At 41.3% G+C, this 142,507-nt stretch overlaps 4 protein-coding genes across 5 annotated transcripts in view; 2 read left to right on the forward strand and 2 right to left on the reverse strand.

Annotated features, from left to right (window-relative positions):
- Positions 1 to 28, reverse strand: part of CEP20 (centrosomal protein 20) — a 5,913-nt gene extending 5,885 nt beyond the window's left edge. Inside the window, exon 1 of the mRNA XM_071570755.1 lies at positions 1 to 28. This exon is cut by the window's left edge and continues 60 nt beyond it. Within this exon, the coding sequence (XP_071426856.1) occupies positions 1 to 13 (13 nt within the window). The 5' untranslated portion in view covers positions 14 to 28.
- Positions 29 to 2,518: 2,490 nt separating this feature from the next.
- ABCC1 (ATP binding cassette subfamily C member 1 (ABCC1 blood group)) lies at positions 2,519 to 50,641 on the forward strand. The gene is made up of 31 exons (XM_071570752.1): positions 2,519 to 2,626; positions 15,195 to 15,371; positions 15,806 to 15,931; positions 16,529 to 16,666; positions 17,692 to 17,817; positions 19,491 to 19,552; positions 20,505 to 20,636; positions 21,532 to 21,759; positions 22,416 to 22,593; positions 23,256 to 23,417; positions 24,061 to 24,153; positions 25,360 to 25,563; positions 27,995 to 28,141; positions 28,505 to 28,592; positions 29,977 to 30,046; positions 30,923 to 31,049; positions 32,200 to 32,376; positions 33,414 to 33,581; positions 33,941 to 34,118; positions 38,119 to 38,203; positions 39,019 to 39,157; positions 40,070 to 40,277; positions 40,554 to 40,864; positions 41,706 to 41,905; positions 42,414 to 42,540; positions 42,919 to 43,020; positions 44,031 to 44,177; positions 45,376 to 45,534; positions 46,655 to 46,821; positions 47,487 to 47,681; positions 49,114 to 50,641. The coding sequence occupies exons 1-31, from the start codon at positions 2,579 to 2,581 to the stop codon at positions 49,220 to 49,222; spliced, it is 4,578 nt and encodes a 1,525-aa protein (XP_071426853.1). The 5' UTR covers positions 2,519 to 2,578; the 3' UTR covers positions 49,223 to 50,641.
- Positions 50,642 to 51,456: 815 nt separating this feature from the next.
- ABCC6 (ATP binding cassette subfamily C member 6) lies at positions 51,457 to 76,728 on the reverse strand. Of its 2 annotated transcripts, XM_071570753.1 has the most exons (31): positions 76,372 to 76,728; positions 75,120 to 75,296; positions 74,658 to 74,783; positions 74,056 to 74,193; positions 73,115 to 73,240; positions 72,492 to 72,553; positions 71,615 to 71,746; positions 71,083 to 71,295; positions 70,051 to 70,228; positions 69,507 to 69,668; positions 67,885 to 67,977; positions 67,302 to 67,505; positions 66,533 to 66,679; positions 65,751 to 65,838; positions 65,391 to 65,460; positions 64,642 to 64,768; positions 64,013 to 64,189; positions 63,441 to 63,608; positions 62,299 to 62,482; positions 61,851 to 61,914; positions 61,218 to 61,338; positions 59,899 to 60,106; positions 58,652 to 58,962; positions 57,696 to 57,895; positions 56,938 to 57,064; positions 56,246 to 56,347; positions 55,384 to 55,530; positions 54,690 to 54,848; positions 54,292 to 54,458; positions 53,600 to 53,794; positions 51,457 to 53,054 (listed from the first exon to the last, which is right to left on the reverse strand). In XM_071570753.1, the coding sequence occupies exons 1-31, from the start codon at positions 76,423 to 76,425 to the stop codon at positions 52,946 to 52,948; spliced, it is 4,536 nt and encodes a 1,511-aa protein (XP_071426854.1). In that variant the 5' UTR covers positions 76,426 to 76,728; the 3' UTR covers positions 51,457 to 52,945. The 2 variants fall into 2 exon arrangements, with proteins under 2 accessions (XP_071426854.1, XP_071426855.1); XM_071570754.1 differs by lacking the exons at positions 58,652 to 58,962; positions 59,899 to 60,106.
- Positions 76,729 to 77,682: 954 nt separating this feature from the next.
- On the forward strand, positions 77,683 to 103,946 carry NOMO2 (NODAL modulator 2). Its single transcript, XM_071570815.1, has 31 exons — positions 77,683 to 77,874; positions 78,134 to 78,223; positions 79,467 to 79,512; positions 79,942 to 80,042; positions 80,160 to 80,266; positions 80,457 to 80,529; positions 81,044 to 81,196; positions 82,338 to 82,475; positions 83,013 to 83,102; positions 83,725 to 83,830; positions 84,251 to 84,401; positions 85,595 to 85,772; positions 86,534 to 86,675; positions 87,512 to 87,643; positions 88,379 to 88,515; positions 88,780 to 88,867; positions 89,325 to 89,388; positions 90,306 to 90,401; positions 92,483 to 92,692; positions 92,993 to 93,075; positions 94,034 to 94,193; positions 94,318 to 94,444; positions 95,073 to 95,186; positions 95,847 to 95,974; positions 96,561 to 96,702; positions 97,533 to 97,616; positions 99,081 to 99,191; positions 100,170 to 100,271; positions 100,476 to 100,595; positions 101,546 to 101,638; positions 102,524 to 103,946. Exons 1-31 carry the CDS (start codon positions 77,743 to 77,745, stop codon positions 102,653 to 102,655), a joined length of 3,630 nt encoding a protein of 1,209 aa, XP_071426916.1. The 5' UTR covers positions 77,683 to 77,742; the 3' UTR covers positions 102,656 to 103,946.
- The last annotated feature ends 38,561 nt before the right edge of the window (positions 103,947 to 142,507 follow it).

Consider the following 142,507-nt stretch of genomic DNA (forward strand, 5'->3'; position numbering starts at 1 on the left):
TCCATGTTGTCATGAGTCACTCTCTTATTACACCTGATTTCCAGTTGATAAGTTGTTGCAATTTTCCAGCCTATATTTCCTATCCTACTTCAATTCCTATGCTGCAAATCTTAAGTTCATAGTCCAAAACAGAATTTTGGGTGGGTTTTTTTCTGATTGCCAGGAAAACCCTTTTTAAACAAGATTGCAGTTTCTATTCCTTGTATCATTATGTTTTAAAAGATGCTGTTGTAATGATGGTTTGAGAAGTCAGTGACTTTCTGGTACTGTGAGACTTTGGTTCTCTGTCTCTGCAGGTTTCAGCTTGTATCAGCTCTGTCTTTCCTCCTCCACAATAAATATTTTGAGTCTGCTACATTTTTCTTCTGAACTCCTCTGCTGCCTCTCACATTAATTATTTGCTGTTATTTTGACAGTACTTTGGTTCACATCTTTGTTGTTGCTGCTTAGAGTTTCCAAGGGAAGGAGACTGAATCAATTGGAAAGTAACTCATTTGAGGTGCTGATCCAAGTATCTGTATTTGAAGAGCAACATTATTAACCTGGTGCACAACTACTGGTGACATTGGGACAGTTTGAAGCTGAAAAAGACTATTTTATTGAAGTAATTGGAAGGTTTGGACACTGAACATGTAACTTAAATTTTATTTGTCTTTTAGCTTACAATAATATCCTGAGAAAAACATGTATGGGTAAAAATGCATTTTTCTTGACCCTCATCAGTTCATGCTCATCTACTGTCTTCTTGTTTGGAACAATCCTTCATATGATCTCTATATCCTAAATAATTTTCTGCTGTATGATTTCAGCTATAAGTTTATATTCTGTTATTGCACACAGAACATGTGTAGAAGTGTAAGCTCTTAGAGGTTGCATTATCTCTTTAGCATTTTTCTGCTTTACTATTTTATGAATGGTGCTATTTAAAGAGAAAAAGTCTCCCAAATCAGCTTGTGTTAATTTTCAGAGTTATTAGCATTTATATGTGCTGCAGACCACCTGGAACAAAAAGAGAATTCCTGTCAGCTGTGGGGTTAGGATAACAGATGTTGGAGACTGTGATACAACTTTTTCAAGAGTCATAGTGAACATTGAGACATTAAAAAACAACCCACCAAGATATTTAATATGAATTTAAGATGAATGTAGGGAGTGCATAAAAATTAAAGGAATCATACTTCAGCATTAAGCTGTTCACTTGCAATACTATAAAGATTTTAACATGGCATGAACTAAGGTATGGGTTAAACCAACACAAACTCGTATAGCTTCTGAAACACTATTTGTTTGGTTTGATTTTTCTGTGATGATCAATGCAAATGAGTGCTCAGTGTGGGCTGAACTCAGCTGCTGCTGCTCCTCCACACCCTGGGAGTGAGAGCTGGGGAACAAGAGCAGAAATGCTGCAGTCAGATGGAGATGGACAATCTGGCCACCACCAGCACAGCTCTGAAACGACAGTGAAAGCCTGCAGGTGAGTAAAGAAGCAGTCTGTGATATGTTTTTAGTATTTGTAATCCCTGATTTTTAGTTATCTGTTAGACAAGTGAGACCTGTGTCTTTCTAAGAACTTTGTCCATTACCATACTTACTCTGGATGGAAAAAACATTTTAAATTGAGGTTCTTTATGCAACTTGTGTGATTAAAGCTGTGAGATGTTACTGTGAGGTAATATGTAACCACCCTACTCTTTAAAGGCTGCCTCGTATGATGCCATTGCTACATCTGTGCCACCATACTCCAGCTGGTCTGTTCTAGTACAGTAGTTAGCTGAGCACTGATGCTGTCTGTGGGTTTCACTGATGCATTTTAAGTAGGATATGAAGAGTGCACCTTGAGACACAACCCAGTGCAACCACAGGGCTGTGCAGTTGCTCGACTAGTACCTATTTTGGTGCAGACCTGGTTGTGGATGGAGTTGCTTTGGTTCAGTTGGTGCTGATCGACTTGAACTAGTTCAGGGCTTTGAAACCAGTATAACTGGTTGGCGTTGAAAAGTGAGCTGTTTGAAGCTGAACGTGGGCCGTCACTGTGGCCTGCCCCGAGGACGATCCTTGGCTCAGCCCTGCGGGGCCGGCAGGGCACTGCGCTGCCTCTCCTGGGGGCTACATGGGGTGCCTGTACGTGGGGGCCGGAGCGATGCCGCGGGGAGAGGGCTGCGGCCGAGCCTTGCGGGCAGGTGCGGTGCGGCCGCGGGGCCCGGGAGGCCGCTCGGGGGGCTGCCCCAGGCAGGCGGTGCGGCGAGGGCAGTGATTCCGCCCCGGGGGCGAGGAGGATGTCTAGATTGAACAAAAGCTCGCGTTGGGCTCTGGCCGAGCCTCCTGGGCCCGCTGCCCACGCGGCCGGGGGTGATGGGCGATGGGCACCGCCGTCCCCGGGGCGCAGCCACGCCGATCCCCGTGGGGCCGGGGCGGGGCCGCGCAGCGCGGGCGGCGGCGCCGGGCTCGGCATCCGTGACGCGGAGCCAATCAGCGGCCCCAGCTGGAGCTGCTGGCCCGGCCCCGCCGCCGCCCGGGCACGGAGAGCTGCGGACGGGGACGCGCTGCCGTGGGAGCCGCGGTCGCCTCGCCGCGCCCCATGGGGTTCGAGAGCTTCTGCAGCGCGGACGCCTCCGAGCCCTTCTGGGTGAGCGGCGGGACGTGCCGGCGCGGGCACGGAGGGATGGCGGGGAGCCGGGCGGGCCGGGCCGGGTGGCGGAGCGAGGGGGCTCCGAGGGAGCGGAGCCCGCGGTGCCGCCGTGCAGGGCATGAACCTCGGCGTGGAGCGGCCGCGGGGGGGCCGGGCCGGGGCCAGCGGCTCCGGATCCCCGCCTGGTCGTGATGTCCCCGCGCCCGGGGCGCAGAGCGGGCCCCGGGGCGCCGCATGTGCGGGGCTTCCGGCACGGAATGAATGCTTTGAATGGTGGGTGCCCGCCTGGGAGGCTGGAACGAGCTCCCGAGGGGCCGGGGCCGGGCCCCGCCGGCCGCGGTGCTCGGGGCTGTGCGGGCACAACAGTAACAGTGTCTGGCGGGGCCGTCACTCCGGAGCCGTGTGCGAGGCCACAGCCGCGTTCTGCAGGCTGGCAGCGATACCGTACAGTAGCATTTTCGCTGTTTCCTGAGGGAGGGAGCGCAGGTGCTGTACGTGAACAGAAACCCGCCGTGCACGGGTGAGCGATGTGGGATCGCCGCAGATGGGTCTGGCTCGGCTGAGCACGGGGCCCTGGGCACAGGAGCTGCTCTCACCTGGGAGAGCAAGACGGTGCTGAAAACCCATCCTGGGAAGAAACAGCTTGTATGGAGAAGGGGGTTTTGTGGAGGAAGGGAGGAGCGAGAGAGCTGGGAGTTAATTAAAGCGAAAAAGAAGTGGAGTGAGAGCTGCTGTAGGCAACATGGGGGTAAGAGTAAGATGTGGAAGGAACGACATCAGGAATTTGCCAAATGGTTGAGCTAATGAGCTGTCTTACTAGTTAAAAAGTAAAATATAATCAGATATCTCAAGAAATACTATTGTACTGTTTGTCTCAAGAACCATTAAGATATTACCCAGCAGATATTTTTAAAATCATTAAGACTCTAAGACATTTAGACTTTTCCAGCTGATCAAAAGTGATTCTGCTAACCCTCTTTTACAGTGCTTATATCTCTTTTCGGCTGATTTTCAGGTTTCTCAGAACTGGCTAAATTATGAGTTGTCATGATACATATTTTTTTTTCTCTCACAGTATGAGAGCTTTAGAGAATACATGTTTCAGAATTAGTTTATGGAAAAACTGACTTGAGAACAGTAGTGTTGTGAGGAGGAGCTGCCAGCTCATTCTCTGAGCTGTGGAATTGCAACATCAGGTGGAAGCAAGAACTTAGGATGTTGGAAGCAAATAGTTTGTACAGCAATTCTGATAGCAGATTCTTTTATTAGGAGAACACTGTTCTCATGTATACTACAGCCATTTCTGCCATTTGTGGTCTGTCCTAACTACTCCATACATTTTTTTCACTATTTGTTCCCGGTGGGTTCCCAATGTTTTGTGATTTGTCATCTGTTTCCAAATCACGTGGACTTTTGCCTTTCATTTCTTCCAGCTTGAAATCCTTTGGGTGTGGTTGTTTGATTTCTGAATTTTCCTAATCCTCAAAAGAACAATTGTGCAGTCCAGTTGGGGTTAGATGTGCCTGGAAAAACCTTTCTTGTCTTCAAAAGAAACACTGTTTCCACTTGGTTGTTGCCTCAGTCCCAGTGGTGGGGAGGGTGGTATTGCTAATTCGGGTGCTTATGGATAGTCTGGCTGCTTTGTTTTCTGGCATTTCCATTATTGCTGCTGTTTGAAGCTGAAGTAGTAAAGGATTTTCAGAAAATGCCTGTGTATATTCAGTGTTTCACTGGGCTTCCAGATACCACCTGTGTTTGTGCTACGCTGTGGTTGTGCTGTTGCCCTCCTGCCTTGTGGGCTGTGCTCCTGTGCTCAGAGCCAAGTGATACCTGGATACCTGGTGGTGTGTTACTGCATTCTTGTGGTCAACTATGTGGCTGCATCGGCTGTTTTGGTTGGTCCTGAGGTCTTGCTAGACAAGCAGAGGCATTTCTGGCACACTCAGCTTCAAGGAAAAGATGTATTTTCTGTCAAAGGTAATGCCAAGTTTGGGACAAGTCATTTTAACTTGTGGGGGAGACTGTGGTTGAAATGACCTAATGGACCCTTAAAAACTGTATGCTAATCTTCTTAGGCTTTGCTGGCCGGGATTTTTCTTGTTTCCACACCCAAGGAATGTTATTGTTGAAAGTTCTTGTCTGAGAATTAAACAGATTGGTTTTATTTAATACTTAGTTTGAAAGGTCAGCCCAAGAAAGTTTGCCATCTTCTCCTTCACTCTTGTCTTTTTTTTTCTTTTCTTTTCTCACTGTTTAACCTGACTCTGTGCCACTACTCAGTGTAATAACTTCACTGTAATCACATTTGTTTATAGAACTTCACTGCATCTTGCTCCCTTTGAACCATACTCCCTTTTTAGAAGGGTACTGTTCCACCCTTGCTTGCTCTGACATCACTGAGTATCGCAGAGTAACTATCCCATCCATACTATAGAGAAAGGTACAGCTGTGTAAAATAAAGTACTATTTACTGATAGCTGTTGATGGCAATAAAGCTTTAAAATACCCTAGTGGACTTGGGGTAACATTTTGCACTACTTGCTTTCCAGTTCAGTGACTTTAAGGGCCTTTAAGCTGTAAAACTCCTTTGTGACCTGAAATGCTGCCATAGCTTTGGCCAGAGTATCACTCATGTCAGGGTGCAGTCTACCTTGTTTAAATACCAGCACACAAAATACCAGAGGTGAGGTGGGGTGAGGAGCACTGTCTTTCCAGGTAAGCAGGATAAGTGTCAAGGCAGATGTAGAACTTACTGCACACTTTGGCCTGCTGACCTGGCTGTCTGGATATGTGTGCACGCAGTCGGTGCTCTCGGTGCCTTTACATTTGGAAATAGTCAGCTGGTTTTCCTTCCTTCTGAGTAAAATTTTGGTTTTGGTTTTTCAGAGCTTGTAAACTCCACAGAATGATGTTTAGAGAAGTTGTTTCACGTTTAAAAGTGCAAAAAGAAGAAGTTAACAGTTTTTATGTCACTCGGATATTTCAAGCCTAACACTCAATGGGGCTTTATGTAAAATAGGAAATACAGATCTGAAACCTTGATGTTCTTTCTTATAGTTGAGGGAATGTCAGATAAATGGCTTATATTTATATAAGCTCCTGTTGTGTCCTTCACAGGCCAAGACAAGACATTGTTTTTTAAAGTGAATTTAGATAGAAGTTAACCTCAGTTCTTTATTTCAGTGGGAATTTAGTTGACTTTTTCCCACATTTTTCTAGTTGGGCTTTGGTTGTTGAAGAAGGATTTAATAGAAGCAATTACATTGATTTTTAGAAGAAAAGCAAGTTTTCATCTTTTCTGGTTTGAAAACTGGGGTTCTGTAATGATTCAAGCTATATCTCTGCTTGTGTAAACCCTGACCTGTTTCTTTCTTGTTGGTGCAGAAAGGTTTTGTGGAGCCTGTGGTAAAGAAATGGTATTCACACATTATTCTAGGTTTAGCATTTCTTCTTGTGAAACCAAACTACAGAAGAAAAAAAGAATTAATGAGTAAGTGTGAGGCAGAGCCTCTGACAAAATCTAGGGATCAGCCTGGAGGGGTTGGGCTCTGCTCCCTTTGCTGTTTTCTAGAGATCTTTCTGAGGTTTTCAGGTACATTTGTGTGCCTAAATAAATGTATTTCCTTGAGTGTTTGCCCCAAGACATTACGTTTTGTATTTGGGTTGATGTAGTGAGGGAGATCTATAATGTAGCTTGATAGAATTTTATTAAGAAAAAAGCAGTATTGATATTCTTTAATTCATTATATTCTTAGCTGACATTTGTGAAGTGTTTGACATAAACAGCTGCTGTGCTTATATTGTTTATGAGGTCTCTGGGACACTGGTAGTTTTACTGAAATAGACTTCCAAAAGAAAACCAGACTTTTTATGTAAGGAGCAATTTCATGTTCTGAGGATCTGTGGCTTGTGCTTTCATGCATCAGATAAGCAGTAAATTGGCACGTATCTTGGAACCCTGCAGCTTTTTGCACTGTAAGATATGTCTTTAGTGCTTTTTTGGGTGTTTTTGTGGCACAGCTAGGGAGGGTGTTTGAGGTGCTGTGAGAGGGTACTGGGTGTGCTTGATGAAAGCTGTGAATTCACAGTTTAGGGGAGTGCATTTGTGACCAGTTAAAGAGTGTGCAGGCCAGGAAACTACTTGTATTTGCTGACAGAGAAATGTCTTACGTGGACAGTGTTTGGAAGAGAGGAGCCGTAGCAGAGTGTTAAACAGAAAACCCCTCACACAAGACAGTGCCTTTATTCCAATTAACAGCAGATTACATGATTTACATGGCTTTACTGTGGTGTTTTTTGGTGATGAAAGCCAGAGGCCTGTTTGTCTCATTTCTCCCATTTAAACCTGTATGACATTTTTTTATTGAGCATATGAATGCAAGTCCAAATTTGCATGGAAATTAAACTTAGATTAGAAATGAAATTGATATATCTTGATCCAGAATAGATCACTGTAAGGGAAATAGAGGGAAATTAAGCTTGATAATCTGTTCTTGATAGAGATTTTATGAACAGGTGACCTGTCATTCTACAGCTGTCAGTTCAAGGTTGCTCAGCAAAGTTAAATAAAGAAAGAAAAGCATCAAAATGCCTGAATAATTCTTGCTGTTTCCTGCAATTACAATGCAGTTTTTGCATTGAAACACTGTGCTATACTGGGACCAAGGGAAGGTCAGCCCGGGTAGTGCTGAAGTCATTCTGGGTCACATCTCTAAAAAGCCTACTGCTGGGTACTGACCTTTTGCTTACTTTTAATAGAGTCAGAATTCCATGCATTACTGTTTTCTTACTGTTTGCATCTGTGGTAGCTTCAGATACAGTTTATCCCAACTTTAGCTGTTGTCTTAATTCCTTGTTAAGATTGTTACCCAGGTGTGTTCAAGCTTCTCAGTGATTTGAACTCAAGACACACAGGCTGTTGCATTATTAAGCAAACCCTTGGTTTTGGTGTGAAAAGAAGATAAGAGCAGGAATCGTTTTTTCTTGTGCCCTTTTAGGTAACAGATTTCAGTGAAAAAAATTTACCGAAGGGTAGAAAACATCCTTTGGTTCTGCAACTGAATGGTAAATATTTTGTTGTCACGTGGCCAAATGCCTTGTGGTAGGTATGGCAGGGCACGGAAATGCTCTGTCTGTACAGAGAGGCTACATTTTAGTTTTGCAAATGCTGATATAATCTGTTGTATATTCCTTTGACACACACACACACACAGACAAAAGTCGTACTTCAGTGGCTTTTAGCTTCTTGGATTACAAAGACCAACTCTTGTAAATGCCACAGCTGCAGGTGCTCCTGTCTCTGGTAATTTGTTAGCACCACCTTCTTATTTTAGGCTGAAGGGAAACAACAGCAAAACGTGCTTTTTTCTTGGCATTATATGCACTGTTTCAACTAATGCAATGCTTTCTGTAATGTAGCATCTCAACTCCTTGTAAACATTAGGAAATACTGATGTTTGGGTTTGGGACAGGGGTGTACAGACACCTGATTTAAATTCAGGACCAGTTATTGAAAGGTAGAGTCTTTTTCTTGGCTGTGTTAACAAGTCAAATCTGCATTATGTAAGTCATTACTCTTGAGAACTTAAACCATTGCTAGAACCATTTCTAACCTTGCTAAAACCATTTCTAATAGAAAACATTATGAGAAATTAAGGGCATTTCTCTGCCACTGGAAACACTTAGTGATATTTTTCTGCCCTAAATCTTCTTTATATAAAGGATTTAAAGATTTTCAGACCCCTGTTTATTATGTGATGATTACTTTTTTAACTTTCCACCTCTTGCTCTAACAGTCTTGTCTTGTGACAGCATTAAGAGACTGTAAGAATAAAGCTTAGATTTCAGATCTACATTGAAACAAAGGAAGAAGGAGGGGCATGGTCTCTTCCCCCACCTGAGCTCTCAGTCTGTGGGTGGTATTTTGGGAGACTGGGCTGGAGGGTTTGCTTAGGAGTGACTTCAGGCTCTTTCTATGAGTTGCATGTCAAAATCTTAATTGAAGACCTGTATTTTTTTTAACTTTGCTAAACATTTACTTGTTCCTTGCTTCCCTGACTTCTCCTACTATTTGAACCAATGAGATTCCTACTTAATAGCAGGAGTTTTGCTCCATTCATGATTTTTTTTGAGAAGTGTTTGTGTTCTCACTGTTTGGTCATCACCCCCTTCCCAATACTAATATCAGCTTAAAAGGAGAAGATGCAAAGTTGCATGGTAGGCTTGGTTCTCCTGTAGTAATAAAGAAAACTCTGAACTCTGGTTTTTCTCTGGGTGAATGTGATCTCTCCGAGGACTGGAGATCTGAATTTAATTCTTACAACCCAGTGTGGCAATTATCAGTAATGTTTCTTATTTCACCTTTGTGGCAGTAAAAGAACAAAAAGGCAGAAACTTATTGGACTGTTACTGGCCTGAAGAAAGGTCTGAGAACTTCGTGGGGACATGGGCACATATCCCCACATGAGACCATGAAGGGAAGTACTGAAGTCTCTTCCCAGATTGGCAGTCAGGCTCACTCTGTGTTTATTTGTTCTGCTGCCTGTAGTAAGTGGTATAGTTCTGTGCAGGGGCATAATTCCAAAATTTCTTCTGACAGAAGTAGTTTCAAGAGTTTGTGGAGATCTGGGATTGAGATCAAGTATTTGATTGTGTGGCTTTTACATTTTAGTAGAATCCTGGTTTAGTGTGTTCAAAAAATAAAAAAAAAAGACTACTGCCTTTCTTTCATCAAGCATGGGAAATAGCTGTTAGAAAAGTGTTCTGTAAAATCTGTACAAGTGTTTTAAATTCTTCTGCCTCCTATTTGCAGAGTACACCCTTAGATGTTACAGTTAACCAAGAAACCATTAATTTCGTGTAGTTACTACAGACTTCAAAGGAATTGTCTTGAAAGTTCCATTTAGATGCAGCATGAGGTCACTGTGTGCATCACCACAAAGGTACCATTTTACTTGTACATTCTGCACTGACTTCAGGTGCTAGAAAAACAACTGCATTGTGTCATAGGAGATGCCTGTGCATTTTGAGTAACTGTCTGTTTATTAAGAAAAAAAGCCAAAAGAAACAAATGTCAGCTAAAGGGAAGAGTATGTTTGTCTGTGTGTATTACACTAATTAATGTGGAATTGATTCTAGAGCCATTGGATCCTTTAATGCAAGTAGTACTTTTTTCCAAAATAATTTCAGTATAATAGGCATAGTATTTTAAAGGACTTATGAACATATAAATAGGAAGTTTGTGGTGGCTGTTTGAATGTCATATACCTCATTTTGTGCCTTTTTTACCATGTTTAGTGATGTTGTTACTGTCTGCTGCTTGTTCCTGTGAATATTGCTGAGCAGACAGAAGGGGTGTTTTTGCTGGATTTTGTGGGGGTTCTGGAGTACTTTTCTTGCACAAATATCTGTTGCGTGTGGTGTAGCATGAACAGTAAGTGCAGCAGAGCAAATGTTATACTGGTCAAGACTGTGCATAATTATGCATGTTTAGGCTTTATTCTAAATATGGTCTCAGATAAGTGGTGAGCTTCAGCACGTTTCATGGTCTGACTCCAAAATGTGAATGACAGAACAAAGATGCTGTATCAGGTATCAGGGACTTGTAAAGCAAGGTCAGAGTTCCTTTAAAGCAGCCTTAAAGAGAGAGGTCCTTTTCTGCTGCCCACTGATGCAACGACTGGGGCTGTAGGCTCAGCCAGATCTGCCAAATCTCTGATCTGGGGAGAGGCAGGCAGGAAATTTGCTGTCCTAGATAGATGCCATGAGGCCATCAGCTTTGAGCCTACACTGAGGCAGAATGGCTGAGTCAGCTCCTGGGTTTGTAGGTGCTACGCTGGGGAATTTCTTAATATGGTATCTAGAGCTGCCAGATTGTGAGACTTCCTATTTCAGTGGGAAAGTGGTGATGCTGTTATAATGAAAAGTTGTCAGATGCAATTACAGTGTTAGTGCCTGAGAGTACTAATTACTTGCACTCAACTGAAATGTAAGCATTGCATTAAAGAAAAATATTTTTTACTATTAGGAAGATAAGATTGGGAAAACATATCCTGGTCTTACAAAGGTAGTGTGTAATACTGAAGTAGTGGGAACACACTGATGTGTCAAACTCCATTTGAAAGAGGAAGGGTTGACCATGATAACAAAGATTCCAGTGTGGTTTGATGTTTAAGTAATTTTTCAGTCACAGCTGGTCCATGCAGGTGGATTTAACAGTGTGGCTGGCAGCCTTCATCTCTAGCACACTTACACACAGCAGGCATGAAACACAACAATTCTGGTCTCTTCATTTCTGCCAGTGAGAACTTTAAAATGCGCCGTGGGTCAAGTAGGATTATTGATGTGAGAAGAAGTGGCTGCTCCCTTAACAGCCTTTCCTGGCTGCACGTCCAGTGTCAAATACTGTTATTGCTCAGGCTGGGCCTTGTGGGGGCACACAGCTTCCCTGTGCTCTGCTTTCCCTCAGCACACACAGAATAACTCACTTTTTGTGCTGCAACTTTGTCTTTCAGTCCTACTGCCAATGTTTTTATCTTGACCATTCCTGAAATTTTATACAGGAACTAACACAGTTCTTAATTTACCTAGAGTTTATGCACTGTTAAATAAATGGTGTTTACCTGTGATAGATCCACTTGATTCGGAATGCCAAGAATTTTTTGTGCCCTTCTTGTAGATAGAGGTTTTCACTTCAGACATGATGGGAAGGTTTTTTGTGCTGTGAGAGAAACCACGTTACAGAGCACAGAAACTGCAGACTGGTATTTCTCAGCCACAGTGCTGGTGATGAAAGTGAAAGCTGAGAAATAGGTCAGATAAATTTAAAAATATGCTTTTGCTATTCTGGGAAACTTTAAAATTGTCAAGGAATTTCTAAAAGGAAAAAAGACCCAAGCTGAAACTCTCTAAGATCTGAGTTATTGTTCTTCTGGACTAGACTAAAACTAGGCCAACAGCAGATCTCTTCTCTCCAAACATCTACCAGGAAAGGAATAAGGATCATTCTGGACCAACTCCAGTGGGTCCCTGCAGTCACAGCGTAAAGTAAGGGCTGCTTTCTGATTATACAATCTAAGGGCTATAGACCTTAACTCCTTTTTTTCTCCTCCTCCTTCATGGCAGGAGTCTCCTGATTTGTGTAGGCTCTCAGTGGATAGTTGTATCTCTGTCTTTTGTTGTAAAACAGAAGGGTTAACTGATTAGTCAGAGTGAAAATTATTAATCTTTGAGATGTGAAAAATGTGATAACTTTGTGCTTTAATAGAACTTGCTAAAATAGCAAGTAAAAAGTTTGAGTCTAAAACTTCAGTCAGCAAAAACGTCATTAATTTGCTAATTGATGTCTGTTAAGTACAGAGGTCTGCTTCAGTGAATGTTTCTGCACTGTTCCATGAAGAATTTTTGGTTTTGATGGAAAAAATAAAACTAGGTTTATATAAAGCAGAGGACAAGTGTGTACTTTTTATTGGCAGAACTAGTCTAGACTTGTGTAACTGAACCTTCTGATTTGAATATGAGTGCATGTTGGTTTCATGATGAGAGTGATGTGTTTTCCAGCTACAGCTGGAGCTCAGAAAGCTGTGGTATCCTCTATGCAGATCATGGGTTATGCCTATCTTTTGGAATGGATTGAGTTCCTTTTGACTTTGTCCACTGAGAGTGTCAACAGCTCAGTTCAGACTGGGAACCTACTGCTGATGGGACATACTGACAGTCCCCTGTCCTGCTTGCTGGGCCACTCCAGTGTGGCCTGAGCACCCTTTGGACAGGTGTTTACTGGGAGATGTGCTCCAGTGGCTGTTGGACACGTGTTAACTGGGAGATGTGCTCCAGAGGTGGCTGCACAGTCTGCAGGTCAATATGCAGCTCAGTTTGTGTGGACCTGAGTGAAAGGAATCTTGAGAGAACATTGCTCAGCAATGAGTGTTGGGTCTACAGCCCCATTCCTGTCTCTGCTGCTGCCTTGTGTAGACACAACCTGAGGGAATTGCACCTGGGGAAACAGCAGGAAAAATACTGCTGTGCCTCTCTCATCGTGCATTCCCTGCCTTTTTCACCTGAAATGAATGTAAAGTGGAAGGGGCTTCTGCATCTCACCTGTGTGTTGCCATTTCTCTTGTACAGAGAAGAAAAGAGGTTTTTAAGCTAAGTGTGCTCCTACTTGATAGCAACAGCCTCTGAATCAAATCTTGGAAAAAAGTTTGAAAGAGGATGCACTAATGTTGTGGTAGCCATTAAATTCTAGCAGACAGACTTAGCCCAGACTGCTCATTTGTCCCATCTTTCTGTTCTGAACCCTGAAGTACCATTGAATTGTACTTTCTTGCCTTTTAAGCAGAAACAAACACCGCCAGATAACTTGCAAATACGAAAGTCAAATGAAAGGTTGCACGTGCTTTTAGCATATCCTGCAGCCAGTATGTGTAGCAGTCATACATACAGCATGTGTTGCTTTTGTTTCTCCACGTGGCAGTGACATGTGCATTACCTGCTCTGACCTTTCTGGTATTTGCCTGATTCATTTTATAGCAAGCGTTTACAAACACTGCAAAAGGAGTTAGTAACTTTCTTAAGCAGAGTGTAGATGTCCAAAAGTTTACTCAGTAAAATGCTCTTGCTTGTTTGTTGCAAAGCTGATTACATCCTGTTGATTTACTTGTATAATCTTAAAACTGTCTTAATTTGTGAATTGTAAACTGTTCTGCAGAGTCATGAGACTTTTTCTTGGCTGTTGTGCTGTAGTGGAGCAGCTGGGACTTAGAAAGCCAAAACCATTTGTGTGGTGGCTAAATGTAAGGATGACTCAGCTGAAGTTTCTGATGAGTTATGCAAGTCAGGAAACTTAATAACCGTGTGGGTTGTCCACAGTGTCTCGCAGCCACTGCCTGGTCATGAACAGCTTATGTGACCCCTCTGCAGATACATGAAAACATAATTGGGCATTCATATGCTCTACCAGTGTTAGTTCCCTTGAATTAGCTGAAGTAAGTTCAGAGATTTTCTTTTTCTGAAAACTGAAAAATTAAACATGATAGGAAGTGGGAAGAATTTTTAGAACACTGTGGAATTAGAGGAGAAAAATAACAGCTCAGTGTCCTGTGTGCACAATCTGTTGTATCTAATGAGGAAAGAAGTCTTAGATTCTGACAGAAATCAAGGGAAATGGGAAAGGAAAATGTATCTTCCATTTCTCTTTAGATCTATGTTATGTTTGTAATTGTGTTTGAAACTGTTTAATCAGTGGAAGATGGGGACAAACAAAGATCAAAGTGTGGTGATTCTGAGCAGTGGGATGTGTTTTCAGCTTTGATGTTGGAATAGAGGTGACAGGCACTGCAGCTCCTTTTGGTTCTGTTTCCTCATCTATAAAATGTGGATAATGATACTCATTTCTGTGACCAGCTCAGGCTTTTATAGAGGAGAAAGATTGCTGACTGTCATTGTGTCCCAGTAGAGATACTGGTATTTTGAGTAGTGTGATCTGTACAACTGTCTGAAAAAATGCTTTGCCACTGAAAATGAGACTATAGTTAACAAGCCTTTAGGCACAGGACTGCTGCTCTTGGCTGTGTGGCTTTTAAACAGAGGCTGAGAGTGGTGTTTCAGCTGTCCACTAGTGCTGCAGCAGCAGCAATATTTCTGTATTCCATTATTCTGTTGGACAGTCAAAAATTTACAGCACTTGAGAGGAAGTGTCACTTTCAAAAATTTTTCAGCAAAGTCAGTAATTTTAGGGTAAAACTTTCTGCAAGAGGTTTTCCTAACTCAGAGCAATCATAAATACAGTGTGAAAGATCATTTTGTTAAATAGTCTGTCATTGTAAATAGTCCTTGTACCAGTAATGGAAATGGTGACCGCATTTTATTACTGTGTCAATTTTGATTTGATTCTGTGGTGGTTTATCTTGATTTTGACAATTGTGTTGAGAGAAATAGGTAAACATTGAATTATATTGATTTACATTGTTATTGTTGAATAGGAAATGGGCTGCGAGGGTGAGCCTTTGACTTACTTCTATTCCTTGCTGTGAATTCTCAGCTGGGTTTGCTGCAGACAGCCTGGGGGGTGTGAGTCTACAAATACTGATGTGATACTGTCTTGTGCTCTTCACTTTTACTGTGTGCCAGATAATGTTTTCACGTGGAAAATTTGGGAATGCAGAGTATCTGGCTGTTTATGCACACACATACATTCACAGTGGTTATAGTGAGAGATAGCACTGTCTTTTTTTTTTAATTGCAAAGATAATGTGAAAATTCCTGATTAATACTCTTAAAGATTCTGATAAGTACTGCTGAAGATTCCTATTAAACTTGGGTGAGCTGTATGTTATGGTAGCTGTGTATAACCAGCAAAAGTGACACTTACCATCTTGTGAAGCTTTGGAACTTCTGAGCTACAAAAAGTGCAATAAAATTAGATACAGAATGGAGCAAATTTAATACAAGTATAAATAAATGCACGAGAGATAAAGAATAAGGCTTATAGTGGCTATTTCTGACTTTTAAATTCTGAAGTTCATTGTTTGCTTTTTGTTTAACTCAGCCTGTTTTCTTGCCCCAGGATTGGAATCTGACATGGCACACAGAAGATCCAGACTTCACCCCATGCTTTCAGAACACAGTGCTGGTCTGGATCCCTTGCGCTTACCTGTGGCTTTGCTTCCCTGTGTACTTCCTGTACCTCCGCCGTCATGACAGGGGATACATACAGATGTCAAACCTTAATAAAGCCAAAACGGTATGGGATTTTGTAAAATCAGAACTTATTAAGCTTGTCTGGAAGTTTGAATCTATTTTCAGCCCTGTTTTAGCACAGTATTTTTGTTGAGCACCAATCCTGACCTGTGTGCACACTTCAGCTGTAACTTAGTTGTTCTACTTGTGTTTGATTTCCAAGCCTTACGTGCTTCCGTTGCCCTTTTATCAGGCTTTTTGAAATTTACTCTGGCATAGCAACAAACATGCAAATCCTTTGTAAAACCAGTTGGAGAAGACTATGTTAAGGCAGCTCAGTTTCAAGGCTGAATTGCTCTTCTTTTGTGCATGTTGTAGAATTGCCCAAAGGATATGATCTGTTTTAACTCCTACAACATAAAACACCTGGTGTTCATCTGTATGTTGTGCTGCATTATCTGTGTGGACTGATGTATTAAAGACACTTTTGTATTCCAGGCTTTGGGCTTAATACTGTGGATAGTCTGCTGGGCAGACCTTTTCTACTCTTTCTGGGAAAGAAGTCAAAATATTTTTCGAGCTCCGTTTTTTCTCATTAGCCCTACAGTATTGGGTATAACAATGGTAAGTTCTTCTGCATGGCCACTGTTGATGCAAAACCTTAAGCAGTAACATTATGTTGGTATTATGCATATTGGTACTTTGTGGTCATTTAACAATGCAATTGGCAAACTTTTGTCAGGCTGATTAAAAATGCATGTTATCTCAGCCAAGGGAGATGTGCAGAAGTAGAGTAATACTTGGTCAGTGTTGCTTGGCCTTGTGGTTTGTATGGAAAGAAATCTTTATTTTACCAGCAGCTAGTCAGGGAATACTTGGGAAAGATTTAGTGTTACCATAATTCCATGTTGATTTGTGTAGAAGCAGAAAAGTAAAGAAATAAGGACTGCCAGCTTTTAACAGTACTTCTGTGTCTGTGATCATTTATTTCTAATACATATTCTTTTTCTCTTTTTTTTTGTCCACTCCTCATCTTTACTGATACAGGGAATTTCCTATTTAAATGTATTTTTGAATTACACTTAAAAGTTCTGGGTGTTGGAATGTCTGGGAGATTAGAAATGTTAAATAAACACACTTCAGCAAAGTACCTTTAATATGTGCATAACATGTTATGAAACCTAAAACTTGTGCATATATTTTTATCTTATTTGTCCTCAGTTGCTTGCCACATTTTTAATACAATATGAAAGAATAAAAGGAGTCCAGTCTTCAGGTGTAATGACTGTTTTCTGGTTCATCTCACTGTTATGTGCCACAGTTGTTTTGATATCCAAAATAAAACATGCCTTAAATATGGTAAGTGATTTTTAGCCTCATTCAGTTGAAAGTAATTGGAAATGCTTCAGTAATAGAGTAGTTGCAGTTGCTAATTATGCCAGTCAAGTCTGTTAATCATTCATTCCATGTACCCTCATTCCTTGGCTTATAACAACAAAACAAGCAAGACTTATTGGCTCCTGATTTGAACTGCTAGTGAAATTCATAGGGATTTTAACTGTAGCAACAGTTGCCAGGAGAATTCTGCTGGCTGTTGGGGAAAGCGGATGTGTCTGCTTGAGTACACTGAAAGTGTATAATCTTTGATATGAAGCTGCTTTCATGGGGAGTTTGCGTCATCTTCCTGTTGATTATGCAGTGGATTTCCTGAAACACTTTGTTCGATGCTGGTGTGGTCTCACCTGCTGGGACAAGGTGAAAGTGTACAAGTGAAATATTTTTATGTCTCATAGTAGGGCCACCTCAAATATCAGACTAATTGGGAAGCTGCCTGAAAATGGCAAATCACTTTTATTTCTTGAAACCTTTAAGCCGTATTGTGAATTTTGAGAACTTTCAACCAACTTTTGTCTTCAGCTGTTGGGAGTGGGATTTTGCTGAGAGGTGTGTGTCCATCTGTCCCTGTGCTTTGATTTCTGTGGCTTACGTGTATCAGTCTTGGTCAAAAAATGGGAAGAACCTCTGAGTTTGAGCACAGTGGAACAAAGTGTAATCTAAATTCTCTAATTCTTCCCTTCTGTGTGCACACTAATTAAAAAATTTGCTTTGAATACCGCTTGCTGCCCAGTGCATAAATGCCTTGCTCCTCTAAAGAAAGAAGTTCATGTTTGTGTGTTTATGGTAGTGACTGAATAAAAATAAATGGTATCTTTCACATCCCCTTTACCAAAATAGACATTGACCTTAATTTGCATGGTGGTGGATAGTGTAGCACTTACTTAGTTTACAGAACTTACAGTTAGGAGTGGTTTTCTGTTTAACAGTCACGTTACTTTAAATCAATTCCTCAAGCCTTCTAACTGGATTATTACCTTCCTTTGCAGGGTGCTGAAGTGGATGCATTTCGTTATGTCACCTTCTGCATTTACTTTGTCCTGATATTTACAGAGCTTATCCTGTGTTGTTTTCCAGAACAACCACCTTTGTTTTCTGAAACCACAAATGATCCTGTAAGTAAGTCTGTGCTGAGTGGTCAGTGTCATATGTGCAATATTCTGTGCAAGGAGTTATAGGGCCAGTCTCCCAGATGTCAGATAATTCAAATTCTGCTTTTTAGTTGGTGATGAAAAAGATGATGCCCATAACATACAAAAATGGGGGGAGAGGGAGGGCTGTGTGTAAGAAAAAGCACAAAAATAATTTCACACATTTCTGAAGATAAGTCATATGTGTTTATAATCAGTGGTGCTTCTGGCAGTCGGTGGGAAATAGTGATTTGTAGTGCTGTGCTCCCAGTCATCTGCTGTGTTCAGTAGGCAGTAACTCACAGGGATGTGGATTCCCTTTCTTTGAAGGTGGGGAAGAATCTAGACCTGGAAAGCTTTTTAGTCTGGATAGATGTGTTTGATTTCCATCTTTATCTCTCTTGCATCAAGCAAAAATGTATCCACCTCGATGGCAAGAGTGGGTAATGTTAGAGGGTGGTTTGGATGTAGAAATTTAATTTTACCTAGACAGGACCTTTTTTTGCATGTGTTCTTAATTACATGTGCTGGCTATATGACATGGATCCAAAGTGACCCAGGGGATGCTGGGTTATTCTTGCTCACCTCTGGGCCAGATGTTGTGAGTCACAGTGGAGTGACTCTTGTCACTGCCTCGAGTTTGCCAAGTTTAGAAACTCTAGTTCTATAGTTTGGGGTTTTTTTCTGTACAAGGTGTATTGTACAGAATCTGGTTTAATGGCTGTCAGATAACACTGACTGATGGAGGAAGGTGTGAAATGTGTGATGGGGGAAATAAATGTTGCTTTTGTAACTGTGAGAAGGGTCCATAGCCAGTTACTGAATTCCACAGTTACCTTCTCCATCAGTATCCAGGGTGCCAGTGGTGCCCTGCATTGCCACAGCAGACAGTCTGTGTGTGGATGCCTGGAGGGAAGAGCAAACTGCTGAGTCTTTGGCACCTCTGTGGGTTCTTTTCATCTCATTCAGGGATTAAATATACTCAACAGGATACTGTGGATTTATGGAAACCTCCTTTTCTGCTTTGATCATGTTTATAATAATTACAAGGTGCTTTGGGACCACAGTTGTTTGTTTTTCTGTTCTGGGTATTTCTAGGAGTGTCTTTAGGAAGTGGGGCAGACTTCACATTTTAACTTTCTCTTTTTATGAGTGGCATGTCTGTTTATGGGGAAAAGACCAAAGAAGTCATGTTAGTCAGCCTTAAATTCTTCTTTATTCCCTTCTGCCAAGCATTTCCAAACCAGAAATGTTTCTAGGCCTTCAGTAAAATCTTAGTATATGTTTAGTTAAGTTAGAAAATTAGGGGTGAAATTTCTCAGATGTAGATACTGATGTATATAGAGGTCAAACAATGTGTTTTCTCTCTTGTTTATGTTACGTAAATCCAGACTTGTTACAACTTGCTGTTTTCATTCTACCTGACATAAGTCAGTATGATTAATAGTTCTTTGTGTGATAACTATTTGCTTTTATCAAAAATAGTATTATTTAAGTAATCCAACATATTTTAAACTTTTAAATGGCAAATGTTAGTAATGTGACAAAAATACTGCATACAAAAGGAATTTCAAAAGCTTGTTTTCTGCTTTGCTTGTTTCATTTGGCCCTGTATCAGTCACTTTGTATGAGGATTAATTTCTTTTTCTCCCCTTTAGAATCCATGTCCAGAGTTCAGTGCTTCTTTCCTCTCCAGAATCACATTCTGGTGGATCACTGGGTAAGATCAAGATCTTGCATAAAGCACCAGTTCAAGTTAGATGGCACTTTGGGATCCTGCTTTCAGAGTTAAATTAGCAATAATCTTCAATCATAATTTTGGTTGTTTTGGTTGGTTGTTTAGTAGATAGATTAAATTGATATTAATTTTTCCCCCCAAATTTGATATTTTTTAACTTTCTTTGTAGAGTCTTTGTAATTTAAAATGTTGGCAGTATTTCCAGAATCACAAAATACTGAGTTGGAAGGGTCATCAAGTCCAACTCTTACATAAACGGCCCATTCAGGGATCAAACCCATGATCTTGATGTTATTTTAATATGTTTGTTGAAAGAATAGAATAAAAAAATTTCTTTGGGAAATACATGAAGGTAAAAATTATCTGCTGTATTTAGAAACTATGGCATTCAAAACTGTTACCTCTTTTTGCCTAGGAGGTTTTTATTCCCATTAATTTAGTTTTAGTTATGCTGTGTGAGTTAAAACACAGAAACATGTAAAATAACATTGGGGTATAGTTGTGGTTGATAATTGGCCAGAGTTCCAACAGAAAGTCAGATCAAAGGAGTTGCTTTGTGAAATTAAAGGCTAATAAAGATTTTGAAACTTGGTTGACGTGGGAGTAATAATTGCCTGGCTGATTTTCAAATGAGATCACTTCATCCTTTCTTTTATTTTCCCTGAAATTTGAATGCAGTGGCATCTCCTGGATCCCTGGGTGTTTTGGTGTCTTAATTCTCACAGTAAAGACAGGAGGATGTGTATTTTAGAACCTGGACCTGTGTCACTACAGGTACCAATTTTTGAGAAGAGCCCACTCTGTTTTGGGGTTGGGTGCAAAGACCACTGTGTTATGGCCCATGTGTGTATGTACACACATCTCTAATGTGTATATGTATACACACACATCTCTAGTGTTCTTAAATTTATGTTGCTGATTCTTCCTAACTCAGGTTGATGATTCGGGGTTATCGGAGTCCCTTGGAAGCCAAGGATTTGTGGTCATTAAATAAGGATGACAAATCAGAGGAAATAGTGCCAGGTTTGGCTCGAAACTGGGCAAAAGAGTGGTCAAAGACCAAGAGGTAGGTTGAGTTATCCTTGTTCTCAGTTCTCCCAAGATACAGAAGTTTAAAAGCTCAGGTTTGTCAGTCTTAGAGGTATTTGCCATTTTTCACCAAACCTGGTTTTGTAAGGCCCATGTGGCAGCCTGTATTTGTGCTTAAGTGCACACAGAACTGGAACCAAGTAGGTTGTTGTGTTTCTTCTTAATGAAGAGCTGCATCAACTTTCCCTTAGTCTTTCATGATCCAAAACTTATTACTGTGACTTTTGATGTGTGTTTTTCATCCTGGGGAGAGAGCAACTTCAGTCTTGTAATTAGGGCGCTTGGGCTCCCTCTGTAGTTGCCAAAGCCTCAGGAGGGTAGTCCAGGGTGTAAAAGTGAGAAGCTTATTACTTTCCTTTGACTATATAGGGAGTCTGAGCATCTAAGCCAGATGACTAAAATTAGAAAGACTGCGTGCTTGCAGTCTCCATCCTGCTTTCATCATCCTTTACTGCAGCAAATAGAAGTACCTTTTCATTGAAGGAAAATTGCATGCTTGCTGACACGGTGTGTTTTTATATACAGCTTGTCCTCATAAGTCTGGAGTCTATAGTTTGGCATAAGCCAGATGTGTAAAAAGAATTTGTCCATTGGGGATGCCTTGGCATCAGTCTGACAGCAGTTCTTTGTCTCTTGTGGTAAAAAAGTTCAGCATAGGAGAGGTTCGACGGGGATGTTACTCATCCAAGCAAAGAAAACCATTTCTGAATAGCCAGTTCATTTAGTTATGGTTGTATGATTAAAAATGTTGGACAGTAAATTCCAGTTTTAAACTATTAAGAGTCATAAACATCTCATTTGTATAGTGTGCATTTTGTCTGCTGGCTTTATGCTTGAATAAAGGCTACATTCTATACCTACTCTTATTTCAGGCAACCATTAAACATGTTATATGCGCCAAAAAAGCAGCAAAAGTCAAGCGACTCAAATGGTGATGTGACAGAAGAGGCTGAAGCTTTGATTATAAAACCATCTCAGAAGAGCTCTGAAGCATCTTTATTCAAGGTGTTATATAAAACCTTTGGACCATATTTTCTCATGAGCTTCCTGTTTAAAGCTGCGCATGATCTCTTGATGTTTGCAGGCCCAGAAATTCTGGAGTAAGACCCATATACTTTATTATTGTATTAAAAGAATGCGAACATTGGTATTTCATTCCTCAAGCTGCTTTGCCTTCAGCTGGTTAAATAAGGAAGAGATGTCATGCAAGTGAGAGACCATGGACAAGGATGTTTGGGTCCACTGGTTTTCAAATTACGTCATCATTCAATAAATGTTTGAGTTTATATGCTCCTTTTCAACACTAGGAAGGCCAAGCAAGAACATAATCAATAGTAGCAGGAGAGTTTATTCAGTTCTAACCTGTAATTGTTTTGGGACTACACATCATGGTATGTGAAGCCACAGAGCTCAGGTGCTGGGAGGAGTTGTATTGCTTTAAGTAAGAAGTAAAGCAACTGTAAGTGGTTGTATTTTAGCTGGAGGGAAGATGAGACTTCTTAGTGTAGCTCCAAGAGAATGCTACACATGTAAGCTATGTGATACTTTGTTTCAAATTAGTACACCGAGGAGGGAGTGATGTGTGCTCATAGAAAAGGATCTCCAGTTTCTAACAAGTTTGCTTAAGTGTTTTATCTAAGTTTAGTACTTCAGGTGCTTGCATGACCTATACAATGATTGGAATAATCTAAGGTTGTGACCTTGACATTTGATTTTGTTTTGAATCCATCAATAGAACTAATTTCTCTCTCCACAGATTGCTGCTCAACTTTGTAAATAACAAAGCTGCCCCAAACTGGCAAGGCTACTTCTATACAGTGCTGCTGTTTGTTTGTGCCTGTCTTCAGACGCTGATTCTTCACCAGTATTTTCACATTTGCTTTGTAACTGGAATGAGGCTCAAAACAGCTATTGTTGGTGTAATTTATCGAAAGGTAGGTGTTTCTTTCAATATACAGTAGCTGTCTGTGACTGTGAGAATGCATCCCTTGAGTCTGAGTGATTGGGAGACTCTGGTATGCCGATTCCTGACTCTTAATAGAAATAAGAGGGTATCTGATTTATAAATAAAAGCCTGTAAGCTAGGGCAGTCTTCTAATTTACTAGTTAACTTGCTTCTTCCCACTGCCAAACAGGAAACCTTGTCTCATTTAGACTAGGGGTGTGTAATGATTCAGTTTGTGCAGAAATTAAGATGCATCTGCATTTACAGCTTCATTTTGGACTCAGCAGCAGTGCCACCTCATCTTAGAATAAGCTGGAACATTTTAGAAAGCTGTGGACTGATAGCTGTGTGTGAGAAAAATGTGTCACAGGAAATTAAGATTCCATTTCTTACACTGAAACAATAACAGTAAACAAAATGATATCCCCCAAAGATGGCTTATTGACTTTAATTCTCTGTTAGCTTAATCTTAGGTTAGCTATTTGCTTTTTCCAAGATGTACAGGGTAGACAGAATATGAAGCAGGAATGTAGTTGCTTGTAATTTTAAAGAAGAATCTCTGTAAAGCAATTGAATTCTGTGGAGAAAATGCATGTAAGTAAGTAAGCCTTCATGTTGTCTTAATTGTTTTTTATTTTTATCTGCACTTAGGCACTTGTTATCACAAACTCTGCCAGAAAGACTTCTACTGTGGGTGAGATTGTGAATCTAATGTCTGTGGATGCTCAGAGGTTCATGGACTTGGCTACCTATATAAATATGATTTGGTCTGCCCCTCTCCAGGTGATATTAGCACTATACTTACTGTGGCAGGTGAGTATTGTGTGTTGTTTCCTGTTTTGACTTTGGCAGTGTGTTCCTTCCTATGATTCTATGGCTACAGACCACTGGAGGGTTTACAGAAGTGTGGGGAAAATGCTGTTTATTTGGAAGCCATTCAGAACTGCTTTTGTCACTGCTATCAAGAAGAAAGGCATGTGGGAGGGCTGCAAATAGGAGCTTTTGGGGGACTGCAATACTTACAGTATCTCACTTGTCACTTTGATTTAAATGTGGTCAATAAGAGTCTCAGTGTGAGGTGTTTGATATTTCTAGTCCAGACAGCCACCAGGCTGACTCTTCATGGGTCTCTACTTCAGAAGAATAGACGAACCAGCAAAAACTGGAAAATATTAAAAGATCATTGCATGTGTGCATAGAGTTATATATTTAGAGATTGATCTGTATGTACCTCTGCATGCATGAGGTCTCTGTATGTATATTCAAAAATCAAAGCATATAATCATTAACCTAAGCTCCTAATTGATCCTCCTTTTCTTCCCTCAAGCTGTTCTCAAAAAGGGAAGAAGAGGTTGGAAACCTATTTCAGAATGCTTTTCTCTAGCATGTGCAGTGCTTTGAGTCAAGATTTTAAAAAAGGAATTTGAATGTGTGTTTACAATTAAGTACTTTTCAGAATTTAGGTCCTTCAGTGCTGGCAGGTGTGGCTGTCATGATCCTTCTGGTCCCAATAAATGCTGTGATGGCAATGAAGACAAAAACCTATCAGGTTAGAACCTTTATATATGTGACAAAGTGCTTGTATGAAACATGTTCTGTTCTTTGACTTGTTCCTTGAGGTTTGTACTTTTATTTTTTTCCCCCATCCCTCTGTTTATCTCTTAACAAAAGGTAAGGGAAAGAAAGGTCAGAGATGTTATGTATGCAGAATAAAAAAAACTTGTGCTTTTCAGCTTTGCAGTGTATCTGTACATAATGATCTACATTCTGCAATTGTGAAGACCAAGGTAGCACTTCAGCCAGCTTCATGAGATGGCCATTGAATTGGAATTAGTTCAGTTTTTAACTTGCTGCCTCAGAACTAAAGTGTAAATGTAAACTACCGGCTACCTAACGAACCTGAGTGAAAGAAATATTCATATTTCCAGGATGGTGGTTGCAGTGCTAAAGTTTTCTGTTGCAAAAACTACTTCCAACAGCCCCAGCATGTGCTTTCTGGTGACCTCACTACTAACTGAATTTCCTGAATGTCAGTGGAGATTGTTAATGTTTAAGTGAAACCTTTCAGCTCCAGATGTTCATCAACACATACCCCAGCATTTGGTTCCTGCATGGGAGAAGCAGGGACATGCGGCCTGTGACAGCCACGCTGTCACTGGGGGCAGCTGTCTGGGATAGCTGTACCAGTGCAGTCTGCTGGCTGCCCAGTGCTGAGTCACAACATCCTTTGGGCTTTTAAAATACTTTATGAAGATAAAACTCTGAAACATATCACAAATGGACTGGTGTCTTCTGGCTGAATGGAAAGCTTTCTGCCTTAGTGCTCCATCAGGAAGTCACTGGTAGTGCTGAAGATGAAGCAGAATCAAGTTTGGTCTAAGGTTAGACACAAGCTGCACATCACTGATGCTCGATGGTTGTAGTGGCTTATTTTTTAGCTGTATATTGTACCTTGGAGGAACTGAGTCCCAAGGCTCCCTGATGCAGGGTTAATCACACTTGAACTAGTGCCACAACTGTTTTCATCTTGGTTTGGATTTTCAGCTGCATGAAGCATTCTTTTAATTGGTTTAAAACGTCTTGTTAATTCTGCATATTTGTTTGTTCAGATAGTATCTCAGATTTCCTGCTTGGGAAGCTAGTAAGCTTTTGATGATAATGAGGTAAATTTGCCATTGCAAAATACAAAGCTCAGAACTTTGAGGCTCTGCCAAGTATTGTGCTCTGTTAATTATTTTTTGCAATGTTTTTTTAGGTGGCTCAAATGAAGAGCAAAGACAACAGAATTAAGCTGATGAATGAAATTCTCAATGGGATTAAAGTTCTGAAACTTTATGCTTGGGAATTAGCCTTCAGAGAGAAGGTATTAGAGATCAGACAGAAAGAACTCAAAGTCCTAAAAAAATCTGCTTACCTTGCTGCAATGGCAACCTTTACTTGGGTTTGTGCGCCCTTTTTGGTAAGTGAAACAAATCTAGAAGTCTTCTCTCCTTTTGGGATGGTGCTTCACAAGGCATTGCTTGAGCACTTATTTTGGTTTTGTGTTTTAATGAGTGGAAGAGTCAGATTGCCCTCTGAAGTGGTGGGACACTGAACACTTAGGGCTTTACTTCTCTATGATAAAGCACCACTGTTTGCTTTGAAACTCAGTAACATCTGAGTTGATGTATTCTGGAAGTTAATGGCCAAAGTATTTGAAAATAAAACCTCCCCTGCCATCCCCTCTATTATTTTTGATGGAGTACTTGAGGAACATAAGGTTAAGTGTATTGTCAGATTTAGGAGAGGTTACTGATGTGTATGGTACCCTCCAGGTGGGAGCTGTGGCTGAGGGAGTAAAAAATCCCTTGTTTCAGCATTTTTGAGAGCAACAGGTCCTTACACAAGAGTCCTTCACTGAATGGGGCATTGTGTACCAGGAGTTCCTCTGGCCAGGGTTCTCTCAGCATCTGTTGAAAAATAATATGGGGAGGTAAAGCCATTGCATAGCTTGGGATTGCTTCAAATTCCTATTAAAAAAAAAGAAAGGAAATCATTGCTATGCAAAACATCCCTACTATGTTTGTGGTCAGCTTACATTTCAACTAATAAAAGAGAAAGGTGAGATCACATCAGAATTGCTTCAGACCCTATTAGAGCAAGGGGCCATTGCTCTTGTCTGAAGAAGCAAATAAAGGCATGACTACATTAGGATAAAATATGTGCTGTTCCAGTTGAAGGTGTTTAAGTGTACTTTCCAGTCTCAGATTCCTTCCCTGCAAACATTTTTAGTGTTTACATTATGTTTTGGGCATGATGAAAGGCAGAGAAGCAGTGCCCTGGGTAGGAAGCATCAGCTGCATTCTTAAGTGAATGCTTTTCTAAAAGAAGTCTGAGATGATTTTAATATAAATACATTATTAAATGAAATTTCTAAATAAAACTCTGTAGGTGGACTCCTTAATGCTGCTCTGTGGAGTCTCTTAGATTCCCCTGGTGTGTAGCTCTGTTCTGGCACACACTGAGTGTGTGCCTGTGGCCCTGCTCTGCCTTGTGGGGGTTGACCCTGCAGAAGAATCAGACAGCCCAAAGTACAAAGCTGCTCAACATCTCATTTCTTGGATTTTTGGCTTTTTTGTGTGTTCTTCTGAACTTCTGATTAAAGAATTGCTGCAAGTGCCTAACTTGCAAGCACTTCTGACATTCAAGACTTCTATATCCTCCACTATTTCTTCTGTTTCCATGGGCAGGGCTCTTTTAATAACGGTGTCAGGAAACTATTTATTTGCAGTATCTTCCCTACTGCTCTGTATGCTGATAAGGGTGTGTTTTGGACTAGTTGCTGGTAACAAGAGTGCAGGCATGCTGCATGTGAGGTTAGTCTTTGTTTTTGCTCTCCATGGGAGGGCTTTCTCCCTGGGGTGTGGTTGTCCAAACTAAGGACTGAACAAACAAGCTGCTGTACCAGGCACAGCTGAGTCAGTTGCTGTACCAAGAACAATACATGTCCTCACAGCAGTCCCATTTTTAACAGAAATACTGATGTCTTCAGTGGTTGCTGTGCTTAGATGAGGCTGCTCCTTAAGTGGAGGGCTAATTGTTTAAAGTCTTTTTGGAGGGGCTTGCCAAAGATGTGTCTGCCTTGATTTCTTGTTGGAAACAGTTGCTGCATCTTGTGATGTACTGTGGTATCATGGAAGAAAACACTATAAAGGGGATAGATCTGAAAGTGAGCATCTGGTTTTACTTACAGGATGTTACTATAATTTATTCAACATATTAAAAGATAAGTATATAGATTTTTGGAATTATAACTTGTGATTAATAGTAACAGTGGTTCAATGTAATTTTCTTGCTCAGCGTGAAACTTCAACAGTTCACAATAGAAAAGCTTAGTTACTATAAGGCTTCATCTTTGTAATGCAGTAATATTGCAACAATTGGTCCATGATTAAGTGGGCTGTAGTTGAAAATCCAGTGTTGTTGAAGTTTCTACAAAATGTAAGATATGCTGACAATGGGGAATTTCTAACTTTTCTGTCTGTATAAGTTACTGATCCAGTATCTGGTTCTTTGAGGGGTGCCTTAAAACTGAAACAGAGCAGGAAGAAAGACAAAGTTACCATTTTTCTCCTTCCCTCTTTGCAGTGTGACCACAAATAGCCAGGGGTATTTGTGGTTTCACCCTTGCCATGTGAGGAAAGTTAGCCCTTAGCATTTTTCCCACAGGAGCCATCAACTTCTTTTTACAAAGGATTTAAATCAAATGTTTGTTTTGCAAAAAGTGTTATTGGGAACAAGGAAGTTACCAGAACATTACTTGTTCTTTGATTCCAGGTGTCAGACTGTGCTCCTGGCTTGGAGGCTTTCAGACCCGTTCCCTAACTGTGACCTTTATGCTTGGTTTTCAGGTTGCCTTGTCCACGTTTGCTGTGTATGTCATGATAGATAAGAACAACATCTTGGATGCTCAGAAGGCATTTGTTTCTCTGGCATTATTCAACATCCTCAGGTTTCCACTGAACATGCTTCCCATGGTTATCAGCAACATAGTAGAAGTAAGACTTCAGTCCTGAGCAGGTGTTTCTGTGCAGAAGTAGGCCCTGGGTGGAAAGATTGTATTCCTGTGCACAGAGAATGTCCAGTGGTGAAGTGCAGCCCCCTCAGGACGGGAGCGTTGCAGTTTCTGTGCTGGAAGTGCTGTGCAAGCAAAATCATCAACCCCAGTGGTGGCGGAAGGGTGTTCCTGAAAGCAGTCATGTCTCTTGTGGTTTGGGAAGTGTGAGTTTGATGACTATCCAAGCAACTATGCAGTGGATTTAAGGAGATAATAACGTGTAATGTATATGTGGTGCAACATAATGAGCTCTTAAATGTAATGAGCAGAGTATAAGATAGATTTACATCCCTTTTTCCTGCAGGCCAGTGTCTCCTTGAAGCGCCTTAGGGTGTTCCTGTCTCATGAAGAGTTAGATCCAGACAGCATAATCAGGGGTCCCACAACAGAGGGTGAGTTTCTCTGCCTGTTGAAAATCATTGTGTACAGGTTTTTGGTGATTTCTTTTGATTTTTTTAAAAAACATACTGCATTTTTTGAGGATTTCACTGAAAAATTTTAGCCAGAAAAAAGAGATGGGAGTTTGTAAAAGGAAAATTATATAAAGGTTCTACCTCCATCTCAGCTATTTCTTCTCTCTCCACAACTCCTGTGTCCAGACACTAATGGTCACTTTAAAAATCACTTGTTACATTATTTCAAGTAGAGCATTTGAAATTTGACAGCAATTAACAGAATGATGATTAATGCTGTGCCAAACCCCAGCAGTCATGTAGCACTTCAATGCCCTTGAAGGAGAAAGGATAAGTCCCAGTTCTGAAATGCATCTACTCTCTGTTTTGTGCGGTGTTTCTCGCAGCGTCACTCCTGCTACATCCACTTGTGCTGCTTCAGTTGTGTAGAGCTGTTCAGGAGACACAAGCATGAAGGCAAATTTACTGAAAAACTAATGCCCTTTTTCTTGCAAAACAAAACCTGACTTTAACTGTGTCAGTAATTTCTAAATAAATTTCCTTACTTCCTCTTTACAAAGCCAGTGAAATTTGTACCACTCTCTCTCAGGCAGTTAATGAGCTCTATATCATTTTAGTCACTTGGCTTTCCAGTAAGCAGTCATCTGCTGTAGTTTTTTTTTTCTTTCCATCTTTCTTCTGAGACTTATCTCCTCCTTTTTCGCAGCTGATAGCCATGAATACATTGCTCATAAATCTTTAGTGTGGAGTTTTGGGGTTCTTTTGCCCATAATGGATTGTGCTTGCACATCTATGTAAATATTTACCTAGGCCAGTATTTATTGCATACTTTGTTGAATTAAGAGTGGTATATTTTGAGTTGTTGCTGCAGAAAACTGTAGATGCCAGTACCATGTGACATTTCACTGAACAGTATTTTTGGTCAAAGGTATTTTAGTTGGTAGTTTGATTTATTTTGCCTCTCATTCTTGTAGTAACTTGGCTTCATATGTGGAATTGGCAATTTAGCTGATGCTTCCTTTAAAGCACAAGTCAGGTGGAGGTTCCTAGTTTCTTGAACTGACTTTGCAGTGCTGGGTAAAGCAGGATACAGCTGAATTAGTTGGTATCTCTGTGTTTTTGACATTCATGTATCTCCTGGTTCCTGAGTTCCCAAGTGTAACCTTGGAACCTCTACTGTCTTACTAGATCCAGTAAAGGCTGAACACAAGTTTTTGGTAAGCAATGGGTTGTTGTTCTTCTGGAAAAGTAGTTTTATACCTCTGACCATGTGTGTTTAGATTGACTTCTGTGGCATGATCCAGAGCATGCAATTTAGGTGCTTTCATTGGTACTCCTGTAAATATAAGTTTTCTATTTGCAGCTGAAGGATGCATTGTTGTAAAGAATGCAACATTTAGCTGGTCCAAAACTGATCCTCCTTTGCTGAACAGGTAAGAATTGGTACCCTTCATTCCACTCCAGAATCTTGCTGCATCATAAATGATCTGTAATTGAGTGATAAAATACATATGGAGAAGAGTTTGTTTTCTTTAAGAAATAGACCAAATGACATTTGTTTGATAATTTTTTTTTTGAATGGGGGCTTCATGAACTGGAGGGATTTGCTGTGTGTTGTATGTATGGAATGTGTGGAGTGGAGTAGCAAGTAGTGTGAAGCGAAGAGAAAACTGTAAGGGATTTCAAGCCCTGGCTCTGTGCTGCACATGGGATGAGCTCCATCTAGAGGATGCAGCCAGGTCAGCCCCTCATCATCATCCCGGGGCCCTCCTGTTTGCTGTGTCCTCCGTGCCCCTTTTACCATCTAATTCTTGCTGAACTGTAGCCATTCTTGATTCCTGTGCTGCAGAAAACCAGTGACAAACCTGGCACATGGCATGACTAACAAAGTCTCTGGGGTGATGCAGCTACAAGCCCTGTTCCTTTCCTTAACTCTGGCTGCCCTTTCTTGGTCCTTAATGGCATATTGCTTGGGATAAGGATACTACTGTTTGGGAAGCATCCATTGGTGTTTTCATTTCTGTTCACAGAACATTAGAAATATTGACAAGGTTGGGTTGCAGAGCTTTTTTCCTTTCTTTTTTCTTAACTTTTTGACTAATTCCATATTAAGGTGCTGTATTCTAAGTATGAGAAGAGCTGGCTGCTTTCTGGATGAGAGGTTTGCATTTTCAAACAGTTTCAGTGCTGTGTCAGTATTTGCAGTGGATGTTCACATTGCATCTGGTCTTACATGGGCAATTCAATTGACTGTGTAACTACTGGGATGTGCCAGCAATCAAGGCTGAATTGTGTGTGCTTTATTTCAGCATTAACTTCACTGTTCCTGAAGGCTCCTTGGTGGCTGTTGTTGGTCAAGTTGGATGTGGAAAGTCTTCATTGCTGTCTGCATTATTGGGGGAAATGGACAAAAAGGAAGGCTACGTGGTTGTCAAGGTGTGATATGTCTGAAAAATTGTTGAGCTCTTTATGGGTATTGCCAGAGGGATTCTAGATTTCCAAGAGGTGTGGAGAGGGAAAGAGTCAGCCTTTCAAATGAGTGCATTCTTTAGCCTGATTGCCCAGCAAGCCTTGCATGTGCCTTAGCCTGCACTCTGTAATTGTTAAGCCTTGACCCAAAAACATTCAGATCTGTTGGTTTCAGAAGTAGCCAAATAGACAGAATGATGGAGGTCTCAAAGTTAAGTGTTCTGGTAAGTCTTGATGACAGTTGGGTATGAGGTGAGGAGACCCTATTTTATTTCAGCCTGAGGAACAGTAGTGTTGGGTCATACCTTTTTAGACATCAGAGAATTACAGGGAGAGAGGATGCACCCAGATACCCAGACATGGGAAAAGCTTCTGTTACAGTTTTACTTTCCTAGACATCACAGTTGCACAGAGCTCACAGAGGAAAAATGACCAGGAGGTAAGTAAGTAAAAAGTCCTTAGCTTGTATTTTGCTACTGCTGTAATCTACAGAAACGAAAATGATTTTAAGAGCAAAACCAGTATGTTGCATTTAAAAGACTGTAGGCTTGGTCACCTCCAAAATTGTTGTGGAAAAATAAAGTAGGTGAGATCTGAATCACTAATTGTAGTGCAGAAAGAGAAGGCAGAACTGATCTTCAAAGCAAAATACATTGCATTATCTTGGTCTCTTTCTTTGAAATTACTGTTATAGGAAAACTGCTTCCTCTGCTTTCTGCAGGAATCTCTTGGCACGGTGGAGTTGTTAAACACTTGCATTCCAGATTAAATTGTTTTATTAAGAATGTAATTTATAACTATATGAGAGAACTAATGACTTTTGACATTCAGTAATTGTACAAACATTCTCTAAACAAATGTTTCCTCCAGGTTTATGTTAATCCTCTTTTGTTTGAAGTCCTTTATTTTCCACCAATGCACTTTGTTACATTCACTTGCAGAGAGGATTATAAAAATAACATTTTGCAGGAGGTGGTAGCCCAAGAACTACTGAAATGACTGTAGGCAATTTGTGAGGTGATTAGCACTGCTTGCCTCCAAAGCCCTGCTGTGCTTTGACTCTGTGTGCAGGCTCTTAGTCTAAAGTACTAAATAAGGAACTTTATTTTTCTTGCAGGGCTCTGTAGCCTACGTTCCTCAGCAAGCCTGGGTCCAAAATGCAACTCTGGAAGATAACATTATCTTTGGAAGGGAGATGAATGAGAGCCGGTACAAGCGTGTGATTGAGGCCTGTGCTCTGCTGCCTGATATAGAGATTCTTCCTACAGGAGACAAAACAGAAATAGGAGAAAAGGTATTTGAATACCCACTCTCCCATAACAGTGCTATTGCTTGTAGCCAAGGCTATGTGACTTTGTTCTGCTTTATCTCAGAATTGTATTGAATTTAAAACATTGGGAGTAGAACTGCTCTAGAGTAAGAGGCAGATTTGTACAGTGTGTTTTCCTCATCTTTAAGCTTCAAAGGGGAGGAAACCTGTCCTCAATTACAAATGCAAAAGCATCTCACAGTGACAGTTTATAATTGACCCTAAGTTGCCATGGTCATAGAGCAGAAAAATTTATGGAAACAGAAAAAGAATCTTCTGAATGCTTCAGCTTCCTTAAAAACAAATAGTCGTTCCCTCCAACACCAGCTCCTCCCAAAAAATCGAAAACTGGGGCCACAAAACCATTCCAAAACTGGCCCTTGGTTGCAAAAGTATGTGTGGTGTGGGATTTGTGAACTTGCAGTGCAGTGCTGTGGAAGCAGAGCCAGATGTCCCCAACCCATGAGCCTGTCAGGGGGTGTGTGGCTGCTGGGGGTTCTGCTCAGCTGGTGCTCTCCACAGGACTGGGGTGTGTGCTTTGCCTGCTCAGTAGTTAGGGGTGGGGTGTTGCTCCCAGCTGTGTGTGTGACTGACAGCCCTGGATTCACCAGAGTGCAGTTTTATCTTCCTTACTGGTCAGCAGGCCAGCTAAATTGCAGAGTGTGAACAGTTTGTTCATTAAATCCTAGGCAGCACTGCAGGAATACAGATGAAAAGTAGCCTCTCATTGTACAGAGAGAGGTAGGTTGGTCAGGGTTAATTGCTTTACAAGACTAGCAAACACTTTTTTGGCTAACCCTTCACTGACTGTGAGAAGATAATATATGTGCTTTCTTCCAAGAGGATTTTGAGGGATTGCTTATTCTACTATAGTAGGGAAATTATTTGTGTAGATCTGTTTCATACAGTGCTGAAATTGCTCTAATTTGAGTGAACCACCTATGACTTGTGTCTTTTATAAACTGTAGCAAGACATCTCCTTTCAGCTATAAATAAAGGATCATGTTTTCTTGTTTCCCCAGGGTGTGAATTTGTCTGGAGGACAGAAACAGCGAGTCAGTCTTGCTCGGGCAGTTTACTGTAATGCAGATGTCTATTTACTTGATGATCCTTTATCAGCTGTTGATGCTCATGTTGGGAAACATATTTTTGAAAAAGTTATCGGACCAAAAGGAATCCTGAAAAACAAAGTATGTCAGAATGAATACTTGTCTCTAGAGAATGCTTTTTTTGGCTGAGTGCAAATGATTCCAAATTTAAGTTGTATACTCAGACTTCTGTTTCTAATATCTGAAAAACGAAAGGATCCCTTTGTGGCTTTGAGAGGACTTTTATAAAAGCACTGAGATTTTTGTAATGAAAGGTGCTCTGGTTTCTGTAATTCAAAATGATTTAATGGAACAATCAAGACAAGGACAGTATTTTCTTTTAAAAATGCCACATGCCTGTCCCTTGTTATTGCTGTGTGTTAGACAGAATTCAAGAAGCAAGAGCAGTAGTTCAACCAATTTGTGATGTTAGAAAAACTTATTTTTCTTTTGCTATTTAGACTCGGGTTTTGGTAACCCATGCAATCAACTATCTGCCTCAAATGGATACCATTCTGGTAATGTCTGATGGAGAAATCTCTGAGATGGGCTCCTACCAGGAGCTGCTGGAGCAAGATGGGGCTTTTGCTGAGTTTCTTCGAACATATGCCAATACTGAGCAAAGCATGGAGGATAGGGGTAAGCTTCCAAATAAACTCTCTTGGGATAAGTTGATGTCTGTCATATTAAAGGCAAAATAGTAGTAGTGAAAGTTAAATTACTATTTCTTGTGATTACCTAAAGGTAGAGGTGCTTATGTCTGTAAGGACATTCAAGGTTGTAAGAATAAATACATATTCTTTCTTAAAATTTAGCAGAATGTTTAGCAGATCTGTAGTAAAATTCCTCTCAGTGCAAAATTCAGATGTTTGTGAGACTGCATAAAGTCCAGCTGAGGTTTATACACCCTTCCTTTCTGTGTTAGGATGTGTATTCTTTATGCATATAATTCCTTTGGGAATGGGGAGGAAGAAGCAGGAGCTCAGTTTTCTATCTGGTGTCTTTGACTCCTACTTCTGCTTCACAAAACAACTGCACTGATACAGGAATGTACTTCAGAGTTATTTTTTTTATTCTGCAGACAGTTGCAGTGTTTTTAAAAAGGCAACTCGCTCTCTTGCCCCAGCCTGTTTTCACTGGTTTGACTGTGGTGATTTCCTGACACTCCTCCATATGCTCATGCTGAAAAGTCTGAGGGGTGCTTGCACTGTGCTGGCTGGGTATAAGTTGTTGACATGTGCTCAAGGGCCTGTTTGGTAGCAAATGTCTGCAGCTGAGTGCTGAAGGGCAGGCTCTCTAGGACAAGGAAGGGACTGAGCCTGCTTTCTGCTTCACTTTCCATCTGGAAAATGGTTGGTTCCCTCCCATTCCCTAGAGGGAGCACAGAGGCATTTTGTGGTGTATTCCTCATGTGCCCATCACAGGCAAAACAGAAATCGTGCTACTCTTTGCAGCACTGAAGCTCCTGTGAAGTGTTAAAGAGTTGTTGAAGCCTTTGGCACAGAGCTGCTCCTGATACTCATCTCAGAGTTGCTTGTGGAAAGGCTCTGATGGTGTGCCCAGCCCTCTGCTGTCCAGGCTGGCACCACAGGCTGCCCTTGGAGGCTATGAATGGACAGGGTTTGTTTCCTGCATGTGCAAGGTGGCATCTTGTTCTGGCTGTCTGTCATGGGGACTTGGATTTGGGGGTGGGGATGGTCTGCCATCTTGAGGCTCCAGCTCAGAATGCCCTACTTTTGTGGGATGGCATTTCCTCTTGGAAAGGTCCCTTTGTAGTCTCAGTTGTCACTCTGCAGACTGGGATGCTGGTTTGGGTGGACAAAGTAAGCAGCAAGTGCTGCATGAGTGGAGTCTCTCACTGTGAAAAGCACTGTGGGAAGAGATTGTGTGAATGCAGAATCAGGTTAACTTCTGTGTATTTTCAGTAGGTGCTTCTCCAGCTGCTCTGGGGACAGTCAGACTTGTGGAGTCTTTGGTGTATGTGCCTTTCAGAGACAAACTTACTTTCTCTGCATGTCCCTATGCAGTTAATAAGTTGACTTATATAAAGATTTGTCTTATTTTGTTGTACCACAGGGTTGGCCTATTTGCAGCGAGTTTGTTTATCAGTTTTGGTTGAGTGGTCTTCTGCCAATAGTAAAAAGTGAAAAATAGGGAAATTATTTGTCTGATTCACAGGGATAATACCAATATGTATCAAATGTGTAAAAGGTCACCATTATTCAGAATCACAGGATCTTGGAGAAACATAGTAATCTGTGCTGGGAGCCAGTCTGAGGTAGCTGGGGAATATCTGCACATCCATTTTAAAAGGGAGGCTCCCTTCTGTCTGAAGCTGTGTGTTGGCAGCCTGAAAACACAGGATTGGTGCTTTCTGGCTGGAATCTGCCTGCTCCTGCAAGGGTGGGAAAGCCTCCTCCTGCCCAGCCTCTGAGGTTTGGCTGCAACTTTGCTCCCTGTTACCTCCCAGCCTTTCCCTCCCATCAGGATTCCTGAGGGTTACCTCTGTCTGTGTGCTGTACTGCTACTTTTCCCATCCTTGGCTTCATGGAATTCCTTATGCGTGTGGGAAAACTGGGTATGAGGCTTGGGATTAAAAATAGGTCCATTTCAGCAGATTTGATTGTGCCTTGGGTATTTATGGTTTTGTGGTTTAGGTTGTTTGTTCTGCTTGGATGCATTGTAAAGATTCAAAGTGGTTGAGTGTGTTCTGGAAAAAGTTAATTTTGTGTGCTTTTAGAGTCAGATCCTTCACTAGAAGGAACGATTCAACCTCTGGAAACAGGTAACTGCTCTTTTGCCATATGGCTTTGTGGTAGTGCTTACTTTTGAGTAATAGGAGTAGCTGCAGTTTATTTACAAGAGACTGAGGCATTATTAAAAGAGTTTTATCTGCACAATAGAAGGTGTTTGCATGGTTTGCATGATACTTGTTTTTGTGAGCTACAGCAGTTCGTGTGGCAGCTTGTAGGTAACTCAACAGCAGCATTTCTTTATCTCAAATGCTTCCATGAAGATGCTTTAAATAAACTTTAAAAGTACAGCCTGGGCCTGGGAGTGTAGTGAGTGTACCCAGAGGGGCATAATTCAGGACTGAGCCCCAAGGGTCTCTTTTGTTTTTGTATGTGTATTCAGTGCTTCACAGCTGTCCCCTTTTACAATTTCTGGAAACATTTTTCAACAGAGCCCTCATTAGTGGGTTTATACCCTAAGTGCATATGCCAGATTTACTCTGGCAGTCTTGGGCAATTTTGTTCTCAAGAGCTAAAGGCAATAAAAGCAAGAAATCTTTGTACTCTACAACATCAAATCAAATGTCAGAGCTGTTAGGGGAGGGTGGTTTATTTGTAGTTTTGTTTTCTTCTTGTGGATTTGAAACTTCAGTGATGTTCTAAAGCAATATGATGCTGGAATGCTTGCTGGTTTTCATATGGGAACTTTTCAAAACAAATGCTGTCAAGTGCTTAAAATAACCATTCCCATCTTGGTTTGCTCTTAGTCACGTAAATAAGAACTAAATGAACTTTTCACTTTTTCACACTTTCTGCTGTTTTTCTCCTTAAGACTCTGAACAATTTAGCTTTGGGTTTTTAGAGTAATGAACCAATGTTCAGTTTGCAGAAACAGGAGGGAAGAGCTCTATGTTCAAGTAGTCCACACATAATATGTTGATGAACTGCTTTATGGATATATTTTGCTTTAGTGTAAAAACATGAAAACTTCAGACTCTAGATCTGCACAGATTTTCCTGAATATCTTTTGAATAGATGCAGGAGGGTGTCTTTGTTTGCTTAAACTATGCATAGACCTTTTAAAATACAAAATCATTACAAATTCTGAATTAACTTCCATACACGAAAATAGAGTTAACATTTACTTGACAGTTAATTTTTTAGGAGTCAGTCATTTGTTTTTTATAAGGAAAACTGTGACATAATCTGAACCTAGAAGTTTCACTGGTGGCACTGTATAACACTGATTTAAATGGTTCAAAAAAGGTTAATAGTTCAAGCTGTCAGGTTTTCTGAAGTTTTTTGGACAGTTGTCTCGTGTGTGCTGCCTTGGTACAAGCAGGATGTTGTGGGATAATTCATGGAAAGATCTCTTGCTTAAATTAGCCTGATTCCTATAGTTGCCTAAAACATCAGGCTTTTGCACATTTCTTCCTGCTGAACTTTGCACATGCCTGCTGTGCTTACAGCTTCAATCCATCATTTACTAGAATGTCTTCTCATTTCAGTTTAAAGTGAAAATAATTTATAATTGACTGTGTAAAAATGTGTTTTTGAAGGAGTGGCTGGACTGTTGGGTTTTTCTTACACAGAGTGAGTCAAGTCTGGCTTGGTATTGCATGCTTTAACATTAAGTATGTCCTCATAATTATATTACATTATCATTATTATTATTACTGACTTACATTTGGTAGAAAAAAGAAATGTTCCCTGTCTTGGTAATTAATCCTGTTGGGAATGGAACTAAACTGATTTGTTTACGTGGTCAGTTTTCTGTTAGGATCTGTAAAAACTTGTGCTCCCTGCTTTGTTTGCACATCAGGACTGCACCTGGCATTTAGGATTGAAATGAAACCCCTGTGTCTCTTTGCTTTATCATTTTCATGTTTACTTTTTTATCCCCTCAGATACAAATAGTCCATCTGCAAAGGAAGGAAAGCCTATAGAAAACGGACTCCTTGTGAATGAAGCCCCTGGAAAACTGATGCATAGGTGTGTATTCTCCTATTTTTTTTTCCTTTCTCCTCCTCCTTTTCAATCCTGTTACTCAGATGTGGATAAACAGTAATTTATGTTTGTGGTATTTGTTAGAGGAAAATACATCATGCTGGATCCAGCAGCATGAGAAAGAAACTTGTGTGTTGTAGCAAGATACAGTGTGGGTTTGGCTTGCATTGAAGGGAGAATATTTTATTGACCTGTCCAACTGTGTGCATGTTCCCAAGGCTTCTGCATTTGGCTGCTGGCAGATGGGATGAAGTGCCAGGTGGACCTTTAGTCTGACCCAGTACAGCTGCAATTATGCTTGTAATCCCTCTGATTATACCTTTCCAATATAATTTCGTAGGCTTTATCTTACAGTCATCTAGAGACACTGGTTCTGGAAGCTAATGAGTGCCTGAGAGTAAAATTGCCTGTTGTGATGTGAGTGGGGGAACCTTTTTTGCCCTCCAGCAGCTGCAGTGTATATGATGATAGGGTTTGTAAAGGCTGGTGTTGATGGTCACAAAGCCTTTTTCATTCTGGAGTTTGAGGATGCAACCCAGGCTTCTTTGTCTGGCTGGTCTATTACTTGTATCTGAACATGGGCACTTGGGAACTGAATGCCATCAGGGAGGACTGGGAGAGTGCACTGTCAGGGAAGGGGAGGGAAGGACTAGTAACCACTGGCCCCTGATGGCTGGTTAGGAGATTTCCATAGGAATGTAAACCACTGACTTGGGGCTGTTGAACTGTCAAAGGCTATTTATGAAGTAAATACCTGTCTTGTGTCAAGCTAAAACTGAAAAATAAATGTCCTCACACAGGCAACTCAGTAACTCTTCAACATATAGCAGAGACACTGGGAAGTCACAGCACCAGAGCAGCACAGCAGAGCTGCAGAGGCCACTGGCTGAAAAGAATTCCTGGAAGCTGACGGAGGCTGACACAGCGAAGACTGGGAGGGTAAGGACTCCAGTTCCCACTTCCTGGGCCTTCTTTCAGTTTTGGAGAAATCTGTTTCAGAAGAAAATAGCTTCTGAAGGCCGTGTAACTGTCGTGAGAAACATCTGAGGGAATTCTGGAACTTGTTGCTGGTTGTGTAATACTTCATGGAAGTGTTGCTGTGCCCTCTGCTCCCAAACCTGAGCCCCAGGTTTGCCTGCAGAAAGAATGTTGACACCAAACCTTTTGTGTAAGATGATGGACCTGACCACATCAAAGCTTAAACGAAGAAACGAAAATGTAGCAGATATTTCTTGGAGAGAGGTTGTGACAAATTAGGTGACGTAATGAAATCTGCCCTTCAGTACAGGGAGCTGGAATTGACTCAGATGAATTTAAGCCAAGTTTCCACTGTAGACACAAGTATCTAATCCCAGGATACCCAGGGCTTTTTGAGAAACCTGAGACTGAAGTTCCTGGGAAAATGGCAGTTACACCTCCTAGCAATGTTGCTTGTTGTTAGTTAAAGATAGATCGTAGAATACAAGCCATGTGGAGCAAGGGTTGGTTTAAAAGCTTTATAATCTTGTGGCACAAAGAGAGAGCCAAAAACTGGAACTCCTCCGTGAAGTTTTTGGCTGTGCTACTGATGCTCTGTGTTACTTCAGGCAGCTCTCTCCGTACTCCTCCCTTCCCATGGGTGACAAGGAAAGATGATGTGTGCCTGCCCTGAAGGGATGTTGGATTTGGCATGTCTCCATAGAATGCTTTGCAGTGTGTGTTCCCAAGCAGTGGCTCTCCAGAGTGCAGCTGCTGTGTTTTCATGGCCTGATATGCAGGGATACTGACTTTAAATACGCATTGGAGAAGGGGGAATTGCTGCTTTTGAAACTTAATCTGCAAAATGAATTTCTTCTTTTCTTCTATCTTCAGGTAAAGGCATCGGTGTACTGGGACTACATGAAAGCAATTGGACTCTTTATGTCCTTCTTGAGCATTTTCCTCTTCATGTGTAACCATATTGCATCCTTGGCTTCCAATTACTGGCTGAGTTTATGGACAGATGATCCTGTTATCAATGGGACACAGCAGTACACAAATGTCAGACTGGGAGTATATGGAGCACTGGGAATTTCTCAAGGTTTCCTTGGTCTTACCTACTTTAAGATTTGCTGATTCAGAGCAAAGTGTTCAAATACTGCATATAGTTTTGTAATGGAGGAGTGACTCCTTCCATGAGAGAAATGTGATGTTTTCACTGGTGGTTTTCTTTAGCAGCTTGACATACTTGCTTAGTCTATGTGTAGTGAACTCAGGATTAATGTACTAGAGACAGGCTAATGCTAAATGATGACGAAACGAGGAAAATGTTTTGCGTGAGAGGTGGCAGCAGTTAAAAATAAGTCTTCTTTTCTAGGTATTGCTGTGTTTGGCTACTCAATGGTCGTGTCAATAGGAGGAATATTTGCATCACGACATCTACATTATAACCTGCTGCACAATGTCCTCAGGTCTCCAATGAGTTTCTTTGAACGTACACCAAGTGGAAATCTAGTGAACCGTTTCTCTAAGGAGATAGATACCATTGACTCCACCATTCCCCCAATCATCAAGATGTTCATGGGCTCGACATTTAACGTGATTGGGGCTTGTATCATCATTCTGCTGGCCACACCTATAGCTGCTGTCATTATTCCACCTCTGGGACTTGTCTACTTGTTTGTGCAGGTAAGGAGTGTTACCTGGGGCAACCAAGACCAGCAGTCACTCATCCTCTGGTATTTAAGACAGTTCTTATTCTGCACTAGGAAGCATTTTAACATGTTGGGCTTGAGTCATTCTTAACTGATTGTGCTTTGCATGGTTTGCTGATTAGCTGATGTTAGCAGAGCATTTCCTTCCATTGTCAAATGTAGAATGACTTCTGTGCAGAAGTAAATCGTTTAATACCCAAGCAGACTTTATAAAAATGCCATTAGTATGTGGCAAACTTTGTACAGATTGTTTCTCAGAGCCCAAATACGGAAAACATAGGGGCTTTTCCTATACTTCTTTCCAAACGTGATAGTAGCCTTTTATTGCTTAATGTGCCTGTTTTGTCAGAGCACTGTTTACAGAGCAAGAGAAATAATGGCAGGCTTTCACTCCTGTCTCGTGTGGGCAGAGTGTGCTTGCTTTGTTCTTCCTTTGCTCTTCGGAACTAGTAGAGCCAGTACAGGTCGACGAGAAGCAGCTGGATTTTGACTTTGGCTCTTCAATTAGTAAATCTACTGGGCTGCATTAGTAAACCTTAAAGGTGGTGATGTGTGTGTTTTATACTGTTGAACTAAACTTGCTGAGGGGAGGAAGAGCAGAAAATGGCTATTGCATGAGGTGGTTTGATTGGCAGTTGTTTCAAGGCAGCGGTGTGTATATAATTATGTTTTTAGGCATAGATGTGTTGTATTCCCATGTGTAAGTTGAATCTCTGTAAGTACAGCCCAGATGACAGGGAACTGTCTTAAGATTCCCCTTGTCTTTTCAGACACAATCTGGATGGTAACCATAATTCTCCTACTCTGATTCGCAGAGGTTTTATGTGGCCACTTCTCGGCAGCTCAAACGCCTCGAGTCTGTCAGTCGATCTCCTGTATATTCTCACTTCAATGAGACCCTGCTGGGAGTCAGCGTCATTCGAGCCTTTGAGGAGCAGAAACGTTTCATAAAGCAGAACGACATGAAAGTGGATGAAAATCAGAAAGCTTATTATCCAAGCATTGTTGCAAACAGGTGACAGTGGGGCTGGAAAATTGACAGACAGTTTTCTGGGGAGGACATGGTTCTGTTGGCTGTGTTCCTTGTCAATCACAGCCCTTGGCATACTTGTCCAGGGTAGGGAAGCCTGTGTGGATGTATCAGTTTCACAGATGTTTTGCTTAAATTTCGTTGATGAAATTAAGATCACTTCTGAATCTTTTCTTTCTGAGAGTTTCCGTCTTACTTCTGGATTATATTCTTTTAGTTTTCATTCGTTGATCCCGATGTTAGTTCAGAAAGCAGTTGTAGTTAAGACAGGAGTTTATGCACCTGATAGATTGATTAATATTGGATGCATCTAATTTCATATGCTGCTGAAGCAGAATCTCAGATATCATGCAGGTATCTGTGTCACTGGCAGGACACACGTGCCATATTACTGATCTAAAAAACAAAATAGATGACAGAACACCAGTTGAACATTTCTAATTTTCTTTGGGTGAACCACTGGAAAGATGCCTTCTGTTTTCCTGCCTGGCAGGTGGCTGGCTGTCCGTCTGGAGTACGTGGGCAACTTCATTGTCCTCTTTGCAGCGTTGTTTGCAGTGATTGCACGCGACAAACTCAGTGCAGGACTGGTTGGCCTCTCAGTGTCCTACTCATTGCAGGTAATTTTACGTTTCTTAAAAAACCCCAAAACCTCTGAATTGTAAGGCTGCATTAGAAAGTCAGAACCTTGATATGGCTTTGGATGGAAAGCTAATATAATGAACATAGAAAGAATAAAAACTACAAATAGTATCTGATAAGGAGGTGCTGGAAAATTCCTTCTGTGCCTTCCCTGTATGAGGGGATGTGGTTGTGATGGTTCATCCCCTGCATCTTAAAGCCATCTAGGCTTTTCTCCAGTCCAGCCATGATGAACCAAGATCTTGCCTGCGTTTATGCATTCCTTGAACGTGCAGTGCTTTGGTTATTCTCTGTTTTTTATTTATTACAGGTAACATTTAGTGTAAACTGCTCCTAGACTTCTTTCTTTCTTGCAGATCACAGCATACCTGAACTGGCTAGTTCGCATGTCGTCTGAGCTGGAAACCAACATTGTTGCTGTTGAAAGAGTCAAAGAATATGCTGAAATGGAGAAGGAGGTACATTAAGCTGTCTGCCACACCTGTAGAAGTCAGTGTCCTCTTCTGAGGTCTCACCTGCTGTCTGGCTGAATGGGTTGGAGGGAGCAGCTGGGCCTGTGCTCTGAGCTGAGTGGAGACACAGAGCTCAGTGCTGCCAGTGCCCTCCAGGGACAGGCTGGATCTCAGCAGGCAGTGCCTGTGGCTGCTTTTGAGGTGCATCCACTTATTTTCACACAGTGTTATTTAGGAAATGTGCTGTTCTTCCCTGGGCTAAGCAGCAGGGCTGTACAAATATTTTGGTTTCCTAAGTCTCTAACTACTATTTTTTCATGTGTGTTTTTATTTTTGCTCTCAGTATGAGGAGTAAAGGGCTTTTACTTTTTTTGTTTTGATTCAAATCACAGAACAACTAAGTTAATCTGCAGTTATTCCCCTCACAGTTACAGAACAGAGTTCCCTGGGGCTTCTCTTTGAATGTGACTTGAATCACTATTTTTGCAGACAAATGTTATGATGCCCCTTCCTAGAATTTTTTCATAGGTTTTGGTAGCAGACCACTGTTTATACATTTAAAAGCCTTTTTTTTTGGCACTGGCAGTGAATGCCGTGAAGTGTGTTCTCTCCTTTCCCACTGCTGTGGGAGGCTGAGGCAGCAGCTGTTTACCAGCTTATTTAGGCCTGATGTCTGAGTTAAACTGTTTCTAGTTGCACATATGGCTGCCCCACTGGTTTCCTTACCATAGTGGGGGTGCACAGGCAGCTTGTCTGAGTGTCTGCTGCCTGCATGATTCTGCTGTTTATAAGAAGGAGGTTTATCCAGCAGCTGGGACTTGTGATAGACAAGCCCTTGCCTACACAACACCATTTCATGTGTCTTGAGACAACTCTTTCCCTTGCTTCTCATCACCATCATGGTTCCCTTTGCAAATTACACAGTAAGAGAGATTTTTCTTAACCGCATTCTTTGAGTCCTCTCAGCCCATTTGGGTGAGGCAGGAGCTGATCAGGTGTTTCTGTGGTTCTTTCAGGCTGAATGGAGTATGGAACAAGCCGCCCCAGCAAATACCTGGCCTGAGGAAGGGAAGGTTGAGTTTCGAGGTTATGGTTTACGGTACCGTGAAGACTTGGATTTGGTTCTGAAAAACATCAATGTTACCATAAATGGGGGTGAAAAGGTGATGAGTTGGAATTTATAGTAGAGTGTTACTGTTCATAAGTCTGCAAGCATAAGCCAAAGAGAGGGCTAAGCTCATTCTGTGAAATGTCTGAGGTCCTTAAGAACTAGAAAAGCTTCTGTAGAATCAGCCTTACTGTAACTGCAGATGTCATGGGCTCTCAGTCTTTGCAAGGTGTGTCCCGTGTGGTGGATAAAGATACACTGTTATATGGGGCTGCCAGGTATCATTTGGCCTGGTTTCATTAGAAGCTGAGGTTTATGTTGCCTACTCTCCCCTTCCCAGTAAATTTTAATAATTTATTTGCAGTAAGCAAAGAGGAGGAGGTTGTAGAGAGATTAAGTTATTTATAATCTCAGGAAAATAGGCTGTAGTAGTGGGGAAGGCCTGATCTAGTGAGGCAGAAGTTGAAAGGTGAGCTTCTGCAGGACAAAATGGCATTTTAGAGAAAATTCTCTGGATTCAGCCAAATTGATGGTGATCTGTGTTTCTCCTACTGTTTCATCACCCGTGTACTGACAAACATCCCCCCTCCCCCCCGAGTCCTGTGTGGATTCTCTGATGTCTGATAGTAGTGTGATCTTGCACAGCAGCATAAAAGGTAGCTGCACGACAGATTCAGCTTCCTTATTTGTGGCAGCCAGATAGGCATTTGTTTTCTCCCAAGTGCACACTTTTACCTAGAAAGGTAGAAAGAGTAATACCTCAGAAATGGTTAAAACGGGCAGATGGCAAGAGGTGTATCAGCCAACTGAAGTGACAATCTTTTATATTTGTTTTTAAAAAAGAAAAGAATTGATCAGGACTTCAGTCTAAGTGGCAGGCAAAACATACGGTGGTGAAACTGAGTGCTTATGATATGATTTTGCTATAAAATCCAACAAGTTAAACATCAAGTTTATGGAAGATAATGGAAACCTTGACTTCTTTTACCCAATTGCATCTGCCTTTCTAGAAAAACTGAAGACATCTGTGATTGGGTTGCAAACTTGAAGACAGCCTTTTATTCTTGGTTTTTTCATATCCAGTGATTTTTCTTCCTCTTTGATCAGCCTCAGTTTGTTAATGCTGTTTTGCTGCATGGATATCCCAAGAAATATGACAGTCTTCTGAAAATGGGTCAGGTTCAGGTAGAAAAGCTTTGAAATGCTTTTAACTCTTTTCCAGAGTAAGTTGTTCCTGTATTTCTTCCCAACAGATTGGAATAGTTGGAAGAACAGGAGCCGGAAAATCCTCCCTTACTTTAGGTTTGTTTCGGATTAACGAAGCAGCTGAAGGAGAAATCATTATTGATGGAATTAACATTGCAAAGATAGGGCTCCATGACTTGCGGTTCAAGATCACCATCATCCCTCAGGTAGGTGTGAAATCCTGCCACTACTAGAACTGCTTGTGGGACAGTGCTGTTTATGTTGTACTGGGGAGAGAAGAGTTATTCCTCCTCTGATCTCTGCTATTGAATTGAGTCATTTCAGCTTACTCTTTCATGTAATTGTAATTTTTCCTAGACTGTTCAATGTGCCTGTGCTGGGTAACAAGGAGGAACTTGGCTGTGGCTGAGCTGTGGTGGAAGCACAACCTTGGGCTTTGAATTCAGGGGCTTTGTCAGCAGCCCACACTGAGCACTTAAATGCTACAGACAGCTCAGCCTGAGGGGAGAGGGTTGATCCCAGCTGAACATCTGATTGTGGTTCCTTAGAGAACTGGGACTAGTGTGTGTTGGTATGCAGTGCTCACAGAAACCTGTATATAGCCATCCCAGTCTAGCCTGGCAACTCTGAGTTTGATAGTCCAAAGCATTTGGAAATACAGCTTTATGAGCACTGGACTGAGCCTCAAGTCCTTTTGTTCTTACTCTGTAGCCTTTATTGCCTATTGGTATTCAAAGACCATAAAATGTGAAAAGTTACAATTGCAGCACACTGGCAAAAACAAGTGAGCTCACTATAAAGGGTTTTCTGCACCACTTCTGGAAATCTGGAGGGGGCTTTGCTTTCTTCTTTTGATCACTTTTGCATCAGTCTGACGCTATTGGGTCAAAAGTATTTTAAGTATTTCCAAAGTAGGATTTCTTTCTGTCCAAGAAAAAACCTCTATTCATTTCATTGATACTGCAGCTGAAGAGTTTTGAAACATTTACAGATGGTGTAATTCCCTGAGAAGTGGAAAGATGACTTAGTAGTCTCTGCTGACAGAAGGCTGAGCAGAGTGGGCATCTTTGTTACCTTAAAAGAAAGTTGGCTGGGTTTTTTTGTTTGTTTGGGGAGGGAGTTGTGTTGGTTTTTTTGTTTTGTTTGTTTTTCTCTGAATTCAGGAGTTACTGACTAATGGAAAAGTCTGGACTGCTAAAATCTGTCTGCGGAGGTCAGGCCTCCAAGAGGTATAAGGAGTAAGAGTGAGGGAGAATAACTTGTTACTGGGAAAAAATGAGTTCTCACTCCAGTATATTATTGTCCATTACCTCTTTCTGTGACTAGGATCCCATATTGTTCTCTGGCTCTCTGCGTATGAATCTTGATCCTTTTGACCAACACTCTGATGAAGACATTTGGAGATCTTTGGAATTGGCTCACCTGAAAAATTTTGTATCGTCCCTTCCTGATAAACTGAATCATGAGTGTGCTGAGGGTGGTGAGAACCTCAGGTATGTCAGAGAACCATGACACTGATAATTGCCTGTAGACCCAATGAGAATGGAGAGAGGGAGGTTTGTGCCCTCCCATCTGCAACTAGACTTTCCATTTCCAGAAATGTCACAGCTCACCTGGGACAGTTTGTAGTTAGACCCAGCAAGAGCCATGCAGTGTGGGGCTCCCCCCAGTTCCCTGTGAGAATTTGGGAAGGGAGTCTTAATGTGTGACCAGGCAATCAACCAACTACATTTTATTCAACATGTTTTTGGCTCCTGAGTTTGGGAATTTAAAATAATTTAAGAAATACTTGGAATGCTGTGAGGTTTTTCAGCTTGAGCAGCCTTGGAAAGCCTTTCAGCAGCAGTTTTCCTCAGGAAGTTTTTGCATCATAACAAGGATATTATATATGTTCAGTTTGTAGAAACCATTTTAAGTCCAGTTCTCAACACTGCACTGATTCAGTGAAACTGCATCAGGCTGACATGTAATGTATTCTCTTAAATACATTGCCAGGACTTCACTTGAGGAGGGATGTATTTTCAGATGCTGTTAGATATTCTGCAGGGAAGTAGTCAGACTGACCTTATTTTAAGAACAAGGTATTGCTAGGTTTCCAAATGAATATTAATGAACACTGCAAACTTGTTCTGACTTTTTTCCCCACCCCTCTGCATAGTGTGGGGCAGCGCCAGCTGGTGTGCCTGGCACGAGCTCTGCTCAGGAAGTCCAAAATCCTGGTTCTGGATGAAGCCACAGCTGCTGTTGATCTTGAAACAGATAAGCTTATACAGTCAACAATAAAGTCTCAATTTGAAGAATGTACTGTATTAACTATAGCACATCGTCTGAACACGATCATGGACTACACGAGGTAAAGTTACACCGGTTTTATCTTTAAGAATGTGTGACCTGCATTGTGCTCTACTTAAATGGGGATCTTTGTGTTAGGTAGATGTTTACCAGTTCCTTTTTAGCCACCTCTCCACGCTGCTGCTGGAGTCCCTGTTTGGATGGGTGGAGTATGTGTGTTCTGGCTCATGGTGGCTGTGCTTGGCCTGCGGAGCTCCCCTCGAACCTCTCTTGCACTGCTGTTGTGTTCCTGCCTAGAAGAAGTGGGAAGGGGAGGGAGGCAAACACAGGAGTCCGTTCTTGGGTCTTGCCCTAATTTAGGCACAGACAGCATAAGGAGTCAAAGGGGCAGATCTTGCCCTCTCAAGTTTATTTGACATTTCACTTTCCATCGTTTGGTTATAGTTCATACAGCCTCCCTCATGCTCAGCTGCCTTGATAAGGTGTGGTTTGAGGGCTGAGTTGTTGTCTCATAATTTTAATTTTAGACTGTCTTGTCCTTTTTATCACAGAGGGCAAAGTGATCAGTGACAAGATTTTTTGTGTACTTTTGTAGACCTCTCTTTGTGCTGTCAGGAGTGAAAGCTCAGAGAGAGGAACAGTGCCTGTGCCAGCCCCAGCTGTGCTGTCAGCAGGTGAACACCCAGTTCAGTCACAGCAGTGGGTAACTGTGCAGCAGCCCCTGCCACAGGCTTAGTGAGCGTCTCTGGAGTGCCTGGCCATTCGTGGAAGGAGCTGAAGGCAGTGTTTTAACTGACTGGTAGATTGCTTTGTAAACTTCTTTGTTACAGCTGCAGGTTTATTTTGCATAAGCTCTGTCTGTGTTTGTGTTTTGTCAGCAGCAGCTGTATAGCAGCAGCTGATGTGGTGCTGTGTTAAAGGGAAGGTTATCCCAGGTCTTGCAAGGTCTTTTGGGGCCTCACACAGCTTGACAAGAAATGCTACCACCTCATTTCTGGCTGTTTCAGAGCACAGTCAGAAGTCTCCTGGCTGCCTCCAGATCTGGATAATCACAGAATCATAGAACATGCTGAGCTGGAAGGAACCCCGAAGGGTCATTGAGTACAACTCCTGGCCCTGCACAGGACCATCCCAAGGGTCACACCCTGTGCCCAAGAGTATTGTACAAACACTTCTTGAGCTCTGTCAGGCTGGTGCTGTGACCTCGCCCTGGGGAGCCTTCGCCCTCTGGGTGAACAATGTGTTCCTAATATCCAACCTAAGCCTCCTCTGACACAACTTCAGGCCATAAACAATAGATCAGACAGACCATATGCAGTGAGGTCAGGAGGGACAGTGAGAACCTCAGACTATTCATACAGTTGGGACTATCTTCATTTGCATGTAATGGATACATTACAGTTTCTGTCTGTACACCTATATCTGTGTTCACTGGCTTTCTGGACATCTTTTGACCACTTTTGCTTCTTCTTTTCCCCTGCCTTGTTTTACAGAGTTTTAGTCCTGGAGAGAGGAGAAGTCGTGGAGTGTGGCAGCCCAGAACAGCTACTTCAGGAAAGAGGCATTTTCTACAGCATGGCCAAAGATTCAGGCTTGGTGTAGGGTTTGAACTTGGGTAGTTCCTGTGAGGAAGAGGGAGGTGATAAATTTGGAGAACTGTAACTTCCCCTGAGCTGGAGTGAACCATACAGCTCAGTCTGAGATGACATGAAGTCAGCCAGAGCATGGCAATGGAAGTAACATAAAAACGCATTTTTTTCCTGTTTTTTTATTTCTCCTTTATATTGATTTTCACCAACTTTAGGAGAAGCACATAGACTGTGCAAAACACTTCAGAGACTTCTAATTTTTGCCTGAAATCTGTCATTATATGCTCAAATATAAGGCAGTGATTCATCAGAGAAGTTGAGAAAAGCTTTTCTTCTCATCTGCATTTATGTTCCCTCCCTTTTTTTGTTTAAAACATTTTTGGAAACGCTAGTTATTTGCTTTTTTGCAGATTCCTCATTTGATGAGCCATCTATTGTGGGATGCACTTGGAACATTTTGTGGCATATAGTACTATAGTCCAAAGATTTTTCTTCTTGTGAAATAACACGTGCCAGACCTTCTCATTGTGGCATTTACTGTATGTGGTTAATGCTTTATGCATTGTCCTAATGGTTTCATTTGTTTACAGCATATAGCAGCAAGTTCTCTGTAATGTCAGTAGTGCTGATGTCAAAAAGCACAGTCAACTTTATAGCAGTATTTAAGCATGTCTGGAATGACAATCACTCCAAAACCAAATTGGTGCAGCAGCTGGTGTGTTGCAGTGTGCAGTACCTGATCCTACACCCAGTTCACTCAGGAATTTTGACTTGGGTGCCCACTCCTGGTGCCACCTGCAGGGACGAAGCTGAGAAATGAGGATTTGCCTGAGCAGAGGTTGCAGGCTTGGTGTGACGTTGATTGTAATACCCTTGGCTTTGGCAGTTCTGTGCTTTAATAGAAGCTCTGCCACATCAAGGACCATTAGCCTTATATCAAAGAAACATGCCCTTCATGCTGCTGCTGTTGACTCTTAAATTTTGTGGAAGATGTTCTGTTACAGTTGTTTAAAAAAATTATTGTTTTTAAAGTTGTGTGTCAGAGGGGTCTAATAATTCAATTAGCTATGGAGTCTGATTTTCAAGATCCATGTTGTATTTTCATTTTTCTGTGGTAAAAAAAGCTACTTTTCTAATGTTCTGATTAGTCTTATTTTAAAGGAAAATGCTGGAAGAAGGCAAACTAAGTCAGATGGACACAAATACTCAGCACTGAGAATGTGGACTTCTGTGATTGATATTGCTGACCTTAATACTAGACAATTGTTGTCCTTAGAGTAAAGCTATTTATTTTTTTTAAATTATGACTCTCTGAAATTGAATAGACTGAAATTTTTCTTTGGTATTTTTTGTAATGTCTATAAAAATATTTGCAAAGAACTTGCAGTAAAAACATTGTTTGAAAGAAAACATAATGTGTCATTTCTTGCTTTGTATTTGATGAAGGGTTAGCTGTGTCAGTTCAGGTTTTTGCCTTGAAAATAGAATTGTTGGTCCTTCTTAGACTAATCAGACTGCTTGGCCTGGTGTCTGGGGGTTGTCGGGGTGGTGGATAAGAAGCCATGAGTGCAGATAATGGTGTGCTGTCGTTAGGCTGGATCATTTCACAGTTTGCTGAGCAGACCAGGTAATAATGCTGGATCAGTAGAGCAGGATTCAGTGGTGCTTTGGACCTTTGTCACAGCATGGTGTCCATGGCCTGTGTCTGCCACATTTCCTGGGCAGCTTGGTGTTAATTTCCTCTGTGGAGATGGAACAAGGAGGGGCTGATTTGGGAATTTGGGGAGAAGTAGTGAAATCTACAAGTGCTCAGCAGATTTGAGATGAAACTCAAAGTTGCGTTGCTGGAGTTTGCTTTGGTAGAAACCGATTTCAGGTTTGAGGAAAGGATGCTTTTCCTTGCACACTGGTTGAGATTTAGAAACTTTAACATATTCATGTGAGTCCTTTGAAAACAATGTTGCCTTCTCCATTACCAACTTAAGAACAGAGTAGGCATTTAGAAAATGTCTATATTGGAGGTTATGGAATGCTAAAAGATGTGTTTCAGAATTACCCAGCAACATGGATACTTCTGTTCCTCTTTGAGCTTAGCTGAAAAAATACCTAACTTATATCTCACTAGTTCTATGTGCTGCTGCTTTTGAGATCTGCTGATAAACCTTCAGAGCGTTCATAACTTGTATCTGGGTTTTGAATTGTCTTATCTCTGCCTTTGGGTAAGGTTTGGAGAAAGTAGAGGGAAAAGATTGTCTCTTTCTTCGTACCTGAGCAGCAGCAGGCATTGGACTTCGATATCTTAGGCACTTGTCCAGCAGAAAGAGGTAACTGCTCTGAACGTGGGTGCATACGTTGGAGAAGAAACTGCTGCATTGACTCTTGCAGTTTGAACTCTCCCATCCCCTCCCACATTACCCCTTTTTGTGCTGTATTTACTTTAGCTTGCTGAAGAGATCCATTTCAATACTTGATTCTGTTTTTATTTCAACTCTCTAGAAAATGAAGTGCTTTAACAAAAGTCACAGTAAACAGCAGTATCTCACAGTGTATGTTTGTCTCTCACATTGTTGTCTTGGGATTCCTGAGGAGAGACTTGGGGACAGCTCTGACTGCAGCCCCTTGCCACTGTGGGAAGCCCAGGAAGGCTTTCCTGTCTGCTGCCATCAGGTTTGTTAAAGCAGCATCTGAAAGATGACTGTGCCAGAGGCTCTGCAGCTCCAGGGGTGGCACGTGCAGGAGGTAAACCTGCACTCCAGAAGAAAACCAGGCATGAACCGTGAGGTGAACAGGTGAATCATTGCTACTTTCCTCATCTGCCAGTTTGCTATGCTGCAGGGATCAGAGGAGGGGACTTCCAACCATGTAAATTCCTTGTGGCCAAATTCAGTTTGGGAATGTTGGTATCAATGTTTGGGCATGCTCTACTGTGACCACCTGTCACTTGGCAGGGCTGCTCCAAGCCTTCAGCAGAAGGAGTGATGCTCTGCTTCCCACTCCCAGCCATGGTCCTCTCCTGGATCCTTGAACCCCTGTGGAGACTGGCTCTGTTCCTGAAGGCAGTGTCACCCTCTGCACAGCATCTCCACAGCTGACAGAGAGATGGAATGGATCTGATCCCCAGCTGCCACAACAGGCATCCCATTGCCTCTTCTCTGCTCCCTCCTCCCTCGGTGTTTGTGCATTTTGGAGCTCCAGCTGCTGCCTTGGAACTCACATCTATATAAAAACAGCACCCAGGTGAGCAGTCCTTAAGACATTGATAAAATACAACATCTGTTCTGCCTGGAGCTTGGGATAAACTATAAGCAGTTAAGTTTGCTTGCTACCAGTTAAATTAGTCCTTGCTGTCCATAAAATCTTACTGGTTTTTAAAAATAATCTGTGTAATCTTTAAGTATGGCAGATACTTGGGCTCCATTTATAGTATAAATTGGAAATGCTGTGGTCTTTTTGCTTTGGCTTGTTTGCTTTTATACCAGAAAAACTTCAAAGTTCTGACTGTCTCATTTTCAACAGTCAACTGAGGTTTTAGTGTGTGGAAACAGTGCAAATGGAATTGCTAAGTTTTTATGGAAATATTTGTGTCCCAAGTCACCCCTTTTCATCTACTCACTGCAGTTACAGCTCAAACAAGCTTTGCTTGAATGTCAGGAGTTTTAGAGAGAAACCAAATAACTCAATTATGAGATGAATTATTCCTGATAGTGGTGGTGGTGTGGGATATTCCATGAGCGAGTCATGCAAGGCCCGATTCTTCCATCAATCTGTAGAATAGTCCCTTCTGAGCTATTATGTGTTCTGGAGTATCAAATTCAGCAATTTGACCATTTTCCAAGACTAAGATCCTGTGAACATTAAAAGAGAAGTGTAAGTTTGGGGATACACCAGCAGCTGTAATAAACAGTTATTTTTACTTTGTTTTAAAATAAATTTCAGCACTTGCTGATTATCCAACCAAGCTTTCCAACAGCTTTTCAGCTGGGAAAAAGTGGTGGAATAGAAAGAGGTTTCTGATGAGTGACTATTCAAGTACTGAGTTTGGGAGGAAGGTTTTTTGCCAGCTGAGACTGGAGTAAGATTTGTGAATGAGTATTTTAGTTTCACAACTTCTAGATGATGTGAAGAGCTGCAGTTATGGTTTCACTGTCAGTGGTGGGGGAAAAAGGGTAGGACACAGCATGAAGTGCATGATGTGGGAGTAAACAGACTCTGATTGACCTATTGGTGCCTGGCTGGTTTGAGAGATATCCTACAATCTGTAAAGCAAAACTGGGAGAGTTAAACAAGAAAAGGACAGAAATGAAATTGCTGTTCACTGACACTGTGTGGTGTGTTCAGTCACACAGGCTGCAGTGTCTTCCCTCCTCAGGAACGTGGCTGAAGGCATTACCTGTCGCAGTCCATGATGGTGTTTATCCGGTGAGCTATTGTTAGCACTGTGCTGTCTTTGAACTGAGTCCTCAGGGTGGACTGAATCTGAAGATCAGTTTCTAAATCTACAGCTGCTGTGGCCTCATCTAAAATGAGGATTTTGGCTTTCTGCAGAAGGGCTCTGGCCAGGCAAACCAGCTGTTTCTGACCAGTGCTGCAAGTAAGAAGAGGGATGGTAAACTGAGAGCTGTAGTCACTTTTCCCTGGGGTCAGAATACATGATTAATTTGAAATTAGTAATGAAAAGGTGATTGTTCCCTTTCTCTGAAAGGATGATTGCGGCTGGTGGCACTGCAGGCAGGTGAAAGCATGAAACAGCCTAAGGAAAAGAAGGGAGGGTATTGCTGTGGCACCCAGGAGATCTGCACTTGGAACAGAATTCCAGGGTTTTAAGTATTGCACAAATGCAAACCCTCACAATGAGTATGTCTCAAAGGTCTTCTACTTGGATGTCTTAGGATTTGATTTCATGCTAAACAGGACAATAATGCATCAATTTACTGCCTGGACACCATTTCTCAAAAAAACCCAACAATCAAACAAACAAACAAAAATTTTTTTAAAAAGAAATTAGCCACCTCATCCAACTAGCTGTTCTCCTAGCCCAGGAGCTATCACTGCTCTGCTACTGTCTTTCTGCAGGTAAGGTACCTTAGGTTTTCCCCTTGGTCAGTGCACTGATATTCCAATTGCTCTGGCAGATCTGCGACAAAGTTCTTGAGCTGAGTCAGTTCCAAAGCTGTCCAAATGTCTGCATCAGTGTATTGGTTTAATGGGTCGAGATTCATTCTTAGAGAGCCAGAAAACAAAACTGGATCCTGAGTACAGAGACAGTACAAAAAACTCCTGTAATGAATTACAAAAACAAGCTCTCTGGTTTTCCCTGTTGGGGAATCTGTGACTAATGTTACATTGAATGGAGGATGAGCATGGCATAGGTTACTTCCAACTCCAAAATTTCAGAATGCCCTTCCTCTCATAGAATCTTTATAAACTCTTCCTAAATGTTCAAGACCTACTGCTCAAGGATGTAGAAATGAACTTCATACCTGGGGAATGACAGTTATCTTGGTTCTAAGGTCATGGAGACCTAGTTGAGCAATATCGTGCCCATCAATTAGAATCGCTCCTTCCGCAGCCTCCACTAATCGCAGCAATCCTGCAGCAAGAGTAGATTTCCCAGCTCCTGTTCTTCCAGTTATGCCAATCTGTAAAGTGCAGTGGAAAGTCTTTGCTTTTGAAATTGATTGTTTTCCCACAGCTGGACAAACCTGTCATGTAGTTTCTCTTGGCCTTTTGAAGAGAGACAGCTTTGCATGTATCAGATTTTTAGGACTGTTCAAGACTCACATAGTCTAGCAATATATTCTTAAAGGGAATAACTTCTATTTGTAATTGTTTTGTATGAAAAGGAATCATGAAAGCCTTTGATGAGAAGCATAATTACAAGACTGAGCAGTTGGAACAGGGCCTTCATGTGGCAGTAGAATTAAAAAGTCAAATTGCTTTGCTGTAACTTTGCTAACCTGTGAAATGAAATTTCTCTCAGGAGAATGTCTGGTATAAGCAGCAAGCCTGGAAACCCTTCTTTGTGTGGTATGCGGTGTGAGAGATGGGCTCAGGCTTAACTGCAGCTTCATCCCTGCAAGTTCTGTAGCTCAGTGTGGGGCAGGGGCTGCCACTCCTCAAATCTGGTCACTGCCCAGCACTGCTCACACTTGTCATACGAGTGGCTTTTCCTACCTTCTCTTGCCCATTGATGGTTAGACTGACACCCTTCAGTGCCAGCTCCAAATCTGGCCTGTATCGCAAACTGTAGTTTCTAAATTCAATCCTTCCTTCAGTGAGCCAAACTTGACCTTCAGGTTTGCCATTCAGAGTCCAGGGTGCCTGAACAGATGAAAACAAACAGCAGTGTATAAAGCTGAGTTAAATTACCAATCAAGTGGCCATACTGGAATGGGAAATTTATGAAGACATCTGTGCCAAGTCCCCCTAGTCTGTTTACTGCTTCAAGAGAAAAAGGCCTCTAACTTTGATACTGCAGATGGTGACTTTTTGCTTTATGCAGAGAGGCCAGTCAGCTTAAGTGAAAATGGGGATGAATATTTGTTCGCATGTTGGAGTTGTGACATTATGAGTGGTTCAATAAAAAAGATTTATATGCCCCTGCAAAGAGGACTGTGAAAGTCTGCTCTCTCAGGGCAGCATATGGAGATGAAATTTTAATGATTATAGAACAAAAATTATTGCACTGGAGAATTTTAGTGGCTGAAAGGCTATCTAGCAGCCATCAGTTATCAGAGAACTGTATCTGAAGTCACACAATAAATACTCCAAATATGGGCAGAAAATATGTCCCATTCCATGAGCGTTACCAAGTGAAGCTATTTTAATGGCAATCCAGTGCTTAGCTGTCTTAAGGAAATAACGAGCATTAGAGGTTATAAAACAAATTGGTCAGTTGGATAAAAACCAAATGCTGCAGTGTTTTAAAGGAAATACAACTGTCCTTTTAGAAGGGGAGAGCTAGGGTTTTTTTCAGGTGGAACAGAAAAGTTACTCGTTTAGTTTGTGCTAGTGAGGTCAGCAGTGGATTAGCTACCTCCTTAGGAGTCCTCAAGTATTCCCTCACTCTCTCCACAGAAACAATGTTGTTCTCTATTTCTGTCCAGGAGCGCACCATCCAGTTCAGAACACCAGTTATCTACCAAACAAAAAAGAAGCATCAGGGCAGATAAAATTAAGTCTTGACCTATGCTTGTGAGTTACCCAGTACTTTGTCTTAGTGTTTATTTATAAGGACCTCCTCATCAGCTAATTACATCAGGAATTAAGTTACATCAGAATACTGTAAAATCCTAAAAAATAACTGTGCGTTTTTGTGAAAGTTTGTAAAGCTGTGTTAAAGACTTAGTCAGCTCCTCCCATAGCCCCTTCAGCAAGTTTATAGAGAATGAAATGCTACTGATTGGATGCTAAAAATGTAGTTATTTCTTTCTTAGGCTATTGTGTAACTGCTCTACAAGCAGGTAAGACCTTACTTCAGCTGCTCAGGGCTTGCTGTGACTTAAATATGAGTTCAGATGCAGAAGGAAGATGCCTTGTGCATATATTTATGAGGTGCATTCCCTAAGGGGCCATGTGCTCCAGATGATCTGGGTTTTGCCAATGACAGAAGAGTTTGGTAGGAAAAGGCATCTAGAAAGGCACAGAAATAGTTCACGATTTCTTAGAAATTAAAATACAATCACTTTTCATAAAAGACAAGCATGGTATTATTTCAGCACTGGGTACCTGAAGAGCATATGAAATGGAGAAGCCAGCAGTTCCTGGACTAAGGTGTGTTCTGCCCATTGCTGCAAATAGTGCTGCAAACAACACAATGCCATTGCCCAGAAACTCCAGGTTTGTAGCCAGCCACCTGCAAGAGGAGGAGAGTTACTGTTACTAGGTGCCCTTTTCCTTTCGCCCAAAGCAATGTGATTGTTTTGCAGAACATTTGTGGAGCTGCTGGGAAACAGGATGCTCAACAAAGCTCTTGTCACACTCTGGTTGCTCTCATCCATGAATGGCTACAGTCTGAACTGGCTGGTTTATGGTCTCTGTTAGGATTTTCTCCAAGGCCTGTTGGATGAGAGCAGCCAGCACCTGGTTTCTTGGATGAGTTGGTCTAACATATCTCGCTCTTTCTGGTACTCCTCTCTCATTTTATGACTAGTGGCTCGTGGCTCTGTGGTCTGATGGGTTCTGCAGGTACCACAGGCCTCATGCCTACTGCCATGGGATGATGGGCCCCACCAGGCATATGTTACACCTTCCTCCATTTTGGGCACCAGGTGATACCTTTGGCAGCCTTGGCATGTGTGTGTCTGTGCCTGGCCACACAACAGAGCTGGGAACATGTTGGTTGTGTGAGGGCTGCAGTGCAGCAGATGAGAGGCCACCCTACCCCTAAAACACTGCCTCACTCTCATGTGTGAACCTCCACCTGAGCCCCAAGAACAGCTGTCCCCATTCTCCTTTCCATGAAAGATAAAACTGCAGATTTGTACCTGTCTGCAACAGCTCCAGGGAAGCATATTCGCTGATTCTCATCCACTAGAAAATTGCTCTTCAAAATAAACCTCTCCTGGTCCTTGTAAGCACGGATCACACTGCTCCCTTGGAAAGTCTCTGAAATGTGGGAGTAGATGGGTGACCTGCTGGCAGCCTCCATACGTCTCAGCTGGCAGGAGGTGATGACATAGAAGTGCTGGTACAAAGGGAAAATGGGAGGGGAAGTCATTAGAAGGCTTATGTATCCATGGAGGTGCTCTACAGAAAATTTGGGAAGGCTTCAATAAGTGCAATAATACGTTCTATTCTAGTGTTACAAAACCTAATGAGCAGGTAGAAGATGCCCTTAAAAGATGAGGTAGTATTTCTACCTGTGTTTTGTCTTGTTTTCGTTGAGAATAACCCCATGGTTGTGGGAAAGGAGTCAGGTTGCTCTTCTGAACTCAAAAACCCCTCTAAACTCACACTCATTTCTCCTGTAGATGAGCCCTTTGCTCAGTGGGGAACAGAGGAATACTTGCATCCTGACTTGCCCTTCCCTCATATTCAGTCTTAGCTGGCAAAGCATTTGGGGTTTCAGAGCCCAATGGGAGGCCTGTATGGCATTCATGGATATATTAAAAAGTGGTGTAGGAATTCTGAGGAAAGGAAAAATGTTTTTTGGTCTTGATATGATTGAAGTTATGCTGATGGAGACAAGGAATATAGCTCTAAGTAGGATTTGATTTAGCTATCAGAAAAAAACAAGGCTGTTTGGGAGGGTTCTTGGAAGCTTTGGGAGGCAGAGGTGATGTGGGAAGAGCCGCTGATGTTAACTCTTGTTCAGTTGCAATTCAGAATGATGAAACTAATTTCTTCATGTCTCTGCTCCTAAGAAATGGGAGGAAGATTTCTGCAGGGATGTGGCTGTGCTGCTCCAGCCTCTCCTGTCTGTATCTCTGTGAGCTCCTACCTGGAATGCAGCATAAAGAACAGTCAAGGGCACTATGGCCATCACTGCCCACGGTGTAGCCACTATAATCACAAGGTAGATCTCCAGTAAGTTGAACAAGAATCCCAGGAAGGACTTCAGCTTGTCAGGGATGACAGAATCAACAGCATCCATTTCCCTGGAGAAGCGGTTCAGCAAGTTCCCAATGGGTGTTTGCTCAAAGAATACCACTGGGGATCTAGTGACATTCCTCAGCAGCTGCAGGAAGAGCTGGTGGGAGGCTAACACACCACCCAGCAGGACTGCTGCTGTGGAGGCAAACCTGCTGAGGGCTGCAAGAGAAAAGAAAGTATTATTAGTAGGTCTGAACAATCCACATTGGAGTTCTCTGCGAGATCATGATTTAAACTTAGTACTGTGAATGCTGCACTAGTGAAAGGAGCTAATTTTCTCTTGAGTAGGAATTATTCTGCAGCTCTGAGACCTGACTTGAGCTGCCCTTTCTGTAGGGCAGTTACAGAGCAGTCGAAGACCTAAGCAAGCCTGATGGGGGCCATGGATTTAGCAACTTAAACATGCAGCACAAGTTTATTCCTCACAAAATGAGCTTGATTGGAACTACTTTAAATTGATCAGTGGTACTTTTTAAATAGAGTGACCAAAAGAATTGTGGTCATTTTAAGATGAAAGCTATAAAGAAATGTAGACCTCCACAAGTTCCTCTTTTTTTTCTCTCTTTACAAGTGAAAGACAGCCAAGATTTAGTTCAGCGTGGAGAAGAGCCAGCACTTGCACTTTGATATGATCAATTTATGTTACAGGCATGGAAAGAGATAAGAGGAAGAAAGATATGCAGATGATGATGGATATCGAGCAGGATGGAAAAATAAGGATGTAGTTTTTTTAATTGCTGAATGTTTTTTAGGGGCTCAGGTCATGTAGTTCTAGCAGGAAATACAGAGGAAGACTGTATGGTCTGCTGAAAGGCACAGGGGAAACCCCTCTAGTGTTCTATGAACACAGAACATACCATGAAGTAGAATGTCAGGCAGTAACACTGAAAATGTTGTTCAGATCCTTAGAAATCCTCTTTGTGCATCAGAACCTGTAGTTTTAGGTCCTGTGCCAAACCTTTCGGGTTGGTGCCAAAAGCCCAGGAGGCTGAAAGCCCATGGGCATGCACTTGTTTATATTCTGAGAAAGCATCCTGGATATAGGGAAGGGAGATGGGAATACAGAGAAGAATTAGGTGAGCAACTTAAACAAACCTTGAACTACTCCTAATGCACCAAAGACTCCAACTCTCAGCTCCGTGTGCTGCTGTGTCCCGTTGTGAACAGGGTCATCTGCCCACATGCTGAGCCAGTAACCCCGAGCAAACGACAGAGCTTGCTGGCAGGAGAAGGACAGGAGGATGTACACACACAGGGCCAAGCCTGTGGCCTTCAGGTAGGCTGCATAAACCCCAGCACTGACCTAGAGAGAGGCAATGGGGGAAAGATAGGAGGAGAGGTTGGGAGGCTCAAGCTATTAGCAAGAAAAAGCAGCTCTGCCACAAGGAATGATTTATTATGGCACATCTAGTTAATTATATGTCACAGCCATAGCAACCATGTTAATCCTTTTTTTGTTTTATCTGTGGATGAATAGTGAATGCCTATTTAAACAGATCCCTGGTGTTAATGATGAATATCAAGTGATGGATGCTATTGCAATAGGCTCTTGTTGCTTCTGGAATGCACAGAGTAGGCTTTCCTTATGCTGGGCAGTGGCTTTCATGTGTTCTCTATGTGAGTGGGAGCTGTCATGTATCACACTGACTGCCTGTATGAGTAACTGCTGATAGGAGAGGTGGGGAGATCCTAGTCTGGCTAATGCTGTGCTTCCCTAGAGGAAAAGTTGCTGGCATCTTTTGGTCTGTCTTTTACTCTCATCTCTTCACAGTACCAGTAGTCTCAGCTGTTTGTTTCCTCCCCACATTTTACTACTGCTGCAATGTGCCCTGAACACACCTCATCCATATCTGACTCTTCCTGACTGGAATACCATGTCTGCTTTTTTTCTTTCATGATACCCTCCTTGCCTCAGCCTTTTGAGGTGTTTCCTTTGGATAAGATGAGAACATGATGTGCCTCTTGCCCTTTCCCACCAGCCTCAAGAGTTTGTAGACAGGCTGAAAATTACAAGTCACTTGTAATTCATTCTGTTTTGTTCCTGACCACCACCTCACCCTGATGGCCTCAGTGTGCTTTCCCCCTTCAGGTCAACTCTTGATCAGGATCTCTCTCCTCAAAAAGTCATATATTATTTTCCCTCTCCCTCTCATTTTCATACTGTGCTCTCTGCAATGGATGTTCATTATTCCTGTTTTTGAACACGTGCTGGGTTGGGGCATCCTGGGAGGTACAGTTTGCATAGGCTGTGCTAGGTAAAACAAGGCTGAAATTCTTTGTCTCAGTCATAGTGCAAAGTTGTACAGCTCAGCTGACTTCCCTGGCACTGTTTTAGCTCAGGCTGCCCTGCCTGCCATGAGTGTGATAACCCCACGGGACGTGTCCTTGCCTTCACAGGAAGGTGCTGTGCTTACCCTGCCATGCTGAGTTTTGTCTCCCTTAGTTACTCTTCCTTCAGTGGCTGCAGCACTGTTACAGTCTTGACTTAGAGGAATGGTCTCCTTTCCCGCAGCAGCAGATTTGACCGAATTGCCACTTGGTTAAGAAAACAAAAATCCTTTCAATTTTTAGCCAGGGCCATGAGTATTTTAAAGCTGCATCTTCCATACCCATCCACCCCTATATTTATGCTTGTTTTGAGGGCTGCAGTTTTTGGGGTCCTCCAGAGTGACCCCAGCCATTGTCTATGTTTGTCATAGGGATTGGGCTCTATCAAGCCATTAACAAGCAATGGCTTAAAGCATTCACTTGCTGTGGCTATTTTGGAATGAGTCTGACTTACAGGCCCACTGGGACCTGAACAGCAAGCAAGTGTATCAATCTGTCTTGTATGTGAGCTCTGTTCTGGTCCTTGTGAAATATAGAGGAAATGTTAGTCAACATCCACATTCAAGAGCAGGTTTTTACCTGTTCTTGAGTTTTGCTTGTTTCCTCATTAATTTACAGATCAATCCCAGAATTGTATCATACTCAGTACGAGCCTCCATGTAGGCTTGTATGGGCTTTTGGAGTGAGTTCTTCAGTGTCTGAGGCTGCTTTAAGCTTACCTAAGGGGTTTCTCCTGAGATGGACCATTTCTAGAGGTGATGATGCCTTTGGTGTCTCCTCTAGCTGTGAAATAAACACATTCTTTTCTAAATACTTCACACAATCCTTTCCTGTCCTGCATAATCTTTGAAAGATTGGTAATACAGAGGAAAGATTAATTACAAGGAATGGTTTCTAAGTGTAGAAATGTTAAGGTGAACCTTGAAAAATAGCACATATAGTAGGTAATTCTGTTCACTGCATGAGCGTTTTCTACTAAGATGGATTCAATAATCAATTTTGAGATGATGAATCTGCTAATTTGAGAGGCATATTTTTCCCCACACAAAGCAACAGCTTACTGTGACTGGATCTCTGCTTTAAATGTCCATAAAAACCCAAATGTGATACTGAGGAAACAACTGACTGATAGAGTTAGGCAGGATGATTCCAACCCATTTGTGTTACCTGGAAAACCAGTGAATGTCTTCTCTTCTGCAGGAACGTGTGAATGAAGAAACTCTGCAAAGGCCCCATTTCTCTGTAGAAGTTCTTGGTAAGAACCAGTTTCGGAGATCATTCCATCTACCAGGAAAACAATGTTGTCCACTTGAGGCAAAATGTTGACTGTGTGAGTCACCAGCACTCGGGTCTGCTTGAAGCAAGAGGGAATAGTTACAACTGTCCTGGTGTTTCCCTGCCAACTCGAGCTGTTGCACTCAGCTGGCTACACACATGTAGGAGAGGGCATAAGAAAAGTAATTTGCCTTAGATAAATTGTCATGTTCTGTATTTCTAATATACATTCGAGCCCTTTGAGTACTCCTTAAGCCTGATACATTCTTCTTAGCCAGTCATTCTGTCTCAATGCAATAATTGTATTCAGATACTTGCAACCAATCCTCATGTAGAGAAAAGTATTTATATTCAGGTTTCCTGTTTTAATTGGAATTTCTAATGCAAGAGATTAGCTGTTTTCCTTCTATAATGTGAAACTGAATTGAGTATTTCTAGGCAGTTTATACCATGAATCAAATACAGCTGCCTTAGCATCCCTTGTCATGGGATATTTATTACCATATTTATTATCCAGATTGACAGCAGAGGAATACCAAGGGATAACAAAACACAACCAGTGCAAAAAGAATGGAAGAGAAGATGGATTGTAAGACTGACATTTAAGTGATGAGAATTGTAAAGACACCACTGAACCATTCAAAAGTGATGGGATTAGATATTATGATGATACAATTTGCTGGAAGAGATCAGACAGCTCTTCTTAACTATGCTAGGGACAAATCTCAGAAAGAGAGAAGGATAATGTTGCCAGAAGGCCAAAGAACTGTAGAGCTGATGTAGGAGTAAGGCTGGAACTTGGCACATGGTTTGCAGGAGGATAAAGACAGTCTTACTCTTCCTAGGTGAGGTTCCCTGCAGGACTTGCACATGCAGTGTGGCTTGCAGAGGTTACCCATTCCACTGCTGCCACTAGCAAAAACAATCTGTGAGCCTTGGATGAAGCGAGTAACCCACCTTACTGGAAACATTTCAGGGACTCTGCTAATTAGCTCTATCATGCAATTGTTTACAGTTCAGGATTTATAACACACCTTGTCCTTCAGCAAACCGTTGGGTCCAAGAACGTGTTCAAAGATGTGCTGCCCAACATGGGCATCCACAGCTGAGAGAGGGTCATCGAGCAGGTAAATGGAAGCCTTCTGGTACACGGCACGAGCAAGGTTCACTCTTTGCTTCTGCCCTCCAGATAGATTTATTCCCTGTAAAAATGTATTGGCTCCATTTATTTCAAAGCTACAGCATATTTGCCAACTCTTCACTCCATTTTGCACTGAGGTTTTATGAGTTACCTATTTTTAAACAAGTGTATCTCTCTCTCCCTCCAAATAGGGCTCTTGCAGAGGCAGAGTCTGTTGAGAAACTCCACCTTCCTGCAAAGGAGCACCCAAGAATGGCCTGGAGTTGTTGATTTCTGTCTTTAACATGTCTCTGGTTAGGTTAACTGTCAGGAGGTGGCCTTAAATTAAATCATGGCTCCACTTTCCAGAAATTACTGAGCATCTGCCTCCTGCAAGTTTAGTTTCATTGTAGGTGTTTTAAGAAGGACACCTGAAGCAGCAGATACTCAGGGAAAAGTTGCCCAGAATATAAACCTAAGCCATACCTTCTCTCCTATTTCACTCTTCCGCCCTGCAGGGAAGCTCTCCAGATCAGGGTGCAGTGCACAAGAGTCTATCACTCTACTGAACCATGTTTCATCCATCTCTTTCCCAAAGAGAATATTATCTTCTACTGAAGCATTTAGTACCCAAGCTTGCTGGGGGACATAAGCTGCAGTGTCCTATAAAAGTGGAACAATGTTAGCAGTTGTTTCCATAAGCTCAGTTTGACACTGGGGGAACCCATCTCCAAAGAAAAGCTCTCCCAGGTACAGAAATCTGGAATGATCATCACCATTGACAGGTCTCGGAGGGCTTTGCAAAAGTGAGTCTGCACAGTTACTATCTTACAGAGGAGGAAACAGAGATGCAAGTACATGATGAGATTTACCAGGATGACATTCCCGCTCACTGTCAGAGTGGGAAATAGAACTGGATCTTTGCAGTACTCTTTAGCTCCTATTTCCAAAGAATTCAGCACCTTTGTATAATTAAATGTGGACTGTTACATAAAACCTTTGTTAAAATTTAGCAGTAAAATGCATTTTCATCAGTTACCTGATACCTTGCTTAATACTTTATGGCTCCTGAAAACAGGAATTAATTAGAAGCAAATGCTCAGGGGAAAATTTACCCTCATAGTCACGCAGCCCTCCAGCTTCTCCAGCTCTCCAAGTAATGCTGACAGCAAGGATGACTTCCCAGCACCCACTTGGCCAACCACAGCGAGCAAAGAGCCTTGGGGCACAGTAAGATCTATCCTATGGAGAGAAGATTAGTCTTCTTATGACTAATGACTTTTAGATACACTTTCTGAAGAAAAATTTATAAGAATTCTTGCTATTGTAGGAATAAAAATGTACCCAAGTAAACCACCCTAATTTCATCCCTTCAAAGACATCTCCAACCAGAAAGTCCCCATCTGAATTTCAAACTCAGATCCAGACACAGATCCCCACTCAGGGGATTGGCTAACCTAAAGCACTGGATATAAAACATTCCTGAACATCAGTGCTTTTCAACACTGTTTCTTCTCTCAAATGTCAATGCCTCTTGAAATAAGCATGTAGCGATGTCATTTATAATACCTGCACACCATCTGTTCTACCTTTTTGACTTAAATTACTGTCATTTCATTTTTGGACAAGAAAATAGTGTAAAGAAAACAGTCTGCATGTATCAAGGCAATATCCAAATACAGGCACCTCCCCATTTATGTGCTCCCAAACCAAAAGGCAAGATTATGTTTTATAATTTTCAGAATTCAACATTAAATATGAAACAAACTCAGAAACCTCTGGATATTCCACACTGGTTTCACTCAGGTCCATTCAGCATCCACCCTGACCTTCAGAACTGAGATGATTAAAGGTAAGTCTGTACCTTCTAAGACAAGGAGAAGTTTCTTTGCTCCAGCAAAAAGTCCCATTTCTTATGGTGATACTTGACTGTACTAAAATATGAAAAGAAATACAACACCTGTAAATTCAAATGGTGCTACAGAAACATCCCTATTTATATGATTTTATCTTTCAGTGTGTATTTATATTACAGAAAATGAACTCTAAGTATGAAAAAAGGGTTAAATTACCAGATTCGATTTTATTGTTAGAAATAAATAGGCCTGAGAGATAAAGTGGCAGTAAGGGGCAAATATTTTTCTATTGACTATGGCAGGCCCCTGAGTAGAAGCTGAACAATTGAAATGGCTCCTCTTATAGGAGTTCTAACACAAAATCTCACCCCAGCCAGAAGTGCTTTTGCTTGAGGTCTCAGGATTCAGTTCTTCCAGATTCAGAAAAGCTGCCAAGCGGTTTAAAGAAACTTTGGCCTGAAATGAAGCAGCAAAAAGAAAACGGATTTTAGAGTAGAATCCAAAAATCCAAAGTGAAGCCTCAGAAACCCACTTACAATATTGACCAGGTGCTATGTTTAAGGTGCTGTAGGCTCAGATGGCCAAATGCAGCTCTTCTGATGTTAACTGCCTTTATTTCCACTTAGCTTTATAAAAAAACCTCATATTCTTCCCTGTGCTTTTGGGTCAGTGAAACTGGTGCTTTTTTCTCCAATTCATCCTGTCAGCTTTCCAGTGGTGGTTTCTGTACATGAAAAGCTGTGACAGTCTTGGATTGTAAGAGGGAAATGAATTTCCTAATACCTTACTGGACAATGATTTGCTTTTTTCTCTGGCCTGGGCTAACAGGGTTTCCATGGATCTCCTATGGAGATTTCCCTACATCTACTCTGATTTTGGTGATTAAAAACAGAACTGGAAGCACCTCTGACATGTAATGGTGCTTGGGATGAGCTCCAAAAGACTTAAGAATAATTCTTGTTGATTATTTTGTCAGTATAGGGAGTCTGTCTGAAAAACAATGCTACAAAGTACCTTTACTTGCAAATCCTTGCATTTCACTGATTCGCAGAAGCCATTAAATAGCTGATGAGCAAAGCCCTAAGAAATCCCAATGTTTATCTGTTAACAGTGGGATCTAGGAAAACCCCTTATGGCCAAAGGAATTAACCTGGACAGCAGCATTGATGGAGAAAGGCAGGAAGGAGTTTGCAGTGTTGAGAATGTTGATCAGTGTTAAAGACACAAAGGCCTTCTGAGCATCCAGGGTGTGTGTGTTATCCACCAGTGTGTAGACAGCAAACATGACCAGTGCAATCTGAAAGGGAGCAAAGGAAAAGCAAACCATTTGCTTCAGACAGGGAAGAGGATGGTTCAAAAGGGTAACAAGCCCCTTCCTGAAGACTCCGAATCCCTTTTAGTTAAACCGAGGCTATCACCCCTGTGCACAGTACTCATCCCTTTGGTCATCACAGCCAAACGTCTTGCAAGTTGGTGACAGAACCAAGTTGATCATTTGATGCTTGTTCAGCTTTAAGGAAGTTTTGGTGCTGCAACCTCAGCAAGGTGAAAGCACAACAGTTTCCCATTGAAAACACACAGGGCTGAGCTGCAAGAGCAGAAGTGGCTGCTGACTGTGCCGTGAACTCTGTCCAGCTTGGAGGACTCCTGATGGATCTTGCAAAGCAGGCTCAGGCTGCCTGGAGCATAATGCCAGGCCAGATGACCTGTCCATGGAACTGTTAGGACAGTGTAAATATGTGGCTGATTCCACTGGGGCTCAGCAACTCCTGTGAGACCACTTACTCCTCCAGGCATGTATAATCTTTAGCTAATCCCACAGGATAAGCTTTTCCCACAGGAAAAATCTGTGCAGGGAGGAGTACAAAGAGAAATGGAAGCAATAGCACGTGATTTATGTAGGAAGGTGATCCACTCACCAGGAAAGTTGATGAATGAAAAGAAACTAGGGATGCTGAGAAGAGAATCTGAGATGTTCTTAGAGCCTCAAGTTCCTGCTTCCGGATCCCAAGCACTTTCTCCATGAAGGTTTTCTCCCAGCCATACAGTTTTATTGCTTTAATGTCACTGAGAATGGCATTGGTGAGTTTGGCCCTCTCATCTTTATGTTTCATCTGAATCTCCTGTAATACATGTTTGTGTTATTTAATAGGTTGATAGTTTAATGGTGCAATTATTCTGAAAAAATACCTTATTCCTGTATCTAATTTCCCTGCAGTTGAGCTGTGTATACTGTTTTGCTTATGAATCTTCCAGGCTGGGAAATATTCTGCTTGTCATCTTCAGAGCTTTATTTTTACTGGCAGTACATAAAAAACATAGAAAAGGTGGGCAAACATGGTAAAAGACTGAATATGCAAGAGCTTAGTCTAAATTCTAAGAAGCTTTGCAGGCTTCAAATCTTCCATTATTCCTTCACACAGTCATGGTAAGCAAGAATAATAGATATTAAGACATCATGTAAATCACTAAACCACTTCTTTTTTATAAAGCAAAATGTACCTGAAACTGACTCCTCTTCTTGGTGATCACAAAATTCAGAGGCAAAAGAAAAAGGAATACAGCAACTGCAGTCAAGGCAGAGGGCCCTAGGAGCTGCCAGGTGAGAAAAGGAAAGAGAAAGAACTTGTGATGATGACTAGAAATTATTGTTTTCGATTCCCCTTGCTTGCCTTCTCTCTTACTTGAACTTATGCATAACATCCCCCATGGCTAAGGCTTTGCTCTAAGCCTTTGCCTTTCCTGGGAATTGTGCTCCCTAAGCACTGTGGATTGCTAACTACCCAGACAGGGTAACTCCTGTCATCAGCTCTGCTGAATTTATTTGCTTCCTTGTTAGGAACTAGATTAGTGCTGAAAGTGATCCAGCAGCGCTGGCAAGTTAAGCCATTCCTGTTTCTTCCCACATCCTTGGATGCCTTAAGGAGGACATCTTGTGGCTGGCTTAAGTCAGGGATCTGAAACAATACCAGGTGTTGCTTAAGAAACAAACCCAAATCCTCCACAAACTGTTCTTGCAGCACAAATAATGCAGCCTGTCTGAATTTCCATCAACGGGTGAGATGAAATGGTGGCATTATCTTGTGCACGTCCTCTTGGACCACATTATGACCACTGTTCATAATGACTTGTGTGTCAAAACAGAGAGCCTGGTTCTCATGTTTAGATCCATCTCTGCAGCGGCTGGAGGGGTGAGTGCTGGTGTACACAGAGACAGAAAAGTCCTGTCTGAACACTAGCAAAGGGTTAATTATGCTGCAACTACATGAGACCACATTCAGCTTGTCAACATCACTAGGAGAGGGATGATAACTTTCCAACAGTCTTCACCATGACTGCTTATTTTTCAAGCTCACAGTTTCCTGCCAGGCACAAGGCACAATTCATCCTGGATAGAAAAGGAAGGTCTCAAAGGCTCCTGTGAATCAACTTTCTGCATAGTGCTCATACTTCCATTTGGTGTGCTTCCAAAAACAGGGACTAAGAAATAGGGCTTTGTACTGCTGAGAAAAATATCAAACATCAATTAAAAATGGATCTTTTAGATTATCATTCATTATTTCTAATTCAGGTTTTGTTCTCTCCTTGCTAAACTCCTTGATACCTATGGAATTCAATGCATCCAATACTCTTTTTGAATGACATGTAACTTTGCTTCAAGCTGTGTCACTGATCTTGTGGTAAACAGGCTTCAGGATGAAGTCTGCCAAGCTGCTATTTCAGATCATTCCCCCTTGTGTTCTGGAATTGTGCCAAGGAGCTGGAACTGGACTTTCAGCCTGTACTGGGACACCATCTTTTGGTTGAAAAGAGAGATCACAGAGGAAAATTTGGTGCAGAAGTTTATCAGTCTGCTGAGAATAACCATACTCACAGCCTTTTCCTTAAAAAAGAGGCTGAATGCTGAATACACAGGGGAGAACGTGAGGTGAAGGATCAGATAAGAGTCCTACAATAAAAGTACCTTCCAGAAAGAAAAGTAAATGCACTATGTTAAAGAACTAAGGAAAATATGACAACTTCAGGTTATTCAAACCAGTAAAGCTCTGAGTGGAATTTTGAAGAGTCCTTTTTCCTTGCATATCTAGAACAGAAAGGCATTGATGACTACTGTCATGTTTTACCTGCCACAGGAAGACAAAGCAGATGATAATTCGAATAGGAGCAAGCCAGGTCCCATTAAAATAGATAATCAGATCCATTAGCTTTTGGACATCAACAGATACCAGGTTGACAATTTCACCTATGGTTGCTGCTTTCCTTGATGCATTTGACATAAGTAGGATCTAGGCAGGATAGCGAAGAAAGAAAAGGCATCATCAAACAACAGTTGTGGTTGAAAAGTCAAACAACTTTCTTCATAAAGAAACAGAACAAAGAGAGGGAGGAAAATGTCAGATCGTAGGTATTGAAGCCATGCTGCTGCATGTGACTTCACTTTAAGATGAAGCATTTACTCCTTTTCTCCCATCCATCACCTACAACATAAGAAAGTTTATTTTGATTTTTGCTCTTTTCTGAGAAGTTAATGAAATAACTCCCATATGCTGTTCAGAGATGAATATAGCACAGAGTTACATCCTGTTATAGCTAGGAACATTGTACCAACAATGTTGTAACTACTAATGTAGGGCTAGGAAAAAAAAAAGAAGGAAGCTGCAGACTCACCTTCCTGTACACAAGGCCTATTACTGCAGTTTTCAGTCTCAGCCCCAGAACAAGACACATATACATGTAGCGTTGCTCAAACAGAGTCTGGAGACAAGCCAAAAGGAACATGGTGAAGGCATAGAAATAGCCAAGCCAGCTGGGTGCTTCTGGATCTTCAAAGAACTTCAGGAAAAGGCTGCAAGACAGGGGCAGAATGTTGCTGAATCCATGAAGAACTGATGAAATATCAGACACACAAACTGGCAGAAATACCAGGGATTTTTCTGTATTCTCTCTGGCTGAGGTTTATCAGTAAAATAGCAGAAGACTTGAAAAAACTGCTGAGTAACCTGATTTTTGACATTTAGGTACTCTTGGTTTTGAAGCAATCTCTGATCTCAGCATCTTCTCAGGGGAGATGTCATTTCCAGTGTTAAGGATGGCTCCTGAATTTCATGAATTTGTCAGAAATATGCAAAGTGGTAGCTGTAATCTAAACCAAACCCATAACAGGAAGTCATTTCCAGAACTTCTCTTAATGACTGAGAAGGGATTTTGGCCTTGAAAATATACTGTAATGTAGGTTTATGTTGTACCACTACAATCCACAAAGCATTATGTCAACTGACCAATGAAGTTATTTAAGATGTATAGGATGCACAGCTGTGCTTTTTGTAATTAGTCAGAGAACACAGAGCCTTAAGGCTACAGCAAGTGGCTGACAGCCTGTGCAAATGATGTGATATATGGAACCCTCCAATAACCTGTTCTAGTAAAGTTGTCACATGGTTTAGTGCATCCTGTCCTTTCCACTACTGGAGTACAGCAGTGGAGATAGCGTGCACAACTTTGGACAGTGGTTTGGTGCCTTTTCCTTCTGAGCTGACAGTGGGCTAAGCTCAAATGACAATTCAGCTCTTTTCACCAGCAACAGAAGATTTCAAAAGGCAAATGTTTTTGTGTCCTTTTCTGTGTGTGCTGGCACATCTCTAAGCTGGCACACAGCAATCTTGTACATGTGAGAGAAATACGCTATAAATATGCACATACCTCAGTAACTTTGGGATGGAGAACAAGAAGACATCACAGATAACTAAGCAGACAGTGCTGAGAAGGAAATATGTTCCAAACATGCTCCAAAACATTTTCAGTAAGGGCCTGCTCTGACTGTGCTGTGATTGCAGCAGAGCCTCTGTCTCTTCAGCTTCTGCTATGCCAGTTTCAGTCTTCTGCCCCTTTTTAAATGTAGCAGACTCCATTTTTCTGAGGAGAGAAATGATGAGAAAGATAGCAACAATTGCAGAAAGTGTGGGAATCTTGTACTTTCAAAAAATCATTAAAAATATCTCGCACCAGGTCTCATACCATGCTCAGTATAAATGCTCATCAAAAAATGACCCCTCTCACAAAAAGTTAGTTCTGTGCTTCCAGGAATGGAAGGATGTTCTCCAACAAATTTTAACACTTAAAATCAGATTTTGCACAAAGGAACTCACACACCAGCACCTCTGAGTGTGTTTGCTTGGATCACTTAGACCTGCCTGGCTGAGCCCATGACATGCTCTCTAGTCCAAGTACTCACTGCTGAGTCCTGCTGTGACATTTCTTCCACTCTCTTTCTGCCCAGGCAACAATTTCTTCAGAGGAGTCCTCTTTCCTCACTGGCCACAAGTCATCCAGGCCCAAGGACTGCTGAGAGCCTTTCCAGAGAAGCCTGGAGAACACACAGACTGCAGTCAGGTGAGTGCAGGAGGATTTGTGGTGCATGCATGTAATGCTTTCAAAGCAGATGGGCACTGAGTTAGTGCACCACAGTGAGCACACGGGGACTAACTTGCATTACAACACTACTTAATAAGAATGTTCAGGAACAGCAGTTTTGCTTTAAATGCCTATGCTATCCTCTGTCAGCATAATGAGGATTTGCAAGTAAGACCTAATTTCTGGTCCATTCTGAGAGTCTTGGGCAGTGGGAGACAAAGTGCAGTTTAACTTACTCTGCGTTCAGTGAAACACAGATGAGACCTTATCATAGCAGATATTAGGCTCAAGGAATGTAATTCTTTTACTTCTGAATGCTCAGCAGCAGACTGGGCCTATGTCCTCTTCACTGTTTTCCCCTGGTCCAGCATTTGTTACAGGAAGGTCTGGCAGGCTGATAGGGCTTTCATCTTTTGAGACTGATGAGATCTATTTTATGCTTGAAACGGTAGTTTGGGGGGCAGAAGAGAATTATCTAGAATCACAATTTTATGTTTTGAACTACTTTGAGAAAAGTAAGTTAAATTTTCATAATTTGATCTTGTTACAATATCCCAAGCCCCCAGAGAAAGAATTTGAATCCTCACTTCATAAGCCAACTCAGGGGCTATTTTCTGCTGCTTGCCATCTATGCCCTCTCTTATGCTGCTGTTTCTTTCTGATATTCTAACAAAACCATGTCTTCTGTGTTTTCTTACCCAGAGAACCACCAGTACGTGATTTTGGAAAGAAAAGAGCTGCTGGCTTCTGGGCACTGATTCTGATGGGAGAGAAAACGTGTGGTATTTATATATAGAAAAGTGCATGTGTCACATGAATATAATTCCCTTCTGTGCTTCCCTAGGAGAAGAAATCAAAGGGTTACCCCCAGCCCTCAATTCATTGACCCAGACAGAATAACTGTATTATGGAGGATCAATGTCTTTGAATAATATTTCAGATAGAAGAAAAAAGAACATAATTCTTCATAGCCAGAGACATTTATTTTCTTTAAGCACAGAACTTTGCCATAGTCATACCACCAACAGAGTACTGCTGCACACGAGAGCAGCAATAGGGGAAGCAATAGGAGCCCTCTCTATTGGTTTCAGTGACAAGAAACATTACTATAGATACAAGGATTTTAGTTCTGAAAAACATACATACAGAGACAGAGTACTGTTATTCCAAATTCTGCCTATTACCTTTTAAAACCATTGGCCTTTATACAGACTGATGCATCTTATATCACCCACATATTCATGTTCCTATGTATCCCATAAATGTCAAATCCCATTTCAGCAATGAAGCAGTGCCTTGGAAAAAGCTGTGCTGTACTTACAGGAGTGTTGACATCTTTGGAGAAGAAAGGAGGGTGATCAACTAAGCAGAATAACACAAGTTCTCCTAGTGCCAGGCTAGCATAAAGGAAAGTTGTAACATGGTGGAAATGGTCTTCCAGGAAGCCCTAAGAAACAGAACACTGGTGAGAATGAGGAAATGAACCTTCATGTTACATCAGCAGGGAAAGATTATTTCTCATGTTCTACCAGCCATGAGCTCTGGGTTTTGGTTTGAAGCATGAGGTGGATTAATTTAAGCTGTAGTTGTGTAGAGCTACATACATAACTCCTGAAACTGGAATATCAGAAAATGCTAAATAAGACACATTTATGATTCACAGTGACAGTTTTATCATGAGGATTCATAGTGTTCTAGTCAAGACAGATATCCACATTCCATAATTATTCATGGAACTTGGAATGCTCTGAGGGATAAAAGCTCCTTGCTCACCTTGTGGGATGAGTTGTTGATATAATAAAGCACCTGATAAGCATCTAAAGGGCTCCACAAAGGGCTTTTTAATTCATTTTGTAAATGAGAAAGAACAATGGAAAAGTCTAAATATTTTTCAACAGTTTATTGGTAGCCTGAGTATCCTTCAACACAGCAGGAACATGCAAGTTCCCAGCTGTATTTTGTTTAGTGGTTATACTTTTTTCCCCTTATTAGTTAAAACACAGAGATAACAAACTTGTTTATTCCTTGTTGTGATGGAAAAATACAACTGCTCATTTGAGGAAAATGGCCACTAATAATAAGTCTCAAATGTGTAAGCCCAGCAAGCACTCCTCTGCAAATAAACATCCAAATAAACAAAGTGTCATCAATGATTTTTCTCAGCCCATATTTTAAGAGAGGAATTTGGTTCTCCCTCTCACAATCAATTGTTGTTTAGAGACTTCATACCCTTGCACATTAAAAATATATGATTTCACTTACTCTTTCCAGGACACGTTGAATTTTGAAACTAAACATCACACCTACAGCCACAAATGAGAGCATCCAGTAAATCAATAGGATCCCTGAAGACTGGATGCCCATCTTTCTTTCTGCTTGGGTAAGGAAAATGGCAAGGATCTGTGAGGAAGTACAAATTTGTCCAAATAAGTACCTGGTAATGGAATGCCAAACATTGTTATCAAATGAATGAATATAATACATAAAAATCAGTTGTTTCTTGCACAAACATTTCAAGATGTTCAGAGATGTGGTATTGTTCCTGAAAGGCTAATACTGAACACCATTATGTACAATTCTGCATTCAAGAATGTCTCTGCAGAAAGGGCAAGCAGTAAAACTAGAGATGGGCCAACAGGCAAGGTGTGCTCTGCCCACAGAGTTCTGTTCTATAGGTGTAGCCCCACTGGCCTCCCCCAACTCCAAACCCCTGATGTGTCACACGGAAGAAATGCACAAGTGCTTCTCCAGCCTTCCCCAACAGCCAAATTTGTGCTCAGAGATACTGAGAAACATGGGAAATACCAGGTCTGTCCCAGGAGAGCTAAGCCTGGTCACATGCAGACAGACAAGGGAGGAATTACCGTTGTGATTCCCATCACAGCAGGGCTAATGAAGAATGCTGGAGCCCGTGGGATTCCTTGGTTTATCTCCCACAGCATGAAGAACACATTAGAAAAATTCAGTATTACCAGAATGAATCCAAGGACCTGGGGTAGAGACAAAAAACACATGTTGAAATGGATGGAAATGATGGGACAATCTTATCAAACTGAATGCTCCAAGCAGCCTGCATGGTAATGCTGGAGGAGGTGGAAGAGCAGGTTTGGGTCAGAAAGTGTTATGGGAAGTGACAAATGGAAGGACAGGGGAGAAGATCTTATGAGACCTCCTAAAACTTTATTTGATTTATACTGGCCTGACTTGAATCAGTAAATGTCAAAACAAACACAGATTATCAGCAAAGAGTTAATGATTTAGAAAAACTAAGGTCTGCATCAAGATTGTAAGAAGGTTAGGATCAAACCTCCATGCTCCAGCCTTACCATTTTGGTTTTGAAGATGCGGGACATCCTGATATATCCTCTGTTCTTGTGTCGAAGATACAAATAGTAGAAAGGAAAACAGATCCAAAGATAGGCACAAGGGATCCAGACAATGACTGAGCTCTCAAAGCACCAGGTAAATCCTGAGGTGTTTGTTTGCCAGGTCTGGTTCCAGTCCTGTCAGAGAAACAGAGAAGTGAAACAGTAAAGAAAATGTCACCAAGCTAATGCAGATTCTTAATGCTGAGATCTACCATGTTCGTGGAATTTGATTTAGGGTTTCAAATGTAAAAAACTTTTGGCAACAGAGGGGCTGCTGGAGAATTGGAAGGTGTCACAGGGAAAGAAGACTCAGCAACAGCAGTTCAGAGGGAATTGAAGTAGAAAGGACAAAAAAAGGATTGGAAAAGTGAAAGATATTAAAGAAAGGACGTGTAAAAACTACAGAGGAAAGAAAGGTAATTTAAGTGACTGAACATGGAATGAGAAAAGGTAATTTGGGAATGAACAGATTATCAGCATTTGGGAACCATCAGAATAGACAACAGGGAATGACTGCTGCAATGGAGATTACAAGGAAAAAGTGTCCTAGTGCATGAACTGCATTTCCTCACCTGTGTTTATAAACCTTTTGTGACTTCTTGCCTGAACAAACATTGGATCTCATCTGCCAGCATAACACTACTGAAAATACAACAAACTGTATGTGAACAGGTAAGGGTATTTTTGTTTCTTCAGCTGGTGGAGGTGGTTCAAGGCCTTTATGTGGAGGATTTAGGATTTGATGCGGAGCATGGCTGAGGAAAGGAACCCATGGAAAAAAAAGGTAAAGGATAACGGCTCACAAATTATTACGGGAATTTATTGACCTTGAGGATGGAAATCCATGTGAGCCCGGACTCACCAACTCATTAGAGCCCTTTTAAAGGTATTCCTGTGGTGGGTCCTTCAATGGATAATTTCCAAAGACAATAAAGGGACTAATTTCAGTATACCCTTCCAGTAGTGCAGTCGTCACATGCAACTCATCAAACTCACTGAAATTGACAACAGCTTGGGCTGTTCTCTGTCTGGACGAAAGCTTGTCCCTGGGGTGCAAAGCCCGTACCAGCAGCAGCCGCGGGAACGCACATCACTGCTCGCACTGCACAGCCCCGCAGCAGGGGCTGGGGCAGGAGCCCCGCACACCCGGAGGGGCCCCGCACACCCGGAGAGACTCCGTCGGTGCCGCGGCGCTCGCTCGGTCACTCACCCGGGGCCGGGCGGAGCCCTCCCGGGGCCCGCACAGCGCATCACCCGCACCCATCGCCCGCGGCTCGGCTCGACCCGGCTCAGCCCGCTGCCCCGGCGGGGCGGGCGTTTCCTCCTCGCTGGGCAGGAGCGGAGCCCCGTCCCCGGGTGTGCGAGCGGCTGCCCAGAGCCCCGAGCGCCCTGCCCGGCCGCGGGCAAAGTCCGGCGGGGGCACGGCCGGGCAGCGGCGAGGCGGAGCCCGCGGGCATTCCGAGTGTAGCAGCTCCCTAAACACGGACACAGTCAGGTTTAGGAAGAAGACATTGTTAATCCTGCGTAGGGTGGAGGTTTCGCAAATCAGACGCGCCAAGGGGTAAGAACGACATGTTTTACAGAGTAAAGTTGCTATTGCATGAACCCGCCTATCTAATACATATTCTCCGCCCACACGATGCGTATTTATATGTGCGACGTAATCTCGAGCAATGCTTGAAACAAGAAGTTCTTTACTGAGCAATTTCTGTTGTAGAAGTTGTCCGACGGCATTAGTTATGTTTACAAAAGGTGAGAGCATTCAGGTTGAAGGTATCAGTTCCTTTTGTCAGTTACCTGACGACATCCCATTTACAAAACGTGAGAATCACAGAATCAGCTAGGTTGGAAAAGTCCTCTGAGATCATGGAGTCCAACCTGTGACCCAACACCACCTTGTCAGCAAGACCATGGCATGCAGTGCCTCATCTTCTTAAACACTGCCAGGAACGGTGACCCCATCACAACCGTGAGCAGCCCATTCCAATGCCTAATCACTCTTTCTGTGAAGAACTTCCTAATATGCAACCTAAACTTCCCTTTAATTTGATAACCTCCCAGGCGCAGCTCAAGGCTGTGTCCTCTTGTCCTGTTGCTGGTAGCCTGGGAAAAGAGACTGATCTCCACCTGGCTACGACCTCCTTACAGACAGAAAGCGATAAGGTGCCCCCTGAGCCTCCTCTTCTACAGGCTAAACTCTCTCAGCCGCTTCTCATCGGACTTGTGCTCCAGACCCTTCCCCAGCCTCGCTGCCCTTCTCTGGACACGCTCCGACACCCCAACATCCTTCCGATTCAGCCTGAAGGCATCCCCGGCAGCGGGACGGGATGGGGCTCTCAGCCCCGACGGGGCGGAGGGTGTTCAGCGGGCCATCCCCGGGTGCCACACCGGGAACATGCCCGGGGGGAGCGGGACCGGCAGCAGCCCCAGAGAGCCGCATCGGGAGCATCCCCGGGGACGCCCGCAGTCCTCCGGGCCGGCAGGGGGCGCCCCCGCGGGCGCCGCCCGCGCCCGGTGCAGCGCGGCGGCGGCGCTGACTCAGACGGCCGGGCCGGGCCGGTGCAGACGGAGGGTCAGCGCGATGCGGTGCCGGGCGGCGGCCGCGCTGCTCTGGGCGCTGTGCTGCTCCCTGGCGCGGGGCTCCGAGGACATCATCGTGGGCTGCGGCGGCTTCGTCAAGTCTGACGTGGAGATCAACTACTCCCTGATCGAGGTGGGCGCCGCCGGTCCCGACTGCCCGCGGCGCTCCCCCGAGCCCGGGCCGCGGCGTGGGGGCGGTGGGACTGCGGGTCTTCTTCGCTCGGGCCCGCACCCTGTGCCTGGCACGGTGCGGGTGCTCCACATGAACCTCGTCCTGCCGCCCCCGGGCGCGGCGGGTGTGCGCCCTGACAGCGCTTGGTCGGACAGTGCCTGGTTCCAGCGTTCCTCGTGTTTTAAAGTATCTTTGTGTCTGTTTTGTTTGTTTCTTTCAGATTAAGTTATATACAAAGCACGGTACTCTGAAGTACCAGACAGACTGTGCTCCGAACAACGGGTATTTCATGATTCCCCTCTATGACAAGGTAAGACACTGCGCTGTCCCCTCTGCTGGGCCGCCTTCCCATCTGCCGGCACATTAAACCTCAGAACTCTTAACACCCACCCAGAAAGCGTTCGAGTCAGGACGTAGTTTAGCTTGGTTTGGACCAAACTTTCAGCTGTTTCTTTTTGTAATGTAACTGCCTCGTCTCTCAGTGTTGATTATGATGAGAAAAGCCAGGTAACTGTAGCTGTGGTAGTGCATTTGTGCTGTTCATTGGGAGGACTGCAGCGCTGGGAGCCTGAGTTACTGCCAACAGCTGCGTGCTGCAGGTGTGCAAATACTGCACGCAAAGTGCAGGTGACTGCAGAGTACAGCTCTCTTTTCTACCTGCAGAAATGAAAATAGGGATGTATGAGAAGGTGTTTTGATATGACTGAATTGTAAATAAGTTGAATGACTAATTGCAGGTATTAAAAATGTTTTAAGGAAATAATGATACAGGAAGCTCAGAATGTATCAGAAGTCTGATGTCTGTTAGACTGGAAAGATTCTTAGATTCAAATTAATTACAGGCTGCACTGAGGGTCACAGTGTTTTGCTCTTTTAAAGAGCTCATTAACTTAGGGATCAGAAGTAGAATCATAAAACGGTTTGGTTTGGAAGGGACCTTTCAGGGTTATCTAATTCAACCACCAAATAATTCCTTCTCTTCCCAATCCAAGAATGTAAGATACTTTCTGATCTCAGTGATTTCACTTGTAGGTCTTTCAGCCTTTCCATGGTTGAACTTCAGAGTATATGTGGCAGAACACATGCGGTCCCCACTGCTCTAAAGAGGATCCCTGTGCAGATTAATACCCTTTTGGAGCAGAGCTTTTCATAGGATTGAAATTTTGCTGTCCTGTGTTTGGGCAGAAAGGTTGAGTAGGATCTCTTAGAGAAAATACTAAAGGCTGATTCAGAACCCATCTGTTGGGGCAGGTAGAGGTAGAGTTGAACACTTTCTAGCATGGAGCTGCTTGAACGTCAGCCAGGTTTGTTCTGGAAGTGGTATAAACATTTTTGCTCTTAGCTGGTTGGATGTGAGCCCAGCATCCCAGCCTGTCTGGGTAGATATTGCTGCTGCTTTGAACAGAGTATCTGAAGTAGGAGGAAAGGAAAATGGTACTCTTGAGTCTTGTATTAGTCTCTGCAGCATGATGCTTGTGTTCTAACTTTTTTTTCATCCTTTAGCTAAATTGAATTTAGATCAATGAAAACAGTTATTGCTTTTTATTTTTTAGGGGGATTTCATTCTTAAAATTGAGCCTCCCCTAGGGTGGAGTTTCGGTAAGTGCTTGCATGTCTTCTTACAATAGGACAGTGTATCTGCAGTGTGGGACTTATCTCTAACTTGCAGTTGGCAGGGACAATCAAGTGCTTTTTGAAACAGATAAGCCATACTGTATGCTTTCAATAACTCAAATGTACTTGCTGTTCCAGGGGAAAATAAAGTTATATGGTAGACACTGACAAAGTAACCTTTGAACTGATTTGTAGGAATGTAGGTTTCTGACAGAAATGACTACAGTGGGAGCAGGGAAAGAGGGTTTTCAACATCAGGATTTGCTTTAACTTTGCTGAGGCAAATCTCCCAGAGCAGCACTTGCATGGTTGGATTAATACATTTCTGTTACAGTTTTGTAAAGTTAAAGCAGAATTTCTTCATGAGTGCTCTCTCACTAACGACCAGACTGTTTCATCATTCTTCTCTTCCAGAGCCAACCAGTGTAGACATCCATGTGGATGGGATTAATGACATTTGCACAAAAGGAGGTGATATTAACTTTGTGTTCACGGGCTTTTCTGTGAATGGAAAGGTTAGAGTCCTTTATTTATTCCATTTTATGCTAATTTGACTTCCATTTAAACATTTTACTTAGCTCTTCAAGGTGTTTTTTTTCCATGCAAACTTTGATTTCTTTTTATTTTGACAGGTTCTCAGCAAAGGTCAGACATCAGGTCCTGCTGGAGTTCAGGTTGCACTGAGAAATGCTGGCAGTGACATAAACATACAAGCAACTATTACACAGCCTGGAGGAAAGTGAGTGTGGGTGGTGAATACTTAATTCATCTGTTCATTTACAAAAGATCCTTTCAATTCTGCCACACCAACTGGGATTGTAATAGTTCTGAAATGTCTTCTAACATGTGCATAGGGTCTGAATTGTTTTACTGTGAACAGATGTTTGTGACTGTTTCTGAAGAGACATAACCCCTTTCTTGCCTTGCAGGTTTGCTTTCTTTAAAGTACTTCCTGGTGAATATGAAATCTTTGCATCGCATCCCACCTGGATGTTGAAAGAGGTTAGAGCCTACAAAAGTTCTGGTTTGCCTGATCTGCCAGGCCTTGTCTTGATCCATAAGTGTTAGGAAGGGTTTTTGTGAGTGGACAAGGTTAAAAGAGTTTTCGTACATTTAATTCAGGGAGCCAAGGAACTGTCCTGTGTAGACCTAGTTTGGAGATAGCGAACCCAGCCAGGGAAGGACTGGGAATTGAGTTCTTGCTTTCCATCTTCTGACCCTGTACATTTTGAAAGAGCTTGAATATTGTAGCAGATACTCTAGTCCTTCTTTCACAGACTGCTTGCTTCCTGAGAAGCTCTGAGATCTCACCCTTTCCTAAATCAGTAGAGCAGGGAAAAACACAATTTTGCAAAGTATCTTTAGTGTCTTTGTGTTTTGAGTAACCTCTGGACCCTCTGAGTACTGCTGCTCTGGCCTCTGTTTCTGTTGTTGAGTACATAGCCTGTGATTGTTATTTAGGTGCTGTAAGTGAGGTCTAATGCCGACTTTTGATAAAAATGTTTCTATTTTTCAGTCAAAGACAGTGGTACGGGTGACAAGTTCCAACGCTTATGCTGCCAGCCCTCTGATTGTTGCAGGCTACAACGTGTCTGGGTCTGTGAGGAGCGATGGAGAACCCATGAAAGGGGTCATGTTTCTCCTTTTCTCTTCTTCAGTCACTAAGGAGGTAATGATTTATCAGTACCTTTTCAATATGGACATAAATAAGAAGCAGCTAAATAGCTTCGAGATTCTTATTTCCCTGATGCTCCTCTCTGTCCTTCACTGAGCTTGGCTTATATAAAACATAAACTGTACAACCACTCAGGCTGTATTTTTGTGTTTGGGGTTTTTGTATGCTTTCTTTTTTCCCTCAACAAGACCTTTCTAATACAACATTCGTATACATGCCAAATTTTTTCTGACCTCCATGGAATTACTGAGATGTGTAACACAATAACCATCTTTTTAAATGTTGGCTTAAGGTCTACATGTTTTTTGGACACAAGAAATCAGAAAATTCTTTTAATGTCAGCTCTTGACCTCTTCATTATTGTTTCCACACAGCCAAGTTCTTCAACAATCGGGCAGTTCAGGAGCATAAAACAATAAGATCTAATTGAAAGCAGGCAACAAGTGCAAAATACAGTATGGTACACAGCATGTTATTGATGTGTATTCCCTGTGGGTCAGCAAGGTTAAAGATTGCAGTTTTAAGACAGTATTTTTCCAATATTATACCTCTTTGCATGTTAAATGCTGGTTAGTAAATGTATTCCCTCATAAGGATGATATTTCTCCATCGTAAAAGACCAGCATCTTCCACAAGGCACAAGATGTTGCCAGACAAATCCTAACATTCACTGTACAGTAGCAGTAATTTGTCTTTAGCATGAGGTCTTAATTTTCTTTGTCCACTTGATGGTAAGAAAAATATCAACAGCTTCTGTTGCCACATTTCAGTGTTACGAGTGTGAAACATTTGGTCATGTACTGTGATTTGTTAGGTACAGTATAGCTCTGTTGTGTAGTGTTAACCTTGTCCAGAGAAGTGAAGTCAGTTAATGTTAAGACATGCAGTGCAGTTCTGGGAATATTGAATGTCCCAGTTTTCTGTCCTTGTTACCATAAAGTTGATTTTTGGCTGTTTTTCGTCTTTTACGTATCTATGAATTTTACATCATATTATCAAACTTTGCCTCTAAAATAGTTTTATACTTTCCATCATTCATTCACAGTTTAGTATTTTGAACCCTCCTACATCCCTCCAAAATTATTTTCTCTGTTTTACCTTGAGAAAAAAGGTTATATTGCATTTATTACCACAGGATGTTGTGGGCTGCAATATTTCTCCTGTGGATGGATTTCAGTCAAGAGATGAATCTTTATCCTATTTGTGCAATGTTGTATCAAAAGAAGATGGATCCTTCAGCTTTCTTTCTCTGCCAAGTGGCAAGTACACTGTGGTAAGTAACTAGAAATTCATTGCTTATCTATTCACTGGGTTGTGAACTTTCATTTTCTAAACTGGAACATGCTACTGCCACCTCCTGACTTTTAAGTTCTGTTTTCTTTTATTCCCATTCTCTTTCTTATGTCTGATGTGGGACTGTGGTTCCTTGTGCACTGCCTGGAGTGATGGTTCTGCATTCTCAGTCTCCATGCTCTAGAAATGGAATTCAAGCCTCTCTTATTCCTTTAATCCTTCTAGCAATCATATAGTCTCCTATCTGTAAGCTCTTGCACATCCAAGTACCTTTCTATTCTGAGCATGAGGTTACTTTTCCATCTCTTCTGGTAATCTCATGGTTTCCATCAAAGAGTCTTGAAATATTACTGATATTCATGTCTCCATCCCTCTGAGTTATTTTTTCCAGGAGGTTTGCAGCTCATTTGAGCCTTCAGATAGGTGTCTGATGGTGATGAGGACATGGGAAGTGGTAAAGGAAAACCATTCTGTCATCACAGCTTCTTAGGAGTCAAAGTGATGTGTCTTCTTTCAGATACCATTCTACAGGGGAGAGAGAATCACCTTTGATGTTGCACCATCCAGACTGGACTTCCTTGTAGAGCATGACAGTTTACAGATTGAGGTAAGGCCTGCAGAGGAAATAGTCTTTTTGTGCCACTCATTCCTGTAAAAATATAACTGATTTTATTGCAAAGCAGGTGTATTGTAGAAAACCTTTGTAAGAAGTTGAAGACACGTGTTACACATACCCTCTTGCACTGCAGGTACAAGACAATATCCAGTATTGTTCTGTATTTCTATAGTTTGTTCCCTCTTACTAGGAAGAAACAAAATAGGGGAAAGCTGTCTGCTATCTTCATGTTCATGTCCATGTTGCAAACAGGCAGTAATCTTTGAAGTTGCTTAAATTTTCTCATTCAGATTGTCACATCTCTGCAGAAGGACCTGTAGCTTTTTATGGTTTGCAGAGTGCCTCGTGTCATGGCATTATGTTCTGTTATTGGGCCCTTCTGAACTCTGCTGAGGCAGATAAATTGAGAATGTGTGTTTGGTACTTAGGGGAAAAGGATGCTTGGAGATCAATATGTACTTTCAATGTGATTACTCTGGTACATTTTTTTCCTAAAGCAGGAAATAAATTTCCTTTATATGTGTGTGGGGAGAAAACAGTTGGTGTTGATTGCTGTAGGTGTGTGTTTGCATTTCCTGAGAAAAGATTAATGTTAACTTTTTTCCCATTTCAGCCTGTTTTCCATGTGATGGGTTTCTCTGTCACAGGCAGGGTGTTGAATGGTCCTGAAGGAGAAGGAGTTGCCGATGCCACTGTGACTCTGAATAGCCAGATTAAAGGTATGCAATGCTCTTGATCTTTGTTGCTGCAGGGAAGCCTTTATTAAGCTCATGTACAGGACTAGTGTATGATACGGAATTAACCCTTCAGGATAATACACTACTTTTGTTGCAATTCATTTGAAATATTAAAGTGGTTTTCCTGCATTTAATTTGTATATTCTGGCTTAGATGAGAGTATTAGATGTTCATTTTTTGTGCCGTTGAAAATGTCTTAATTTCTTTGAACCAAATGTCAAGTTGTACTTTGAAATACAGAAGTGAAGGCTGATCTAGTAAAAAAGCATAATAGTGTTCTTTGTTGTACAGCATAAATTAAGAATAGCCTAAAGCAGTGCATGCCCTCTGGATCAGATGATTCATAAAGATAGATGATCAACACGTGCTCTGCTTTTTAACTCTTCTTGGTATCTGTTACAGTGAAAACAAAAGCTGATGGCTCTTTCCGCCTTGAGAACATAACAACAGGCACTTACACAATTCATGCCAAGAAAGAAAACTTGTTTTTTGATACTATTACGGTGAAGATTGCCCCAAATACACCTCAGCTGGCAAATATCATTGCAACAGGGTAAGTACTGGTGTCATGCTGAAAGTGTGTGGACAAGGGTGACATATGAGTGGTCCTTTTCCATATCATGCCCAGGCTTGTGTACTGTTGTCAGAACCTAATGGTGTTCAAGAAATTCATGGTAAATAGGACATCATGAGTGCAGGGTGGTGTTTTGTCTACAGGGTTTTGCTCAATAAGAGTTAAGGTTTAGAAGACTCTTTTAACCTCTTCCTTGCAAATGGAGACAACTAAGGCATGGGCATATTGAGCAATTTTAGCACGGTTTGTGAACAAGAAAGCCTCTTGGCTCTTTTCAGCCAGTGATGCTGCACTTCAGATACCCTCCTTCTGTGCAAGAGTGGAGACCACAACTGTCTAGTGCACAGTTGTACCAAACCCTCTGCATTTTACTGTTCTGTTCACTCTCAAGGTCATCATTGCTTTACCTGAATTGTCTTTTTCTTGGACACTTTGACTGAGAATCTAGGGCTGTGCAGGGGTGGGAGTTACAGTGCGAGCTGAGGCAGACAGAGAGGGCATGGTTCTGTATCCAGGCACTTCTGAGGAGGAAATATTGGCAACATTCCAGAGAAGTAAAAACTAGAAATTCACTGAGTCAAATGGCAACTACAGCTCATAGAGATGTAGCTAATCAGTTAGAAAAAACCCTGTGTGCTGCTAAATGATCAAGGTTTATTCAGTAATTAAATATGTTGTGCTGTTGATAAGCAAAACTTAGCAGCTGCTGATTTGTCATCTTGTCTTGTGCTTTAACAGTTGTAGGTGTACCAGGGTTGTGTTCCAGTGTATTACCTGTCATAGGGATTTGACACAAAACATTTGGAACTGTTTAAAACCTGATGGAAGGAAGCCCTAAGTTTAATTGCTGGCACAGCAAAACAGAAAGAAGAAAAGAAACTAGTATTGAAGTGTTTGGGTTGGAGGTGGGGAAGAGTGAAGCAAGTTTTAAAAATGTAACATAACATCACTGCAAAAGAAAAGATCCCATTAACTGTATATGAGTGCACTCACTCCATTGCATTTACTTAGAGCATCTCTTTGATATGAACACTCAGGAGAAATCATTCCAATTCAGCTGTTATTACATCAACACAGTGAGGTTTACTTCTAAGGATGTTGAAAACAAGTATTTTTTTTGGATCTTTGTCAAACCAAAATATTTGTTCTGATGATTGGGTTTTGTTTGACAGATTCCGTGTGTGTGGCCGGATCTCAGTAACTCGTTTCCCTGACACAGTCAAACAGATTAGTAAATACAAGGTAACCATGATACCTGAGGACAAAGAGAAATCATCATTAGTTTTAACAGAAACTGACCCTCATGGAGCATTTTGTTTTAAGGCAAAATCAGGTGCATACAACATTCAGGTAAGAACGAGCTTCCATTTCTTCATTGTAGGGCTGTCATGGTGTTTTACAAGATTTTAAACATTTAACTTTTAAAATTCGAGAAGTTGAATTTAGATTTTCCTATTTCTCTTCTCCTGTTTACACTATTTAAACAGTGACAGTTACATGCTTTGTCATTTCCTTAACAAGCCGGGATTCCCATGCTCTTTGTCCTTTACATTTGTTAAAAGGGGATCAGGCCATTTGGGTTGAAAGTTCTTACTTCTCTCTCCTCTTAGTCGTGATGTCTGGTAGATCACTTCTTACCATATGATCCCATGAGTCAGGTCTGTATTGTGTCCCTTTCACAGGTGCCTAAATGGTTCCTGAAATGATGGGTCACAGCAGAACCTCTAGCAGAACCCCCATGGTTTTTGCATTGTGGGAGGTAGCACAGGCTGAAAGATGAGCAAGTGCATGCTTATGGAGCCTCTAATTATCCTCACAGACAAAGAAATAGCCTCATGTAGAAGCTGCAGTACAGCCTGGAGTGACAGTTGCTCAGACTTTTGAAACTGAGCTCTTTGGAGGATTTATATCTCAGTTTTATTGCAGTTCTTTGGAGGATTTTTAATACAGAATTTTGAAAAGCATATTTGAGAGGCTGGCTTTGCTTTGCCTGGGGTTTACGCTATATTTCCATTTTCCAGTTTCTGATAAATGGATTGAGGACAGCAGCGTAGGCGTATTTGGACTAGTATCTGAAAGCTGCTCATGTTTTGATGTCATATACTCTACAGGTGATTATTCCAGAGGCTGAGACCAGAGCAGGATTGGCTTTGAAACCCAAAATGTTCCCTGTTACTGTTACAGACAGACCAATAATGGATGTGACCTTCTCTCAGTTTTTGGCATCTGTCTCAGGGAAGATCTCTTGTTTAGGTAAGTCCACTTTGATAGGGAAGTGGCAATGGGAATGGAGAACTTTAGCACTGCATGTGTCAGTGGGTACAGGTTAGATCAAGATACTTGCTGTACAAGGTTAGACTCATCAGCAGATAAGGAAATTTAATTTCCAGCACATAAATAAAGCAGCGTTTTTCTGGAGAGATTATGACGTAGTAAGGTACCTTAATAAAGTTTGGAGTAAAGTTATGTACATGTTTTTAATACTTGCTAGGGATAAGCAAATATTCCTTCCTCAGGAAGGAATTCTGACCTGTTTGCCCTCCTCAGAAGATGGGTAGATTCTGGAAGGAAATGCTCCTGACTAATACTAGGGATACTGTACATCAATCAGAGAAGTACTGGAGGTGAAAGATATTAAAAAAAAAAGCAGTGCATGTAAAGACTCTAGGATAGATGCTTAAGCTGTTCACAGGTGCTTTCAATCTCTGCTCTCTTTCATAAGTTTTTTGTCTTTATTTTACTCTAAAGTTCCTCTCTCCTGCTATTTTCCTTGATTAGTCACTGATTTCAGCAGATGATGATTTGAACCTGACTTGTTATTTTTACTGTTCCTTTTTCCTCTCTGAATTCTGTCTGCACTTCATGTTCTGCCTCTCAGGTGTTTACTGGGACCTGTAGTCTGTGCAGAGTGAGGTGAACCCAGGGAGTTAATGGTGGCCTCAGTTTTTTACTTGCCATTAGATAAAAAAAATGATTAACAGTCTCAAAAGTCCTGCAGAATGCAGAAATACACTGGCAAACATGTGCCTAAGAAGTAGGTGTAGGGTTTTAATTGGAAACTTCCTCATGCTCTGCTCCTGCCTGCACAGACTCGTGCGGTGACCTGATGGTGACGTTACATTCTGTGAGCCGCCAAGGGGAGAAACGCACCCTGCAGCTCTCAGGGAACAGGGACTCGGTGTCCTTCACCTTTGAGAACGTGCTCCCAGGCAAATACAAAGGTAGGATCATGGGGAACTTCTTGGAGTGGTACCTTAAGAGCTAAACTTGTGACCTAACGTGAACAATTCTTTTGTTATCAAGACTGTATGCCCTGTGAAACTAGCTGTGAGACTTGAGATAATTTGGAAAAATGCTATACAACAGTGCATCAGGTTTGCTTAGTCTTGTATGTTTAACCCTGTGTCAGTTAAAGGTGACTGCTCCCCTAAGTTTTGTGGTCTGCATGGCTGCTGTGATGAAAATGGGCTTTATCATGAACTGGCTTGTCCCAAGCCCAAGAAGAGGGGCAAGTCTTTGTTCTGCTGTTTCCAGAGCGCTGCTCCTAAGGGCAGTATGTCTTTTGGCCTATGAAAATTGTTTTCCAAGGAAAGGTGTAGAAATATATAAAGATTATTCTCTTTATACAGGAGTCAGAACATCTTTCCACCAGGTAAAACGGGTTAGGTTGTGATGTCCTCTAGGCTGCTTTGACTGATGCCACGGTGGTGCATGTTGAGGAACCTTCCAGGGTGACCAGGCTTCATTATTCCTTTCTATAGTATAGCTTTTCTAACAGGAGATGTGCAGGATCCCTGATGATGTTGCAGTGAGTTGGGTCTGTTATTCCAGTTGTTGTGTATCTGGCTTTGAAGATTATTGCCAGGGAAGTTAGAGTGATAAAAGCTTTTTATACCTCAAAACCTGCCCTTACTTACATAGTTTCACATTACTGAAATGCTTTGTGTATATTCCAGTAAGTATTGTACATGAAGACTGGTGCTGGAAGAATAAGTCTTTGGAATTGGAAGTCCTGGAGGAAGATGTGTCAGGAATAGAATTCAGGCAGACTGGATATATGCTGAGGTGTTCTCTTTCTCATGCAATCACACTGGTACGTAGAAAACAAATGTCTCTGTATTTTTTTAATGACCTTTTTAGGTAGTTTGGGTTATGCTTGGAATCAAGGCTTTCTTGTGCCTCCAGGGGGTCATACAGCACAGCAGCATGGATGTTTAGAGTGCTTTTTAGATTTGGTAAAATGGCCTTGTGATGTTAGCTGCCATAAAAGAGATGCATTGACGTATCTGTAGGCAAACTCTGTTTCCTTTTTGTTGTTTGGTAGTTACTAATAGTGAATTGTGCTATGGCTTCACAGGAATTTTATCAGGATGGAAATGGACCAGAGAACGTTGGTGTTTATAACCTGTCCAAAGGAGTGAATAGATTCTGTCTTTCCAAGCCAGGTAACAGCTCTAAAATATTATTTTAAAAAATGTAAAAGAACCAGTCGACTAATACTGCCAGGAATTTAAAAAAAACCAAACATCTGCTGTGGTTTCTGAGATTTCTGAAAGGCTTTGTTTTATTTGCATCTGTATATAAATGTTCTGTTCTAAGTTTTTAGAATTCTCTATTTCTCCTGCTATTTAATCCTTTACCTTAATCTAGATTCCAGTAAAATATTACTGTTTTTTTCTTGGTGATGGATTTTGATGAATGAAGATCATGTCAAAATAATCTCGCTCATATGGGTTCTGTTTGTCAGTCACATTAGCAAGTGTCTGTGCGAAAGGCAGTAGATACATAGTCATATTTTGTAGTTGTTTCTATACCTCTAGTGTCATCTGATCTTGAGAATTCAGCCAACAGAGTAAGCTTGATTTTTTTTCAGCAGATCATTCTTTGGTTTAATGTTTGTAGGTGTATATGAAGTGACCCCACGCTCCTGCCACCAGTTTGAACACGAGTATTACACTTACGACACGTAAGAGTGCAATCTGTTTGTGATCTTATGCCTGCCAGCATGCTTGGGGATGGAGCTGCCTGCTGCTGCAGCTGCTTGCTTTCTGCACTCCAGGATGTGCTAGAACTGGCTCTGACCAATAGAGGGAAGCTTTAGCAAGGTGTATCACATGTGTTCTCTTGCTCTTTCTATCTTAAAACCAAAATTAACTAATGTTAGGCTTTAAAGATGCTTTTGTTTCTTTAAATGGATATTTTTGCTGGCCTTCTGTCTCTTTAGTCCTGAGTTTTCTTTGTAATAAGAGTTATTTCAGTAAAAACTGTTGATCACTTCTGAGAACTGAAATGCAAAAGACAGGACAGTCAGTTTACCAAGAGGCACACCCCACTATTGCATGGCACTAGTGCCATGACTCTCTGGTGATTCAATTCTGCTCACCCTGTTTTTTGAAAGCTGAATAAATATTAAGCCTAATCATAAGTAAGGAGTGCTGATCTTATTAAATCAGGCAAGTTTGATTAGTTATTTATAGAATGTGCTCTGGTGATGTGCTTCATGGTGCTTTGCTTACAAAAAGAGGATTTCTGCTCTCAGGCTGCTTCTCATTCATGAACACGACAGAAAACAAATTCAGCATTAAAATCTGATTTTCCCCTGATGCATTAGTAATTGTGCATATGAAATCAATGAAACCAGCTTTAACTTGAGAGGAAGCAGGAGCCACAAAGGAAGGAATTGGTTTGTCTTTTTTCAGAGATGGAAAATGCTCGCTTTCCAATATGTGATCAACTCAGCACTACAGCTTTGCTGTGTAATTTCTGTATCATCTTTTATAAAATATTTCAGTCCTAGAGGTGGGAGCACAAACTCTGCTAAATAGGATTTTGTTATGTAGGAGGGGGACCTTGACTTCATCTCTTTGTTCCTTTGATTTACAGGTCCTCTCCCAGTATCCTGACGCTCACTGCAGTTCGACACCATGTCCTTGGCACGATTGTAACTGATAAACTGATGGATGTGACTATTACCATTAAGTAAGAGCAAAGAATTCTTAGGGCTATAAAAAGTAGAAGAGAAAGGCATCTCTCTCATAAAGCTTTACTCCAGGTTTAATACTGCAGTGTCTGCCTTCTAAGGGGTTGGCTTCCAAGTCTAGACTGCAAGAGGTTTTTATGCTAAGATGTGCTTTGAGTTCTTTTGAGATAAATAATTTCCAGCCCTTATTTTGAACATTGTCTCATCATTTCAATATAGCTCCCCCAACTTGTGTGTCATGGTAAAAAGGAATGATTTTCTGAATTTTTATACACTTTAATTAACTGACATTTCAGAATTCAGGTGGTATTGTTTTAGCTTAGATCTGTGCTCTTTAGCTCTGGCATCTGTTTTTACCTTTTTTTGTTTCCTCAGAACAAGAATTTGCTGCTTTAGAGTGTTGTTACTGGTGTGAAGAGGGTTATAAAAGGGAAACCATGCAGAGTGATTACACACTAATGCACCAATTTATGTTTAGCTGAACAGACAGCTCTCTAGGGAGCACTGATTTGTGAACAGCTTTAATTGTGTGAGGTGCCAAATCTGCCTGGAAGTGTCTTATAATGATGGGTGTTTTATTAATGCTCTGCTGATGGCTACTTGCTCTAGACTGTGGATTCTCAAACTTTTTTGAGTGTGGAAAATACCTTTTCAGAGAACATTACCTGCAGAGTATTGCCTTGAGTTCTTTGTGTTTAATGAACTGCACCTGCACTGCAACTGCTGGGCAGCTACAGCAGCTGGAAAGGAAACACTGAGGCAGCAAAGAGCCATTAGGATTTTAGAAACAGTGTAGTGAGGAGGTGAATGTTATACTGACCTTCTAGGCTAGTTGGGTTTTTGGAGACTATTGGCAAATGCTTTGAAGGCAGATCAGTTGCCACATATCATCTCTGTTCAAGGCTGCCTGAAGCTTTTCAGCTAAAGTCCAGTTTGTGAAGTGCCATCAACATAAAAGGAACAGCACTGGGTTTAAAAGAAAGCCAGTTGTTTTTACAAGCCTATTTGTGTACCAGATCCGTGAACTTTGAATTAACCATGAATTCCCAAACAACAAAAATAAAGTGATTCCTGTATTTTTTTTGATAACGGCTTGTTATGTTTGAAAAGTAAGACCATAGTAATTTGTTATGAATGTAATGAGATTGTGTGTGTGTGTACAGATTTTTAACAGGCTTTCAGACAACGAATTTTTATATGTTTCTGTGTTGTCTCTGGACTGCAGAGAGAATTTAAAACCTTGATGAAATTTAGTGTGATGATGCAATAGTAACTGTTTCACCTAAAAAAGACAGAATACAGGTGAAGACTGAAGCAGGAGACAGGACTATTTTGATAATCTAAAGTGGTTGTAGGAAGCGTAACTGCGATCATTTTGGTTCACTCCTTGTAGAGAATTCCAGAATGTTGTAGAAGAGTCAGATAATAAGATACAAAGGATGGTTGGAGTCTAGAGAAAATTCCTAGAAAAAAGAGGATGCAAGATCAGGGAAAGAAACAAAATGCATTGTTCTGTGCTGATTTCAAGAACTTAGTTAAACTTACCTAGCAATCTGTTGATTGCACAGATTGGACAGCTCTTCAGGATAGCTTAATAGTTCAAATGTATGGGGCAGATGGGTTAGAACTCAGAGCTTTTCCTGGGAATTGCCAGGACTACTGGCGAAATCAGGACTACTTCCCAAAACCTAAGCTAGGCTTAGGTGCCAGACTCTGCAAAGTTGGCATGTGACTCTGGCTCTGCAGTGGGGTGCTGAGGCACAGCATGGGGGAGGAGGAGGCAACAGGGACAGAACTCCTTGCATGTTTATAGTGTGATGGGGCAGGATTTGTGAGGGCTGTAAGTAGTTTATGTGGGTTACTTGTAGCCCCTATGAATGAACCTTTCTTGAGCAAGATTGATATAAAGGTTAAAAGTTTTAGTTATGCTTGGAATACACAGCACAATTAAAAAGGAATGGGTTTAAAAATTACCCTGGGACCTTTCTGCCATGGTATAATGTCTGTATTTTCCAGGTACAGCAAGCTCTTATCTCTCTTATGGAAGGAGATGATTTTGTTTTGTCCTCCCTGTTTTCAGGTCCTCCATTGACAGTGAACCTGCCTTAGTTTTAGGGCCCCTGAAGTCTGTACAGGAGCTGCGGCGGGAGCAGCAGCTGGCAGAGATCGAGAGCCGCCGACAGGAGAGGGAAAAGAAGGGTCAGGAGGAGGAAGGAACAAAGCCCCCAGTGCAAGAAATGGTGGAGGAGCTCCAAGGACCATTCCTATATGAGTTTTCATACTGGGCAAGGTAGCGTCAAGCTCCAATAGACAAGCTGTATTCTTTGTGCTATTGTCTGGTATTTCTGCTAACCAGAATAGCAATATAATTCCATACAGGAAAGAGCTCTGTGGGTGCCTGTGCCTGTTCTTGGTGACTGTCAGCTAAATGGAAACTAGTACCATGTAGTAAGGATTTTGCTTAGGCTATTGTTGATACTTTATTCTTGGAGTATTTAGGTGGATTCTTGGGTCAATATGTCATACTTTGTTTTACAGGAGATCTGCTAATTCAATTGTCTTCTAATTGTATCTCATTTGTGTTTTATAGGTCTGGAGAGAAAATTACTGTGACACCATCATCAAAAGAGCTGCTTTTCTACCCACCTTATGTGGAAGCATTTGTTAGTGGAGGTAAATAAATTTGTAGTTTGAAAGGACTAGATTTTTAAGCAGAAATATATCTTTATAGATAAATATATGAATAACTCTTGAAAGGTAATGTTAGGAAAGTTTCAGTTGCAGCTATTTCTTTGTGCCAATTTCATTATAGAAATTAGAAGCATGGCTGTTTAATAGAGGATGCAAATATAGTTTTTATCAGCAGAATATGCTTCCAAGTGCAAAGAACCACCTGGCATAAGAGGAAGGACTAGGTTTTTGAATATTACACCAGTTTTTTGGAATTGTTCATATTACTGTCATCTAGAAAAGCTGTTGTGCAAAAACAGTGTTTGTATTTTGAGTTTGTTACCAAGTTCAAGTTTCTGTTACAGTTTTTCCCCCAGTAAATTACAAATATAAAAATATTCACCAAAAAATTAACTTCAAAATTGTCAGGGTTATCATCATTGATTGATTCTACTTGTTAAGTCAATGTCCATTTTGCCCTCAGGTTCCTAAGTGGACATACTTTGAAATTACTAGGAAATGTTGGGTGTCTCTTTCTTTGTGACTGTTTTGCGTATTCTAAATACATTGCAGGAGGGAAAATGAAATTTACTTAATGTCATTAAACATGACATATGCTGCCCTGAATTTTAAGTCAAAAAATGTGGTCACAGTTCGGTATAACCTTGGCTAGAAGGAAGTACTGCCATCATCCCCATGTGGCTGCAGTATATGTAACTTAATGAAGCCTCCAATCACTTAGGAAATCCAGAAGGTTTATTTTGGACATGTGCTTATAGCTTTGAAATGTAGATACTGATTTTGGAATGTTTAAATGTTTTAAGATGTGTTGAGAGCCCATAAAATTGTGTGGGTTGATTCTTACTCTAAGGTAAAGGGACGTGAACTGATCTATAAGCCAGAGTGGCGAGTGTATTTTTGACTGTCTTGTTTGTCTTAAATCCCCTTTGCAATGACCAAGAGAGTTGTCCTGGAAAGCTGATAGAGATTCATGGAAAAGCAGGCTTGTTTCTGGAGGGGCAAATTCATCCTGAATTGGAAGGTGTCGAGATTGTCATTAGTGAAAAGGGAGCAACTTCCCCACTTATCACAGTTTTCACCGATGGCAAAGGTGCCTACAGGTAATTAACAGATTTGTTTTGAACTTCTGGATTCTTTAGTAAGAACACAGTGGTAACTTGACAACATGTATGTGATATCTAAGTGTTTTTTCTAATACAAGTTCTGGTTTCCTTTTATTTGAAGTGTTGGGCCACTCCACAGTGACTTGGAATATACAATTACTGCACAGAAGGAAGGTTTTGTTTTGACTGCAGTAGAAGGAACAATTGGAGACTTCAAAGCTTTTGCTCTTGCTGGGGTGACATTTGAGGTAATGTTATAAACACTTTGGGTTCTCAGGCAATGAAGTTAACCTGTGTCTTCCAGCCAAAGACAAATGTGTGTGGAATTTGAGGATAATTTGTTTTTATTTGAATAATAACTTGTCATGGGGAAACAAGTCTCGGTGGATGAGCTCAGTTGTAGACCACAACTTGCCACACAGAAGATACTTTGCAAGGTTTATACAGTGAAAGTTACAGCCTGCAGCCCAAAAGACTGGCTTTATTTGCTTTTGTAGAGTTGAATCATCTTCTATTAATGAATTTTATCACTCAAGGTGATTATTTTCATCTACAGTCTGGTCCAACTAGTGCCTGGATCCATTCTTTGGGATACTTTGTTGTGGCCTGCCAGCATATTCTCTGAAGTGATAGAGAACAACTGCTGTGGTGGCACATGGGGTATGCCATGGGCTGTGAGTGCCCAGGTGTGGAGAGCAGATGGTTCTGTAGCCCTGTGGTCTGGCCAGGGGGGATGCACTGCAGGTGTTAATTCTGCCTACAGCTGAGTGCTCAGAGCCAGCCCATCTGTGCACTCTGCAAGGATCTGCTGAATTGAACCCTTCTTCATAAAGCAGCTCTCACTTACACTTGGAATTACTGATTTTTCAAAAACAGATCAAGTCAGAGGATGACCAGGCTCTTGCTGGAGTTCTCTTGTCTCTCAGTGGAGGGATGTTTCGATCCAACCTCCTTACACAGGATAATGGCATGCTGACTTTTTCCAATCTGGTAAGTTGGAATGGATTCTTCTAGATGTGGCTGTGTGTGCAATGCTGTGCTACTTTGCCCTCCCAAATACAGATGCTCACAGCTCTCCTGAGTGGCAAGTCTCCTTTGGAATTACAGCCATGATAGGAGTTGTAGATCCCCGAGAGTGGGCAGCACTTAAAATCTTAGCAAGTGAAAGATGTGAAATCTAACATGGCAAGAGATTTCTCCCCAACAGGTAGTAGATGATGTTGATTGATCTGAGTTACTAATCTGCAGTCTGTAAACATGAAGCAAGCCAATTTGTTGATGATCATTTGAGAGTCTTTAGAGAAGGGAATCTAATTAGATTATTGATCTGTGTATATGTGTAGACATGCCTGAATAGTTTCCTTGCAGACATCCTTCTTTAGTGGTCACTTTTGTGTCCTTGAGGCCTTGTGGTAAGGTTTTAGGGCTGTTGTTTCTTTTCTGTCTTCATACTTCGTTGCTTGCTGGAGTTCCATTGGCTTATTGTTCAATGTGCTCCCTGTTTTTCAGTGCTCCCATTTTCTGACCAGTTTAAGTGGTTGGAACAGAGAACTCCAGCTCTTTAGGGAGCTCTTGGAAAGCGTATTTGTTTGGTGCTGGTGAGTTTTTGCATCACTGTGTGTAAACAGCTTTTTTTGTGCCTCTTTGCAGAGCCCAGGGCAGTATTATTTTAAACCCATGATGAAAGAATTTCGCTTTGAACCCTCATCACAAATGATTGAAGTGCAGGAAGGACAAAATCTTAAAATTCGGATAACTGGGTACAGAACAGCTTACAGGTCAGTAGAGCTGCAATGCCATGCCAGGTGCCACGAGCTGTATCAGGAGGCATTATGCCAAATGTGTGTTTTCTCCTAGCACACCTTTTTTCTGCAGGTTTGGAAGGGACTTTATAATGCTGTGTATAAGTACTTTTTTATCCTTTTTTCATGGATGTGTATATATTGCTAAGCCCTGCTGGCAGGGCTGTTGGGAGAAATATTGCCATGAAAGCACTGTGTCAGTGGCACTGGAAGTGGCTTGTGTTGCATCCAGTGGGAGGGGAGAGGACTATTTTAGGTATGGTAGACCAATTCAGATATCTGACTTCAAGATCCTCCCTTTCCTTGCTCTCCAGGGGTAAGAAAGAGCTGCTGTTCATGGGGGTTAGGTAACCTGGATCCCTAAAGCTGTGCTCTGAACTGCAGTGAATTCTAATGATTTAAACTGTTTCACCTACACATTAGAAATTCTCCTTTTCTTCTCCATGCTGTGCTTAATACATTAAGTACGTTTCCCATCAGTTACAACTATGGAATGTCTTTAAAATGTACATTAAAACAGCATCTGCACATCTGCAGCAACTGGTTCTCTTTACACTTTTAGCTGTTATGGCACAGTTTCTTCTTTAAATGGGGAGCCTGAGCAGGGAGTCTCAGTGGAAGCTGTGGGGCAGAAGGATTGTAGCATCTATGGAGAAGACACGATAACTGATGAAGAGGGCAAATTCAGGCTCCGTGGCCTTCGGGTAAGGATTACAACACTCTGTCATTTATTTGATAATAGAGCAAAAAAAATGTGTTAATTAATTAGCTACCAATTTCTGTTTTCCCATCACATTTGCTAGCTTAGATTCCCTCAAGACTTTGTTTGTGAGGAAACACTGTCTTGTGGTGAAAATTCAGTCTGCTAAAAGGGGAAAAAACTTGGGGTGTAAGTCTATGGAACTTGCTGGCAGCAAACTGTGATGGCCTCCCACAAACACTGAGCAGTTTGTGTGATGTGACCTGAGCCCCTGGTCAGAACTGGGTGTGTCTGGCAGGTGTTGAGGTGGTAGAGCAGGGAATTGTCTTAGGCAGAAGAGTTTGGGCAAGCATTTAGTTTCTCTTGTGAAAATGCTGCCAGCCTATTTTTAGCAGGATGTTGGGTGTGTGTATGATGCTGATTGCACAGCATGTATGTGAAGGAAGCTGTTCTGCGGGAAATGTGGAAGCTGAATTTATGGGATCATTATATATGGAATAAGCAATTTGCTGAAGTGGGAAGCTGGTTTTAATCCTGTTTATGTGTTTTCTTTGTAGCTAAAAGACTTCACAGCAGATGATTTCTTTTAATATTCCGATGTAACAAACCAGTACAAGTTCTGTGATAGCCCTTTCTTACTTGCTGACAGTAAACACTCCTAATAGTGTTATTGAGTAAAATTTTTCTATTTGGGATAAAGAAAACTTTAACTGCATAGAGTTATATTTGTGTGGGGTATCTTAAATGGAATGTTAGAAAATTCTCCTACTGCTATCTAAAATTAAAGTATGTATTATTCAGTGTTGGGATTTATCATCTGAATGTTGCTTTTAGCCTGGTTGTGTGTATCATGTCCAACTCAAAGCTGAAGGCAATGATCACATTGAAAGAGCTTTACCCCAGCATCGGGCAATTGAGGTAATTTTTTCTCTTTTTTTTCCTGTAGTTTCACTTAAATATGAAGTGCATCTGTCTAGGCATTATGTCTGTTCTATCAGCAGCAACGTGGTGAATGCATTCTGTTTAGACAAGTGCCTTTCAGCGAGTTAGATCCCTAAATATGGGCCCCATATTGTGTGTCAGCACCATAGCTCAAAATTGAAGTGAGATAAAGCCCAAACAGTAAACAAGTGGAAAGGGTTCTTTCACAGTCATGAAATCTATACATCCAGAAACAAGAGAATAAATATCCAGAATACCTTTCAACATTTCTTTATGATGTTGAACAAAGCAGTAGTGACTTGAGGATGTCATAAACTGCCATATTATCCTATCTTTCTGTTTGGTTATGGATTGATAGATACTATTATGTTTTCCTGCAGTCTTGAGGTAGGTGAAATTGTCATTCAGACTAGCAAGTCTCTATAAAATGTAATAATACCTTTGAATTAATAACTGATGGAATCTTGATAAATATTCCTCCATCCTTAAAGATTCAAATTAGTTGCCTCACACTTATGTCTTGACATTCAACAAAGGTTAATCAGCCTCATTAGTTGTCCAGAGCTTTTCAGAGGGACATGATCATTATTTGAGCTCAGACACCTGCCTGACCAGAGTTCTCTCCTTTGCAGCAAAACAGAAGGGCAAAAATCTTTCAAGTCCTTAGTGTCCTCTTGCTAAGAGAGTTTGCGGGTTGGGAAGGGGAAGAGAATGGAAACCCAGATTCCAGAAAATCATATGATGGTTCTGTACTGCAAGTGACAGCTGTGTTCAGTAGCTGGTGCTAATCCTACCCTGGTGAGCCTGCCATTGTCTCCTGGAGAAGGAAGGGTTTGAGGCACCTGCAGGGAAAATGTGTGGCCTCAGTGGCACCAGACTGTTCCATATGGCCTAACCTAACCTGTCTGTTACTATAGCTGTTATTTGAGTAAATGTCTTGCCTTACTCTGATCAGAGTTCAGGTTGAGAAACAAATATTTTATGTTTTAAACACTTCTGAAGAATATAAAGTTACGTATTTTTGAAGTAGGTTATATTATGATATGAGCATATTCCTCATTAATCAACTGAATAAACATCCTAGCACAGATGGACCAGGGTTCTGAGGTCAAACAGTTCTGTATGTGTACTGCTGCCTCTTCCAGGATGGTGTGTGCCTTTGATACTTCCATTTTTAGTTTAACTTGATGACATGAGCCTTGTGGTGGTAATGCAGAAGTCTGCAAGTGCAGGCTGTGCACTCTGGAGGACAAGTACTTGCAATTGGAAAACCTTCAAGTTTCTGTGTGGTTACTGTAGAACAAAATTCCCTTTTTATTTAATGATTTATACCTATTTATAAAATGATAAGCAGTATTTGTGTTGTGTTGACAGTTGTGTTGCTGTCCTCTGTTAACTGTTCCTCTGTTGGTGAAATCATGGCTGTGTTTTACGTTGCAGGTTGGGAACAGTGACATTGATGATGTTAATATTATAGCATTCCGGCAAATTAACCAGTTTGATTTAAGTGGAAATGTAATTACATCTTCTGAATATCTCTCCACATTATGTGTAAGTTCAAGCCTTTCATCTTTGCCAAGTGTATTTGTAAACTGCTTTCACAATGGTTTTTTTTACAGGGTCACTGGAAGTTGTTCAGTAGCCAGAGCACACATTTAATTCATATTAGTACTAATACTCTAATGAAGGTGAATTTGAATTCCAGATAGAATTAAGATTGTAGTTTCCCTGACTGCTGTGCTTTAATGTTTCCATTTTTCATGGGAAATGTTTAAGAATTACTCAGTTTGCTTTACATTTTGGGATCTGCTTCCTCTGTCTGTAGAGGGATCAAAACACTAAGGGTGAAATGAATCCTTTGTGTCAGAGAACTGCATTAATTCCTGAAACAGCTGGAATGTTTGACCTGTTATGTCTGTTAGCAAGAAGATCCCATGTGAATGCAGTGACATCACAGGACAGGTGAATTTAAAAGTTACAGGATGAGACCAACAGTAGAACTGAAATTTCCAAAATCAGAAGACTGTACTGTGATCTGAAAAATCTTGCTAAATACCTGTGATCCTTTTGGTTTAGGTGGAAGTGCTGGATGCCTGTACCTGTTTCATATTAGGTGGGGTCTTGTGTTGCACATAGTACACATGTGCTGTTGGTGGGTGCATATCATCACCCTGGCTCTCAAGGCAGAAATTTTTGTCTTTGAAAGATGTGCTGAGATTTGACACAGACACAAGTGAGTGGTTTTGTGATCCACAGCACAGACTACTTTTCATATCACACTAGATATGAGAAAATGTCAGACATCAGTTGTTCCTAAATATTTCAAGTTCTATAAAAAGACTGTTTCTGTGACTTTTCACATCCCAGATTAGAACATTTCTAGGTGTCCTTACTTGACAACTTTCTGTTTATATAAACAGATTATGAATTTTGAAGTGCTTTTATCCCTGAAGATGTGGGATGTCTGAAATATCTACTGTGGTGCAGGCTCAGAAATACCTGGTTTGTGCTTTATTCTTTCACTTACAGGTGAAGCTCTACAAGAGTGAAAATCTTGACAACCCAATTCATACAGTCAATTTAGGCTTGTCTCTGTTTTTCCATTTCCCACCACTGCTCCGAGATGGAGAGGTAAGAATATTGCTGGAAAATTAGCTTTATTTTTTCCCCCTAAGGACACTGAAGTGTTATTTCTGGTGTGCCTGCAGAGCTGTATTCTTGTTGGACTAACCTATACCTTGAAAGATTTGAATCCTGTTTGACTTTTGCCTTTAAATCTGGTTTTGTCTCAGACTCCTGCTGATGCTGTAGCCTGAGTGTATTTTTTATCCACAGAATTACGTGGTGCTCCTGGATTCTACATTGTCTAAATCACAGTATGACTACACCCTGCCTCAAGTTTCTTTCACTGCCATTGGTTATCATAAACACATTACACTGGTTTTCAGTCCCACTGTAAGTACAAAATACTTCAATGTTCCAGTGTTCACCTTGGGAGCAATGCCTGATGGTACAGCCTGCATGGATTTTGTGCTCTTGGCCAAAATTTCCAGTAGTGTAAATATACGATGGTTTATGAGATGCATTAAAGTGACAATGAATTTGGATTTGGCCACATTTGAGGCCTCAGGCAGGGATGCTATCTGGTAATTTGGCATTGTTATGGGAGGCAGGTGGGTTCAGGAAGGGGTTGTAGCTGTGACACTCAGTGAAAGGTTGCAGTAACTGGAAAGCGAAGGTGAAAGATGAGGATTGTTGTCAGAATCCCTTTAAAGACTTTTGTGTGTATGAAAGAAATGTCATTAGGCCCACAAGAGAGCTTTAGTTATTGGAGCTGAGGTAGAGGGTAAAGCAGAGGGGTTTCAAACCAGCTTCAGAGGAAATTCCTCCCTTGAGAGAGAGAGGTTGTGTTCTGAACAGGACAGTCAGTTTAGTGACTGTGTTAATTCTGTAATATTTGAATGATCTGCTCCTCTTCTTCACTGCATGTTCAGATGACAGTGGAACATGAGGGAAACACAAAACAAGAGTTAGAAATGAAGGATGCAGATGTGGCTGGAAGGGTTTGTGCTAGTATGGTTGCTGTAGTGGTATCCTTGGGATCACAGAGGTTTGGGTAGCATGTGATAGGTAAATCAAAGCACACCAGGTTGACTGTGGAGACTAACCATCAGTGAATTAGCTTTACAAACAGCAGACCCCAAGAGGAAGGTAATACATGAGTGAATCTGATCAGAGGACTTGCTTTGAAGTGGAAGGTAGAGTAAATCTAGAGCAGCACTTGGAAGCAGATCAGATGGGATGGGCTGGACATGCCACATAATCCTGTTGCTGATGTTGCTTAGAGGTGAGGGATTTCACAGTCAACTGCTTAAAAAAATATCCATGGTCTGCTCTATTTTCAGAGAAAGCTGCCTGAACAAGATATTGCCCAAGGATCTTACATCGCGTTGCCACTGACCCTGCTGCTGCTGCTGGCTGGTTACAACCATGATAAGGTAGGGCATGGGTTTTTTTGCTCTTATCCAAATACTATTGTCCTGATAGTGAATACATTGTACTGTGTAAAGTAGGGGTTTGTTGGGTTCTTACCCAGAGAGAGATGCAGTCACAGTCCCTTATGTGACATATTTTAGGAAAAGTCACAATGTAGCTATGTTTCTGGACAATTCCCTTCCTTTAAAAGAGCAGTGTGAGGCTGAGTTGCTGTGCTGTGGCTGAATTTTGACTTCTCATTTGATGGACCTGGGAAAAAATACAGCATGATTCAAATTCAGATAACCAGACTCAGTGATAATAGGAATGGAAATAATTATTTTACTGGCTTCAGGAACAGTCAGACTGGAAAAAATCTTGCTAGGCCTCAAGTATGGTCTCTAGCTTTACACACTCCCTAGTCAGAAGCTGTCAAGAGGAATACAACTACGTGCTATATAACCCTTTCTTTGTTAATAAGCTGTGCTTCTGATCTGACGATTTCTGTTTTGCCAAGAAGGGAAATTAAATTTGTTTGTGCAGTTTGATTTCCTCTCAAACATGGGTAGAGAAAGCAGTCAACATAAGATTTTCCAGGTTTTTCTGCAATGCCACTAGAACTGCCTCCACTGAAAACAGCAGTAATTTCTAGACTCAGGACTCAAACTACTCTTCTTGGCTAGATTACTAGTTCCTGACCATCACTTTGGGTTTTAATTATCAGAAATTCCCAGGAGTTTGATTTGAATTCTTCCTCAGGATTTGCTCCTGTGTTCTGATGTCTTTGTGGATGTGCCATTTATGCAGTGGATTCTGTTTGTTAGGGGATGCATGTGTTGGAAGAACATTATTCTTCAGACCTTACATATCATTGTAACCACAAGACACTGCCCTTTTGTTTTTCCCAGCTCATTCCCTTGCTGCTGCAGCTGACAACGCGCCTGCAGGGAGTGCGTGCGCTGGGCCAGGCGGGCTCTGACATGGGGGGCTCAGAGGACGCAAAGAGGCAGACGAAGAAACAGAAGACAAGACGAACGTGAGATGGAAGGGACAATTGTATGAGGTGGTGCTCTGTCAAACTAGAGCCTGAGGAAGCAAAGCCACTAAAATACATTTTTTTGTTGAATTTGCAGACTTGACATTTTTGTTTTTGCTCCGTGAGCGCCATTTGTCTCACTAGCTCCATTTGGGTTGTAAATTTTCTATGGAATCTATAGATTTCCTTTTGTAGAGTGATGAAATGAATGCCTCTGCTGTCACTGTGAGTGCATCTCATATACTTGAAGACAATTAATGCTTTTTTTTCTCTACAGTGGAACAGAACATGCTGTCCTCATTAATGATTTATAAAAGCAGTGGTAATAGACTACTTGATTTCAGTTTCTAGATTTTGGGATTATTTTTCCTTTTGATAAGGAAAAAAACTTTACAGAAGCAGCACGTAGGGATTCTACTGCATCAGTGGTGCTTGAAACCAAATTCTAGGGGACATAGCTGAACTGGTGAATTATGTCACTGTCACTTCCAGTTTAGCAGCTTGATTGAAGGGTGTTACCTGCACAGCTGTGATTTCAGTTCTTGTCCAGTGATGATGTTACCTTTGATTAAGTTTTTGCCCAATGAAGACAGATTCTCAATGGCAGGTAAGGCTAGATGTTTAATAATCAGGTAAATTCTGATCCTATTGCAAAAGCAGTGTTTAAATTCCAGCTTCAGTGGGATCTCTTTGGACCTCCATCATTCCTGAGGTGACTCCAGCTGGCTGCACAGTTCTTTCCAAACCTGTACTGTGTTGTTGGTAATACTCATTTGCCCATGATGGTCCCACCTCCTGCCCTGGGCCATGGGCAGCCTTTTTGCCAATTGATGATTGATTTATTTTTTTTACGTTTTTCAGCCTTTTGGGGTTTTTTTTACTCCTAAGAAATGTGAGCTTTTTGAAATCTCCAGTGCGTACAGTCCCAGCAATGTAGTCTGTAATAAATAAGTGTTTCTTACAGGCTATCTTTTGATTCTTGCTTGAAGTAGGTAGTTGGACATACACAGTTTAAATGTTAATGGGGCTTTTTATTGACAAATACTATAAAGGTTAACAGAGCATTTGAAAGATGTACATAAATATCTACAAATATTGCAAAGACATTGGTACTGCCAGTAAGTGGCAATGTTTCTCTTTCACAGTACTTGAAATAAAGTCTCTTTACATTTAAATGTTTTAAGCTTACAAACTCTACCATTTGCAGAAATTTGGATGCTAAAGGTTTTATGCTGGTTTTGTTGGCACTTTGCAATAGTTTGGGCCTAAATGATGAAAATTTCATTCTGTGATCATTCTGATGTCTCAGAGGGAAATTTGGTCAAGATCATAGTGAGAATGGAGAGTGTTGAAAAAGTGTGTAAGTACAGAGTTTGAGATGAAGCTCTGTCATGTCATGCTCTCTACTTAAGACCTTGAATTTTATACTGCTGTGATGAAATATATGGGGAAAAAACAAGGTGTCGTAAGGCTTATAATAAAGTGTACATTTTCAATACATCCTTATTTAAAATAAGGTGAATGTTAAGAAAGCTACTGCTGCTCTGGGGGAATGTATGAGGAAGAAATGCACACGTCTGTGTGCCTTCAAGGAATACCAGGTATTCTGATTTCTGAACTGTGAGACTTGCTGATGATTGACCTTAAACATTGGAAATGCTGTTAATAAAAAGAAAAAAGAGAAAAGTGTAAAATTCTTGCTAATTTAATGCTTGCTTCTAATCATAGGATTTGCCCAATGTCTCTTCTCAAAATTATTTCTTTGCCTTCTGCAACACACTCATGGCCTACTTGCTTCTAGTCCCATATTTTAAGTTTTGTTCTGCCTTTGAAGTGTTCATTCCTAACAAAAACTGCAGCTCGAAGTTTCTCACGTGGCAGAGAAGTCGTGATGCTCTTTGAGAACACAGGGAAAACTAAAGCATGAGATAATTTTCTAAAGCAGAACTCAATGCCAAGAAATCAATGTCTCCAATTATATATAGAAAACAATAATCAGACAACACAGGCACAGACAGGAAGATCAGTGTTGTCTGTGAAATCTCCAGAGCTGTGTGCATAAAGTGAGGACAGAGTGAGCCAGGAATGCCCACTGGGTGCTGTGGGTGCTGTTTGTATGGACATGGGGGTCTGCAGGGACAAACTCCTCCTGCCTCCAGCTGCCCAGCCCAGGTGGCACCTGCACCTGTGCAGCCCCCACAGCCCTGGGTGGGACAGATCTGCTCTGCTGGTGTAACAGAGCAGGTTGCTCCAGAGGACCTTTGTACAGGGTGACTGTGTTGCAGTGCTGTTCAGAAATGGTGGATTAGGGTTACCTTCTGTACTGCTGTGAGTGGGATATTTAACTATCAATTACACTGTGTGTCTAAGGTTTGATTTTGTGCTCTGAAAAGTAAGACCTCAGTGGTCATTGGACTGGCCTTTCAGTATTTCCTATTGAAAACATCAGTTAAAGCTTTAATTAATTTATGTTACTACAGAGAATAAATTCAGGATGGGACTAACATTTATCATATGTTGACTCTTACTAGGAAACTTTTAAGGCTCAGTGTTTACTGTTGCTTTTTTGTAGACACAGTAGTGAAAAAAGTGGTTAATTCATCTGGTTAGTGAGCTAAGTATGGACAAATGGCTGAATTCTGTGGGAAATGAGAGTAGGGTCCTCTGGATGAAGATGGCATTGCATGCTACTTATTTTTTCTATCAAAGCAGCAGTGAATGTTACATACATTTGGTTGATTCATCAGTGAGGCACCGAATTCTATGAATGAAATGGATCATTTATACTGTGTTTTGCAATTTCTTTATAGATGGTTCAACTTAATTTCTAAAGCATCATTTTTATTACATGGTGTCATATTCCAAGATCAAGTATTTTTGATGCATAGGCAACAATATTGTTAAATAAAGAGGCAACATTTTAAAAAATAATTGTGCTTAAAAGCAAGAAAGCAAATACTTAGAGAAATGAGCATTCTCAGTGAAGGTGGAGAAGCACAAGTTTCTTCATAGCTAATTAGTCTTTGTTGTGCTTTTTTGTTAAAATCTGCATTTCAATATCTGCTGAGTTGTTCTATGTAATGTAAGATACATACTTGCATGAATCAGATTCTTGGGGCTAAGTGTTCATTTGTTTTTCTTAAGAGCATTAGGGGAAAAAAGGATAATGTAGTGTGAGTGGATCTGTAGATTTCTTTGGCTCCAAATGGGTTGCAGTGCCCAATGTGCCAACCAGCTCAGGGCTTCCCTTCCTACAGAGGGTGGGATTTCAGAAGGAAATCTCTAAAATCAATATTCTTTATGTGCTGATACACTGACCAAGGCTCCCACCTCCTACCAGGTTACTGTTTACTCAGCAGAATAGGTATGAGCCTTGCTATGAGTAGCTGTGAAATTTAACTCACCGAAGAAATAAATGAAACTTAAGTCAGTCAAGGCTGACAGCAAACATGCCATCCCCTGGTTCAGCACTTTAGAACTACTGTATTATCCTTACATACTTTGCTTTCTATCAGCAGAGATGTCTGTACTGTGAAAATAAATAGGCAACAGAGCAACACTGGAGGTCTTCAGTATTGCCCATCTGAGACAGCAACTTGATTCCTGCTGCTTTTCTTCTTTATGTGAATTTTGTTCTTCAGGTATTAAAAGTGCATCTGTAGAATGAGAAATTTTGATAAGTAATGAGTGCCCTTCTGAGCACTGTGCTGACAAAACGTGGACTAAGCAGTGAGGCTTTTGAAGGTAAGATGGCTTTAAAAATCCTGCTGGACTTGTGAGTAACTGACTTGTCCAGAAAAACTGAGGCTGAATGTGGAATTGAACCCTGAGATGATTGTTGTGTGATTTTCCTGCTATTCAGTATTCCCTGCTTTGTACAGCATCTGTACTGCTATTTTTTGTCCAGTCTGAAAGTAATTTAAATTGGCCTTCATGCAAAGGTAGGTGCAATAGAATGAGTGATGTAGAAAAGGCCTGAAAGACAGCAAATTTTCTGAGCTGAGCACAACATCATTGGCTCAAATCACACCCAGTGGTGGGGTTCACAGTATGAGTGGTAAGTCTTGTTTTCCTTGCAGATAGATTGGTGGCTTTAGAAAAATCTCTGAAAGTCCCTAAAAATCCAGTAAATCTATTTCTGGTACATTATTGACTGATGCCAGAACTCTTTTTTAAAAAAACACCAATGAGTTTAATCTCTGTAATTCAGTCATTTATTTAAACCTGGAACAGGTCCATGCATCCCCATACAAATGAAGAGCAGCTCTACACTGATTAGCATTCCCTGAGCCTTCATGGATTATTATTAGCAATTTTTCCCCTCTTGAATGTTTACAGAGCTTTTGTGAGCTTTTTACATCAGCTACCTTGTCCTTTCAAATTTCTATTACACCTTTTGTAATTGCTTTCTGTCTATATTTGATATGTTGTTGCTTTACTCCAGTAACTTCTATTATCATTTTTAACCGTTTGCTATTGCTGGGAACAATGTGATTGCATTATTTATTCTGTTTGCTTTAAATATCACTTTTTGCTTGCTTTCCCCCCTCCTCTCCCATCATCTTTCTGGGAATATTTGAGTTTAACAACATGATGCTGTCTGAAGTCTTATTTGTTACCTTCATAGCCTAAGACCATGATTACTTGAAGCCAAATGATATATGATCATAAAGCACTAAACACCCACCAGACCATTATTGAATTTATCATAGCTATGAGCTCAATACACAGTGAAAGATAAACTTGTTTTTTACTGCCTGTGGAAGTCAGCAGGTTGATTCCTCCTTTAATTCTCATTTTTGTCAATACTGGAATAATTAAATCCCCATCATGAAGACTAGTTTCTTCACAGCTCTCTCACCACACTGAGTCTAGCTACTTCTTTTAGGCACCAGGTTGGGCTAAAACAGCAACAAATTCCCACTCCAAGCCTTCCTATTCTGAGAGACAAAAGTAAATAATAGAGGTTATGCAAAACACATGAAAAGGAACTATTTTGTGTCTGCGGTCTCAGGTGTTTGTTGCCTTAAGGTATTTTCTACAGCAGTCATTAGGAATCACATCCCTGTGCTCTATTCTGTACCAGAGGGCTCTTCCCTTCCCAAAGGAGGGAATGGGATGGTGCCCAAGCCCTCCTCTCCCCTTTCCTCAGTACATGTGATGTGTGACAGAGGGGATGATTTCCCTTTGCAGACAAACTGAGGAGCTCATTTAGTTGCACATCTGCAGGTTTGGGGCTGGGGTGGCTGTTCCTGCTGTGCACACTGGGCATTCCCAGCCTGCCTGGAACAGCCCTCCCTGTCATGAGGGCAGCAAGGCCCTTTATTTGCAGAGAGAAAAATGATTGAGTTATAAAAACATGGAAATTGGATGCAGATTTTCCTCTGCATTTAAAATCAGAAGTGGTGTTTCCCCTCTGTGCTCCAGCTGTTTGCAGTGTCACCCTTGGGGCAGCTCCTTGTGAGTGCCGAGGACAAGTGACAAGGAAAGACCTACTTTAGCTGCTCATTGTCAGCTCTGAAACAAGCTCTGTAAGGAATCTGATTTGCATGTACATTGCAAAACTCTAAATAAACCAGATTTATCCTGTACTTCAGTAAACATGGAACATTCAATAAATTTAATTGCTTAATCTTGAACACAGCTATTTGTCCTTATTGGAGGCTGAATTAGACACATACTTTATCCTTATTTGCTTCCTTTTCCTATTCTCTTTTTTTTATAAAGGAATTAGGAGCTTCTAGGACTTGGTTGGCCCAGTGGTGATCACCAGCATACTTGCATGCTCTGCTTTCCCACACTGACATTTTCCTAACCTTAAAATACGAGCAGGCTCCTGCTATCTTTGTAACTCAGCTTTCTGGAATAATAAAGACCAAAGTTTAGAGAGATTTCACTGCTTAAGAGATGGAATTTCTCAAGGTATTTAGGCAAGCAAGGCTTTTAATTAAAATGACAGAATTACATTAAAACATCTAACAACCACCTATCTGTGCTTTCAGGTACCTAAATAAATGTCTTGACACTTTGGTCCTGTGATCCCAGACCTGTGGTCTCACAGTGCTCTTCAAGCTGACTTCTTCTGACACTGCTATTTGCCCAGATCAGGGAAGTTCTGCCATGACTGAGGGCCAGCTGTTGCAGCATTCCTGACTGAGAACTTGCCAAGCAAGTCCCTTCCAGGGACTGGGATGCTCAGGTAGGATGTCCCAGCAGCCCTCACAGATGCTTCCAGCAGCAGGTCAGATCTCCTGCTCCTGATCCTGCCACAGCCACTCCTCAAAGCAGGAGTGGGGCAATGAGGCTTTGAAAATCAAGCAGCAGGTGTTACAATAGGCATATAAAATATTAGAAGATGAAAATCTCCACTTCTGCTCCTTGAAACCCGGTTCCATCTCTCCCTGCTGTGTCTTAAATATATGGAATAGATGACTGTTTCACAAATAAGCTGTTGCTTTTTTGCATCCATTGCTGCAAGGGCACTGGGTGTTAACACCTATTACCAGACTGCAAGAACTCTCTCTCCAGAAGACTGAGACTATGCTCCAGCAAAGTATTTGTTGTGTAGGTTCAGACTCAGATGTGGATATAAAGAGTTTCAGTCTTTGGGTATGTTTCTGTTGCACTTTAGATAGGCATACTCATCTACTAGAGCAAAAAAAAGCAAAATACTGAAAAAGCTCAGCTATTCAATAAAGAAAAGATGGCCTTCCTCTTTGTTATAATCTCCAGTCATTTCAATATCAGTGGAATAAATACAGAAAGGAAGTTGCATAAAGATAGTAAAACTTGATGGCACAAACCTACTTGGCTGTTTAACTTTTATTCCTCATTGCAGTGCAAGGTTTCTTTTCTCCATCAAAATAATTAGCAAAATAAAGCCCTGCCTTGAGCTCATTGCTAGGTCAATGAGCCTCTGTTCTTTCTGACGGTGAATGCTGTCTGGGATTATTGCATTCATTAATTTTTATATAGGAAATAATACCTCTGCCTGGATCTATATGAACACATAGATTTCTCTTCCAAATCAAACTTCATTTGTACTGTGTGTTGTTGCTGGGAGGGAAGCAGAGAGCTTGCACAGTGTCAAATCAAGTTAAAGAATGCAATTTCATAATAATAACCAGTGGTGGTTAATGCTTATTACATTAGGCAAGATAAACTGGGGCAGGCAAGATATATTGATTATGTGTTGGGTGATTTGTAACTCTGAAAATAAAATGTTTGAAATGTTCTGACTACAGACATGGATGAGCTCTCTTCAGTATGGTCAAGATACAGCATGAGAAAAGGCTGCCCATGACCTCCCTGCCCATGACCTCAGTGTTTTGATTGTTGTAGAACCTCCCCACAGTGATAGTGATTATGATAATTATGGTAATCTGAACAACAAAACCTCAGTGTGAACATGGCAGTGCTGAGCATTAGGTAAAATCAGGGGCAATTCCAGGAACTCTTCTCTCTGACCTGCACAAAGACAGTAGGTCCAGAGTGGGAACAGTCCTCCACTAAGCTTGTTTTAGTTATCAAGCTGGCCAAAAGGAGAGTGGTACTGATGGTGAAGTGGTTCTCTCCAAATTAAGGTGGGCAATTACTGTAGGACTATCACCATCATTATGCATCTTCCTTCCTCTGAAATACCCACTGAGAGGCCAATGACATCCAGTGACTCCATCCTTCCCATCTGTGGTTCTCTGAGACTGTGAGCTTGTGTGTGACACGGCAGTGATGATGGAAGGGAGAGTCACTTCTCCTGACATCTTTTCTCATACGAGGTCCTTAGATCAGACAGGTCTGCTACTTCCCATCTGCTGGTGCTGTGTCCTTGGTGCAGAATTGTCCCACAAAGTCATTCAGTACTGACTTTTCTATAGCATGTCTCATGTTCTTGTGTTTGCCAATTCACAAACTACACTTTATGTGAAGAGCCTAATTCCACATCTCCCTGTCTCATCAGGTTCATTTTATTCAGTCCTCAGAGACACCTCTGAACTGTTATCTGTGAGCTGTGCCTTCCAGCTCCTTTGTGAATTTGCTTACAATGCTGCAGAACCTTTCTGATCTCCCTTGGTCTGTGTGCTTTTTAAAAAGATTTTTTAAGCCACTGTCCCTCAAATATCCAAACTCTGGCTCTAGTTCTGGTGAATATAACCCAGACCTTCATTTAGAATCATTCTTTACCTAACAAAACTGAGTAAATTCTAATTCCTTATATCTTATTAATCTTCTCTGCTGTAATATTTTCTTGAAGCATTAGACTAAATGTCAGTTTATGGCTGACATCCAGTGAGTGGTTTCACACATGCTTCATGCCTCAAGAATCTCTCCTATTCACTTGCTCCACATCTGTGGGGTATAAAACAATCTCAGCTTTGAAACTTGCACCACCACTTTTCAGAAAAAAGTCCTGACAAGAGCAAAGAAATTTTTAATCTACTTTTCAAGGACATACTAGAAATTTGGGAGGTTTAAAGTTCTAAATGGCATGGAAATGGTCCCAAATTGTTATTTATGTTTATTAGCTGAATGTGGAGGATTTCTGAAAGCCAAGCTGAGGATCTAGGACCCCATTACTCTAGACGTCTTACCTATCCAAACAACAAAATGTCCCTACTTAAAGCACCAAGGCCTTGTTGTCTAAATGGATCAGACACATAAAAGATGAGAAGTTCAAACATGCTTAGTCTGTATGATGGCAACCAAGACGCAAAGAGGTCAAGATCCACATCACAGTCACTGAACATTGCAGTGCCCAGACCACAAGTATCTGCTCTCTGCCAGAGGATTCATCCTCACTCATCACAGGCTCCTGTTGAACAAAGCCTTTGGAAGTACCTTTGGAAGCATGATGCTTCTGGGATCTTGGAAAAAGGAACTGGAAGAAAGCATATGTAGCCACTGAAATCCTTAGTTTTGCATATTCTTGAAAAGTGCCAACTTTATAGATTTAAGATAGATTGGAGAGATTTGGTTTTTGAGAAAATATGATAGATCTCCCCCAACAGTTTGACAGCTTAGTCTCCTTTCTCCTTACATGATGTGTTTTCAGGTGTATTGAATCAGTTTTGTTCTCCATATCACAAAAGGAGAAGAGCAACAGATGTGCTTCTCTGTTTTCTTCAGGGTCTTGCAAATGTTGCCTGGGGATATTTGTTAGTTTCTGGTTCCTTCTAATTTCCTTCTGCTTGAAAGAATAAGACATAATAGGATGAAACCATCTGCATATTTGTACTTCTCAGATGAGGATTATTTCATTTGCAAGGAGCTTAATAGAATTCTGAAGAATCAGCTTTGTTTATCATTTTAGGGAATGGAAATGTTTAAAGATTAATTACTAGAATATAGCACATTTGTGAGAGCTTGCCTGGTTGAGGAAAAAAACACACATTCTCAAGAGAGCTGTTCGTCCTTTTGTCATTTGTAAAACTGACTCTAAAATGATGGCTTTAGTGATTAAAGAAAGAAAGAGTTATCAGAATAACCAATGGATTCTCCAGCATATGTTAATATATTCTGTTTGGAAAGGTTACTTCCATTTATATTCCAGATGAAAATACTTTGTGACTTTATGGCATGTAGTCACATTTTTTCCTACAGAAGCTGAGTACTCTGGTTAACACTGGGAATGAGAATCTGAAAAAATGGTGATGGATTAAACTAATGAGGAAGTGTTGACTTCAATAAAAATACATTTAAAATGATTAAAAATAAAGGATGTACTGATAGGGCTGAAGCAAATCTCCTGTGAAGACAGGCTGAGAGAGCTGGTGTTGTTCAGCCTGGAGAAAAGAAGGCTCTGTGGTGACCCCATAGCATCTTCCAGTAACTAAAGGGGCTACAAGAACCCTGGAGAGGGACTTTTGACAAGGGCACGTAGTGATAGGACAAGGAGAATGGCTTTAAACTGACAGAGGGTCGGTTTAGATGAGATATTAGGAAGAAGTTCTTTGCTATGGGGGTGGTGAAGCCTGGCACAGGTTGTCCAGAGAAGTTGTTGCAGCCCCATTCCTGGAGGTGTTCACAGCCAGACTGGATGGGGCTTGGAGCAACCTGGGCTAGTGGAAGGTGTCTCTGCACATGGGAGGGGGTTGAAACAAGATGATCTTTAAGGTACCTTCCAACCCAACCCATTCTCTCTGCTGCCATGGTATTTAAATGACTCCAGCCAGGGCACACAGAATGTTCTGTACAAGCCAAACCTTACCTTGAAAGCTCACCTTTATGCAGGCAGCTGTCTAATCTGAGCCACTCAGGTGGGTATGTGACATACCTGGCATTCCTTGCCAGGCATTGGGGTCCTTCATCTATGTCTTCACCACTGTGAGAAACAATACTCTGTCCCTGTAGAAATTTGCTGCCTCATCCTTCACTCTCCTTAGGGGAAATCTACCAGTAAGTTAAATTAGTTCTGAGCAGGAAAAATATGTCAAGATCTCTGAAGTGGTTTGAAGCTTGGGAATTGTTTTTTCTTCCTTTTATCAGGCTAGGACATAAATAAGGCCTTTGTCAGTTTTTCCCCGAAGTATTTTCCACTTCTTTATATTCAGTCCCACCTTGGTCACTTAAAGCACTCATTTGGAGAGTAGGACATCATTCAGAATCCAGTCACTCCTCCTGCTACAATGGGCAAAGGGAATCTCAGCATGTCAAGAAGGTGTTTTAAACATAAAGATGGGCAACACAGTGGTCTGGGCTGTGAATTGGCTGCTGCAGCATTGAACTCAGCACAGGAAAACCTGAATAAATAGAGAAGCCTGGTTAAAAAGCTATAAGCACTGAAGGGACCCAGTTTTGGGGAGTTCAGACGCACTGCAGCCAGGAGGCTGAGAGCATCCCCTCAGCTGGCAGCAATGACATTCTCTGCAGCTGCGGGTGGTAACAGTCCCACACAGCGTTTGGAGCTGGGGTAGGACCAGCAAACTCCAAATCTCTGAACAGTCCGACCCATTGGAGACACAAGGATGTTTAAGCCAGGGAATGAAATAAATAGCCAGCTGGATTTATTGTAACTCATAATGTGTAAAGTACCAGACAGGCTATTACTGAGAGTGCGGGTGCTTGTAGTGTCCTGAGAAACTGTGGCATGGAGTGTGCAGTGCCTGTGCAGTTAGCAGAGCTCTCTGACTGCCAGTGCCAGGAGTGCAGAGACAATACACCTTCCCTGCCTCAGAAAAGTTTCCCTGTTTATTAATATCTCTGAGAACGCTCGCCTGCACCCTCGTCTTCCTCACTTTTAAAGTAACCTGTCTTAGAAGGCTCTACACTTAAGTTTTCCCTGGCAGCAGTGGCTTTCCTCAGCCGTGAGGTTGCAGCAGCCCCAGATGGGCAGGAGGCTGCAGGTGAAGCCCATCAGTGCACATCATCAGGGTGATGAGGTACAGCTGGGCACTGGCATAAAAGGCCCAGCCCACAGAGGAGAAGGGTTTATTAATTTGGGAGCTACAAGCATGGATGGGGCTTGCAGCAGAGGAGAGACTTGGCTTTGGCCAAAGTCTGGGTAGAAACAGGAGCTGAGAATCTTCTCCTAGTATGGGAGAAGGCAATGCTGAAACCCCCAGAAACCTAAAGCTAGAAACCAAAAAAGCCTTACAGCTGAGACACTCAAATCATGTGAGATCAGATGTGTTGTTCCATCTGTGTCTCCTGAAGAAAGGCTTTACCCTGGAAGGCTGCAGTGCAGTTGAGTTTGCAGAGAAGGAGACAGCAAGCAGAGAAACCTTTCTCCTGCACAGTGAGGTAAGTTGTCTTACCAAGTGCTCTGTCACTTTTGGGAGCAGTGTTGTGCCCCAGCACTGCTGTGTGTGAGAGCAGGGGGAGCTGCCACCAGTGGCAGAGTTGGCTTCCAGTTGCTGCAGTCCTTTCTTTGCTGGGTTTGTTCTTCCATGCATAATGAATTACTGTCCCCCTGAAAGTTTAGCAGAGCAGCAGTCTTGCATGTCTTATCTGACCTGCTCCAGGTCTGCTGTGTCTGTATGGAGATGATTTGGAAAGCAAGGAAGAGCCTGTGGCAAACTCCTGGGCTTTGTAGGACTGGGAAATCTTACTCATGGCAAAGGTGTTCTGAGGCTTCCTCTGCTCAGCCCTGACCTTACTGGTCAGTCTGGGCTCTTCAGGTGCTGTTTTTGCACTGTGCTGCAATTGCTGTAAATGAGTGCTGCTCTGAGTACTGCTGCCTTTGGCTGGGGATCTAATTATAACTAAATTGAAACTGCACTTGCATGGTAAGTGCTAGAGCTTGTAGACTGCTTTGGAGTTAACTTTGAAAAATTGCTTTTCTCTTCTGGTATTTTTTGTTTTAATATTCTTCTTGTTCCTCTTCAAGCCTTTCTGCTCCTGGGAGGAGTGAGGAATAGATTGTTTTCATTATCATTATTGGAGAATGGGGGGCAGGAAATGGTAATGATCCCATTTCACACTTCCATGGGTTGCCATGTGGTGATGACATATGCCCTCCAGCAGGAAGTACTATCAAGTGGCTCTCAATTTGTGCTGAGCCATATTGCCATTCCCCAAATTCTGTGTGTTTCCTGCAGTATGTATAACCTGGGACTCCCTAGACCTTTGTAAATAATTGCTATTCACAATTACTATGCACTAAGTTCAGGACTTTTAGCAACACCTCTCAGGAATTCTGCCTTCTACCTCCTCCTTGTTCTTTTGGTCTCAAAGAAGAAGAGCTGTTTTAATAGGCACACCAATAATACATGCCCCAAAACAGAAAAGAAAACTAGGTCTGCTTGATAGTATAGAGGAATTTTAGTAGGATATAATTATGGATGAGTCCCAGGCAGCACAAGAGACTTAAAATGTGACTTCTAAAAGGGGAAAAAGGAAGTTAGTGTTTCATCCTGACCTGCTGTGATCTAAAAGAGAGATCATCTCCCGTGTGTCACATGTGATTTAGAGCAACTGTTCTCTCTGTTGTTGCTTTTCATAATCCTGAGAATGCATATGTTCCCCCTCAGGATTGCACTGTGAGAAGGTGTGGCTGTGAGCCAAGCAGCATAGTTAATGTTGAATGCTTCTAAGAAAGGAGACTAAAGCCTTGCTGGTACAATGAGAACTGAAATATCAAAACACATCAGATCTTTCGTGAAGTGGTAGGAAGAACTGTTCAATATCTGAGTGTGCTGGAGCACAGGTTGGTGCTGTACAGGCTTCTGATGACCAGAGGTGTTATGTGTGCAGAACACTGGGGAAGTGTGGGGAGCTGCAGTGCAGAGCCAAAGAATGGACAAATTTGGAGGCAAAACAAGAAACTGTATCATAGAATTCCTGTTTAAAGTTTCAGCTGCAGCAATAATGTAATATCTCTGCAGATAACATTGGAAGTGTGATGTACAAATCTGTGATTTCTTGGTGTGTCACACATAAAACACTCTTCATGAGATGACTCTCTGACCTGGGAATAGGCCAAAGATTTTTCTCTTTCATTCGTACTAAGGACAAAAGATATCATAAATAAATCAAACCTGAGGAGAGTAATTTCTACTCCTCAGGTTGCTTGTAAGCTCTGAATATGATAAACATTAGATGACAGCAATTTGAGTATGAAGTCAATTATCTGTGTGTGGCAAATTAAAATTAGACACATTCTGTAGTCTGGAAATTCATCCTAATGGAAATGCAATTTTCTTTCTATTGAGGAGTAGTGTGTCTCTTGAGGATGGCACCAGTGTGCATCAGTTCAGGAGGAGCATTGACTTGACAGGCATGGAAAGCCATTGGCTCTCCCCTCCCTGATTCAGCTGGAGAGGAGTGATACACCAAGGTTTCATTATTCCAAATGCTGAATTGAAATGTCTGAGCCTTTAGAGGATGATGAATAAGGTTTTTGATTTTTTTTGAGCATTGTTAGAAATTCTCTTACTTAGGCACTTTTAGATATAAGCAAATGGTGCAACCAAAAATAATGCAGAGTTACTGAAATATGTACTTTCTAATAACGGAAACCAACAAGAAAAGAGTTCAGAACTGGCAGTTGATGGTGTTTTCCTTCTCTTCTAGAAGTGGATGAAGGAGTAGGCTCAAAAAAAAACCCAAAAAAGCCCCAGACATGGGTTCACTGAGAGTTTAGGATAGGGACATGGACTTTTTTTGAAAATATCTTTGCTTTTATTTCTGTTCTCCCGTATAACCTGAATTGACAACTCCACTTCTGTCTACTGCTTTCCCTTCCCCAACTTTATCTCACTATGTTGGATAATGGTTCTTTTGCCAAATTATTATTTTTTTTGTAGTCTGAGGCACTTGAGTATTGTAGTCTTTCATCACAAGAACAAATCAAGATGTCTTTGGTTTAGTAAAAGAAGTAAATTATTAATTTTAAGAAAAACCAATGAGAAACCTGCAAATTTGGATGTCCTCTCTGCTCCCCCACCCATCATAATCTTCCTACTCAAGCTGAAAATAATGTATGAACCACTTGAGGATGGGCTGCAACTTTCACCTGCTGTGTGGATCAGGTTTTTCTAAAACACATTCTTTAACTCAGTGTGAGAACTCCTTCAGAGGTCCCTGCTTTTGAGTAAAGAGTCAGTTCCTATGAGTGTCTGTTTCTAGGTCACTTTTATGTTTGGATGCTGCAAGTTCGTGGTGCTTTTCCTTCATTTCCTGGTGGGCTCTCCCAAGTGTGGTGTAGTCTGAGCCAAGCTTTTTGTACTTGGTCACCAAACCTATTCATTATGGAGCAAACCCCTGTAACAATGTGCTTGATCTTCCTCCCTGCTGTAGGGGGAATGTTCTCTGGGAGCCTTGTGCTTGTGTCTGAAGGGTTTCCTGTGCTGTCAGTTCGGAGGGTGGTTGAGCAAAGCTGTACTCCTCTGTAGTGGAACTGTCTTAGGAGCAAGAGTGCTACTTAAAATCAAAGTACTTTATTTTTGTAAATCTATTTTACTATTGCACATTAAGGAGGCAGTTAACCTTAAGTTGTACTTGAGGAACTACTGTTAAGCTTTTTAGACTTGTGAGTTTTTATAAGTTTTAAGCACATATTAACAAAATGTGCTCTCCAGAGGAAGGCACATAACCTGCCAGGCATTCCTGGCTGACAGGGACCTGTCACTGAATGGCACTTCCTCCTGGGGAGGGGGGAAGGAAACATTTAACAAAGCCTTTCTCCTTCTTGAAGTAATCCTGCCAGTTGGCAATGACTGTTCCAGCAATGGAAGGCTTTGGCAGGTAGCAGGGTGAGCTGTGTTTATTGAAAAATGCTGAAGGAGCAGCAGCTGGCAGCTTGAAGAATCTCTGCCAGTGTGATGATAACCTGTCTGGTACTGTCAGCATCTGAGCTCAGCAGGACCAGAAAAAATCATGATGATGTAGGGTGGCTGTGGAAAAGCTGTGAGTTTTCCCTATTTTACCAAGGAATGACAGCATGAAAGGTGGTTTTAGCATTTGAAGAAATACAGCCAGAGCATCTTGGCTGTCCACTAAGGCCAACATGACCTAAGTTTTATAGGTTTTATTTTCAGTAGGAAAATAACAATCATCTTGAGCATCAAGTTTCTTCCAGAAATTGTGTTGCTACAGCAACTGCTACCTATTTGTCCAAGGGGCAGGAGTTGGTGTGACCCCTCTGCTGTTTGTTGCGTGAATTGGGCTGTGCACCGGCAGTTTGTCTCAGTTTGCAGTGAGCAGGTGGTCTGTGGAACTGGAAAAAGATCAGCTGCAATCCTAAATGTCAGCTGGATGATATCTGTGTACAGAGGCAGGCAGTGTTCCCAAGGGACCTGGAGATCCATGGTCAGCAGGAACAACCCTTCCCACCTGATAATTCTGTTCTCCATAAGCACTCCTGCACAGTACCCAGTTGCTATTTAAATGAGCATCTGAACTTCACAGTAGTGAAGAAGCCAGTGTTTTAGTCTGGCTGAAGGCCTTTTAGCATGTCTCTGGTAGTGTTTGACTGATATTTTAGAGAGTAGCATGATTGACTGTCCAAAGAAATTATTCCACACAGCCAGACTGAAGTTAAATAAGCCCCAGTTGTGCCTTCTGGAAAGAATGTGTGCTAAAATGAGGGCTGCCTTGAGAGATGAAGATGCCAGACATAGTCATTCCAGCATTTGGTCTGCAGAGAAGGCACAAATTTGTATTAAGATCTTGAAAAATGAATGGAGCCTGTCTTTTTTTGCTGAGTGGAAGAGGTGCACCAAAGAGAATGATATATGCATATACACAGAACTGATAAGTCTCTGGGGCTAATCCCAAGGACAGAATATTGTCCTGAAAATAGACCAAGAAGTGAATGCAGAACTCTTGTGTCTGGAGGAGCTTACCCAGCTGCACTAGATGTGGCTCTGAATCAGAAGTGTTGAAGTCAAAATTATGCTCTTGGGAATTATGGGCAACTTTAAAGTTCTGGAACAAAGCCTTGTGTATCAGCTCAGTCCAATGCTTTGCTCAGACAACCATTATTTCTTGTTAGTAGGTACCTAAAATTGCTCTGGAAACTGTTTTATACAAATGTAATAGAGTAAAATATGTTCTGAATATTTATACAGTGCCAAGCATTAATTAACATGGAAGATACCAGCAATTTACTGAACCCTCTGCAAGTAATTTTATTAACGTTTAATCCTTATTAATGACGTTATAATTATTTGGGTACATGTTTTCCTAGAATATTTAGCACTCTCAGGCTCCATAATTTCCTTTACACCAGAGATAAGCTGAACTCCAGGAATAAACCTGAGCTCTAGTTTTCCAACCTCTAGCTAAGCCTGCAAGCACTTCATTCAGAAGGAGCTGCTGTAAAGGAGTGGCAGCATGGAAACCATCACCAGGGATCTTCTGAGTGCAGGAATGCATTTGGAGCCAGGTAGAGGCCAGTGTTTCCCTAATAAAACTGAATCCTGTTTGAAGGTGTGTCTGACTCCTTGGAGCTCCTGAAAATCCCACCTGAGAAATCAACTTCAGATTGTTCTTAGGCAGATTTGATGTTCCAGTGACATGCTTGATTAAAATTTGCATGATGGAATGAATGGGTTCTTAGCTGCCTGATGAAAACTGTGATTGTATCTAAGGCTGCAGTCATGGTACAGTAAACATCAGAGCTACAAGTTTGAGATACCGTGGCATAGAAGCCAGTTTGCCATTGAATTACGTTTTCAAATAGCACAATTCCTTTTCCAGCCCCCACCCTTAATCCTTGGATGGATGGAAGAAAGGCTTCACTGAGTGCTTTATCAGCAACTTGGCATTCTCTGGAAGGTGGATGATAATATGACGACCTTCCTGTGATAAGACTTGCAAAGAAAAAACAAAGGGGCAAAGAATGTAATTTACACTTAGAAGGACAAAATGTACAAATCATATGAGACAAAGAAATGCTCAGACTTTTGATGTACATGATGTTATCACAAGATGCTGTAGTTACTTTACCTGGCAGTCTAATAGACCAGACATGCCAGCTTAAAAACAATTCTAAATCAAAAGGGCTTGTGGGAATTATTTTTGCTATGTCCTTTGTTCTTTTCATGAATGAAAATGCCAATAAGGGCTAAAACAGAAAAGTGAACACAATCTGTAGCCTATTGGCAGCTGGTGCCTCCCTTGTGTTGCCTTGTTTGTCCTTGGTTGTTGATGCACAAGCAGCATCAGATAAGAGGACAAAGTGCTGTCTTGCTGGAGTGGAGGTGGAATGGAAACCAGGAGAGCACCAACACTAAATGTGATCACAATTTTGTACGTGGGTTGGTTTACATCTTGTTAGGTCACTTTACATTCCTATCGATTCTTGTACTGGCTTTGAATTACCACACCCTGGATAGAATAACATTGTAGGCATCAGGTCTTCTCTAAGTGACTTTCTCTGTGTGCTACTGGGTTGGATGTGCACTGGGGGTGAACCACAAGGCTCAGGCAGGTACTTTTATTCCAAGTTTCAGTTACAAACAATAAATGCCTCTGAAGGTTTGGAGCTTTACAAATGCGTGTGTACTATTGCAATAAATTTAGAGAGTTACACACTAGGAGAGCTAGAACAGTGACTTGTTAATCTAAGGAGTGAGTAGGAGTGAAGAAAAGAAATGAGACAATGAGTTTGGTTCTTGAAGCAACGTTTCATTAATTGAGGAAAAAACCTAGCCCTGCATAGCTGCTAAATTTGTCAGTGCAAGCAAATAATTTTCTTTCTATCAAATACATTTTGGTTTTCAGTAATTATAGGAAAACCAGAAATGCCTCTTCTAGGAATTATTTTTCCCCATTACTGTAATAGTTGAGAATATTTACTAATAGCTGAACATAATGAATATTACTTTTGACTGTCTCAATTCTCCTTAAATGGAGCTTGCTGAAGGCACTTCTAATCCATCCCAATTACTGTATTGTACAGTTCCTGTAAAAATCATAATTAGACATGATGCTTTTTGGAGTGGGGAGCAAGAAGCTTGTTCTGCTAATAAGGTGTGATTTCCCCAGTCACCTTTTTACTGATAAATGTTTATTACCACAAATACTGTGAGGGATGTGGCAGGAATGGTGAAGGAGTTGACTCTTGTAGTGTGGGGAGCTGCTTGCAAAGCACTGACTGAAGAAACCCCTTGGCTGATACAGAGTGTTGGCATATCAAAGGGAAATATTAAGGGTGTCAAGCAGTGGATAGTAATTTAAATAAAATTAGTCTAACAACCTAAAATATTTAGAATAATAAACATCTTTAGCCACAAGAGGCTCATTTTACTTAATTCAGAAATATTAAGCAATCTGTATAATCATACTTGAACACATGATGAGGAATGCACATGGAAATGAGAATGTTACATTTGCTGAGTCTCCTGAATCACAGAGCTAAAAGTCTACATCAACACATAATACCTACCTTTTTTTTCTTCATTTAAAACTGTAGCTTTTTGCTGTCTTCAGCTGAAAATTATATTGACCACAAAATGGAGTAAGGCACCTGCTTAAGCTTGCCAATAAAAGCAAAATATGACATATGACAGATAAAATGATCAGGAGTATAATGTGCCCTTTTCTTTGTAACTATAATCCTTGGTCTGCCTGTGGAATGGGATAAAAAGAAACCAAACAAAATGTACTGTGTCTCTGGACTTGGGATTATGTGAAGAGTAAAGAAGGTTTTGCTGACGCCTTGTAATTCCTCTTAGTTACCTTTTTACGTGTTGTGGTGGGGAGGGAAGGGGGCAAGTTAGCTGTTTTCACCTGGGTAGTTTTCTGTAAATAATAGGCTAAATTTCCAAAAAATTAAATGTTGGTATGATGTGGTGATGTCTTTGTGTGCAAGTTTGGTAAGCAAGGATGTTCTTCTAATTCAATAAAAAACCCAGGTCAGCTCAGTCTTCATATCTCCCAAGCCTTTCTTTATTTTAAAAGCTAGAAAAATGACTTTACACTTGCACAATAAGTATTAATATCCTCTTTTCTCATTTTTTTTGGCAATTAGATGACAAAATCTTCTCTTAGCATGTAAATAGTACTTATGGCATCCCATTGTGATTTTTATTGGGGGACTTTAAAAGGTGTGGATTAACTATTCACCATTCCCAGTCAACTGCTGTGAGAATTAAAAGACAGTTGTTAGTAACTGTACAGGCTGTAAAGCCAGAGAGGGATAAGATCTTCCTAATTAATTGATTATTACAGTGTCAGTCTCAACAGGTGGGATTATAAAGTAAGATGGCCATGATTTCTTTTTAGGGTACTCTTTGGTAGAGGTGAAATCCCCCCCTCGCCCCTTCTGGCTCCTTAAAAGGGGCATGACAATGACAACACTGGTATAAGGTGGTTATGGCTTATGGAGATACCTGTCTTTTTACTTGGTCAATAGTTGGCTTAGAAATCTGGTTTGTATATTAATATTTCTTTTTTCTACTATTTATTATAGCTTTTCTGTTTGGCAGCACAGAGTGCTGTGGCAGACAGAGATAGACCTGAACTAAAATCTGGCTACTCCCCAAAATCCTGGGCTCGTGGCACAGCAACCTGAACTCCCTCCAGTTTGGGGAGTGTGGATTTGACATTGAGCCTGAGGGTTGGAGCTCTGAAAAGAGCTGCATTCAAGAAATTAAAGTGAAAGGTTCCCTTAATACCAGAGGATGCATAAACCCCAGTCTGCCTTGAAATCAGAAGCAATACTTTGATTCTCTGAAGTGGGGTCAGGTTTTTCTCACTGCTACTCCTCAGTTTCAGTGTGAAATATGTTATTGCTCTATTAGATATGATGTCAGGAGCAAAGTCCTGTCACCCTCACACTGAGCATCTTGCTGAGGAAGAGGAGTCCCAACCCACTACATGGACTATGGACAGGTTTAACTGGAAACATAGCAAATAATGAGGTTGCTTCCTAAATGGCATGCAGGTATTGACTGCCAGCAGCCTCTGAGCCTTCATAAATCATAAACCAATCCATTTAAAATACTTTTCTTGTGCTAATCTGCCTCAAGCAGTTAGGGGTTACCCTAGCAGAAGTTTGTACAATGGCTTAAAATGGAGCTGTGAATGCAGAAGAGGAGGACTGTTAGGAATGTAATTAATGTTATTGAAAATAGAATTTGTTCCTGTGAGGTGGGAGTGCTGATTGAACACATGAGCTCCACTTACATTTTGTTGTGTGATAGATTTTTTTTAATAACACTGCAGGCAAATTGTGATGGCAAAGAGTCACTGGAGTAGAGATTTTTTGGAGTGCTTTATTTTTAGTAGTTTAGGAAGAATGTGGAGCTGGTTCTATGTGAAATAGTTGTTCTGCAGTAGACTTGCTAAGTTTTGGATGAAAAAACCTCTAGACTTTCATTGAAATTAAATAATATCTGTTTGTCAGTCATTTCAAAAATGTCACATTTTAAATTTAGACAAACAGATTAGCTTTGACTTGTGAACTGTATTATTAAATTTTCTTTTTTACAGCTGACAATAGAAGTTTTTACATTAAATCAAGACATTTTAAAGAATAATCTATTTCTAAGCCTTAGGTGGTCTTAGAAGCCCTGAAATGTAGGGAATGTGCTTATGCTTAATATGTGTACGCAGACACAGTGAAATATGTCTTATGCTCGTAACTACTGCAGCTGTGAATTGTTCATGAGTTTTCTCTTCAATCCATGTCACCAGGGAACCTCTGCCTGCCTTCCCAAGCCCATTCCTTTTTATTGTTGTGTCATGGCAAAAACAACAGCACAATATTCCCACTTCTTTCCTAAGCATTACATGTGTATTTATACATATGCCTGTAAGTACTGTCTGACTCTTAACACCACAGGGGATTTGTTAGTGTCCAGCAGCAATCTCAGTGCCAGGAGTTATCACCGAGAGATCCTGATGGTGTTAACTGAGATGCTCAGGTGAGGGGGAAAATTGGGACATATCAACAGACACCTGTGAATGTGCAGTGTGATTGGGTCTGCTGAGCCTTAATCGAGGGAGGTGGTTTGCTCCACTGTTTATTTTATTAACAAAGAGTTTCTGTCAACTGATGCTACTGAACTTTTTGTTGGGGTCAGGGAGGAAAATATGGAAGTTAAATCATGATGTTTAGATTCTCCACTGGCCAAGACTTCATTTCAAAATGCTCTACCTTTATTTAAACAAGGGTAAAGTAACACACTGCTGTAAGAAATGTTTTTTGTTGTTCTGTCAATGAACCAAAAAAATCAAATTGCTTGTGCAACTTTGCTGTGGAGTAGTGTGCCTTTTTTTTTATCACTTGCATTCCTGACTGGAAATGCATTCTAATTTTATTCCACTTTAACATTCTTCTACATTTTAAGGTTTTTCCTCCCAGATTTTTATGTACAACATTTGAATTATATGGCCAAGATAAGGATGCTGATCACTGAAAAATGTGACAGGCTGGCATTAACCTGCCCAGAATTCATGTCTCATAGAGCAGATACTGTTTAGATGAATTATATATTCAGTCTCTAAGAGCTTTTCAACAGTAAACCAAAGCCCTTTACACTTTTTAACAATGATGGCCACCCTCTTTGTGCTTTTGGACCCACCTGCTGAACTCTACTGGGCAGGCAGAGAGCTCTCAGCTGGTCCTGGTGAGGTGGGACAGTTTGGGACACAGCTCAGTGCCCAGCCAGAGGCTGAGCTTGGAGTGAGCAGCCCTGCAAGGGAGTGTGAGACTGAGACACAGGGCAGAGTGGTGTGAGAGGAGATCCTGAAAGGTTTCTCTCAGGTGTTGGTTCAGGGGTCACCCTTGATCTTCGTGTTTGTCTTGAACAATCCTTAGGACAGCCCTGCTAGTGGTCACTACCTTGTGACTGTGTCCTTTAAGACTTTTGAAAACTATTTATGTCCAGATTTGTCAGAGTAATGCTGCTGCCCCTCTTGGGAGCCCACATATCTTTTATAGTTAAGCTTTTCCACTTGCCAAATTGTGCTGGCAAGAGGCCAGAGCTCCAGGGTGCCTTTGCCTCCTGAAACTTGGAGTCCCAGTGGAAGGAAGTGGTGGTCAAAGCTGACTGTGGGCCTTTAGCAGAGAATGTGCCTGGTTGAGATATCTGAGACTTTGGCTGGCAGGAGGGCTATGGATGTCAGCTCCACAGGAAGCCAGTGTGTTTCTCCTGAGGATCCAGGGCAGTTTAGTTTGTGATAAACTCATTTTCTTAATTGTTTACATCCACAAAGTCAAAGGTCCTTTGCCTGCCCTTAGAAATCCACCAATGGATGGGACCCCTGAAGATCCCTGATGTGCTGTGAATTGTGGATGGATGAGGTTTTGCCCAGGATGGAGTTTTCAGCATGGAATTTGAGTGGGGCTGCAGACATAACCTCCCAAGTGTGTGGAACTCCCAGGAGGAGCAGAGAGATGCAGTAGCAGCCTGCAAGGAGAGGGTGGTGGGGAGTGAATCACAGGAAACAAACTTGTGTGTCATTCAGAAAGGGGCTGAGAATGATAAACAGCAACACGGATGGCAAGTCTAAAGTTGAACTTCTGACTTTGCTGTCTTCTGCACATCACCAAGGGTGGAATATCCCTTGTTGCACATGGTGGGAGGTGAAAAATTAGCCCTGGCTCCTGTTTTGAATCAGGCACAGCATGAACTCCAGAAAGCCAATTGTTGCTTGGGGGATGAATTTGCCCTGGTGAATGTCACATTAGCACATTGAGAGCATAAAATGCCCTTTTGGAAAATTTCTATTGATTTTTATGACAAATGAAATATTGCAGAGTATGAACACAAATGCATTACTCCTTCTGCAGAGAGATTACAAATTCTGAACAACACTGAGAAAGCTGCTGCAAGGGGGCTGGGTGAGTATTTTAAACATGGAGGACCTGGTGGTAAATCTCATACAAGAGAGTTTGAGAATTAAGATTTGTTTGATTCACACTGAACACAAACCAGATAATTATTCTGCTTTGCTGGACTTTTTATGGCTGAGGCATGGTTAATGTTCAGAGATTTCAGTGTGCATAATTCAAGCATCAAGTTACGTGACATTTGTGTCCTCAGTGTTGATTAAGAATTCTGCCCTTCGTAACTTCATACTAATAACAAGCACTTCTGGCAGTGTTCTGTCATAGGCATCCTTATCAGACATTCCCTCCATGCACATGCATTGCTGCCACATGGGGAGATACAGCTGTATCACAAGATTCAGTATCTGATCTTGAATAAGATGCTAAAGAAACAGCCTTTGCAAGGGGCATGAAATGGAAACAACTATTTTGGCACTTTTCAAGTTGTAATTGCTTTTTGAAAGAACAGTGATGACAAGGAGCTGCACTTGCAAAATGAAATCTAATTGGCCACAGAGCTGTATTTCCTTTGAGATGGGAATGTTGTCTTAAAGTTTTTTTGGGATGTTTAAAATAACTCAGTAAAACTGAAAACATTTTAGTGTTGAACTGGGGAAACCCAGTTATCTTGGTATCACAGAGGCACAGACAACATGTTTTCAAGGAGTTAGTAGTTATTTGGAAAGAAGGAATAAGAGAAACAATGTAGTGCTAATGTGTCATCCCACTGAGCAATTCTTCAATGTGCAGTATGGAGGAGTAATTGTCCACCAGAGCCATCCTTGGCAGGGTGTGCATCAGTGCTGCTGTAACTCTGTTGTCACTGTATACACTCACCTGGAGTTACAGAATTATTATAGATCAGGATATAATTAGCCATTATTAATTAGGATTTGCTAGCTACACATGATATCTGCTGTTTTCTTGTAAACTGCTCTGGCACACCTCAACTGAGCAGAGTAGGCTTATGAGCAGAATAAATGATTCCCAAGATTTTGTGAAGGTTTTACTCAAATGGAAATATCGTGCATCTAAACTGTGGCCACTGATGCAGACTTCACATTATCCAACTTTAGTGACTGTACATCACTGGATTAATCTTTGCCTACAATAAATTTATGAAAATAAATGAAATGTCTGCATCTGTCTTGCTGACACCTCGTGGCTCTCTGGAGGTTGATATATAAATGTTAATGCCCAGAAAAGATAGAGGTTAGACAGAGCATATTGCTGTAATCTGCAGGGAGGGTTTCTCATGAAAACCTGATTGTTTTACATAATCCTGTCAAAATACCTCCTAAGGCATGGTAGGAATGTGGTTAATGTGGTTTTTCCATGTCAGTCTTTCCTTACCTGAGCCATCTTGCCTTTTTGTGTAACTCTTGAGTTAACTTCTACCCCATCTGTATCTTGTCTGAGATGTTGTTTACACTTGCACAACTGCATTTTCATTTTGATATCAGATCTTTCTGATGAGTGCTTGAATATAAAACAACTCTAACCCTTCAAGAGGTGAATTGTGAGGTATCAGAGACTCTGCCAGGATAGATAAACCTGCAGGGAAGTTTCCCAGCCTCTAGACTGTGACAAATGAGGCCTCCTTCTCAATTTTTGCTGGTACCAAAAATCTTGAGGATGTATTAAATCCTCTTCTGCTTTGGTTTGGTTTGCTAAACTTCAAAGGCTGTATATTTGTCTCTTGCCATGAGATATTTGGAATAAAGAATTATTAACCCTCTTGTGCCACCCCATGACTCCCCTGGGTGGAGATTAGACTTGAAATCTAAATATTCCTCTCATGCTGCCCTCTCCCACCAGTGTGAAATCCCAGTATTGCTCCAAAGTAAACCTAAAAGAAAAGGTAAACCTAAAAGAAACCCCCTCATTGGATGGATGAGATTAACTGGTAATTAAAAAGCCAACCAATTTGAGTTGAGAGGTGGATTAATTAGATAAAACACCAGGAAATCTAATTTGCTCAGCAATTTACTTTTTATTTTTTTATTCCATGAAGATTTTTATCATGGCTTTTGTGGAGCTTGTAGGAGCCCAGTCAGATTTAATTATACTCCTGTGTAATGACCCACATTTCTTAAGTTTTATGTGTGTTAAATTTATTTTATTTTATATATGAAAGTACACTTAAGAGAGTATCAAGACCATTTGATTGGCAGTTTTAATGCATTAATGCTGAAACTGCAGAGGAAAACAGTTTCAGGTCTCATCCCTGAAATACAACTGGTGACCTAAGGTAATAAGTTTTCATAATTTCCCTTCCATATATTAAAAAAATATATTTTTCTGTTCATGGCATCAGAACTGTCCTTTTACCTAATTCTTCATGGAATGTGGGCAGGCAGCAATTGCATCTGCCCTGTGTAGTTAAACATCCTTTGAAAGCTAATTGTTGTCCTACATATTTTTTCTTGCCAGACACCTTAGGAAATCCACTGTCTGTGCACTGAAATTTTAAAGTAGGGCCTTAAGCAGATCTATGTGCAATTGGGACAGGGGGATATTCTGGAGAAGAAACTTACTGAAGAATGTGTTTTTGAGCAAACAAATCTCTGAAACTTGGGTTGAATTTTTTTTCATGCATAATGCAGTATCCTGGAAGTGGCAGAAAAGATTTTAGGAATGTTGGTTGTTAAACCTTTGAAATAGATATTTGCAATTGGGTTAGTCTTAAAACTCTGGTCCTCAAAAATCCTTTGGAGGTTGATCCAAAAAGGGAATTTACACTTGTTTTCCTTTAAAATGCCTTAATATTCTATTTTTTGCATGAGTCAAATGAACTTCTAATATATATTTGGGTTCTGTTACCAACCCAATATATACATTATTCATGCAGATTTGCATCTCCAGATAATTATAAGGAATATCCAGAGTAACATGAGAGGTGTTTATGCTAATGCAGGGAAGTGACTCATGCAGCAAGGAAAAACTAATGAATGTTTCAGCCTATGGAGAGGGATAGCCCAGAAAGGATTTCCATGACCAAAGAAGAAATTGTTGTAACTGAACTTTTGTCCAAAAGGGAGTTTCTGTTCTTCAGCAAAATCTGCTTCTGTGGGTCCACTCTAAGTTTTTGTTATTGATACTCCAGATGAGATCTGTCCAGCAGTTACATTCAGGGTGATAGATGTAAATGAGAGACTAAAAAGCATATTAAAAACATTAAAGGGAGAATATAGAAGGGAAAATAGAAGCACAAGTCAGGAATCCTTGAGTGGTGGGGCTGAAAGAAATGATTTTTGTTTCCAGGAAAAGAACAGTTGGAAGCAGAACTTTTGAGTTGTGAATAACTTTTAATAAGGATGCATAAAAGCTGAAAGCTCTTGGGAAATATCAGTTCTATAAGTAGAAGAATTTAATTAAAGTCCATCTACATGGCTTTGTTGAAAATAACCCTAGGCAAGCCTAGAGCTTTCTCCTGAGATTAGAAGTTTGGATATAATTGCATTAATTTAACTTCCATAAACTCTTGAAAGATACTTGATTTAGAAATCCACAGTGTTCTGATTGTGAAGCATATGGATTGGGAACAGGCAAACTGCCTCACCTCAGAGTTAGGTGCCAGGAGGACATCATTTGCTTGGCCTGGGGTCCTGGGGGGCACCTTCTTGGACCTGATCACTGATGTGTTTTTGGTGATTGCAGAGTAACATCAAAGCTTCTTGATATTGTTTGGGTGTGATGTGTGAGTTAGGTGGGTGCTAAATAAAGCATGACTTGGCACATGCAGTGCAGTCTAAGGCTTGAGCTGTGATAGATGCTGAATGAAATGTATAACCTGGAAAAACATCAGTGGGGACTCTTGAAAAGGGAATGTACTGGACAATCAGACAAGTGTGGGTACCCCCAGAGCAACAGGAACACAGAGGACTCTGGGCACTAATGAGCAGGGCTTTGAGGGAACATGAGTCAAACATCCCTGTTGCAGATAGTACTGGAAACTTTAAAATGGAAGCTGTCAAATTAGAGGGCATGGAAAAGATAAAAAATGATTCAGGTGTTTCATAATGTGTTCTCCAGTGAAAACATGAGTTCTATCCCCTGAATGTAGGGAAAGATGATTAAAAGATATTTTGATTAAAAGGTATTCTTGGGAATAAAATCCTGGGTGTTGAGTGCAGGAAATAAATACAGAGATATACAGTAAGTGTTTGTAACTGAGTGCAGAAAGGGAGCTGGAACCAGAGTCATGTAAATTCACATTAGAAAGAAAGGAAAACACATTCGTATCCATTAATGAGGCACCATAGGAAAAAAAGCCAGGGCATGGGTATATTTTGGTACTTGCATTGCTGAAACAGGACTAAATGGCATGTCTAGAAGAGATACTTTAATAAAACATGAGTTCTGTTAAAGATAACATGCTGAATGGAATGAAATCTACCCCCTGCCAGATTCACATATGCAGGTGATGTCCATGTGCTCTCCAGGGTCAGCAGTACTTGCTGAGTGAAGAGAACTGTCTTCCCTGTTCTTTATCTGAAGCAGGAAACAGCACACAGTGGTTGATCTAATAAAAATATTTAACCAGGGTGAGGCAACTCTCATGCAGTGTGTCTATAGCACCTGTTAGTCTGCTGTGTTACACTTGTCTAATTTGGACCAGACTTTCTTTCAGCAGTCTAGATCCTCTGCAGCATCCAGAGATTAATTTTCATGCCCTCTCAGCCTCTGACCAGGTGTTAGCTTGCTCCTCTTGATTGAAATCCTGTTTAGACTGACCTCAATGCATCTTCCCCTCTCTGTGGAGTTACCTGCTGTTTCTCCATTTGAAACTCTAGCTTTCCTGGTCAATATTTCTATTCCTGTCTGCAGATTTCTAATTGCCCTTTTGATCCCTTTGCCTTCCCTGCTGGGTGCCAGGTCTCTGGAGCTCAGATCTTCACTGCTTTGCCCTTTTGCTCTTCCAGCTTGTCAAATTGCTCCAGTTCACTGGCCTTCTGGGGATGGCTTTGAGACTGTCTACAGCAGAGTCCTTTGTGATATGCAGACATACTTTTTCCTCCTACCAGCAATTAAATGTTTGGGCTAGAAAAGATTTTATAATTTTTTTTTCTTCCTAATACCCTCTGATTTACTCTGGCCTGCTGCTGTCAGTCTGGAAATGCTGTGTGAGTCATCCTTTTGTGAATCAGATTAGGATTAGTACTTCTACAATGCCTCTTGGTCACAGCAAACCTTTCAGGAGCTGCTGGTACCTGCATAAAAACACATTCCAAATTCACCTTTGTGCCTCAGAGACATGAACTGAGATAATTTACTTGGAGCAGAGGGAATGCTTCAAAGTTCTCTGAAGTCCTACACTAAGAATTTGGAGCATTTTTGTTTGTCTGTCCTACTTCTGCTTGAGAGCTGATTTCGGCTTCACGTGCTTGTAATTGAAATTTGATGTTCGTATTATAACATCATTGATATGCAAAATGGCACACAGTGACTGTTTGATTTGTAAACGGCTGGTTTAAAATAGATGATCTTGGAAAGTAATGAAGCAGACTTTCAAACAAATTGCCATTTTCTTTCCCTTCTCCTGTCCCTTTTTTTTGATGTAGGTGCAAAAGGTTTGACAGTATGGAAATTATGAAAATAAGCAAATTCATTTCATCAAGTGCAACATTAATTATTCATTAAATATTTGAAGAGCAGTATTTCAGCTCTCTGTGTGGGTCTATATATATAGTGTCATTCACCATCTACTCTACATAGTGTTCTGTCTTGGTTTCTGTAGGTGTTTGTTATTAATTTTTCTCATAACTTAGTCAAAAGACTGTGGTTACCTTAATCAGATGCTTTTGAGCTGATAGGCCCATTGTTGCTCCTGTTCTAACTAGATGGGCATTTCAAGTGAGGTATTATGTGCAATGTGTGCCCTTTACCAAAGCATCCCACAACATGGTGCTGCAGCTAAATTAAAGCTGCCTTCATACTTAGAGTGAACACTCAGTTCATCCTGTGCGTGGTGCTGTGTAGAGCAGGTTTATTTCATTCCACATTGGTTTATATTCTCAGAGATCTGTACTCCAGGCCCTGACAAAGAGATTGAAATTGTGTTGTAATGAAGTTCTTCAAAAAGACTGAGTTCTGTCATGTAATGAAGTAAAAGTCAAATATGAATTAAACTTCTTTGAAAGCAAACTGTGAAATAGCCATGAAAGTTCTCCTACCCTTAGTAACAATAAGGGATAAACAAAAATTAACACAACAAACTGCTTTCAGTCCCAGGTGGTTTCAGGTCCCAGGCAGAACCGAAGTTGCTCTGATTGTAAACCTGATGTAATTCTGAGATGTCAGTCAGACAAGCTTTGTGAGCTGATTTGCTGTACTTGGGTCACTAGAAGTATTATGGATTTGTAAGTGCATATAAGACTTATGGAAGTGGCTTTTCTGACTCTTGCTGGACTTCTAACACTATTATTTTGACCTCAGCTCACAAAATAAAAGCTTTTTATGAACAAGTTCCAAGTGTGATGTAACTGAATGCACTGGAAAATCAATAGTGTCTGAATAAATGATGTTGAAAGATTATTAGCAAACTTCTTATCAGTTAGGCAGTGGAGATCACATACACTGTGCTAAGCAGAAGAAGGGAGGCCATTATCAGCAGAAGTCACGCAGCTTTCAGAGGACAACAGATGCCTAAAGACAAGGTTGATAATGAAATCAGAAGCATCCCAGTGTATGTAATTTATTCACTTTACTAAGCTCTGGATCCAATTTGCCATATGCTATGCGATATAAATTTTGCATATATGGTTTTTTCCCCCTCATATATGCTGATCATTACATGAAAATACATAAAACTTCAGCAGGAGAATGTTAAGGATCTGGTGAGAGCAAGGATCTGTGAAAGCAAGGACATTTCAGAGATTCCTCCTTTGGTTGTAACCTGGGCCATTGAATTTAGGTTTGGCAATTTGAACCAGTATTATGTTATGTGGTCTAAGGGTAGTTAATAATTTAATAAACTGTACCCTTCAGACCTTGATGGCAGCAAGGGGAAAAACTGGTTGGGATTTGAAAGAACAGTTTCCTTTTCCAGGTGAATGCTCCAGGGGAAGGCAGAGAAGACATAGGATGAAATATTGGCTTCCAGGGTTTTTACTTAGACTTGACTTCTTACAGGGCTTGACCTGTTGTGTGTGAAGGTGTGCACTGGTCCTGCAGACCACTGGCTGTGGTGGGGAGGTGGCAGAACTGATGCATCTACTAAGCCCTAGAGCAAAGTTTGTGGCCATAAATGTAAGTTCATGGCATGGGAAGTGTGGAATGATGTAAGTAGTGGCAGAGTTTGGTGGTGTCCTGCTCTTGCTGGACCTCTGCAGATCTGTGCTGCCACCCAGGTGTGCCTTTAAGTGCCAGGGACACCATCTCTGCAAATAAATATTTCTAGATTATATTTATAATTCTCCAGGTGCTAACTGGTCGAAGACAGCAGTCAGTCTGTGTTTTATGTCCTAAAGGATCCTGCCTGTCATGTTGGGTTTTTTTTTTTGAATATGGGAAAATCACGTGAGGAATGGCAGAGAGCTAGAAGCTAATAGTGAAACATGTTTATTTTCCAAGAATAACAGAACACTCACTTAAAGGCAGACAATCTATAGATGTGTTCAGAATGCATAATTCAGCAAACTCTAAGGAATAAGACTTGAAATCTGAAGAAACAAAGCCTGCAGTTAAGTAAAATATCCAATTAAGCTATCTGGCTGCAAAATATCATCTTGACAGAAAATTAGTTCTGGGCAAGTCAAACATTTCAGCTATGAATTTATACAGGGCAATTAAAGAAACTAATCTATATTTGATGTGAGGAAGTGGTAAATTGGAAAGCTTCAGAATGATTATGGAAGTCTAGACTATGTGGAATTCCCTGTACTCTTGCACAGTATGGGGAAGGAAATGGTGATTTTTCTAGATGATCCTGTAGTACCTTTTTTATCTGCAGAATGTCTCCAGCAGGACAGTGTTACTGATGTCTGATTAATACTGCTGAAAGCCAATTTAATTTTACTAGCCAGACACAAGAGTGCACAAGGTTACAGATAATAGGTTGAACAAACTCACAAAATGTTTTGCTAAAATGGAATCACAAACCCTCTTCTTGACCCAAAGATTTGCTTTGTTGCTGGATCCCAGAAATGCATTCTCTCTCTGGCTCTAAGAACTCTTCTCCCTCTCGGCTGCACGGCTCAGGTGGTGGAGACTGGGCTCTGACTGGCAGGACTCACACAGCACTGCTGCAATTACCAGCAGCATCTTCATCCCTGAGGCAGAGCCAGCATGGGGCTTGTCAGCAGTGTAGGGAAACTCAGATTTTGCCATCCCAAGGCTGGTTACCTGGGGCTGGGCTGCTTCTGGGAAGGGAAAGAGGTGATCTTAAGGGAGGCATCCCAGAGCTAACTCTGAACCTCCAACTGCTTCTAAAGGAAGCAGCAGCAAGGAACAATTGGAGGAATCAGAAGTGACAATATCTGTTTCTGTAGGACTCATTTCAAGATCTTGAACCTTATCAAGTGTTCAAGCTGAATGCATGTGTTACTATGGTCTCATTTGCATACTGTATGTTACAGAGTACTCCCAATTTTCTCTTGAAAAAACTTGGCTGTTAGTAATTTATATCAGGTCAGTATTTATATGAAGTTGCTGATATAGAGCTGAAGTCCTATTGTGGCTTTTAAATGACATTTTTTTTGCCTCCTGCTTTATATGTCTCCTCTTTTATTTAAGAAACTGTTCTTGATTCCTGAACTTCTAGTGAATAAAAACTTTGAAGCACAAGAAATTCAGGGCATGGTCTCCCTGTCTAAGCTGTAAAAAATACATGGTACTGTATTATTCCTACTACAAGTATAACAGGATTTCCCCCCTCCTTGCCCACCTCCTTTTTGTGGTCTTTAACCAGCCCAAGGATCTGTTCTGTTCCTTATCCCTGCAATGCCAGAGATGCTGAGAGAACCTTGGAAAAGGCTGTGATATTTCTATAGATAATATTGCCTTATTATTTGTGTTCCTGGAAGCAAACATTGTACTAACACCCCCAAACCCACCCCCTCTCACCCAAATACATCTTGATTTTAAAAGTGAATTTTAGCTATTTTGGGTGTGGAAAACTTATCAGCATGAATGCAGTTCTCATTATGCCAAGTTTTAGTTTAGTACAAGCTGGAATTGCTGAACTTTATAAAGGTCTTGAAAAAGCCAAGTTTATAATAGAAGTGGCAACTGACCATTAGCCAGTGGGGTTATGGAGGCTCTGCTACAATATATTGTTTTGACTTTATGAAATACTGAGATAAAAAAAGCACATTTGGTTTTAGAGTGTAATTATCCCATTATTCTACTCACTAAATTTTGTTTTACTGCTTTCTCCTAAAATAAATTTTATTACAACCATAAGCACATTAAGCCATAAAGAAGCCTGTCCCATGGGCCGGCGTTTGCAGTCACAGCGTGTGCCGTGTGCGTGTGAGACAAGCTGTATATTGTCTGACGTGTAAGGATCATAAACTCCACTGGTGATTGAAAACGGTGATGTGTCGCTGTGATCCCAGTTCAGAAGTTTGTACAGGTTTCCCCATTAACCCACTGCTGAGCAAATGTGATGCTTCACACAAAAAGCACAGCTGCAAGATGTATTTTCTTAAGAAAGTTTAGGAAAGGAAACCGAAACCAACTCTGGGGTTCCATCCACTGTTCTTCTTTGAAGTAGAGTGTTTGTTTTATTTTAGGGTAATAGTGAACTGAAGATGTGAACTTCTTTGGAACTGCTCAGACAAATCCAGTTGCTGGTGCTTTTCCTTTTTTCTCCAGCACAAGCTGGAGTCTGTAAGCTGCTGTTTCTAGAGCAGGAGCACTGTCTCATGTTCAGGTGCAGTTCCATGGCTGCAGGCCTTGGGTTTAGAAGGGGCCAAAACACTGAATTAAAGCAGATACCCAACATCCAAACTGGTGGGCTGTTAGTGGATGAACCTAGTGAAGTAAAGATGCAAATCTATATTCTGCTTCATTGTATTTTCAAAATGGCATGTCAGTTGAGGAAATATATTTCATTCCTGTGTACCTTATAGCAGAAATACTATTCATTAAGAGAAAAGTTATAGGTAGTAGTCAACTTGAATCTTCATCAGGCTTTCTGCTGTTTATTTGTGTTTTTCTTTCTTAGGTATAGTTTATTTAATATATGAAGCAACCAGCAAGAGTTGTGTCTGTTATGATTGGAGATGTGCCATTAGAGAACACTTATGGCTTGTCACTTCTTTCTCTTTCATGAAATAATCTCTCTGCAGATAAAGATGATTTTAAAACCATGAAGATGAGCAATAATTTACCTGGAAGATAGAGCCTAGTTTTGTTTATCCAAGCAAGCCATGTCAGATAAGGAATACTGAGGCTCTGCTGCAACGAGACTATGAAGTTTGTGCTTGGCTTGACCATACAGCAGTGCCCAAGTGAACTAAGAGCCTGGTTCTGCCCTGGATGGCCCCTGCCTGAGCAGGGACATGCTGGCCATTAGACTCTGACTGCCAGACCTGAGTTCTGTGCTTTTTATTTGATTTTGGGCTCCAGTCTCCCAAGTACTTCTCCTTAGATCTCATTTCCTGTTCCTTACTGGCTACATGACTAACAGTAAATGCTTCTTCATCATAAGCATCCCCTCCCACGTGCTCCACATCCCAAATTGTGGCTGTGGACTTGTTCTGTCTCTGCAATGACTCTTCTATAGTATAGTGAAATATACCTCATGCCTGTAATGCTACCACTATGTGACCATTCATATTGATTAGACAAAATAATGAAGCAGGTAGGAAAAAGGAGAGAAATATCAGTGATGCCAGCAGCCTCCTGGGTGTGATGGAACACTCTCCAGAGCAGTCTGTTCCCCTCTCCTTGATCTCCAAAGTTATTAATTAAGAGACAAACCACAGGCAGGTCCCTGTAAGCACCATCTACGCAAATAACTTATGCTCATGAAATATATTTATTCACTATTCTGGTGATTATGAATTCCTGTTGTGATGAAATTTATGCACCTGAAAAGGAGTAGAAGTACACTGATATTAAGTGTGAGCTGTATATTTAATGACACTATTAATAATAAATGTAAAATTATGGTAACCCACCAAAAAAAAATAAATTGAAAGACAGCATAGAGGTGTTATGGAACATCATCACCTAAAGAAGATAAAACTACTTCCTTCTGCATTTTGTATAAATAGATCCTAGCTAAAGCTTGTTTGCTTAACTTAATTCCTTTAATATGGTATAGAACTAAGAGGTTGTATGTGGACCACCTCACAAGGCAAATAGATTATTCATGGGGAAGTATTGACTCGTGTACTACACTGCATGTCTTCTGCCTTACATTTGGAAAGCCATCATTTATCAGTTTGACATTTTCTAAATCTTACCAAGCACTACACTCACTGGCTGCCTTTTCTCAGTGGGGTTTAGCTGGGCATTTGACCTTGCCATTCCTGATTCTCTTTATCAGGAAGATTGTGTTTGAAAGGGGTAATCTGTAATAGGTGTCCTTTGATGATTAATGTAATGGAAAAAACAGTGCAAGGTTCTAGGGAATACACTCAACATTTTTCAATTAGAGAACTGGTAACACTTTAATTAATTGTCAGAAAACTTGTCAATTGGGTACAATCCCTTTCAAAAATGTTAAGTTTTCCCTCCCTCCACTCCCTGCTCTCACAGAATGTTAGTTTAAGGAAAGTGGTCTTTGCCGGCAATTAGTGAGAGTGAATGCACCACTGACAACATTCTCACTTCACAAATTTGGCAGGGGTAAAAACAGCCAATTCCCAGCTTGGGAACTGCCTTGTGCAGTTCATGCAGGTGGTGCAGTCTGCTCAGCTGAGGATGGATGCAGGAAGGATGGGCTAAAGAGGCTGGAGAGAGAGGGAACATCACCTTGCTGAACCCACCCTCCACAAGTTACATTATCCTGCAGTAATCCTGGAGATTGGAAATGAAAGGGAGCTGCAATGCTTCTAGGGAAGATCCTTCACAGCCTTTCTCTCCCTGTCTGTAAGGAGTTTTGTATGAAGGCCCAAACTTCTTTTGGATCCAGCTGGTGCTTCAGTGGGGCAAGAAAGGCACAGTTCTCTGCAGCTCCTCAGAGTATCATGCATGATCCTTAGTGGGGGTTCAGTAGGAGGGAAGGGAGTGTCCTCTGTTGCTGTCATCCCCATTTGTATTTCTGCTGAAGTAGTTCCTGCTGTGCATTTCCATGCCCTTAAAGAAATCACCCATTGTCCTCCCATGATAGAATGTCATGAGGGACTTTTAAAAAGAATGATTTCTTCCATCTCATCTCTTGTACCCCCTTTCATGAAAGGAGAACCATCAAAAAGACAGCACCTAAAAGCATCAATCCATGTTTGTATTTCCTTTCTGTATGAAATGTCTGAAAGAAGAGCTGGGAAAGGTGAGCTTTTGTTCCTCTTTAGCAAAACTTACAGAGAAAGGCCTTTTTTTTGCTTTATTTTTGAGTTTTCGAGGTTTCAGGGGAGTGGGGATAAATTCTGCAAGCTCATATACAATTTTACTTTGCTGTGTGATAAGTCCATCTCAATCCTGTGCATAGAAGTGGGAAGCATCCAGACTTCAGTAGGAGCAAGCAGTTGAAAGTACTGTTCCTTTAGGAAGGGGGAAAACTGCCCTCCGTGATGTGTTTGCTTTAATAGTTGGTAACTTGTGCTGTAGAATCACTCTGGGGATTCACATGGTAAGGGAAAGATAAAGATATTCGATATTCTTTTTTTCTCTTGCCCCCTACAATCCAGATTCTCATCTCCTTGTTTTAAACAGTTCCATCTATCTTTCATTAGGGCATGTCATGTCTTACTACTGGAGAAATTAATGTAAGAAATGAAGTTACTTTGGTTATCTTTTCTTTTTTAATACATGCATTTGCACATATGAAAAAGGTTTCCTGCTAGGCCCCTCCTTTCTTGTGTCTCATGTTTTATCTTGAAATAGAAACATTTGTTTGATACACACTTGGAAGTGAAACACTGCTTGCTTTTTTCTCTCCATGTTGTTGCTTAAAGGGAAAAGTATGTCAGGATGATCTATTGTGGGCAGTTAAATAAATCCAGCTCCAATTTGTATTCTGCACTTTTATCAGTAGAATGTTTCCCATGACTTTATCAGGGCAGTTTAAAAATATGCAAACTATTGTCAGGTTTCATGGGGTAGAACAAAAGGTTTACTGAATAATTCAAAGTGAAGCTCTAGTGGGTGGATCTGTCTCCAGCTCTGTCATTTTTCTTCATGCTGTATATAAATGACTGACTACCTGCCTCAGTCCTAGTCTTAAATGTTGACCTTCCTGTACTGACAAAGAGATTCCTTACTCATTTGACAGTAACCTTTTCACTGTGATCACTTCTGTGCCATACAATATTAATAGAGGCACAATGAATAATAAATGCTTTTCAAGACAGCCTGCTTGTTTCAATTAGATCTTTGGAATTCCCAGGAGTGGTTCCCATATACTGTCAGGTGTGATGTAGATGCTCGTGCTGCCTGATGGTTTAAGAAGAAAAGGTGAATGGCTTTGCTTGAACATCTATAAGCACAGGATGCTGTGTGACAGATAAAGATTTCATAGATTGATGTTTCCTATATATGTATAGTGAAATATATGAAATAGAGCAAATATATGTGTAATCTCTACCTGAACAGCAACATTAACATTTGTGCAAGGTGGTTTGGACCTAAACTTCTGTCATGTGTTGAAGATGGATAAACAAGTTATTTTTTCTGGCTTCTTTCCACTGGAGTTATGTCATAGACAAGACTGATCTGTGATTTGAAATGGTCAAGAATCAAAAGCATTCATAACACTTTTCTGCTTACAGAAAAAGGAATTTTTCCAAGACTTTATATAGACCCCAAAAAACTTCCACTGTTATTTTGACATGTTTGGGAGAAGGGAGATCAGAGAAATCCATTTATTTCAAGGGTCAGGAATAGAAGTACCTTGGTTAACATAAAAAATTCAGATTGGCATTAATACACAGATTTGTGCTATAGCCCCTACTGTCTGCTGTGAAGAAGAGTTGTTGTTTCCTTGCAGGGCTGGATTACCTTGGAGGAGAATATCCCACCAGGCATTTCCTCCAGGTATTTGCAGAGATATTGTGTTTCTTGGTAGCTCATTCTTTTCACCACTCCTGCCTGGAGGTGCAGCAGGGCTGCCTATGGAGGTGAGAAGCTGCACATAACTAAGCTTTAACTGAAATCATGGGAACTCTGTGTCAAGTATTATCCAGCACTTCAAACTGATGTGGCTCCACACCAGAAATAAGTCATGTCTGCAAGTGAGGCTGCCTTTCAATTTCCTGTCCATAGAAAAGAAACATTTGTAATGTTTTCATCAACAGACATAGGGCAGAAGGGTGAAAATGTGCCTCTGTGTTATCTCGCTTTAATTTAGTTTTGACTTAGTTAAATAATTAAGTGTATGATAGGAGAAAAATTTGTCTAGTTTAAGTAGCTGAATGAACCATGGCCATTTATGACTCTTTTGGCTGATTATAAAATCTGACAAACCCGATTAAGTAGAAATTTAAAATGAAGCCCCTCTGCTGACAGTTAAAGCAGTGTATTGTTAACAAAACCTCCTGCAGGATTCCTGTAAGCACTTCTCACAGGGTAATAAGCAACCCTGATTCTCCTTCTGTGCAGCAGAACAAAAGCCCTGGTTTTATAGCTTCATGCAGGGTTTTATGCTTGGTAATAACATGATTTTGTTTCCATTGAGGAATTATGTCTGGAAAAAAAAAATCCTGTTTTCTGGTGTATCTTGCCTAAATACCTGGGCTTGCTGACTGCCCCACAGGCTGCCCTGTAGGGAAAGAGTCTGCAAATACACTAATCACAGTATTTTAGTGACTCTAAAATTCTCTTTTGTTTTTTTATATTTTTTTCACTCAAAAGTTTCTTGCAAAGGCAGTATTCACATTTCTTGTGGCTTTATGTGGGGTGTGTTTAGTCCTTTCATGTTTCAGTCAGGGAGCTGCTTATTCTGTGTAGGAGGGAGCCACGGTGCTGAGGCAGGGTGAGATGGCACAGGCTGGTGATTGAGTTCCTGTCTTTATCTAGACCCTTCCTGAAGCTTAATTAAATTAAGCTAAGAGCTGTTTCACCTGTCTGACTGGCATATACACTGTAGGACATGTGCCTGGACTTTCTCCTGAGACCAGCACAACCCTGCTCCTATCTAGATACTGATGTGAAATGTGAGGACTTTATTTAGCTTGACTGAGTCCTCACGTACAAAAGGATTAAAGAACATTTCCAGGCAAGGCCTTTACAGAGAACAGAACTAGAGTAGATCAGAGTCCTTGGGGCTGCAGCCCACACTGTCTAAAATACCTCACTCCTCATGGGAGCTTCACTGGACAGTCTTTAGGAGGAATGGAAACAGATGGAGCTGGTGGTGTGGGAGCAGCTCACACACAGGACAGCTGGGTCTGATGGAGTGCTGCTGGGTTTCTCCTTCTCCAGACCTCAGATCTGGGCAGCCTTCTGCTGAAGAAGAAGGAATGACCTGGTTCAGAGTCTTGTGGGTTCTTGCTTGCTATTTCCTACAGGGCTGGTAAGAGTGTACTGTGCACTCCCTGAACGTCTGTGGCCTTAGGAATATGAGTGCACTGAACTGTGTTTTGCACTTCCTTACAGCATCTCTCCTGTGTCCCAGGACATCCTCAGTGCAGCTTCTGCCTGATAACTTAATTGCTTCATGTCATCTTCAGTGTTGTGCACTTGAGCTTGAGAACATGAGCAAGTGTTTTAACTGAGTGTGTGAGTGTAGATGGATGGTGAAAGCATGAGTTTTCCCGGGGAGAGAAAGGCTGCTGGATCCTGCTCCCTTAGCTGTTGTCTGTGTTGGAATTGACTGATCCAATATGAGGGTGGGGTGTTTTTTGTTTGGTTGGCAGGACAGGATCAGATCACATATCACCCCATCTTTGGTCTGTGCTGTCATATGTAACTAACATATGTGGTGATATCATATACCATTGCAGATGTGATTCTGTCAGCCACCAAAGCAAACAAATCCCACAGCCGTGGAAACATCCTGGCCACAGCCGAGCATGGGCATCCCCTGTGGCTGAGAGCTTTGCCTGTAGGAAAGAGCAAAGCCTGAGTGACTTCAGTCAGCCTTAATCTGTGACCTCTCTATGCTTTAGTGGAACAGCTCCAGGCTGAGCACAAAAGTGGCTCTGGAGGGTCCAAGGGTCCACAGGTATGACAGAACACACACTTGGCATGTGATTTCCAGTTCAGTGATACCAGGGCAGAAGTGATTGACAGAACAGTTTATTGCTCTGCAGAAAGGTGACCTTAATTAAACTTACAGAGGAAGTTCTATAGAAATAAATTAAAAATGTAAGCATAAGTAGTTTGAATTTTGTTTTAACTTTCTCTTCTCCTCCTCCAGCCATGTGTTTCTATGACTACTCTTTTCTTTCTCTAATCTCTCTCAAACTCACTTTAGCCTATTAAGTTTGTAAACATTTACTTAAAGGAACGATGCAACTTTACAGGTGTAGGGGAGAAAGGAAGTACCAGGAATGTTTGTAAGGTTACTTTTGAACTAACCAACCT

Source organism: Pithys albifrons, chromosome 16, assembly GCF_047495875.1.
Source record: "Pithys albifrons albifrons isolate INPA30051 chromosome 16, PitAlb_v1, whole genome shotgun sequence".
NCBI classification, from domain to species: Eukaryota; Metazoa; Chordata; class Aves; order Passeriformes; family Thamnophilidae; genus Pithys; species Pithys albifrons.

What these genes read in the sequence shown, in the direction of transcription:
- ABCC1 (XM_071570752.1), top strand. Translation starts at nt 2,579, where the DNA reads ATGGGGTTCGAGAGCTTCTGCAGCGCGGACGCCTCCGAGCCCTTCTGG. An exon ending in CAGTATTGGGTATAACAATG is followed by an intron (nt 15,932 to 16,528) that starts GTAAGTTCTTCT and finishes ATTTGTCCTCAG; the next exon opens with TTGCTTGCCACATTTTTAAT. An exon ending in GCAGGCCCAGAAATTCTGGA is followed by an intron (nt 21,760 to 22,415) that starts GTAAGACCCATA and finishes CTCTCTCCACAG; the next exon opens with ATTGCTGCTCAACTTTGTAA.
- ABCC6 (XM_071570753.1), bottom strand. Translation starts at nt 76,425, where the DNA reads ATGGGTGCGGGTGATGCGCTGTGCGGGCCCCGGGAGGGCTCCGCCCGG. An exon ending in AGAGTGAAATAGGAGAGAAG is followed by an intron (nt 63,609 to 64,012) that starts GTATGGCTTAGG and finishes ACATTTTTACAG; the next exon opens with GGAATAAATCTATCTGGAGG. An exon ending in TCTCAGGAGAAACCCCTTAG is followed by an intron (nt 61,339 to 61,850) that starts GTAAGCTTAAAG and finishes TTCTTAACCAAG; the next exon opens with TGGCAATTCGGTCAAATCTG.
- NOMO2 (XM_071570815.1), top strand. Translation starts at nt 77,743, where the DNA reads ATGCGGTGCCGGGCGGCGGCCGCGCTGCTCTGGGCGCTGTGCTGCTCC. An exon ending in GATGTGACTATTACCATTAA is followed by an intron (nt 90,402 to 92,482) that starts GTAAGAGCAAAG and finishes CCCTGTTTTCAG; the next exon opens with GTCCTCCATTGACAGTGAAC. An exon ending in CCCAGCATCGGGCAATTGAG is followed by an intron (nt 97,617 to 99,080) that starts GTAATTTTTTCT and finishes TTTACGTTGCAG; the next exon opens with GTTGGGAACAGTGACATTGA.